At 37.9% G+C, this 144,179-nt stretch overlaps 2 protein-coding genes across 7 annotated transcripts; one reads left to right on the top strand and one right to left on the bottom strand.

Annotated features, from left to right (window-relative positions):
- Positions 1–37,611: 37,611 nt before the first annotated feature.
- Positions 37,612–121,753, bottom strand: CDH11 (cadherin 11). Of its 6 annotated transcripts, none has more exons than XM_064459611.1 (14): positions 121,584–121,753; positions 102,272–102,385; positions 80,388–80,518; positions 58,996–59,391; positions 57,433–57,727; positions 55,978–56,097; positions 55,330–55,497; positions 52,096–52,283; positions 50,300–50,553; positions 49,185–49,321; positions 48,859–48,980; positions 47,932–48,049; positions 41,552–41,806; positions 37,612–40,519 (listed from the first exon to the last, which is right to left on the bottom strand). In XM_064459611.1, exons 4-14 carry the CDS (start codon positions 59,221–59,223, stop codon positions 40,023–40,025), a joined length of 2,382 nt encoding a protein of 793 aa, XP_064315681.1. In that variant the 5' UTR covers positions 59,224–59,391; positions 80,388–80,518; positions 102,272–102,385; positions 121,584–121,753; the 3' UTR covers positions 37,612–40,022. The 6 variants fall into 6 exon arrangements, with proteins under 6 accessions (XP_064315681.1, XP_064315680.1, XP_064315679.1 ...); XM_064459610.1 differs by lacking the exon at positions 102,272–102,385 and adding an exon at positions 65,827–65,904; XM_064459609.1 differs by lacking the exon at positions 102,272–102,385.
- LOC135314858 (basic proline-rich protein-like) lies at positions 102,046–121,739 on the top strand. Its single transcript, XM_064459930.1, has 3 exons — positions 102,046–102,111; positions 116,984–118,291; positions 121,161–121,739. Exons 1-3 carry the CDS (start codon positions 102,046–102,048, stop codon positions 121,737–121,739), a joined length of 1,953 nt encoding a protein of 650 aa, XP_064316000.1.
- Positions 121,754–144,179: the final 22,426 nt, after the last annotated feature.

The raw sequence follows: 144,179 nt of genomic DNA, 5'->3' as shown, positions 1-144,179 counted from the left end.
CTGCCTGGTCACTCAAGTATTTTGTTTTGGTAGGAATTAAGTTGTTTGTGTGAGTGTTACAGAAAGCAGGGCAGCGCAAGGTACCTTGCATGTAGAGGGAAAGGGATACTGCTTATGAAAACCATTTTTCTTTTGCGGTAATTTCAGTAAGAGATACTTAAAACTTAGAAAGCAAAAGCTTCTGCAAACTCAGATCCTGTATATGTCATCTGCACCTCTTCTCTCTTAATGCACTGTTATTTTTTGTTTTCTGGATTTTGTGGTTATGTTCAATAAGAAATTTGTGAATGTAAAACTCTTGAATTTATCAGCAGGATGCATTAGAAGTATATAAAGTTTTGTGTTCCAGTTTCTACCAGAAACAAATGCTTTTTCTTAGCCATGCACTACTAGAAGAGAGCTACCCTACACCAGAAATATAGCTACGACAGAATCAGCATTCCTAAAAATAATAATTTGAATTATTTGCAAACAGATGGCTAGAAACACAAACACTTTATCTTACAATCATCACTTATCCCTTTGGCTGCCAATACTCCACTGCACATGTCTTTGTTGCTATATGCTAATAATATCAATTGAAAGGACTTGGAATGTCAGCCCCTACCTGCTGCACTCAGCAAGCGAAGTGCCAGCTGGGCTATCTGAGGGAAAAAGAATAGCTCTGCAGTTAAAGCATTTGGTTTGGGCCCTGGAGACTTGTGTTCGAACCATGGTTCTGCCATAGATTTCCTGTACGACCTTGAACAAATAACACTCTTGTAATCTCAGCTGCCCATCTGTTAACATAGGAATGATAATTATGATGGTAATGAATTTTGTTTTGTAACAGTTCTTAAGGTTGCAGACCCTTCATCAGGAGGTAGCTCAAACCGTGGCCCTGAAGGCAGATTCCACCTGAGATCTGGTAGTGGAGGACAAGGTGGTTTCCATAGTGTGATCCTCTCAGTTACCCTGATTGCTAAGTAGTGATGGGAATATAGTAACGTTAAGGCTGAGCTCATTTTTCAGAATTCCCACACTGGGCATCTCTGTTCTGTCTCTTGACATGGTCACTGTACTGCTGTTTCCCTCTAGAGGCCCTGTGTTACTTTGTCTTCAGTAAATTCATCCCAGCTCAGGCTTTGGGATTTCTCTTGCTATCTTCACTTGTTATCATCATTTTTATTTTTCACTTGCTATCTCGTTATCTTCACTTTTTCCTCCGTCCTTTCCTCATTTTTCCATGTGTTTGTGAGGTTAGGCTATTTCTATAGCTGCAGCTGTTTACATCACAGAATGAACTTTTTTTAGCTCTTTAATGCATCTGAGTACTTTTGGGTGATGTGCAGCCTTTGTTACAAGAGCTGCTGCTTCATGGGATCAGGAGGACGGTGGGGGACAGAGCAAAGGACACCAGGAATCATTGCTAATAAGTGAACATTCTACATAGATGCAGCTAAACAGCCTCTAAGTGGATAATCACATTGGTGATTCGCACACTCACCTGTTACTTTGCCTGAATTGAACAGTGACTGGCCAGATGTCCTCTTTGGTGTGAGATGCAGGCTCTTGACTGATGGTCCTCCCCCTCTTCTCACCAGGAGTACCACCTTGTATAGTTTTAGTATGATGCTGCTTATGTGTGAACTCTCGTTATCTTCTGCATGCATGTGGCTTAGTGGATCCTCAGCTTATCTGGTTAAGTATAACTGGCAAGACACAATGAAACCATCCTAGTTTCAAGCCATCTCTTTTTGGTTTCCTATGAAAGGCTTTCATTATAAACATTATTTTTGTTTTCTAAGGAGGGCTTTGGCAGTGTTACAGCGTTTTTGGCTGTGTATATCAACAGGAGGTATCACCATGGAAGTCACGGGTCTGGCAGCCAAGAGAAGGAGGAAGATGGTCATTATGTTCCTTACCAAATATTTCTATAAAACTGAGTCATCTTAGAGAAGTCCACTTAGAGAAGTGGACAGGGCAGTGATTCTGGGCATGTGCTGGTTTTCAGAGGCAGCCCACAAATGAAATCACAGCTTGTAGAGATGTTCAAGGAGATTATGCGGCACCCTCTATCAAAGTGTATTGTATGGAGCACAGAGATTTTCTCATTGCTCTCTAAATATACTTTTGTGTGGTTAGATGCTGTACTACCACTTTATCTTCCTTTTATGTATGTAAGTGAATAAAGAATGGTTCTGAGCTAAGTGTTTGCCTGCCGGATTTTAAATAGACGGGAGTTCAGTTGGGTTTTGGTTCACAAGTCAGTTAGCACTTCAGGGGGAAACTGTCTGCATATGTTTGCGTCTCCTGAGTTTTGCTTAGAGTTTCAGATTCAAACAAAATCAAAAGCTCAAAGGAGAACCCAGCTTGAACTGCCAGCATAGTCTGATTTGGGGTTGGAACTATGCAAAATCTCTATATTTAGTTTGGTTTCAAATAGCTACCATAAATCCTTAGGCTGATCCCAGCAGGTGTTTTAAAGTTCACTCAGTACTTACCCAAGTTCCCTTGAAATATTTGGTAACTTAGAAGTTTTCTATTCTGTCTGCCAAAATTTTGCATTTATAAAAACCCCTAATATCTCTTTCTCTCCACCCACCTCTCTCTCGCGCCACCCCCCCAAAATCATTCCACTCAAGCAATACACAAAGAGCTATGTGTGACTTTCTCTTAAAGACAGATGTAGAGTGAAACCCTGAGAGACTACTGCCCCAGTTCCTCCTCCCACGCCTATACCAGTTCTCATTGATTTCAACAATATTTTCTTAAGTAATAACTGGCTCTGACCTTGGCACGTAGTCCTTTGGAAGCTTTTGTCTGGATCTCTTTACAGAAAAATATCACAAAATAGACTGTGATGTGAATAACCATGGAATGTTTTTCTTGAGCTGGGCTTACCACATACAGAGTTATAGCAAGGCACATACATTACTAAAAATAATAGCCTAAAACTATTCCAGTGTCATTTGTTCATTATTAAGTCTATTACCTCTGAAATGAGGCTGCAGTACTCAGTCCTTTCTTGTTCTGTGCAGAGCAGTTTATTAATGGCCCCTTTGTTTAAGAGGGATGACACAGGGAGCTGAGCGGAAGACTTGAAGCTGCTCAGCAGCTATGAAGCAGCTACTAGGTACTGTTTAATATCTTAAATGACTCTGTGCCTGTAAATCAGCCAGCTGTAAATTATATTTAATGCTGAAAAATAACCACCAACCAAACAGATCTTTAACCTGTAAATGTTAATTCTGTTTGTTAATACTTAGCGGCTCCAGCACTTCTCTGAGGCTACACAAGTTATTAGTCATCTTGACTCCACTCCAGCCCTTTTCAGGAAAGCCACTGCAAGATCTTCCTAAAAATGGGAGTAGCCACAAGGCACCCACCATCGAGCAGAAGCACTGTGAGAATGGTACGGTCAAAAATTTAGTTCATACCCCCACTGCCCAAGACACTGTACCACAGAAGCCCTGGAAGGTGTGTGAACCGGGTAGTTCATATCCTAGTAGAAATATCAGGTGGAAGCTGAATTAGAGCTAACCCTGTGCTTGAGCTGCTCATTGTGGGATGACTGCAGATGTTGGGCCCCATGATACAGCAGCTACACTCCCAGAGCAATTCGAGCCAGCTCAGATGGCTCCCTGCTGCACCACCATGTGTGCTATCATCCTGCCTGCAGCACTGAGCACGGCCAGGGCTGAGCATCAGTGGAAAGGGATTGAGATGGCCACACTTACACTTGTGAGTGCCCTGAAGTGGAAAGTAGGATAGAATTTCAGGCTGAAAGGAGTTTTACTCCCCTCCTTTCCTGTTTCATTTAATCTCAGCTCTATGTCCCTTCCCCTCTACTATGCACTGTATCTAGCAACCTGTACAGCTACAAAACCCCAACATTTTCTTTATTTTTGGCTGGTGTGAAGTGGGTTATTTCCTTTATATCAGCAACATGATTCTACTCTCACCCCAACAGGATGACTCTAGATTGCAGGGTAGAGATGAGAGCAGGGAGGAGCAGAATATCGCTGCCAGGGAATCCTTTCTTAATGCCAGCTACACTTAATGTGTTACTGCATCCTGTTCTGCTCTGGTGATGCACAAATTGTTCTGTGAATCAAACCCTATACACCTGATGCTCATTTAAATGCTTCATTTTTATTTAAGCCAGTGAGAGTGGACAATTCAAAACCTTCAAGCACATATCAGTAGGTATCTATTTACCTTTAAAAGTCTACTGTTGAAATCCTTAATCTATATTGTCCAGAATACTTTCTGCTTCCTACTTTGTTGAAATCACTCTCTCCTTGAGTGAAACTAATTCTTACTATGAATCCTGGCCCATCTTTGTTCTTTCTAGGCAATATAAAAATCAGGGAGTTTATAATGTAAAATAATTTTGTACATCAGTAAACCAGCTGGACATCAAATCTAGTTTGCATTTGATTATATTTTATTATTTTGTCCCTTCATTTCACTTAGTATAAATGTTGGAAATTAAGTTAGTTAAAAGATGGTAAAAATCATAGGAACAGGTAATGAACATTGTGATTAAATATTTTATCCACATTTGAAAAAAATTTAAAACAGTAGCTAATTCTGCATATGTATGTGGGGTTGTGTGTGTGGGGTGTGTGTGTGATTGTGTGTTTGCGCATGTGCGTGCATGTGTGCACTTTAACCTTATGTTGGTCAAGTACTACTGCCCTGGAGAAACCGTCTTTTGCCTATTTCTTCACAGATGTTTAGTGACAGGTCCAAATTATGAAGCTGAGTTTTGTCCCTTGTTTAGCTGTAAACTATATTATCAATATACTCTCTTATTCAGTCTGATTTTAGTCATGACAAAATTTGACACTATATATGAAGTAGAGGAGCCATTTTAATTCTGAAAGTTAAAATATTTACATTAAGAAGAGATTTATCAGTACAGTTACATTTCATTACATAAGAGAAAATGATGTTGAAATAAATTTTGGCTTTCATCTATGCTGCTGTCCAGCAACAAGAAAAATGTATTCATATTTCTCTTTTCTAAAAATACAACTGTTGAAAAAATAACACGGCAGAATGAATAATACAGAAACTGGGCAGACAATAAAATGTAAGTGGGAAACAAATGTTAACATTCTACTTATCAAGCTCTTACAAGCTGAACAGAGCATGTAGAATGGTAATTAACACCCACTCATCACATTCTTCTAGAATTTAAAGAACAGGTCCTAGCCTCAGTACTTACCTTTGCAAATATAATCTCATCAATTAATCTAATTCAGAAGAGAATGAGGTTTTTATTTTAGCTCACTTAGCCAGTTTTTTTTCTCATTAGACTGTTTTTCTCATTTACCACACAAGAATCCATATCTCACATAGAGGTGAAAATTCCTTGACCTTTAAATGCACTCAGTTAAGTCTTTACAAAAATAGATGAGATATCACAGAGGTAGGAATTATGATAACAGGATTTATGATGTATGTTAAAACTGCATTTTAGCTCCTGCAGAAGTGTTGTTAGCTGCATACAAAAAAAAAAACCCACAAACAATAAAAACCCCATCACCTGACCATGGAAGTATAGCTTTTTGGCCCAGGGTGCCACATATATGCACTGCTAACAGTTCATAGCTCAATAGCTGGTTTCATTGAAGGACCACAACTTGATCTCCCCCTTCTTATGGAAATGTCATGCAAATTGTTTTTAATTCGAATCACTAAAAGTATGTATTTAGTTAGTTTTTCAAAATGCATAAGTTACCTAACAGCATAATTGCTTGGCTGCCTAGTTTATGAGAAGTTACTTGCACAATCAGCAGAGAAATATGGATAAAAATTTTTATAAATATATATGTAAAGGGAGGATGTATGTGTTTTAGACATTAAGAATATAAAAATTTATCCAGAAGAAGAGCTCTTGCTAGTTTTAAAATCTTTTTAATTTTTGTTTTCCAAGTATATTTCTTTAACAGACTTCGGGTTCAGTGATTTCTGCTATGCTCTGCGACTTTATAACATAACTGGTTTTATTAGCTGGGGAATCACATTCCTTTAATATACAGTTCATTTACATCTGGCAGCATCTATCCCTGCAAGCATTCTCTCAGTCATGAACCTTTTTCTTGGTATTATCATGTAAATATTTCCATGCACTATCTCGCTGAGACTTTAGCAGATGCAGATATTGTGGCTTCATTTTTGAATATTTTATAAATGGAGCTGAAATATACCTTCCATGTGAGTGTGATAGTGAAAACATCTCAGTAAATCTACTTTGAACGGGAATTGCTGGTTCTTGGCCAGGAGGTATATAGTTGAGCACTGGTAGAAGCAGATGTAACAAGGCAACGAAGGTGATCTTTAATGATATTATATACTTTTGCTGGAGCAAAAATGAAAATTTCAATTTCCACACCATTAGGAGCCTGAAGAAGTATAAAAGTGCATTTTGCAATCTTCACTCAGATAAATGATTGCTGCTCTCAAAGCCTTGAATACTTTTAACAAATGATTACTAGCTAGGTTCCACTTTTGGACCATAGCTTCTGAAAAACTGTACTATTTAAATACATAAACACAGATTGTTAATGAAACCATTCTCTATATCCCTTCCACAACTCCTGGTAGAAAACATTTTGTTGAATAGGACTGGAAAATTGAACTGATACCAAGGTTCTCTAATCTCTCTGTCCTGTTGATTTATTATTGAAATTTCTTTTCGTAAAAACAATGGTGTCATGGAGCTAGAATGACACATGAAATGTAGTCCGAGGTAAATTAAAGTACTTAAATGCAGTAGTTATCATCTGATTAGAACTAAGTACATTAGACAGCTCAGTATCCTTGCAAACACTTAATATATTAAGGTGATCAGTCATCAGCACAGTTCTTTTCGTCTTGCTGCTATTATGAATGACTTTTATAAGAAAATGAGCTCTTGGTTTCTATCTAGGTAGGGAGAGTTGGAAAAAAAAGAGGCAATTGTCAGTGCAGTTATACCAAGACACCTATTGCTCGATTCCCTCAGTGAATTGGTGATTACTGCAATAATGTGGAATAATGAGGCATTAACGTAACCTGTGTGAATTTGAGCGTGCAACATAGATGCTTGGAAAAAATAGTAAGGAAATATGGAACGTCCAGTTTGAAAATGACATAACCACCAGCTGCACACACAAAAATATTTTTCTGTACCTGCCAGGAATAATGAAAATCTTGTTCACAATCAAGCCATAAGACAGCACAATGTATCCTGTCTTAGAGTAAAATTGCCTGGTATGTTTCCATAGGCACTGTAACTCCATGCCACGTAAGCATCTGGTACCAAAAGACAGTAGAGAAACTTCCTAGAAACATACCGCTCCCCATGCCTTCCAGTACTGTCCATTGAACACTACTGCTGTTATTTGATTTCCAAATATACAAATCCCAGAAAACAGCAAAGAGAAAACAACAAAAATGTTATAATAATAACACATGTCTTCAGAAACTTCAGAAGCTGTAGTTTGAACTGATCTCATACCACTCAAATAGGTTTTATACTTACTAAATGTTTCAAAAGACAGAAGAGTAGACTGGGAACTTCTTTTTTACTGCTGAAATTTCAAGGTTCATACCGTTCGTTGCAATAAAACTGCATATGCTCTAGAATATATGAAAAGATGGAGTCATCAGGGTTACTTGCTTTTCTCCACAGCTTCGTTTTTAGCAGCTAAAGAACAGGCCTTCCTGGTCTACATTTAGCCAAGGAACAGCACAGCCATCATAAATGTTTAAAATAATGTTATAATGAATTGGAAAATTAAAAATGGGGGAGGAGAGATCTGAAGGGCATAAAATTGAGCTTGGAGTCTGAAAAGAATACTTAACATTAGGGATAGTATAGTATTGCAGATGGCTTGGAAGCAACAGAGAAATGAAGAAAATGACATTCAGCATGTACACAACCCATTCAGATTTAGATTCTGGAATGATGATTCTAAGACAGAAACAAGACTCCAATTCTCAGAAAATATAAATTAGAGGTGAAACAAGTATAGACAGCTGCCCACCAAGGTACTGTTTGTATCAAAATCTTGTTTGCACTGTCCAGTGCCGTATTGTCTGTCTGTATTACTTGCCTGAAAATTAGAGCGTATTGGACACCACTAACTGTGTAAACTGTGATGAGCTCTCTTGATGACTGGGCTGTATTCAGGGATGCTAAAGCAGCACAATTATCACTGCTTATACAGTGTGCCTGATATGCCTAATCAGCAAAACACTTGAATTTTTGTTTAACATTAGCCACACGAATAATACCATCCCTGCTCATAAAATAGATATCCATACCGAAGTAGAACCAAAAACTAAACTTTTGTCCACAAATGAACATTAAGCGTTAGTATTTGTTATTCCTTGTCAGAGATGTGACGTAATTACCTTGTGTTAGGAATTAAGGTGGTGTCCTGCCATAGCCTGTCAGGCAGGAAAAAAAGAGGTATCTTTCCCTCTCTCTCTCTCAATATGCTTGAATAATGTTTCTATTCTGGGATGGATATGTATGGTAGATGCCTTTCCAAAAAGTACAAGGTGACATATTTTTTAATTCATTATTTGCACTGTGGTTTACTTTTGATTAATTTAATACTTTAAGTTTGCTGTTGGTTTTGCTTTTTAAGATGAAATTCAATAGCAAGTGCATTTCTTTTATTGATTTAATTATTGGTTTAGAGTATGGACAGGAGTTGTTGGCTGTGAAGCAGAAAAGACTGTATACTGTGTGTCAGGAACAGAAGAATTTGAGTTTTATAAAACCTTTTCTTTCATTATTGAAAGTTCATCACAGATAAACCTAACTGACATTACACTTTGATATTGCAAAAATATACATAGCTTTCTTTCAACTTCTGAGAAGAAAAGACTCAATAACAGAGCCATCAGAAATCCTCAAAAAGTAAGTCGGGTTTGCAAGAGACAAGAGTATGTTTACAAGACTGTTATCAATAATTTAAATGTCACTTGTCAGAATAGAAGATGGATATATATGCTGTTGTGCATTTTCCTTATGTATTGCATTTGCTAATCCACCGCCAGTCTGCCAAACAGAATTAAAAGGTATTTCCATTTCTGAAGGAACATTGCTTCAAACTTTCAAGGTCCAAAGATTTTGTGAGTTCGTCAGTGTTAACTTATGCTGACTAGCACACTAATAGAGAGGCTAAAATGTTCATTGTTTTTCAACAGCTATAATAGATTCCATTGTTGTTTTCCTGCTGGCTTGGAAGCACCTGGCAACAGACAAAAGTGAATCTGTTGAGGCGAGTACTCTCCCTGTACTGTTTAATCTGTCTGACGTTGGAGAATGCTTCTAGAAAAGTTCTGTGCAGGCTGCCTTTGAGCTCTGCATCTTTTTTTGAGTGAATTCCAACGAAAGCACTTTGTTAAGGAAATTTCAAGGGTGATCTATTGCAGTTCTTCTGTACATAAAAATTGTCTTATGAGTCAAAGGCGATTGACACGTCTGTCAAATCCACAGGTAGAGCAGACACTACTGCAAAATCAGCAGTTCAGTCTAGATGGCTGTGAAAGGAATGAGGAGACAAATTTCAGAAGATGTGTTTTTAGGCATTATTTTCAAGGCATAAAGAGTACGTGAATGAAATTCCTGCTCCCAGCTATGTATTGATGTCTGAGCCAAAGGGACTGCACAGCTGGAAGATACTGCAACTCTATTCGCATTTCTGCAGTGCCCAGTACTATACCCAGCATACCTATTTCTGCTTTTAAGTCAATAAGAATTGATTTTAACTGTTATTTTCCCTTATAATTTTACAGGAGAGGGAAATCATTCTTATGACAATCTCAGTAGATGTTACCCTCCTCACTAGTGAAGAGTACAGGAAAACAGAGTGTCATGGGGACAGGGCACATTTCTGGTCTCTCTCCTCCTTACTCACACCTGACTAAGACAAAGTATTAGGCAAGGAAGGAAGAAGAAGAGGAATCAAAAGGTCATCCTCTGACTTATGCACTTGACCCAGTAATGGTTTAGCAGAAGGAGCTTAGAGTGACTACTGAGCATTCGCTGCATGAACAGCTACAAAGGTAGTCTCAGCTTCTTTCTGTCTCTCAGACTTCAGGTGTGCTCTGTGTATTTCCAAGCTATGGAAAGCATTCTGTTTTATCATCAAGCAGACAAACAACACATACTGCAAGGTGTCTCTCTTTTTATTTTCTTTTATTTTTTTTTCCCCAAAACTGAGTAGTTTGCTTTTACCTGACAAGGCTCACAGGCAGTCCATGACTTGGATGTGCAGTGGTTCCTCACAGAGAAGCAACCAACCTTTATTCCCCTGTCCCAGAGGCGTAAGAGACACAAGGTCTGAAAGAGGCAGCATCAGTCCATAGGTCACGGTGGTGAGTGGAGAGCAATATGCACACTCTTTCTGACAGCCACTCTTCTCCCAGGGAGCAGCTCTGTGTCCCGGTCAGGCAGATCTTGCCATTTACAGATCCCTCTGTCCTACATTTGACCCTTTCTTTGAATAGTTGCAAGATGAACATTAATTGCCCAAATGACTACAAGCTAAGAACATCAGATGAATTTAAGCAGTCAGCCATCCGACAAAGAGATTTTCATCAATATTCACAGTACTTAGAGTGCAACAGAGCAGATATGCAATGTGATACTGAACTTATTCTGGCAAAGCAAAGATGAGCACACATACTTTTAGAAGAGAGGACTTTTCACACCAGCTATGCTTTCTGTCTCAGGTTAAGGATGTACATGTTGATATACAGCCTAACCTTGGTAAGAGTGTAAACAGTTCTTGAATATCACTCTCCCTGGGAGGTTGAAAGACCATAATGCTCTTTGCTTACCTTTTTGAATGGTAAATTCAAAATAAAAATATTATTAAAAATAAAATTTCAAGATAAAGGATTTTGTAGGTTGGTCCAGGTTGGTGACTGTCATCTTGAAGGAACGTCTTTTGCATGTCTGAATTTTCTTAGTAAATTAAAAGGTAAAAGTGAAACAAAACTAAGACAAAAGCTTTACTATTGCATTATGTTATGTCTTTTTAACCCATAGGCTATAGGAGATGTCTTCTTTCAAGAAGATAATGGTTCAGAAGATGGTGTAAAAACATATCAAATAATGATTGGCTGAGCATTGAAAATCCAATGGCGCAAACAAAAAACTATGCATGGTCAGTTGCCTTATACCTGCCACAGATGAACACATCGCTTTAGAACTATTGCTTAGGAAGTCACCAGAAAAAGTAATCAGGAAAAGATAGTTGGCAGAAGATTTTTCTTTGTTTTGCCCCATATTTTTAAATATTTAAATTTCTTCTGCATTTGAATTGCTTTGCTTGGACCCTGCTGCAAAGTTGATGCCATTTCTATTAAGAAAGGGGAAGGTTTTCCAGATTGTTTGATGTTCCTTAGATGGATTTCTTCAAGATGTAGCATACTTATTGCTGTTCTCAAGTGAGCCTTCAGCAGATCTGAATCATTTAAAGGTTCACCCTCATCTAGTTAAAAATCAGTGTTTGAATATCTATCAGTATGCAAAACATTCATTTGCTACTAGAGTTAGAGCTCCTTATTATACCAGGAAGAATTTAAGTTTTAATTAGCATTTCCCCTGGTGTACTAAACCCACTGAGATTACTACACTTAGTAAAATTTAATTAACTTGACAAAAGATCCTAATTGTTTTCATGCCACTAGTCCCTAGTGGGACTAAAAATAATACCCTTCAAATTAAGTGTCTACAACCAACCTGTCCTATATACGTAAAATTGGTTGGCCTACATATAATTATAGTTGATCGAAAGTCTTGCCCAATATGGAATCAAGATTGTTTGCTCAAAGATGGAGATTTTTATGGCAATGCATGACAAATACTTATTCATCAAAAGACCTCAGCAAACATTAATTCTTCATACCATCTTATTAAGTTTTGCAAATGGGAGGTTTATTGATTTATCTAGGTGCACAGACTAATCAACAAGATATAGTATTAATTTAAATCAATATAGTAACATAATATTGGCAAGAGAGGAAAGATAAATGTATCAATAATGTAACTATTATAAACAATATGTATCTATATCAAATATAGCATGCTTAGGAGAAATTTGGAATTAAAATAAAAATACTTCCTCTTCAAGACTTCTCTTTACTTCTTTCTCAAAAAGAGCTGCTCACATAATTCCAAGGCTTTGTTCACTCTGGGACACTCATTTTAAAAGAAATGTGTGGAAGGTATTATTGTGTAGGCAGTCTTAAGTGTATTGGGCGCAGCTTTCAGCTCAAGTGATTTGTTAGAGAAGTTCATATGCAGAACACAAGTACTGGAGTCCAGCCAATCCTTTGGCTCTGGATGTCTAAAGAAGAGATTTTAAGGAGAGAGGACCAAGGAAAATTACCTAAACTTTTCTGCCAGGGTTGGGATTTCATCGCATGCACCCTCACATTACAGGGATCAGATATATGTGTCTAATTATTATCTCCAGAATTTAAGGAATGAATCAGATAACATCCTAGGTAATCAAATCAATCACTTGTTATTCCTGTACTGAGCTTTGTTGGGACTGAATAACCCTTATGTGCTTAGAAATTACTGCTAATACAGATATGGTTTGGCAAAATAATCCATTATCTGGATGCTTTTTATTGAAGAAACTGTGTCATTGGTAGGGCTTCAGCTCCACCCCCTCCTGAAATAACACAGTTCAGACAAAGGTTTTACTATGGAGAGTGCAAGAGAATATTAACTATATTCATTATTAAGTCCTTATAGTACTGGGAGGGGAAAAAAAGCAACAACCCAAACTGTAAATCTCTCCGCATCTAGAGTCTTCAACTTCTTTTTCTGCCCAAACATCTGGCTGCTTTATAACATTTGAATACTAAGAAGATTATGTTGGCTGATGATCCATCCAGATTGGCTGTTAAACACCTCTTTTCTGCTTTCCTTGCCAAGTTCCTCCTTTGTTTCCTTCCCCCTCAATTTAAACCACAAGGTGCTCTTACAGTCCTCAAGCTCCATCAAGATTTATTGAAGCGAGCTCAAGTTATCCATCTATTCTAGTTGAATTATTAGAATCTTCTGGATACACAAAACCAAAATATTTTTAATGAACAACTCTATAGAGTTCACATTGAAAAATTTTGCACTAATAAATAGAACCTTTATGATAAGCCTTTCACTAAAAACCACTGCATGTGTTTAATGTAGAGAAATATTTAAAATTACATTCCCATTAACTTTTCTCTGCATGTATAAAAGAGTGAATTCTGAAGAGTTGGCAAAGGTTTGTTTAGTATACAAAAATCAAAGAAAGCCAGGTATACCGTTGATAAAATGGAAACTACAGGAAAAGCACTCCACAAAAGATTTGCTACAGAAGACTATGCATTTGGAAAGAATTAAGTCCATGTTTCTAGGAAAACTGAAATACTGTTCATCTTTGTTCCTGTTGATAATATATTTAGAACATTAAAAATCTTAAGTAAACTGTTGTACCTCTTCCCATCTCTGCCTTTGATTTTCCTCTCTGTGTGGCTAATGAATCATTGGCAGCATTAGATAAAACATAGGAACTCTATCTCTCTGGTTTAACAAACTGTGAATAGCCGCGTGGAATACTCTCCCATTCTCATCTTCACTTATTAGAATGCAGTGACTTTTAAAAAGACGGTTTTCAGCAGTTTTTCATGACCTGACCTACTGTTCACCTCAAGAATTTAGATACTTAGTATCTATAATGAAAAAGAAGGTATTTTATAAAACAATTAATTATGATACAGTTTTCTGTTCCAGCATTTTCACACACCTTTGGAGTTTTACATAATACCATAACAATTTATGCATTTAGAAAATTGAAGCATAATTGAAAATTAGAACATATAAAAGCAGTTTTATTAACATAACATAGAGGCATGTAATAAGAATGTTACAGACTCAAGAAAGAAAATAAAGTATTTCAAGCCTCTGAACTTTTAAGTGTCTCTAACCACTGAGGTTTTGGTTTGGGTTGGATTTTATGGAGGTAGAGAGAAATATTGGTGGGATGAATTGCTGATATTTGTCCATCTAAAGACTTTGTATAAGATGTTTTTAACCATTTTAAAGTGTCTCTATCCAGAATATAACCCATCAATAACAGAGTGACTTGTGGGAATCCTGAGAACGTTTACAAAATCATCTTCTCATTGTCTTTCATAAGAACAACAATAATTTCACTTGGATCTAGTTTGCTCTATTCTAATAGTCTTTCTTTTATTATGTAGTCTTTTATTGGTTTTATTTTACTTTTATTGTACTCTACTATTACACAGTCTTTCTTCTATTACTTTTTAAAATAGTGTATTTTTAATATTACTTTAAAATTACTTGTGAATTTTAAAGGAATAATAGCTCCTCAAAGCAACTAGTAGCAGATTCAGAATGGTCCTTTTGAAAAAAATCCTTTGAAAAGAGAAGACATGCTCGATTTTAAATGAGTCTAGAGTGTTCTTAAGTACACTACTGTTTCTACTTTTCTATTGCAAATTTAAGGCTTGACTCTGTCTGGCTCAAGCAAAAGAATAATTTATCATGGAATACTTTATCTTTTTTTTTTTTTTTTTTTTTTTTGCTGTCAATAGCTGATGAATGATATGTCTAGTACAGTTCCCCTAAATAAATGGAGAACAGCATTAGTAAAAAACCTGAGGTTTGGTTTGGGGTTGGATTTTAGAGAGGTAGAGAGAAATATTTTTGGGATGAATCTCTGATATTTGTCCATAAAATGCTCTTAACCAATTTTAAGAGTCAGTATCATGAATACTCATCTCCTGCTGCTTCCAACAGAAGCACTTTCAAGAAGAACCTGAAGAATGTAAAACCATAGCAAGTGTTAATATATCTCTCTTGAAATCAGTCAAGCCAGGCTGATTTATATCTCTTCAGCTCTAAAACAGAAAAATCATATGTTTTTTGAAAGAAAACTAGCTTATACTTTCTTTAACTATGAAATTACTCTGGAATCCTACAGTGACAGACTTTTCTGGGAGTGAAACGTAGCATCAGGCTGGAAGAACATCGGTGCCATGAGGAAGGAATAGCTATTTCATGAAGTTTTACCAGCCATAAGCATTATATACAAGACTGAAAAGACAAGTTAATCCTTTGTTAGGAAAAATCCCAAAATGATGGAAAAACATCTGCTCCATTTTAAAACTAATGGAAAATATCAGTGCAATAAAAAGAAATAGTGCAATTAAAAGAAAGGGGAATGCTGACGGAATGTAATTTTTGGAAAATATTTATAAGCTTTGTACACCTATTGAGAATTACTTAGGCACTTCTCTCCAATCATCAGAGATCCAAATAATGTTACAGTATATGTAAACAAACTGTACGATTTTTAAAGCAGATCTACAAACTCAAAAAAGTTAGCATTAAGTCATAGCAAACATTACAGCCATAGCAATCCTGTACGTTCCCTCTTGGATTTTTCAGTGAGTAGAAGAGACAGACTATAGATAAAAAAGTATCCTCACGTTCTCTGAATCTAATAAAGAAATAATTTGGCTTTATACAATAGCAATAACTATGAAGCAATGATATTTTCTATGTTGGCCAAAACTGTAAGATTCTCTTCCAAACTTTGTAGAATTCAGTAAGTTTTGTGTGCATGCATGGTCTGGTTTTAGTTAAATGTGATACAGGATTGAAGAGAACTCATTCCACTCTTCATTGTATTACTCAATATATAACTAACTCTTTAGACTTCATGTAACAAGCGTTACAGAGCTGTAATATAAAAACGAACTGAGGAAAATCCATTTAGAAATAGATCTGATTGTTAATCCAAAGTTGTCTATAATTAGACTGGAAGTCAAAGCTGATAGCAGAGGATTAAGGCTGCATTTCATCTCCCTGTCTTCTTTCAGAGGTTGGAAGTCCTGAAGACTTTGACCATTCAGTGATCTAAGCCCAGCATTGCTCTGGATTCCATGATGGGACCCCACCACTTGCCTCTCTGGACTGAACCAGCCAGTTTCTGATTTACGATGCATAGCAAGGATCAAAACTCTCAGCCAGAAGCTTGAAATACAGCTTGATAGTTTTAGTAAACATGTGGGCCTAAATCCAGAACATCTTAATTCCCACTAGTTTAAATCTTGAGTCAAGTCACTACTCAGTGATGAGAGTCACCATTTCTGACTAAAATCCTGACAGTGACTGGTTCAAAGCAGGACTTGAAAATCAGCTGCAGAGGTTGTTGAAATACCCTTAATCTAATGTCTAATGAGGTTTTATAGGAAACCTTAAGCATGTAGAAAACCAGAATTTTCTAATAGACATAATTTGAGGTACCTATCTGAATTTATGAATACTGTTGTAAATATCTAAATATTTTAATAAGGGTAATGTTGTATGAGAATAAAGTATTTTATTTGCATATTTTAACCTGTGGGAAAGTTTTAGATGAGATTTTTTCTAAATTAATGTGACATCAGATGTCCTATTCAAACCTTTAATTGCACTAGATAAGCATATTAATAAACATTTCTTATTCAAGAAATTGCTTAGTTAGCAATGTATTGTTTTATTTGTAAGACCTAATTAGAATTTATTATTAACATCCAATCACCACAAATCAGAAAATCTCTGATTTGTGCTCATACATTTGTTTTGGTCTTCATTTTGCACAAACTCTTCTCCAGGGCAGGAGCGGGGGGGGGGGGCAGACTCATCCTGAGGTCACATATACGCTACAGAGGCTGTTTCTGTAATTGCCACTAGCGAATAAAGGCTTTCCATTATCTGTTGGTTTAAGGCAACACCTTCAAGGCACAAAGTGCCTTTACACCAACTTAAATGTAATTGGTGAGGAGAGAGGAAAAATCGGTTGTTTGTAGTAGGAAACAGCAGGCAGAGGAAATTTTAGCATTTTTTTCTCATTATTTTAATGTGTTTCTACAGTGTTTGCAGTGACAACAGAGAGATTTGTCAGTATTCTGGCTTCTTTCTATCAGTGCCTTGTGTCGGATGTTTCCTAGGGAATATCTTGGTCCATCATCATTCCACAAATGAAATTGTCAGAAATTCCTGATGAACAGACTAAACAACATTTTCCATACTATTTTCTTCCACCTTGCTTTTCTACCTCTTTGCAGTTGCATTAAAGTGCAACAATAAAACCTCTGAAAGCCCTATATGCATTAGATGGGCATATGCTGGCCATTTTGAAACATTGGTTCAAAAATGCTGAGGTCTATAGACCTCAACACAGGCACTAACATGACTCGATAGGCAGCAGCATTATAGATATATGCAACCTGAATTAATATTATAATAGAGCTGATGTGCAGAGTTAGAATAGTAGGATGTAAGAGCCCCGGTTTTTTGTCCTGTCCTTGTCACCTGATGATATGTGATCTTATGCACATCTCTCTGGACCACAGTATTCCTAAACCAGCCAAAGTCCTGCATTCCCTCTTGTCTCCATTTCACTCTGGTCTTACCAGCTCTGAAAATCAGTTCCTTTGTTGATCCGATTGGTCCCTCAAAGAGACACAAAAAGGGTTGTCCAGTTTCCGACATTCGGTTTCCAGGGGAATGGTGGCTCAGGGTTCCCTAGTCCCCCAAGACACAGGCCCATAAAACAGTTAGACGTGATGCTTACTCAGATTTGTCTTAAATGCTTTGCTGAAAGACTAAATAGGGAACCTATGTTCCCATGAAGATAAAACTGTGCCTGCTCTCCTTGTTACAACATCGTTAAGTTTATCATGCTGTCTGTCTGTCTATATTAAAAACAGACTCCCTGGCGGAATGTTGAAGTTAAAAAATGAGCTCATCAAAGTCAGGAAAAACACAGATAATGCTCTGCTTTACTTGTCACAATCTAAGCTGATCCTACCATTTGCCATTCCTTAAAAGATACGGATCTCACAACGAGCTGTTGTTGATGCCAGATGGGCAGATCCTTCTCTGTAGATAAGTGGGTGTGGGAAGCCTTCTGCCAAAATAATGTCTGGAATGCTGGAAAAGGATTGCTCCACATTGACTGGGAATGAGACTTACCAGGCTCTGCGGGGCCATTGGAGCTGGTGAACTCACTCAGAACTGTAAAAGTATTTCTTGGTTACACAGAAAGCCTGTTCAGATTTCTTTTATAAGAAGATCAACTGTTGTAGAGGGAAATGCAATTTGAACCAAAATAGAAGGGAGCGTGCTATGTTCGAAGCAATGACGCTCTCAGCTGAGGGTGCCTTAGTCTATAGCTTAGTTATACAACTCATTTTCAGAGAGCCCAGAAAGCCACAGGTTGTCATCAGACCACGGTTCAGACTCTGGTGTTTTGTTTCCTGGGTTCACTTTTTGAAGTTTAATGACAGATCGAGGAAGGGGTGTGCAAAAAAATTAATGGTACCTATGGAAGCAATTAATTCATACATTTGGTAGTTCATGTCTAAATTAATAATTCTAGGTTAAATCAGCCTTTCTGAACACAGAACATTTATATAGATTTTGTGTTTGCCTGAACAGAAGAAAATTCTTATATTTAATAGTGTTTCTTTGTTTGGTTTATATAGATCATGTAGCCAAATACTCTGTATTTTTAGCTGATATGAAAAGACTTTCTCAGTACAATGTGGTTTAGAAAAATCCGTTCAGTCAGGAAAAAAGGTTGTGATGACCCATTAAAGAAACATTCCTTAAAACCCAGCAGTTTAATTTAAAAATGTCTTGTTTCTTCAGTCTGTTAATCCTAAACAAGCCCTGGACATTTCTGAACTATGCAGCTAATCCTGAGAATGCTCACTCTGGCAAATTGTTGCTTAGAATGGGAATACAAGATTATGCTGTCAGGTTTCATATCAAGGATATGTAGAACTTCACATTTTAGATTATAGAAATGTCACTATTCTTCTGGGCTAATGAAACATATTTTAACCTTGCACAAATACTGCTTTACTATCATTAAGGTAAATAGAATTAATAATAATAGTAGTACTTGGCCTGTTTAGAATGGAAGGCAATCTCTGTACCAAAATGCAGTTCATAAAACTGAAATTGATCTACTTGGTTAAAAATCCTTCAAGTGTATTAGCATCCCAAATGCTATGGAGAGCTTATGGGACTTTTTAAAAGGTATGTTAAAGCTTCCTCCAGTATGTTCAACATTTGATGGAAGAGAGCAGGGTTGATTTGCTAATAGAAGTTTCTCTAGTTCTTCTGCCTCTGTATCTATGGGTCTTCCAGCCACAAGCTATCAGCCACGGTGGGTACTTACATTTCTTGTGGGAAGAGGAGGAGAGAGTGAGATCATAGCCCTAGATGATATGGTCCTAGTAAATTATTCATTATTGTAATGTATATATAGCGTCTGCTTTAAGTGGTACTTCAGCAACATAGAACATGACAGGTTTTCTTTATTTCTAATGGTTGAATAGACAAAAAGCCTGAGACAACTTCTTTCTTCTGTTTCACTTTTTGTGGTTTCTCTTTTCCTTTTTATTAACTTCAGGAATGTGTTCTTTATATAAAATAATATGACAAAAGAATGAAGACAGCATTTACAGCAGGACAGAACGCCTTTTCCAATGCAGTATGCAAAGCATCTTGCATGCATTGACATTACCTCTCTCATATAAATTTAAAATATGTATTTCAAAAATTTCCCATGCTTCTAAACCATAAATATTTAATTCTCAGTATTATCATCAATCAGGTTAGATGATCTATGAAATACATTGGTGGTAAAAGCTTCTTGCGTTGTTTGCTTTAGACCTCCAAAAGCATTCCAGGTTCACAGAGAGCTTCTAAGGAGCTGATGGCAGGGGTGGGGGGGTGGGGGGGCAACAGATTAATGGCTCCCAGGGACACTCTGACACTTCTGCCTGGATCAGAGAGATAAGAGACAGCTGGAGTCTGCCAGAGCACAGTGCTTTATACAAGCGAGGCAAAGGTTAGCAGCACGAAGGAATTCCTTCAAGAAACGTGAGATACGCAGCTTCCTCTGGGGCAGGATAATGGTCTACAGAGGGGAGTAATAGAGTGAAGGATCATTTTGTAGTATTCAGGCAAAACAAGAGACAAGACAGATGATGTTAAAGGGTTAGACTAAAAGCAAGAATAAGAATCCACAGAGAAATGAAGCTTGAAGTATATCAAGTTTTGGTTTGGTTTTTTTTTTTTAAAGTATAGTATAAACTATACTTTATCATCCACAGAAGAGGGCTTCTGTCATGAGAGTTTTGTTTATTCATTCTTTTATATCATAATTTGCCATGCTAAATAATGTGCAGTTCTCCACTGTGGAAGGAGTATCACCAGTACACCTAACAGTACAGTTCTAATTCAGTTAAAATAATGCTCACATTATAGTGGTACAAGGAAAATTCAGACAGATTGGTTAGAGTAGTTTGGTCTGCAAATGTGTTACTGGTGACAATTGGCACAAAACATCTATTGTACCAAGGCAGTTTCCAGAATGCAAGAACATTGCTAGTATTTCTTCGATGTAAAATAGAATAGAATGCAGGAATTTGCAATGCTCAGTCATCCATCTATCCCAGCACCATGCCTCTGGAAGTGTCCAGAATCACATGCTTCACAAGAAAATAGAAAAACTGTATTTAGGTTAACTTTGTCTTTTCCCCAGACTGTGCTTAGCATTCACGGTACAAAGCAAGCAGTCTTCTTGTAATCAGTTTCCACTTGAAGTCATTGGAATATTTTTCTTGACTAAAATGTCATCACACAGGTTGCATTTCTGACCAAGCAGAGAGCTTTGTTATTTACAGATCTAACTATTAGTAAATGCCGTGCATAAAAATAAAGGTGGCTTTAAACTTTGCAAATGTCGTTTGCAAGGAAAGGCACAAGACAGCCTTGGGAAAATTGTGTAAACAGGGTTTAATTCAGAGAACCTGGAAATCATTGGAGGGAAAAAATAATTTGGCTTTAATGAGCTTTGACTTAGTATTCAAAGTAGGAAATTTTGATGCATTTGGGAGTACTTTGCATTAGCACAAATAAGCCAGGAGCAGAAATCCTTGGAATGGGAATTATTTCAAAATTATTGTAGACTGACGTCACTGACTGGGTTTATCTGTGTCCTTTTCAGTGGAAGAGGTAAGGGGGGAAGTTCTATCAGGGCATGACACTATAAACTTGTTTTCAACATGGAGTCTGAAAAGGATAAATATCTACAGCATCTCCCGGCTGTGGGTGGGCAAAGCCTAGAAACAATTACTAGAACCTCCTAATCCCATGGGTGCTGTGTTTCACAGTAAACTGTATTAACTGGTTGCCCGGGAGAGAGAGCTGTAGGCGAAAAAGGTGAAATGTCGGGTAGATACTGCGTGGCATGGAGGTATGTACATAAATGAAAATTACCTACAGGAACTCAAGAAGAAGTGTTTCATTGGGCCAAGAAGGAGGATTTAGAAAGCTCCTCAAAGAGCTTTTATTGTAAGAGCCATTTGGAGAGCTATTTTGAGACTACAAGGATACATCTTCTGGTTACATCAAACGCATTACTCATAGGAGATCACACACAACCCACATGTGCAGCACTCATTTTCAAGATGCAATAGGAGAGCAACAAAACATAAACTTAGAAAACAACATAGTTTTGTACAGAGTTAGTCTTTTAACAATAGTTGAGAATTAGTAAATGCCATTTTACAGAGACAATCTTTGCTGCTTGAAGCAGCAAAATGAAAAATATTGCGTTCTTTCACGAAAACAAAATAAACTGTTTAACACTATTTTCATTATACTGTAACCAGACAGAATGGCCAGAGGATGCTGTATACAAAAGTGTTATTCACTACATGTTATAACTGGGCATTACTGTAAAAAGTGATAGTTTGTGCTAGGCTTACTTTCTTTGCTGCAATGGCTCTGAGAGGCATAATCCAAAAGCACAATATCTTAAAATATATATTTAAGACTTTGGGGTTTTTTTAGACAAATGGGCATCTAGTGCAATTTTGTAATCTATAACTTTTTAAAAAATCCCACTGGTTATCCTACACCAGTGAAATAGCTTAAGAAATAAAACTTAAAATTCCTTAAGTTTTGAAGGGCCGCTTCTATTTCCCCAGGTCTGTGAGATGTTGACCATGCCTTTCATATGGACTAAGGCCTTTAATATCAAGGTTGCTACAACTGAAAAGCAAATCTGTGAGGAGAGTTTTGTTAGATTAAAGATCTTAAAAGTACACTCTCACTAGGGAGAGAGGTTTGGAAATAAAGGGGTAAGCTAATTATCTATAATTAGGTCAGACTGGCTAGGCTGATTGCCATAATTAACATTGCCTAATGACCGTCCTCAGGGATTTTACTTGGATATACCAGGTGAAATCTGGTAAAAGTGGATATCTATTCTGCTCTTCTGGTGTGAGAGCATTTACAGCTCCCAACTAAAGCAGACGTGTGAGCGGGGACGTGCGTGGGAGGCTGGGAGGCCTACAGGCGCCGCGCACGGTGAGGGTTGGAGAGCATTGGGGAAATGTAGGTTAGTGTGCTGGAAGGCTGAGCAGACTGGGTTAACGCAAGTGCTCTCAGGAGGGAAGCATATGTGGGCTGGGGAAGCACTCCTGAGCTAGCAGTGAGGGAGGTGGGTGAAGCTTATAAGTAGAGATCTGTGCATCAAAGCAAGCAGCAGAATTTCTTAATTGAAACGGAATCTCTAGGAAATAAAGAAGGAGTATTCATGTGGCTCAGATAGCTAGGGGGACTTCCTACATACAGACTGAGATAACCAGAGGTACACAGACTGTGCATGTAAATATTTTACACACTAATAATGAGTCATGAAAATTTGCCTTCCTATAGCTTCTTGCAGGATAAGGTCAGACAAGATCCCGTGGGATCCTATATTGAGTCTCTGCTAGCAGTTGTGCCTGACTGCACGTCATTCTCCTCCAGCACAGTTTGCCTACCTGCCCTGGTTGCTTTAATCCTCTCTATGACACATAATATGAAGCTGAATAATAGCCAAGTGGATGCAAGAACTAATTAACGGCAAAGAGGATAGACAAGAACCAGAGACTGAGTTATTTCAAGGCAGCTTAGGAAGAGCACCATACATACCTTGAAAGATAGCATGAGCAAAACTCCTGACGTGGCCCCCGTGCAGCCTGGCACCTGGGTGTTCAGAATTTCAGGCTATATCCAAACCGTGATCTTCAAAAGCAGTATCATGCCAGTAGTCCTTGTTTGGACTACAGGGAAACACTGTGTCAAGTGCTTTGTTGGCCAAATGGCAGTTGCCTGACGAGGAGAGAGAAGATATAAATGTGACTGGTACAAATCATTTCGTATGTAATAGGAGACAAGAGGATTTCTGCATAAAGGGACTGGCCAGCAGGTAGTGGAGACTGGTTGGTGTTGTCTAGTTTTTAATATCTTGTGTAGCTCAGTAAGGAAAAAAAAAATACTTTCCCATCTCCACTGACCTCAGGCTCAAATGCTTTCAAGAAGGCCTCCAGGTCTTTCATAGGTATTCAGTGGTATGGTCAGGGCAAATAAATACACCCAACTGCACTTCTCTGATTTGAGCAAAATTGATGCCTCTCTACTGCCTGTTTGGAAATATGACTGGGTGGGGGGGTTTTCATTCAGGGTTAAAGTGGCTGTCTGAGGTAACAAAATGGTTAGAGGATCTACAAGACCCACAGCTATCAAGATGCACAACCAAAAGACAGTTTATTACTAGAATTGTGTGAAAAATGCAGACACACAACAATGATGTGCATCTTCAAATCACATATTGCTTTCATTGAAATATTCATGCCCCAAAAAGAACAAACACAAAAATTTACGAAAATCAAAACATTTAGTTTTGGCAGATTTTAAACACATCTCCTTGCTTCCATTTGCCTTAGTTTCACTTGGAAGCTTATTTCAATTTTATACAAACTTTCCCTCTGAACTATACAAAGGTGTTCTTAAAATAATGAAATCCAAAATGAAGTGTTCATTACAGATCAGAGTGAATGCTTTCATTCTCTAGTAAGTTTCTGATCCATTCCTGTCCCCCCAAACTTTAAAGACATTGTTCTGACAAATCTAACATTTTTTTCAATTTAAAAAAAAAGCCAACCACTTAAAGTGGAGGCTACATGGGCCGCGTCCTGATCAAACACAGCCAGACGCTCATGGCACCACACGTTTATATGGGCATTGAACAGAAGACTGACTGTTAAAATGACTTTCACATTGCAAATTTTGGTAATCAACAACTGCAGCTGGCACTCAGAGGGCCTTTTTATCTCTCGATTCTCTGATGGTTACTCTCCCCAGGTTACCGTCAGTGTCTCACCCACATATTTTTTGAAGACATTCAGAACCTGTTTCAGTTAGCCTCATTTTGCCTCCACCTGTGTTAAACATTCCTGTTCCTGATACCTTCTTGCAAGAGAGGACTATCAGGGTGCAGAGTTTTAATTACTGTGTTGGAAAGGGCATTACCTTGACCCAGTGAAAAACAATGCACCACTGTCTCACAATTATAGACGATTTTAAAGAGGACGATTGTAAGTCTGCAATTCACAGGTACGGCTGTCAGCCTGGAAATCCCACACTGACTCCAAGGGGTATGTAGCAGCCACTGGAGGAACTGTGAACTAAGTGAAACTGGTGCTGAAACTGTTTCAGTTTCCACTGAAACTGGTGCTAAAAGAAAAGGCTCGTGCACTCTTAACCAGCACAAGATTGTTCATTATAAAAAAATAGTACCGCCACATTTTAAACTAATGATGACTTTTAGGCATGGTGTAATTATAGCACCAGTGGGAACCCATATGTCACCGAACTTTCAAATGTAAAGGTTGTGCCTACAAAATGAAGCTATATATTCCCATTAATTGAAGCAGTTGATTTCCAGTTACACAATATTAGTTTTAATGGTGAGACTATTAGAAAGTCTATGAATTTCTTTTTTCTATTGATCTCTAGTGTTAAGGTGGCACACTTTAAACTGATCAAAGTTGGTAAGAGGGTGACATTCATGCCAGCAAAGTTATAAATATAAGTGACTCTTACAGTTGCCGCCTGTAAGTTACCATTAGAATAACCTTGGAGGAATGGTAGTTTTGTGCTGTCAGCACAGCCTGCACAGCTAGAGGATAAAGGATTAGCAAGAGAAATTTTGATGAGGGTATTTACTACTAATGACTGCCTTCAAAATTGCCTTTTATCTACAGCTTTTCAAAGCATTTTCCATTCATTAAGCCTTATAAAACGTTTGTGAAATTGGTAGAAGATATAGAAATGCAGATATCTTTGTGCCAAAACACACAGTAATACTTTGATAGAAAAGGGCAGCAGTACACACTAAACATTATTTAAAATAGGAATTGCACAGTTTTACAGTGATGCTATCACCCTGTTAATTAGAGTTTGACCAGACCAGGGGAACAGTCCTGCTCGTAAGAAAAATTGTGTGGAACAATCGGTAAATAGTGCTCAGGACTTCTGTTTGTGTTGTTGCAGTAAGACAGATGTATGATATGCAGTGATATAAAAAAAAAAAAAAGTTAAGGATATGAATGGCACCTGTTCTTTTATTGTAATGAAATCTGCTTCCCAAACTGCCAGCCCCAAGAGATCAAAAGCAGTGAGTCAGGCCTACTAAACTGCTGTGCCGAAACCCTGAGATTTAAAAAATAATAAAGGGATGGGGTGAGGTGTAGGTCTTTTGAGCCTTTAGTCAGATTTCAGTTCCTCTGCAGCCTCAAGGAATAGGAAGGGAGGGAGGGAGGGAGGAAGGGAAGAAGGGAGGAAGGGAAGAAGGGAGGAAGGGAGGGAGGGAAGAAGGAAGGAAAAGGAAGGAAAAGGAATCTAGCTGATGACATAGCCATAGAGATGTTCAGTCTAGTGGTGTACAAAATACGTCAGAGCCAGACATTATGTAGCTGGTTCAGCGTGCAAGAGCTGGAAAGAGCAGGCTTAGGGTGGTAGTGTAATTACTGGGTTGCAGTGGGTGAGGATATGCGCTCAGCCTGGGTGCATTAGCAGTACCTCAAGTGTGCAGACAACCCCCTTTTTTTTTGTAAAGACACACTAGTAAAGACCAATGCATGGCCCAGAAGTGAAGCCAGTAGCTACAGTGTGTTGCCCAATGACCCAGGAGCCAGCTCTGATTGCACCAGTACAAAAGCTTGTGTCTCTAACCCCTTACACTGCTTTTAACTTGGACAGCTCTAGTGTCATTAACACCTTCATTAATGATCTGGGTGATGGGACTAAGCGTACCCTCAACAAGTTTGCAGATGATCTAAAACTGGGAGGAGCAGCTGTTACACCAGGTAGCTGTGCTGCTCATCCAGGGAGCTGCACCAGGCTGAAGAAATTGGTATTTGAAGACCTTTATGGCAGAGTTGTGATAAGCAAAAGTTTACACGTGGCATCCTTCCTTCCTTCCTTCCTTCCTTCCTTCCTTCCTTCCTTCCTTCCTTCCTTCCTTCCTTCCTTCCTTCCTTCCTTCCTTCCTTCCTTCCTTCCTTCCTTCCTTCCATACTTCCATACTTCCATACTTCCATACTTCCTTCCATACTTCCTTCCATACTTCCATACTTCCTTCCATACTTCCATACTTCCTTCCATACTTCCTTCCTTCCATACTTCCTTCCATACTTCCTTCCTTCCTTCCATACTTCCTTCCATACTTACTTCCATACTTCCTTCCATACTTCCTTCCTTCCATACTTCCATACTTACTTCCTTCCATACTTCCAAACTTATTTCCTTCCATACTTCTTACCGATTTTTAAATAATGGGTTAAGGCTCAGAGTTGCTGTTTAAATTTCTGGTTACTTGAAGCGCCTCAAAATTCATCAGTTGCTATAGGAGCAATGTTTAAGGGCTATCAATACAATTAGTCAGACCTATAAAAACACAACTAATTTAATAGCATATAACTGAAGGCTGCCAAAATATGCAGTAATCTGAAATCTGAAGTTATATGCTCATGTGTCAGTGTGAGTCAATGAATGATATGTACATTAAAAAAAAGTAGAAACACATTTTTACTTGGAAATGACTTGTGGAACAAGCTTCACAGTTTCTCTGAATATTTTAAAAGGGAAAGATGTAAAAGATAATACACAGGATGACTTGCAGAACCAGCCATGCACTCTTCAAAGGGCTACAGGAATTTTTTGCGTCAGTAAGTGATAGCACCTCCCTGCAGTGATCAGAAGACTTGATAAGAATGAAGGGTCGTCATCACAGTGAGTAAAACATTGCATCCAATTTGGGTGGCTTCCAGGAAATTCTGTTATTTAGTTAGTTTTCTTATTGCTTTATCATTTCAGCTCATGAAACCAGCCATACTTTAACTCCATTTTTAAAAAAAATATTCTACCAGTAAAATAGTGCAGAAGGTTGGATGAGCACCAGAGATGGTGTGGGGGAGGCAGCAGGAGGGTAGAAGGCGGCTCTCTGCAGCTCCCCCCATAACTTCCCTAATGGTTTGTAGAGGGAACCTATGGAAATTTGCTCTTTAATTTTTGGTGGGTGTGAAAATTCCCTACTAATCTAGAGTAAAGGTGTAGCCATGTCAATAATGGTTATAATAAGGTTGTTATAAAAATTTAATGCAGTCTTTTCTAGGTAACTCAGCTTGTGAGTTCTTATGAAGTAGTCAGGTGTTTTTTGTTTCTTAGGGCTGTAAAGTTGTTGATTAAGGAATCAGTTGTTGGGTGAGAAGAAGCACTCTTGTTCCTGGGTGGAGTGCAGCAAGCTGGACTTCAGTTTGCAGTGGTCATGCTGGTTAAAATATTCCCATTCTGCAGTGTTAATCTATTCTTTAATAGCCTGGCTTTGGCCATTGAAATTCACTGTAGGATTGTTTTCCACCCAGTTTGATTCACAGTATTTTCAATTATTTAAACTGAAAAAAAACCCAAGCAAACAAAAAATTGCTTAGTTCAACAAGATGGAAACTTTCAAATAGGTTCATGGAACACAGATCCTTTTACAAGAAGGATCTCGGGAAATGCTTTGAAAAAAAGACACTTCAGATTTAGGGTTCTTTTGAAGCCCCCTCACGGCACCAACAGAGCTTTGATGTCTAATAAATGCTTCTTTTATATACAATTGGCACACAGCTCCGTTAAATCACTCAGCTGATTTTTAATCAGATATATGAAAAAGCATAGAAAAAGCGTGTGGATTTCTTCTATAAGGCTTCTTGGCTATTGGAGTACTGTTGAAAAAGGCAGCTACATTTCAATACTTAATGTGACTGTAATAACTGCATGGCCACAAACCATTAGGTTCTTCATTCAATAGGTGATTAATTTCCAAGGAACATATGTTAAGAGAATAACGTATTTCCCCAGACCTCCTCCCCAAAAAGTAAGTGTAAGAAAAGGATCTCACAAAGCAATGTCAATGCTAGTATTTACTGACAGAAAAATGAAAGATACTAATAATTAGAAGAATAAGGTTTAAAAAATTATTCCAGCAAAACTAGTTTTAGTGTTTTTGGTCACTAGAGAGAAAACAAATATTCTCAGACTTCTGGAAAGTTACGTAAAGTAATACAGTGGCCATGAGGAAAAAAATTATTACAACTAATTTAATTTACTGCAAGTGTGAAATGTATTGTCACTGTTCCCTGACTTCTGAAACTGAGTAATGCAGATTCATAAAATCACTAGAATTTCTTAAGCAAAGAAAACGTGTTTAATCGCCTTTAAAATAATCAGAAATACCGTTACGCTGACCCCGCCCACATCCTGTTTTAACCCTCCTTATAGGCAGCTCAATGCTCAAGGTCGTCTGCGGGGGCCAATGCTGAGCCTGGGGAGGACAAGGAGAGGATCAGAGACTTTGCTGCACAGACTCTTTAGAGAATTTAGCTGCCAAATACTAACACAGCTTCACTGAGCATCTGCACATGGAGAGGTTTTCTTCCCCCCCCCCCGAAGCTGACATGTTTTTCTACATTTGGATGGGTTTTCTTAGGGAGAGCTGAGTGTAAATCAGTGACGACATGGTTCTCCTTCTGCCAGTTTCCACACCCCTGCTCCAAATCTTAGCAACGCTGAAACACCATAACAAAAAAAGTTGTCAGGATTCTTTTAAACTTAGCTCTAAAATTTTCACCAAAACTTTTCACCTACACAGTTCCTCCAAAAACTTAACTTTTTTTTTTTTAAACTAATCCAGGAAAAAAATAAAGAGTTTAAATAGTTTATATTTGACAATTTACAAGAGTGCATGTGTGTAAGTGCGCATGTCCATCCAGGGTGGATCTCGTAATGTGAAGCTACAGTCCTGTCTGTGGTGTGATTGTGTAAGGACTTTTCAACAGCATTTTCAAGTGTGTCTCATGTGAATGCAAATGTTTGAAAAATAGTGAACAACTAAATCTGTCTTCAAACTCCCTATTTATTGTGTAAGCTTTCAACATATGGACTTAAATATCAGTATCGAAGCCGTCTATTTCACCTGTCTCATTACAGATCTATATGTAACAGCTATAGGAATATAAGGGTTATATAAAATTGTATCCACTATTTATGTATTATTGTATCCAACACATATGTCCTTTCCATATGGGATGTTCTCACTGTACAGAACATGGTCGGTTCCAAGTATAACTCAACAGAAGCATTCAACCTTTGATTTTAAAACTGTTATCATCTCCACTTCAACAACCCACGTTGAAAGGAAATTCCAGATTGTGGGGGGGAAATGGCTGCCAATCTGAATAAGGAGGAACATCGTCAGATGGCAGGGAAGTATTTGTACTAGTTGTATTAACAGAAGCAATGACCTTTACACACTCCAAAACAAGCCATATGGGCCTTGGATCACAGCAACCATTTGTCAAGCAAAACTCCTGAATCATTTCACGCAGTGTTCAAACACAGTTGTAAGAAGCCTGAACAAAAAACTGCGCTTGTAAAACGTACCTCTGAAAGAGGGGAGATGCACCAGATTTTGAGGTAACTGCTATTTAAACTTTCAAATCCTAGAGCAAATTTTTTTTTTTAATGCATAAATTTTGGCCTATCCATTGTTGGAGATGGAAAACAGATGGGCTGCAGTTTAGCATTGCAGCAAGAATCCAAATTCAATTCTCTGGCTTGTTCTTAGGAGAGTTAATGAAAGTTGAATAATATGCACTGGCAGCCCCTAAAACCCTCTGTGTTTTTCTTTCTCTTTTCTTTGGCAGGGTGAGACTGTTCTGCATTAAATTTGCATATGGCCACCTTTCTCCCTAGTATAATTCTAGTGATTCCTATTGCCTTATTTCTGATGAATACAGACCCTAAACTTTACAAACTTTGCCCTAATTCCTTAGACAATCTCTACACTCCTTATAGCTCCTACAAGTGAACCAGAAGGACCTATAGAAGTGAGCAATGATTTAGTATTTATCCTATTTATTCATTAAACTGCTGAGAGTGCTATTACGCTCTGCCATGATAACACTGATCTTTAACCGAAACAAATTAAACCTGTACTGTACATTTTCTTAACAGAGTAAGACACTGAGTTATATGGATGCTTGTGGCAAGCAGAACACATTTTAAATGTGATCTAAAAGAGATCAAGAAGACAATAGCATCTTTCAGGGAAAACAACAACAACAAAAGCAGAGACCAAATTAAACATGTGGCCTTTCCCGTGAGTAGCACAAATAGAGTTAAAAAAGCATGCTGAACTCTGCCAGGACAACCTCAAAGAGGTGAGGAGTTCATGTGTCAGAAATCAGGCCTAATAATGCAATACAACCAATTAAGTCTTCTGAGTTTAAATGGTGATGGGATTAAAAAATGACAGAAAATGGCTAATTCTGAACATTCTGAGAAAGAGAGAGTTGGAAACGCTTTGTTAGATAACTAACTCTTAATTTGGCCCATTGACTGCAACGGTCTTTTGCCTGCTGGACGTCCCACTTCCCTGCCATTCAGCTCTGAATGACGAAGCCTTCATGAGTGAAGCACTTAAAGGATATATCATGCTTTATAGCAGTGCTCTGACCTGACTCCCCCACTGCTATGACAGCAGAGATATACTAAACCAACAGGGGAGTCCTGGAGCATGACACGATTGGAAAGGAACCCAGAAGAGAATGGATGAAAGTTTTCTACGGGTGTGTCGCTATTCTTAAAGATCAATAGGGTTATGAGAGAAAGGGGTTTTAAGAGCTGCAAGGTTACATTTGAAGTCAGTGGTAGGCTAGATTCTTTAAAATGTCGCACCCTCACTGGATCCGCAGGGCCTCCTGAACAATTGTTCCCATCTGCCAGGCCTCAGAGCAGACCTCTTTCTTCTAGCATACAAGTAAGCCTTTTCCCCATATTGCTTTGTCCCCTGGCTGTGCTTTGGTGTTGGGTCTCCATCATGGCAATGCAACCAAAGAGGTGGCTGGAAAATGGGGGCCGAGATGAGCATTGAGAACCAAGTCCCTTGTACATCTTCATACATGCTCAGATCATCTTGCTTGTCTGCAGAATTCTATTTCTCTCCCTATATGACATTGTACCAATCATCAGCCACAAAACATTTTTCCTGAATCTTTTATTCTCCCACTCTTCCCTGAAACAGCTTTCAAGACAAAGCGTAACATAAGTGTAGGAAGACTAGGCTGGTTTAAGGTGAGCTCCTCCTGCTACCCCAGCTGCATTTGCTTCAGCACCACTTCTGTTGCCTGGCCTTTATATGCAGACAGCCTCCCTAGAAATGTTTCATCAGTCTCCTGACTCCCCAGACTGAAATGTTTTTTCTAGCCAGAGGGATGGTGGGTTTTTTTGGTGGTTTGGTCACAGCACATATTGTTCTCTTGGCAGCTGCAGCTCTGCAACTGGCACACCTGCACTGCTCCCAAGACAGCCTGGGTGGCCCCTGCACTTGGTGGGGATTCCTGAATCTCTTGTCCGTCAGTGACTATTCCAGGTTGTGACTCCTGGGAATATCTCATAAATTTTGCCCTTAGACTCTGCAGCCAACACACATTGGGAGCAAGGATGATAATGCCCGAGGCTTACGAGGGAAGTCACATAGTCCAGGCTCTCAGAGAGAGATTATTGCGGTAACGTCCATAGTGCCAAACAAACAGAACAGCTGACTGTTCTTGAAATTTGGCTCACCTCTTGTACATGTGATGGGAAGGAACCATTTCTGCAATGAATCCCTGGCATGCAGCTTTATGCACTGCACTGGAAAGGTTAGTTTAGGTTCTGAATTTTATAGGTGCAGTGGGAGGCTAATGCTCTTCTATTAGCACAACGCCATACTGCCCATCATGCTAAAAAAAGCAGGGTCTTTCATATTAGCTCATAATTCACCAAGGGCAAATAAACATTCAGAAAGTCTAGTCTTTCTTTTTTCCCAACACTCATTAAAACTGTGGTCTTTGTTACTATCATGTAGAGATTTTTCACTAGTTTTTATTACAGTCAAGTACAGATGCCCTTTTTATTTTGAAGCAGAGTTAATAGCAAAGGTTGTTTGCTAAAGCTTCTGATTATCCACTATGGCTGAGAGCAGTTTACCAGCAATGGTCTGCTTGGAATATTCAGGGTTATGCACAGCTTTTAATTCTTTAAAGAGTTTGGTGATAAATAGCTTGTTTATACTGTAATCTCACTTGAAAAGCAGCCAGCAGAATTCTGAATGTGTTTGTCCACTTCTTCAACCACTAAGCTGCTGGCCCAGCATCAGAAACGTGAAGCTGGAATGCAAAGGCCATGCCATGTAGTTACAGATCGCTCCAGTAAGTATTAGGTGGCTTTACAATGGACCATTGGGCACAACAAAAATATTGCTTACCTGTGTCCTAGGTATTTGTGTCTTCAGTAAGGTGGCTTCTGCCCTTGCGTCTCTGCACTTGGAGCAAGCTTAGTTTTACAAGTGTGATGAGAAAGGGGAGGAGGGGGCAGCAGGAAAGACTTCTGGTTTTATCTATGTGTTATAGTGGTTTGATAATAGGTGCTGACCTTGCTGGAGATTTACGGTATCACTCAATACAATTAATTCCTGCTGCTTTCCCCCTGGTTTTTCAAAATGTTTTAAAGCACGTCCTATTGCTGTATTTATTTTCCTCTTCTATTTCTTCCCCCTTACTACAGTTGCATATTGGTACTTACATGAATGAAACGTACAATCAGTTCGCTTTGGGCGGCCATGACAAAAAAAAAACCAACAAAAAAACCCCACAACATTTTAGCAGTTTAGTGAGACCCTTAGGTGTTATTGGAGGAATTTTTCTCCATGAAAGGAACTTTACATGACACTGGGCACTTCAGCATAGGCTGCAGTGCAGTGGCAGTACGTGTAGGCACATAAAGTGTTCATAGTCTTTCATTTAATGATGTTTCAACACAGTGCGACATATTAGCTTCCAGTAGTGTGGGAGCACTTAGATTACAGTAGTGTTATCTCATTATACTTACTATTATGAGTGCTACCATTTATTCACAGTAGTAAACATTGTGCTAAATAGTAAGTGTATACAGGATCTAGGCTTTAGAAAATAATACCACAATTATGAGCACTGAACAATCTTGAGCGATTGTGTTTAGTGAAAAGCATTTGCTAGAGCATTGTGTAAAGCCACAGAAACAGGCAGTGCTTGGTTGTCAGAAACCTTTCCCTTTGAATTTTTTTTCCTCAGATAAAATTCTAGAAGAAATTAAATGTCTGAGATTAAATATGATTCATTAGCGACCAAAACTGCAGAACCTAGGGCAGTCAGCCATTCTGTCTTTGACCTCTTCTGAGACTGTTAGCAAGGGTTATAGATAGTTGGATGATGGTTTCTGAAGTGTAGATTTCTGCTAAATCAATGGAAAAGATATGTCAAATTTCTAGTAATTTTCAAGAGCTTCTGCCAGCCCCCCACAAGTAGCTCCTCTTTTATTCACTATTGCACTATACTAGAGCGACATAAATTAACACAAGGGAAAATTATGTTGTGTGAATTTTTATGCTTTAATGCATCCGACTTTCCATTTTAGAAAGCAAAGAACATAAACAACAGTTTTGCTTATATGTCTGAGTAACATACAACAGATTCATAATCAATAATAGAAAATGTTACTGAAAGGCCCAATAGACCTCAAAGAGATAATGTGAATTGGCCATTAACAGTAAGTCATTATAGAACTTATTAAGTGAAGCCTTGGGGCTGTCATAGAGCCTAAAGGTTGACATAAATTTTTCATACACGTTGAACTTTGCTAAATGTGCTTGCGTTTGATTAATGATGACTTTCTTCAGTACGCTAATAAGAAGAAGGAAAATATGAGCTTGGGCTGCAGCAGGGAAAATAGTGTCCTGGAAGGAAAGCCATCTTTGGCAGCAGGGGAACAATGGGGATTTCTAAAGACACCCTGCCAAGTATGAGGGAGTTTATTTCTCCCTGAAACCTTACCACCCAGAGACAGGGCACGGAGCACAGCATGTGAACATGGAAAGCCAGTTTTGTTGTTGTGGAAGTGAAAGCATCATAGCTCCAAAACAACAACAAAAAAATCCACCTCCCCAGCCCCCTCAAGACCTCCATATAGCACAAAGAACAATACAGGAGCACCTCATATTTATAAAGCAGCTCTGTGAGAGGAGTGTTATGTCTGCAAGGCCTGCCGGTGATAGAGCTAGAGGAAATTTGCCATGACAGACACAGTAGTGAGTCATGGACTCATGGAATGAGTCCTTCATTTGCAGAAAGGCCTGGAGAACAGCATATGGATCTGGTCAATTAAAACAAACACGTTTTTTCACTTGTTTAAAAAAAAAAAAAAAAGAAAAGCAATCAGTAACCTCAGTCCAAAGCAGTCACGGAGTCTCTTTCATTACACATCAAAAATGATAGGCATGTCTTAAAATTTGGGAGATATCTTAAAAAAAACTACAAAGAAAGGGTTTTTTTTCTTCTCTTTCTGGTTTTTAAACATGCCAAAGGTCAAATTACTAAGCTTTTATTTTGATTTATTTTAAAAGAGCACCCCTGTAATCAAGCGTCTAACAAACAGCCCTAGCCAAGAGGACTCCAACCGAAAGTCTTCTCCTAGACTTAGATAGCTAAGTAGTTAGGTACTGGTCCTGACTTTACAAACATAAAAGGAAAAAGAAATGCAGAAAAATGAGACATTTGTCTATTTCTTCTCACCTCCTGCCATATGGAGTAGAAGATGATTTATTCCCCATCACTACCAGCTATGAATTTGCCACTCCCAACTTGCCAGTCCAAAGCAATTTCCCACCCTGCCATGGAGTACTTTGCCCACCAGCCTGGCTGGTGTTTTGGCTGTTGCTGTTCTTGATGCAGTTATAAGTTACTGCAATGGACTAAACAAGTACTAAAAAGAAAAGACAAATAAAGCAGATATTGTGTTTGGCAGTTAAAGAACTCAAAGGGACATTGATAATCTCAGGTTCAAGTCCCTGCTTCAGTAGATATTTAATTATTTGTAGAACACAAATTGGCTTAAATGGAAAGTCTGAAAGACTCTTGAAAAGGACATTTCTCTGACCTGGAAAGAGGTCTCAGAGTCACTCACGTTCCAAGCAAGTCTCCCCCTCTTTGGGCACCTGTGTTCTCCTTCTTTCTATGGAGAAACCTGCAACGCTCCATGTACTCTGCAGAAACCCCTACATGGGTAAGCACTTGTCTTGCATGGGTAAGTGCTTGCCACTGGCATGTACAACCCACCACCTCTGTCCAGGAGAGGACAGATGTCTTGGACGTTGGCAAAGTCCATTGTGCATATGCACGCATGAAGTTACTGTGTTGTACATGGCAAAGCTGCTGTTTGTGCGCGAGGTCATAGCTTCTGCACTTCCTCTGCTGTGAGAAAGTAGAAGACCTAATTTTGGAAGCAGGGTTTGCAGTTACTGAGGGAGGGAGTGACACATACAGAGCTACAAGAAGCATGTTTTTCAAATGACTATGAATCTACAAATCTGTGTTGGTTAAAATTGTTCTTCTTGTGACCTCAGTATTTGTAGCCAGCCCAGCTCAGTCCATCACAGATTTGAAACAGCCTGCTTTACCAAGTGCTGAGACTACTGATATTAAATAATGGAAGACTTGTTCACTAGCACACCTGGACATGGAACTGGGTCAAACTGGTTGATCCCCTGCCTCAGCCTAAATTAGGGAGAACAATAATAAAGCTTCAAAGACATGCATTTAATTCTGACAAGCTCGCTCATTCCCTTCCACAAGCCATTCCTTTTTCATCTGTCTCTTTTTTTTTTTTTTTAATACAGAATGTTATTCTGGTGCTGACTGTTCAGCTTTGATTACAGTAGCTTAGTATTTCGATCAGTCTACCTAGATTTTTGTTTACTGAGCCTTTCAATAAAAACATGTAACGCTGAGAATTCTGCTAGATGGGGAACTCATAAAAGAATTCCAGGTTTTTGGGTCTCAGAAAGCTAAAGTTGCCTCTTTGTGAGCCTGATTTAAATTCCCATTCTTCACTTTTTCTGTAAGCCTATCAGCAACAACATGGTAAAATTCAGCATTTTATTTTGTTAGACAGTCAACAATATGGAGCCAAGAAAACATGCACATTATTTGAAAGCTTTTCTCATCTGTGGTCATATCAGTTTCTGAGGCATGATCTTGCACAAGATCACGTAAACGTTGGCAGCAAGCATGCAAGCTTGTACCCCTTGACACAGTATCAAAAACTACTTGACATAATGGCAAGAACATGACAGAGACAATCTAAAAAATCCCAAACAAACCCTCCCCTTCCATATCAGTGTAAGTTTTAAGAGTTCCCTTAGCAACCAACACTGAACTTGCATACCTAATTGCTTCTTGCTGGTGAGGAGAGAAATTGTGTACAAGTGCACTGTGGATATATGTGAGATGGGGGCATTTCAACCTTGCTCAGATGCACGTTCTTCTGCTGATAAGCAGCTAGACAAGGAGCTGAGTGTTTCTGCCAGCAGGAGCACATACAGTCACAAAATAAACATCACCCCTGGCTAATGTCACACTGTTTGTTGCTGAGGATATCTGGAGGGTTTTTGTCCCCCCCCATTCCTGCCCAAATGATGTCTCAGGCAAGACTTATAAGAGGGGAAAAAAGAGGCCAAAATGCCTTCTGCTCTTGCTACTGCCCCTTACCTTACCTGGCTCCATCGTGGTGATCCTTCTTTTAATTAGGGTTTGTCTTCAAACCCACTGAAGTTGTAATTAATCTTTCAGTTGTGTTCCAGGGATGTGAGGTTCAGTCCTTCCCTGAGCTCAGTCAGGAAGTGAGAGAGGCTATGATAAAGTAACTCGTGTGAGTAAATCCCTTCCCAGGTTGCTCAGATCCTTGGGAGCACTGCAACAAACTACAGCCCCAGCCCGCAGACTTCTCCGATTTGTGTCAGGGACTAACCCAGTACTGCTGTGCTGGGCTGGTTTTTACACTCTCAGATTATAAACCTGAGACTCCAGCAACCACCGCTGTGAAGTTTAACACAAACAAATGTCCTGTCGTGCCAAAACACATTGTTCATTGGGGTGCTGCAGATGATACGTAATAATTCCCAGCATTTCAGAGGTAGTGTTGGCTGAGATTAGCAAGACTAACTTAATAAAGCACTATGATAATTGCATATTCACTGGGAAGGGGAAAAATAATCAAATGAAAAAGGACAAAACCAGCAGGGAAAGAAAATTTATTTCCAAGCATCTACGAGAGTGCTACAAACAATAGAGACTAAAACTCAAAACATTTAAAACTATTAAAAAATGTAGTTGACAATGTCCTTCTTAAAAATTAAACATAAAAATGTAGAAAATGCAGTTATTAATTCTAGAACTTGCTCAATAGTGAAATAAACCCAGATAGCATCAAAGAGGATGGAGTCCTACAAATGACGTTTTTTTAACTTTATTTCCATTTGTTAATTTGTAAATTGATACTCATTTCACTTTTTTAATGCTTATTTAAATTTATAATGGAGAAATGTGCAAATCTAGCAAAATATTCTTTGGATTATAAACAGAGAAAAATCAACAACCAAAGAAATTTGAACCAAGTTAATAATAAACTATAGAATTATATAGAATGCATACAGCTATAGTAAAGTGAAATATTACAATAAACATTGTCGAGCAAATCTGCTGATTTAGCAAACTCTGCCTTATAAAACATAGGGATATAATGGGACAAGTGAATATGTTATGAATATAGAGCTGAAAAATCATTCATAATTTTAACGAGTTAAATTTTAATCTAACTACATATATGGGGGTCTTCAGAAAAGCAATAATACACCAACAAATCAGATTTCCTCTCAGATCAAGCAGTTTGGTACCTGACTGCAAATGAAGGACAGGGTCTGTAAAATGAGCAGTAGAAAAATGTATATCATTTCTATTTATTGCCTCTTCCCATATTGCAGCTGCTGATCTCTGACCCTAAACAGCAAACTATATTAAATTTAGCAGAAGTACAGCTGTACACAGATGCGGAAAATGTTGATGCGCAGAACATATTCCAATCCCTTGCTCATTCCGAACTAATATAAAAAAAGTTATAGATCATTTTTCAATTAAAAACAGACATTACAAAGAACAACTCTGAAAGCACTCTGCATTTCTGTCATCACAAATTAAAATGCCTTCCTATCAGTAGACAATGCTATTCTACTGCAGTAAATGAAAAAAAATCAAAAGAAAAAAAAAAAGTAAGTGCCAGACTCTTAATTACTACTCAGGTAAGGTAATTGTCAGGTAGAACAGTCTTTAGGGAACTTATAGCTAAATTGGGTCAGATTTAAGTCTCTAGAACCTGCAGAAGCTTAGCACAGCTACGGAAATTCACAAGTCTGGAGTAAATTGTAAGTACAGAGTACTCCTGTCCACTTACAAAGCCATTTCTGAAACCTCTGGAATTTCTAAGATATAAGATAAATGCATATTACATGGGAAATACTGAAAAGTATTACACGTAATTTAATCCAGAAGACACAGTAGTATTATATGAAGATTATTACTGTGTTCCGGGAGCAGCCACAAGCTGTAGATAGAGAGGGTACAAAATGTTCACCAGACATTACATTTTTTTAATCTAAAAAACATTTGTAAAATGTACTTGATTTTTAAATAATCACTTAACAAGGCAACAAACCAACTACAAACACATAATAAATAAGGCTATTAAAAGGTCACAATTGTAGTAAATTAGTCGGAACTATAAATGGGACATTAGAAACACTATGTTTTTCCTTATATGCTTAATAACCAGAACAAGAATTAAAAAAGAATCAGTTTATTTCAAAGTCTGCTTCTTATATTGAAGCACATATTAAAGCAACAGTACAATGTTCATAAAATATAAGTGTGATGCTGTAACATTTCTTACATGTCAGAATACTGATATTTGTATGTATACTAAAATAAGAATTTTAAAATTGTACAAATAGATACATTAAAAATGACATAGAAATAGGGCGCCTCCCACTGCAACAAGACAGAGTTTTTATATCTGGCACGTATTAGTTCAAGATGAAAGTATAAGCAAAAAGATTTACAAGAATCAGCAGTAACAAGTTTGATGCTCAAGAGACATAATAATTGTACATTGTACTGTACATACATCATATGGGTTTAAGCTGGCTGAATATTATATATTTCAAGTGTAAAAATGCACTACCATATAGAGTGTCCGTAGTTTAAGGCGAAATTACAGCTCAGAACTGTTATCTTTTCTAATTTGTGGAAGCTTCTTTGACACAAAAGATTTAGATGTTCATAATACATAAAAGATTTCCCTTATTTGTAGGTTCGCTTTTAGCATTTTCCTTCATTTAAATATTTTGTATTTAAGTGGGTTTTTTCCTCTAGTGAAGTTGGCAGCCAACTTCTATATTTGCCTTTTGTAGGAAAAGGTACTTCACAGTATTTACCACTTTTATGTCCTTTTTTTATCAAAGGAATCCTCTCTGTCAAACTTAAATGTTTAAATGAGATTTTTCTTGATTTTTAAAAAAATACCTGCTTACATTTCTTCTGGATTCTTCAGAACATCGGACACAGTTCTTAAGGCCAAATCTTAAACTTTATTGTTAAGAATCGTCATCGAAAGTGTCTTTGGAGCCATACAAGTCTGCAAGTTTCTTAAATCGAGGTCCCCAATTTTGTAGATAGTCATAGTCCAAATCAGAATCTGTTGTCGCTGACTCTAATGAGCTAAGTGAACCAGCCACTGAGCCTCTGCCTTCATAGCCATAGATCTGAATGGAGTCATAGGGAGGAGCAGTTGGATCGTTATCAGCCTCTTGTATTCTTGTGTTGATGAAATCATCAACATCAACGCTATTAGGAGCCGGCCGAAGCCCTGGTCTTGGCATATACTGATACTCAGGTTTTATGTCTTTACGAGGAATAAATCCATTGATGCCATCGGGGTTCTGCAAAGTAGCTATGTCAAAAGCTTCAGTATCTTCCTCTCCTCCACCTTCATCATCATAAGTAATAATGTTCTCTCGGACATCTTCTTCTTCAAAAATAATCAGAGGTTCTTTTTTCTGTCTTTTCAGCGTTACAAACAACACTACAATGACTATAGGGAAAAAAAAAAAGAGGCAAGTTAGACCGCACACTCAAACAGTAGCTGCTTCATAAATAGATTATTGCATTCACTGAAACCTCAGCTTTTGTGCTGAAGTTCATGTGTATTTTTGCTACTGTGCATTTTTAGCATACCTAGCTAGGTAAATGCATTGATGTTTGTACACAGAATTGAACGTACTAACTTGAGGTTTTCTGTTTGGGCTGAATGCCATTGCTCTTACTAATTGCTCATTACTGCAAGACTAATTCAAGAAAAGCATTTGTGGGCTCCCAGTGCTGCATGAACGCTGTGGCACTGCCTTTGAGCAGCCCAATCGGATGTAAATCTGCAAAAAACAAAGATGAATCTTTACGTTCTCCTGTATGCCCAAAGCTGAGCTCTAATTCCATGTTTCATTTCCATAAAAATTGAATTTTTCTTTAGCAACACCTCAGAACATATGCCTTTGTTGTGTTCCTTCTCACTTCAAATTTCTATAAAATAACTTTAAAATACATAAGAAAAGAAAGACTATAAATTTGCATGAGCAAATTAAAACACTTTATATAAATATTTTCAAATAATCAGGAAATGCTTTACAGCACTTTCTCAAAAGCAGGTCTTCTGAGCCATTTATTTGTCTTCAGCACAAGAGGAGTTAGAAGGAAATAGCTGGCAGGAGCCATTAATCCTGGCTGACCTCAATAAGGAACCTGTCGACCAGGGAAGATCACAAAACTTAAAACCGTATGTCATGACCTCCTTTAACAGTGTCCCTGATTAACAGATATTAGGCCACAAAACTACATTCTCTGAGCACACATAGACAAATTCATTGGTGTCTGCTATTGCAGTTATCATATATTGCACTTCGGCCAGGCAGGTTAGTACCTTAAAAGTAGTAATTTCAGTACCTGAAAATTAGCTAGTAATTTCGGTTTCTGAAACTAAGATTCATTTATCCATCTTGGAGCTGAAGGCAAGGTTAATTTTTTTAACACAAACAAGTGTGGAGGAGTAATAAGTAACAAATTTTTTTACCTAATAGAATCACAATGCAAGCAAGAATGGCAATTAAAGCTCCAGTGCTTAATCCAGCATTGAGGATGTAGGCTTCAGCGTTACAGGAGAGCAAGGAGCCATTGCTGTCGCAGCCACAGACTCGAATGGTGAGGGTGTTGGTGCTGCTCATAGGGGGGAGTCCACCATCACTTATTACAATAGGAAGAAGGTATAAATCTTGCTTTTGGCGACTAAATCCTTCACGCCTAACAAGAACACTCGCTGTGTTATCTGCTTAAAAAAAAGAGATAGTCATTATTATTTTTTCCACAAAGTCATCTTCTTAGTAAATATTGAAAGAATATATCTTGCTACAACAGCTCTGAATTTTCAGGTGCTTTACAGTTATTTCTGCAATAAACCAGTACAATGTATCACCTTCCTAATGACCCAAGAGCAATTACAGTATTGTATTTCATTCATACAGTACCACACTCAATTTTAATTATTTTACGGTGATGAGAGTAACACAAGGAATAAAAAAAAATAAAAAAATCTGTTAATAACTCCTTTTAGCAACCCACTGACTTTCTGGGAAACTCACAATACTTCATCAGCTATAATGACTGGGCCTTGGCATTGCTGTTTGAGCTGGTTCTAGTCCCTTTCCAGAGTTAAAGTGTTCAGGGGAAGGGAAAAAACAATTTCCCCTGATTTATTGTTCTTCGTCTCAGACCTACAGAAATGGAAGGCAGAAATCTGTACCAAAACGGCCTGTGTTAATGAGACTCTCACCAAATGAAAAGCCAACGTTTATTGTGTATTAGCCGATTTGAGCCTCAGTTTCAGTAAGAAACACTAAAGTAAGCAGTATTTTATCAGAACCCGTTTGTCACCCAAACTCCCAAAGCCAGAATTCAGAAAGCCTGATCATACGTGCACAGTATGTCTGGGCACGTTTTGAATTTCACGGCTATGAGGAAGAGTTCAAAGTATTGCACCAACACTAGTTCCAGTTCTCAGTAAGCAGTCGCCTGCCATGGGCCTCCTAGTGCAGGAGGTGGAGACCAAGCTGCCATCTCAGCACAAAAGGCCATTTTGAACAGTCCTTGACACTTCCTAGGACAAAAGCATTTGAAAGGGAAGTGTGTGACATGAAATGTTGGGAGGAGATGGTCAGTGCTTCCTGCTCCCAGCCACGCCGGGTAAAGGTGAGGAAACATGAACAGCAATTTTTATTTTGGTCCTTGTTTCGCAGTTCTCAGGCGGAACCAAAGTTTATAAAATCGTAAACATCCTGAAGTAAATAAAATTAAACAATCATATCTGTGGTTTTCGGACCTTCAGAAACTAGTTTAGGATAAGGATTTACTTCACCCAGCCTTTTCTGTTTTGCCATGTTCTTTATTCTTCACTATATAACACAAAGGAAAAAAAGGAAAGAATGATTCTTTTATCTACTAAGGGAGGGCCATTCACCTCCAACAGTACCCATTTTACTATTGCCTTGGGGTACTGCAAAAGATTAATCATTTTCCTGTTGAAGAGTCAGCATAAATTCCAGAATTTAATAATGCAAATCATAAAACCTCTTTTAATGATCTAATCACTGCAATTTCCATGAAAGTTAGTGAATAAATTATATTAAAAGAGAACTATTCTTGCCTTATATTAGCGACCCTTGGACCCTTGTCCTACCCCTGGTGTAGGGCATGGTCTGAAACTGTCCCCAAGTGTGGTGGACACATGCCAATTTATGGGATGAGAAGGATGTTTGACTAGGGACCTGCTTATCTGACTCTCCCACTAGTAATTTCTGCAGATCACACCAGAAAGGATGAACTTTCTTTTAGGACCATCCTAGATAGGATCTGTTTCTGACACACCAAATTAATTCATGTCTCTGTATCTATACCTCTCCTGCCAGGTCCACCAACTAGTTACCCTCAGCATGACAGAACTGTAGTCTTTCTGATACTGAAATCTCAGGAAAATAACGTCTGGATAGAAAACAAACAGCTTGTTAACTTCTCCTTTAACTGACGGTCATGTGTGCTGAAGACAGAGAAGCTGATAACCATCTGATTATGTATTACTTGTGGTTTTTGGAGGTGCCCTTTGTCTCTTTTCAGTGTCTTTCTAACCCCCTAAATGATTACATACAACTAGCCCAGCTAGGCTTGTAGCACCATTTTTAAAAGGACCTTAGTGATATCAGTGTCAGTGTGATAGGGGTCCTATTTTAAGGCTTTAAATTAATGGGCTCGTAACAATGTAGTATAAATAGAAATGTGACATCTAATATCTATTAAGTATCAACTAATACTTGAGTTAATATATATTGATATAAAATAAAACTATTCCACAGGGTTCTCTAAAATGCATTTAATAATTAATTTCCTCAATATGAGAACAAAGATCTGCTCTATTAAATAGAAGATCACAACAGGACAGATTATACTTGTGGCAAAAAAATATGAACATTAATAGTGGGCTGAACTACAACTGCCTAGAGCTGCAAAGCCAATCTGGAAGGAAACACAGGCAATATTATACATTAGTATATGTAATCTGTTGGCTATGCATTTTTTATTATATTTCTCTTGATGCTTGGCAGCTTAAATAATATTCCTAACTAGAAATAAGAAAAGGATGGCAAAATATTCAGTTATTATATAGACTGGCCAATTCCACTGCAGCCAATTACAATACACAAAGGCTGAATTTGATCCAATGGTTGATTTATCTGGTTTAACTTGAAGTGATTTCTACTTCAATATGCTTTTTTAAAAAAGAAAAATCCAAGTAACAAGCCTGGCTGAAGTTTAAAAAGGACTACCACTTATCAACTCAAAATAGTAATTTTTTAAAAACTTTTTTTTCTGTTTATGTTCACTTCTCATATTTAGAAGAAACATAATATCCATAAAAGGAAAAACTTAGATAAAAGATAACGTCTAATCCTAGCTAATATTCTCATCCTTGCTTTTTCATTATTTTCAAGTCCCAGGAGTATAACTATAATCCAGGTATAATGGCATTTTTTAAGCCAAGAAACAGAAGTTAAATGTCAATACCAGCTTAAAACTATTACTTAACACATATGGGAGCCAGTTGACTGACAGTCTTAACGAACACAATGGGGGTTAACACAAGATAGAAGGAAGAAAATAGCCATCTCAACATCATCCAGAAAACACATGCTCTCATTTTTCCGGCTATTATTGTCTGGGATATCCAATATCCAAAAGTGTTGTAAATGAAGATTACTTATACTCCCCACAAAATCTCCACAATTAGAAACTCAGATTACATTATTTTATGGTGATCTTTATAGTGATTTTCCTGATGTTTGATTTTTATCTTTTTTCTCTGGTGATATTATTGATGGTTTTCCAATTTTTCCTCTACACACAGGCAAAGGTAGCTTAGCTTTTGGGGGCTTGTTATCATATATATTGTGTAAGAAGGCTTGTAGATTAAAGAAGCTGACTGCAGTGTGAACGTTATCACCTATATCAGAACATGAGTGTTGATTCAGCAAGAAACCTAAACAATTTCAGGGGCCCAACTGTCTAAAATCGTTACCAGGCAGCGGCAATTGCTGTGAATAATCCATGGCAAAATCCCATAACTGTATTTTTCATGTGTTTCAAAATGTCAATTAAAAGGTCTGAAACTGAGAGCCAGAGGGCATGTTTCTAGTAAAAAAAAGTGGATTTTAGCCACTGACTTTAGTGGCCTCGCAAACTTCACTTCAGTCGTTGTAAAGCACTACCCCGTGTATTTGAGAACATTACTACACCTCACTTTTGCCATTGTGGTGTAATTCGTCCTTGTGCAGCACGGTAAAGCAAGGTGGTTGCAAACCTTCCAGCAACGCTGGCTCTGTGCCAGTCCTCCACACAAGGTGAGTGAGCCCAAGTAAAGGGCATTTCAGTTTAGGACAGAGCAGTATTAAAAGAAGGAAATCTATTTGCTAAAAATCCATCTCTCTGCTGTGAAGTGTCACGAGCCTCTACTGCTCTTTTGAAGCTCTGACTTCAATGGGAATAAAATTGAACAGAGCCTGGGCAAACACGGTGCTGTTTATTTACGTGGTACAATGTAAGTAAACAGTGCAAAAGTAATTCAGTGTTTTATCACAGCATGTGATAAGCCATTATCTCACGTTTTCTATGGAAGATAGTCTCAGCTGAAAAACTTGGTAACACAGTAGGCTATTAATAGGATGTAGAATGTGATTACGTTTTTTGGATTACTGCAATATGTGATTACTTTTAGGAGTTGGTAGAAAGAAACTCTATTAAATGATAATTATAGGACTGTATTCACTTTAAAGTTCTGTAATAGACCCAAACATTGGAGCTTTCATTAACTGTTCTCCACAGTTAATAAAGCCATTTTTCTTTAAAACTAGCAATTCCCTCTGAAAGCAGTGGCACAGAATATAGACTACTCAGATTTACAACTGAAGAATGAAACTTTAAATGATCATGTAAATTATTTGACTTGCAAATGGTAGCACACTCTTTCTGAGAAGTTTTCTTATATGGAAGTGCATAGAATTTTTATTTTTATTTTGCTCTCTACCATAACTTATTAAAAAAAGAAACACAGAAACAGTTAAATTGACACCATCACTGCACTGAGGATTGTACAAAAAGGGGGGACAACAGGATGGAAATGGATGGATTTTGTTAAACTATTCGTTTCCTAAACACAATATTATACAGGAAGATTCAATCCTTAAATACCACCTTGTTGAAATAACCTTTTGCAGTATTGTCAGGTACAGTCACTACATTCAACCGACATAATTTCCATTACAAAATGTTTTTACCTGAGTTAACTTTGTCATTATAAAAAAAAGAATGAATTTGCCACATATGGAAATGAAGGATTAGTGGAATTGGCTGGAGTCAGGAACCGTAATACTGTTTGCCTGCAGCTGTATCAGTGTATCTCAGTTCTGACCTATGCTTCTCTGTTAGATTACAAAATCTAATCCATTTTCAGTTTGATATGGTGACCATAAAATATCTTTTAAAGACAAACCTGGCCACAGGGTCTCAAGAAAAAAATATGGTTTTATTTATTTCTCTCTAAAAATACATTCATCAATTTTTCAAAAATTGTGTTTTACTACTTTAAAGAGAATAAATATATCCTCCCTCCACTGGATCCTTTATTAATTGCTTGTGTACGTACAAGTGTCATGCACTAGGCAACAGCATTACTTTGATCCTTCAAGAATAACAGAAATTTTGTTTGGGGAATCTGATGGTAATTACCCTCACTTCAGATGTGATAGAGCTATAAAGTCTGCCACAACGTAACACCTGAGAGAAAGTTGCTGTTACTGAAGTCATGTATCTGGTTTTTGTTGCCTTTTGTACTTCTGGCAATCTAGAAGAAATCCTTTGGATTCATTATTTAAACCAGTTCAACAGAGTTCTACATTTCAGAAAACAGTCAAGTTTCCTTCAAATATTAAAGCTTGCTAGTTAAAACCAACTTCTTACAAGCTGAAGCAGTTTTTTTCCCTGTACAATACAATAAGAAATGAACATTGAATATCATATTGATTATCACTAAATTAAGAATAAATATCTATAATGGCCAACTCTGTCTTTTTTCTGTTTTCCCCGCTCTGGCTACCTCAAACTCTGCAAGTTAAGTTCACTGATGCTGTTATGGTAGATGATCAAATAAGTCTTGATGTTCACCTATGCCTGTTTGGATTTTGGGGTTTTTTTGCCCACAAATTTCTTACATTTTAACAACAATCTGAATGCAAGGCTATACTATATTTCATGAACAGAAAATTGGCAAAGGGTTCAGGACACCCATATCCTGAGATACATTCAATCTGGGTACGTTTCACAACAGAAATCCACATGTGTATTTCCTACAAAAGGTCAGCGTGGCAGTGATTTTATTCCTTTAGGAATCTAGTCCGTGTCTCTTGTGAACCATAATTTAAAAAAAAACAGCAAGCAGAGAAAGGTGAACAAATATAAGAAACTTAACATTTTTCCTGCTTCAGCTAATTTAAGCTGAGCAAGTAAGTTTTCTCTAAATCAAAGAGATCTGCCCAATACATTTAGTGAATGTTTTTGTCAATGTTTTTTACCCTCTTCCTGGGAGACAAAATGGTAGTGGATTTTTCATGTAGATTATTATTATGTAATTTAAAATATGTATTCAAGAAAATGAAAGTGAGTTAACCGACATTACATTATTCCAAGAACATCCCTGTATTTCAGCAATATTTTCCCTGCTTTCCTCCTCTAAATCTCTGGAAAACAATCATTTGTCAAAGTTAATGAAAATGCTGTTATGTGACGTTACGTTGGCCATTCGTTTTCCTTTGTCATTTCTTTGGACACTAGTATAGAGGGAATCTTCACACAAACCTCTGTTGTCTCTGAGTGTAAAATTTGGATTATGAATAATTTCAGGTGGTAAACTGAAGATAAATCTTGGTCCATTGGCTGAGTCATCCTTGTCATCAGCACTAATTGTCATAAATTGCTGTAAAAGAAAAGTAGTCTGTAAACAAACGTCTCCTTCTCTGGTTACATCATATATAGACAGCATTCTGAGAAATCCGTTGAATACAAAGAATATTGAAATAGCAGAAACCTGCCAAATACCTCAACAAATGTATGCAATTTTAAACACTGTAAAGACTCAATATTGGATAGGCAATCTTTATTTGCTATTACATTTAGCCAACACAGAATTATAGATGGAAAAGCGTACACCTATATATACTTTCTCATATACAAATATGTGTGAATTATAACTTAGTAGACTAAATCAAATTATGCAGAAAATTCAGCAGCCCAGAGGGAGTTTGCACAATGTCCTTTCCAAAATGCTACACTAACTCCAAAAGTGCAGATATTGTGTAGAGCAGTATCTCTATATGATACTAACCCCTCTTCCTCACTGATAGTTCAGGGATAAATCTTTAGGCTAAACCCTCCAAGCACTGTGCTGTAATTCTTCCTATAAGATGTCGAGTATTTCTTTAATATTCTTAATAGGCTCTCAACTGGGAAAGCTGCTCCCAAACAGCTTTGCTGCCCATGTGATGGTGCATACGCACAGTCAGCATCAATCATAGTCAATGCCCAAAGCACTGTATCTATAACTGTTGATAGCCATTCAAAATAAAAACACAGGAAAGTGCTTTTCTGCGTGCTTTAGGCATTTCAGCCAAAATTTCAAAATATACATTTGTTTACTACCACTCATTTGAGCTGCCAACACAAAACTGGGCTAACACGTTGAAGAAAGAAATTCATGCACTGGGAAGGTGGTGGGCACAGTCATACCTGGTTGCTGCGAGCATTCTCACAGACAAATGCTTCATAGGCTGCTGCAAATTTTGGAGCATTGTCATTGACATCAATGACCTTAATTGCAACTGGAACTTTGGCTTCCTGGTGTTGTTTGTCTATGGGAGTAAGCAAAGCCAAAATGAAACGGAGGCAGGAAAACCTCTCAAAACAAAGAAAAGAAAATCCCAGCTTTACCCAGGTAAAAAAGAAATAGGCTAAAGTATTTCTATTAGGATTTATTGCAGCTTATCAAACTGAGACAATTCAAAGACTACAGAATTTATACCATTGATTATAAAATATCTCAGTTAAATACTTACGAACTTCAACTGCAAAGACAGAGATATTATGCCAAGCAATTTCTTCCCTATCCAAAGCTTTCATTGTCTTGATATTGCCATCTTCTGCATTAATAAAAAAATATCTTTCAAGGTCAGTGTGACGATCAATTGAATATCTATAGAAGATTGAAAGTCAGTAATTAGGTAAAAGAAGGATTTAGTGGTTTCATGCATCCAAAATTGTTCTATATCGTTATAATTTTTAAATAACTGTAAGTAATACACTTATTGTTACCCTTAATATCATTGTCAAAAGGATGATATGAGGTTTGTTTAAAAGGAGATTCACCTGGTTGGTTTCTACATTTAGAAAAAATCAGAATGTTTGTAATAAGTGAAAATAATTGTCCTTTGAAGTGTCTATATTAAAGCCCCCAAATATTCTTATTTTCTTCTCTAATAAAACGTGATAAAAATATCTACTGAGGTATTTATGTTCTCTTCTGTTTCATATTAATCATGAAGATCTTTTAAGTCTTCTCATCTCTGGATTACTCAGATTGTTAATTGATCATACCAGATTACTAAATATTATCTATACATTTGTACAGCTTTATACAGCTCTGGGTTTAGTATCTTTACCTTTCAATTCTTTGAAATGTTAACTATACCTACAAAACAGGGCTTTATCATTTAATTTACACTAAGAACATGACAAAAATAAACAAGAACTACCCAACGTAACTGCAGAAAGTAGGTGTGTGTATGTGCTTGTCATCAGCAATTAACGCTTAACCATTACCCAACATAACCTCTAATCTACTGCATAGACTTCTATCTTTTGAGAAAAAACATGTTGTGATAACAACATAGATATTTTATAGAAAATATAATTTAGAATAGAGTCTAATACAGCTGTCCTTAAGTCTATTTTAGGTAGAGACACCCACATCATGCTTTCTTAGTGATACAGGCTTTGAGAAACTAGTAGCTTATGGAACAAGACATAAAATCAATGCTGTATGGTTAAAGTCATTAATATTCTGGGTGAATTTAGAACATTACTGTGCTAGATCTATCACACTATCTTAACTTGCATAATAACTTTAAAAGCTAATGCTTAGAAACAAATGGCCTGCTCTAATGAAGCATACCTTATAGCACTGTTTGCAGCGTCAGGGTCTTTGGCATGTACTTTTCCAACCACAGTGCCAGATGCTGCATTTTCTTGTACTTCAAAAATATAACTTGGTTTTAAAAATACAGGTGGCTCATCAGCATCCTCCACTGATATCTTCACTGTTACTGTGTCCTTGAATGGCCCATTGCTGATGAACTTAGGATCAATATGTACATTGGCTGCCTCTACCTTCAGACTGTATGACTTTTTGGTTTCAAAATCTAAAAGCTGCAAGAAACAAGACGACAATGCATTCCATAGTTTGGAAAACCAGAGTAAAAAGCAGTAATCAGTCCCCTAGTATTCAATGACATAAAACAAATGTGAGCATATGTCAACAAACTTGGACTGGAATTTGTGTATTTAAGAAAATAAAGACTCAAATGGAAGGAGCTACTTTCTATGTATGGAGCATCATAGGAAGGAACTCAAAACATCGCAACAGAGTCCTTGTGCTGCTCTTGCTTGCTGCCACGCTCAGGAAACCATCTTTACTGGGAAAAATAACCTTTTCTTCATGGAGCCTTCCAGACAGCACAAAAGAGCAATAGATAGGAAGGTAGTTCCCACAAAATGCCAGGCTTGATCTATCCCAAGTTGGCAGGCATTCATTTAGAGATATGGATATGGCTTGAATTGCTACTGGGTGCACCATGAGACAGGACAAAGAGAAGTTAAATTATTTACTAATAGGGGAAATATGAAGATGGTTTTCAGTGCTTTAATTTCTGTAGTTCTTTCCATCCATAGATCTCATAGCACTTTACAAATGGGAGGTGAAATAATGCCCCATGAGGTAAGTACTTTTGGAGACCCTGATCAAAGTCATACCATATCTGCATTGTCATCAACATGAAGTGGCTGCAGTGTTGCAGTATTGGTAGCCTCACAACGATCATGCCTCTAAATATCTGAGAAGCAGGTGCCAACCACAATTCACAAAGTATGCTGACACCATAGACTGAACAGTGTGACAGTTCACCCACATTTTAAAACTACACAAAAAATACACTCCCACCTCTAGAACAGATACAGTAATTGTAAAAGAGCGTGTTTTTGACCAGAGGAGACCTCTGGATCTCTTCTTGAGAGATAGCCTGTGCAGGGGCAGGGCTAACTTTGAAGTTAAGTTGCCCAGGCCTTCTCCTTTGAGTTTTGATTATTTCCGAGGGAGGAAAATAGCTATAAAGAAACTGAGGTCAAAATAATAATGCTTAAATAATGAGTAAGATTTATTATTTAAAATTTGTAATTTAAAATTCATTTAATAACACTTTTAAAGACCACACTGAAGGATTGCATATAAAATCACCTCAGTATTTTTGCTGCTTTTGGCATAGCTTGTGATTATTTTGCGGACAACTTTGTGTAACAATATTGTGGACAATACATGTCTGAAGAATTCAAACTATAGGGCTTGAGGCCATTCAGACCAAACATAAAGCGACAGTGAATGTCTGCTACTTATCAGCACTAGGCAAAAATTCACTAACAATGCTGATGTCACTGTATTTTACTGTGACTTTTTATTATGAATTCACTTAGTTTGTGCAGTTAATCCACTGTACAGTATTTATGTAACTCTTCTTGTTTATTTTCTTCCATTCCAATTCAGCTAATAGGGAAATGGAACATTAAGAGTTAATCACAGTTTTAGAAAAAAATTAAGTGCAATTGCATTTACTGATATTTTAGCTTAGATGGTAATCCATTATTATCAAATATTCTGTCAGCAACAAAAAATACTATGCATTAGTAAGCGTTACTCACTTTCTTAAGCTTTACAACACCTTCCTGCGTCTCATAATCAGTTGTAATTTCAAACATATCCATGCCATCTCCATCAATGATGCTGTAAGCTACTAAGCCATTTTCCCCAATGTCTGGATCTTTGGCCTTCACTCTTCCTACTTCCTCTCCTGGGACAGCTGCTTCTGACACTGACATCTGATATACACCTGGTGGAAGAAAAAAAAGGCATTTGCCTTAAGTATGCAGTCTGCTCTCCAGTTGTATATTTACTAATTTAACTCATAAGCTCCAAATAAACACAGTAATTTTTTACATTTTCAAATCCCCTGAAGGAGTGTTATGTTATAAAGAGCTCTGAGAAGCATGTCATCAGTGAAATCTTAAAACACGTTGCTAATCTGTATAAAACTACCTCCCCACTGATGTTTTACACATCATCTGTGTAGCGCTCTGTTCATGGCGGGATTAAAAAGGCAATCAATAATTCAGAATGCAGAAACTGTTGTGACATCAAGGTTATCATTCATATCAGAAATGCTATCACAAAAATGGAAGAAAAAAAATCTCTTTCATGTGACTCATGGTATGACCTCAACACTGTAGAGTCTAGAGTCGTTTCTACCCATTCATTCAGGAGTCACAAATTATATACAACAAATTGGATAAGACCTCTCTGTTGTGCTGGCTGAAGAATAAATCTGCTGCTTTCTATGTCTTTAATTTGGAGTGTGAACGTATAGAAGTAATGATAACTTAAATTCAGCACAACAGAGAACACATACCAATTTGCATGGGATTCCATACCAAACAAAAGATGGCTTTCCCTCATCAAACTCCATTAGGAAAACCAACCCAAAACCTCCCACAGATGTGTTGCCACACAGACTTTTCCTTGTGTATTCAGGAAACCAGAGGAAAGCAACACACTGTTCCTGGATAAATCTCCCTCCAACAGTTGTCCTTTAGGCAGCATTGATTCCAGGACCTTCCCAACCCACTCCAGAGTTCAGACAACATAACCTGATCCTAAATGTACAAATCAATGTCAGCATTTCCTGCCATTTCATCAGCATTGATAAATTGGAGGGGGAAAAAAGCATGAGAAAATAAAATTATCTATTTATCCCTCTCTCCATAATCGCTCTTTGTTGCTACACAAGCACCCTAAGAACATCAGGAGACTTACACCAGGCAGGGACTTGGCTCATTACCCATAAAAACAATTGACACATGTCACCAAAATAGGTCATCGACTCCAGTCACAAAGAACCCAAATTTTAAGCACATAACTCATTAAGGGTTTAAGAAATTAAGAAAAAGAAAAGGGAAATAATTAAAAAGTCAATCACTTGGATGTTTATGTAAACAGGTCAAATCCTGGTTTTGGGTTACAAAGCATTGAAAATTAAGGTTTTAAGTTAGGGGTGAATGATTAGGCAGAGTAACTGCTTTTTGGCACTTGTGATAATTTTAAGTATTTTCCCAAAACACTCAATGAAGTGGCATGGATTTGTAGGAAAAAAAAAAATTCCATCATTTGATGAAGTTACTCAACAAAATACCATGTATGGGGTCCCAGGTTATGATTTGGAGTGAAAAGGTATGTTTGTGACATATACAAAACCTGACATTATTATGATTTAATACTTTCCTATTAGAATGATAGAAAATGCTGACATAGATTTTTTACGTTTTGGGACTGGTTATGTGATTTAAGCCAAGATCCATTTATGAGGGTCCAGGAAGGTGCCACATTGGAAGAAGAGCTGTTAGCGACATGGTCATGTCTAGGACATATCAGTGTCATAATGGTTGCTCAGATGAGAAACAGAGTGGGCTGGGCTCGCACATACAATGTACTCCAACAACACCTCCCCCTTCCAAAAGAAAAAAAACAACCCAACCAAAGAAGAACCCCCCAAAAACCCCAAACCAAACAAAACCAGAAAAACCCACAAAGAAAACACCCATGCAGAGATGAGATGCCGAACAGATGTCTTAGTCCATTAATGTACTTCCACCCAACTGTGAAGACTGAATCTGTTAATGCCAGCCCTGATTAATTTTATATGTGAAAATAAATAATACAGGTATCAAAAAATCAACTTATTTGACCAACCATCAATTTGAAAATTGTACTAAATTTGGTTTGTGTTGCCATGTAAATATCAGTTTTGAGGAGTATCCAGTCTTAACTTTTAGCCTTATGGACATTCTCCATTCATTAGGAGTGTTTATAGAAGTAAAGAATGAAGCATCAACACTTAAAATGAAAGGTTAGGTGAAAGAAAAAATTATGCTCACTCACTTGAAGTCAAAGGCCTGAAAGAGCATAACCAGGAGCTGTTAATAGATTATGCAACACTTTCATCAAGGGCCAAGAGAAGCAAGAAACTTCAAGCCTGAGAAATACAGCTGTAAGACCATAAAGTACCTCTCCTTTCCTTTGCCCATCTTCATTAAAAAACAAAGTGGATTTGTGGATTGAAAATTACTATCATAACTATGCTTGCAAATAGCTATGAACTTGGAGTACTGAAAGGCATGACATGAGGCCACTTGAAGACTTCTTTCAAACACTGTAAATTTAACTGCAGAGCTTTTTGCTACGTACACACCATGTGACTGCTGCATACTGCAACTCTCCCAGTACAGAAGAATCCATTCTTACACAATACATGAGGGCATTTTTGTTTTAACCTCCTCCTATTTCCCCACAAAGATTTCTTTAAGTTCTTGTGGTCTGAGCAGAGCAGTAAACACAGATTGCTTTTCTAAAGTGTCTTTACATCCACACTATAATTATGAAAATGGGAAAGGAATTAAATAACTTATCCTAGCACAGCTGCAGGGCAGCTACATTTTCTAGTGTTTTTGACTGATTTGGTTTAACACACAAGAAAGCCTTCAAAAGATGAGGCTTCTTTCTCCATTAACAGAGAAGTCCAGACTATGTCTCCCTGATCATATCATAGGTATATTTCTAGTATAACATGACTAGTTTAAAAAAAAATGGGTTAGGAATCTTTGTAATCTAATCTCAACCTTAAAAAATGTCTCACTGCAACACAAAGCAAATAATCCAGATACTAAAGCTCTATATGTTACTAGCAAAAATGTCTAATCAATATTTATCTATTCATATGTGTGCTGTGATAATCCATCAGTTACTGCTTTTTGAAGTTTATGTCTTGCACTATACTAATATGGATTCTAGCAGTGAAAGTGAGTACGGATTTTGTTGTTACTTACTCTGTGGGAACTTTGGTGGGTTGTCATTGACATCTGTAAGTGTAATTGTCACTTTGGTTGTCCCTGAGAGGCCTCCCATGTGTCCTCCCATATCTTTTGCCTGTATTACAACGTGATACTCTTCCTTAGCTTCTCTGTCCATATTCGGAAGGGCAGTTCGGATAATTCCTATAAACACAATGGAAACATGACATGTACAAATTTCCACAGGTTCACATCATGAAAAACTGGATACTGCATTTTTAGTTGGCATCAAAATACAGCAAAATTTGCAGTGATGGTGCATATTCTGTTTTCCCTACACTGTGCATCATGCTACGCAAGGAAAGTAACCCAAATATTCAACATAGTTGAACACAGAACAACCCTGGAGAATTACAGTTCAGCACAGAAAATGCCACTTATATTATACCATATCATACCAGAAAAGAAATAGTATCATCTTTCTAATGTACCAAGAAGCTCTACCAAATGCCAGGGGACCAACCTGCAATAGAGCTTAGCGAGAATCAAGAGAGAATGAAGGAAGATTTTCTCAAATGCATCAGCAGGTATACCCAACTGAACTGCCTCAGTCAATATATTTAGTTCTTCATTTTAATGTATTCCAGTTATGAGGTCCTGCTCAAATAAACTGCTCAATAATACCTGTTTGAGCTTCCACCGAGAAGTATGGCTGACCTTCAAGAATACTGTAAACCAGTTTGGCACTGTTCCCATAGGTAGGATCATCAGCATCTGAAGCTGTTACCTGTATAACCGATGTACCTGAAAATGGAGAGCAAACACAGAAGGAATACAGTCAGAAGCAAACATGTCTGTAAGAACCATGCAGAGATTATTTCAATCATACGGTATAACTATTTCTTAACTTTTTTATTTCCATGTTTGGTAAATGAATAGATTTACAAAATAGACTCATACTATCCAATAAGATTTATCACTAGCTGTGATGTTGCTAATGTTCTAAACAGTGAAGATATAACAGTCAGCAGTCACACTGTACAATTGTGGGTTTTTCCCTTAGTAGTTTAAGCATTATCTTGCTTTCGTCATTAGACAGCCAAATAATAGAGATGTCTTTTTATGCTTTCCTCAGTAAGTTTCAGAGAAATCATTCCCGTAGAAATCTCTGAGACAGACACAAGCTCAAACAGGAGATGAAAATGGAACAGATATTGTAGCAGTTGTTGTGATTTAACCCCAGCAGGCAACTAAGTACCACCCAGTCACTCACTAACTCCCCACCAGTGGGATGGGGGAGAGAATCAGAAGAGTAAAAGTGAGAAAACTCATGGGTTGAGATAAAAACAGTTTAATAGGTAAAGCAGAAGCCGTGCATGCAAGAAAAGCAAGTCAAGGAATCCATTCCCTCCTTCCCACGGGCAGGCAGGTGCTCAGCCATCCCCAGGAAAGCAGGGCTCCATCACATGTAACAGTGACTTGGGAAGACAAACACCATCACTCCAAACATCCTTCCCTTCCTCCTTCCCCCAGCTTTATATACTGAGCATGATGTCATATGATATGGAATATCACTTTGGTCACTTGGGATCAGCTGTCCCAGCTATGCCCTCTCCCAACTCCTTGTGCACCCGCCCAGCTCTCTCGCTGGTGGGGTGGGGCGTGCGGCAGAAAAGGTCTTGGCTCTGTGTAAGCCCTGCTCAGCAGCAACTAAACTTTCCAGCACAAACCCGAAACACAGCCCCACACTAGCTGCTGTGAAGAAAATTAACTCAATCAGAACCAAAATCAGCAGACAGTAAACTCCTTAGCTTTATTACAGAGCTCTCCCAAATGAATGATCTTGATTTACCCCAGAGGATTCGTACTCTGTAAGTTCCAGGGGACCCTCATGTTCCTTCCTAGGAGGAAACAGTCCGGTTCTAGAAACCATCTAGAGACACTTCAACCATGACAGTAGCTGTGCAGGGTTTTGATTTGGTCAGCAAATTAGATAAATTGACTGAGTCACTGGCTGAGCATGAAGTAAATTTTACTTCACATAATTCCATATGATAAGAATTAAATAAAGCCAAGACGTACTGACAATGCAACATCTTCCATAAGGCCAGGAACTGAAGTGCATTTATGAGTACTTACCTACATTTGATCTCTCTGGCACATTAGCATGGTAGTTTTCATGAAGGAACTCAGGCGGGTTGTCATTTATATCTTGAACTTTAACAATGAATTCAGAAGGTGGTTCCAAAGGTCTGTTAGTGTTCCTGTCTACAGCTTGTGCCGTGAGAGTGTACTGAGCTCTCTCCTCTCGGTCCAGTGTCTTTGTTGCATGGATGTTCCCTGATTTGTCATCGATAACAAAAATTATTCCTGCTCCTTCACCTGAGAGAATGTATTTAATGTTTCCATCTCCAGAATCAATATCTGAATGAAGCTACAAAGTGAGAAACAGACATACCTTAACAAGACAGTATACATTTCATGTATGTGCTTATGAAATAGAAAAGTTTATCAAATTACTATTCAGTTAATAATTTTCAAAAAATCTTGTCTTCCAGCAGGCGATACTCCATACTCGGGCACACGCTGTGAGCACATCTGCCCTGCATTCAGAGAAGCTGCCTGCACAGACTTGCATGCTACAACACGTAGGGTGCTACAGAGACCCAGGCTTTAAGATTTAAGGAAGAGAAGAGAGTTATAACAGGTTCTTCAGTCAAATGAAGTTGGAAGGAAGAGTAATTTTCACAAAGATTTTGTACACTTTATACTAATCATATTCTACTAGGTTGCATGTAAAAAGCTGTAAGTGGCAGATGGGATGTAACAAATGAGCTAATCAGTGATTGTCAACTAGTTTTTTTAATTACAACCTCTTTAATATAAAAGAAGTAACAGTGCTTACTAAACGTTCATACTTCCACGACCAATGCACACTTCAGTTTGATGAACAAAGGAGTCATTGAGCCAAATTATAGATTTACTAATTTTATATTGAGATCTACAAATTGCACAATAAATGCACAAAAGATGCAAAACCAACTTTTAAGCCAGAATACCAAGGGTGGTATTTGCTGTCATTGATCCTGTTCTTCACTAGTTTGTGCTGGGCTTAAGAGTTCCACTGACCACTTACAAGCTGGCAAATATACTGGTTTATTTGTGTATTTATATTCTGTTAGCGTTAGACAGTAATGGAATAAAAAATTAGTCCAGGCTGTGTGTACATACACATGTGCACACAGATATATCTCTCCTTCTATAAATATCCCGCATATATTTAATTCTGCTGATAACTTCAAAATGAAAGGATGAAGAGAGACCTATTGAGCAGCACACTTTTACTGAGCTGCTGGGTTAGGCATGACATTTTTAATTACTATTTTTAAAGACCCAAGAATGATACCAGATATTCTTGAGATATGTCGTTGCTCGAGTGGTCGCTCTGGTTCTTTACTGTTGTGTTAGATAACAGCTTGTACACTTGCATTATAAGACTGCTGAGGTCAATGGAAAAGCTGGCATTCACTTAGGTAGTATTTTGCTTAGCACCTTAATTGAGCTACAATGAAACGATTTGGGGTGAATAAGTAGCTGCTGAAGCAGCAGCCAATACAGCAGAAAAGCAATGGCAAGAAAAAAAAAAGCAACTCACAAAATAATAATTATTAATCAATGAACGAAAAAGAAAGTCTTTCTTACCCTTCCTACTAGTACAGGATCTGGTCCCGTATACTCCTCTATAACAAAGAACTGATTCCACACCCAGCCTCTTTTTGAACGATGCAGAACTTGTCCTTCTTTTCCTTTTTCATGGTGACCATGAAGTGATGGCCTTGCGTGGTTCAGTTTTTCTGTAGTTATGGCATGGCTGTAATATAGCATGCCCAGGCAGATAAGAGCGGCATGTAAACAATTGTCCTCCTTCATTTTTGGTTATTTTGTAGGCACAGGAGTATCCAAGAATCTACCCCTTCCACCTTGGAAGTCAAAAAGTTTGGGGCTATTGAAAAGTTTCAGATAAAATGTTCTGCACATAGGATGCCACCACACATTAAACACATCACTTTAATGCTCTGCAGCTTCCCAACTTAATTCCTGAAAGAAAGTAAAATGGAGAAGATTGGCAGTTCTTTTATGTCTTTGAGGTGCAATAATTTTTTTTATTAAGCAAAATAAAACTAGGACTACCTTGGAAAATTTCAAGGTAATAAGAAGATTAAAATATATTAATAATTATGAAATACTGAATAATGAGCATATTTGATGTTTTGTTACATGTAACTGCCACCTGGTAAAATCTCCTGACTTGCTGGTTAGGGTATTCATTTGGAAGTTGAAAGATAAAGAATCATATCGTCTCATGATCCTTCCAGTTGGATCTAGTCCAAGATGAAAGGTAGCTGTAGAAATACCAAATTTATATCTTAGCCCTCTTTGGAGTTTAGATATAAGCCTTAAATATAAGCTGTTAAGCTATAGGTTTATGTATAAGAAAGATACCAAGATACTTACTTGCTTATCAAGAATGGAATATTTCTGCACAGGCCTTTTCATGACCAACAGATTTTTATGCTGAAAATGACTACCTATGTTTTTCTAGGCAGGAGCAGTGGCTGACAGAACTCCAAGGACCTACATTTTGGATTTAGACCCTTGAGGTAGCCCTTCTACCTCCCTGTGAGGATCAAGTTATCAAAAGGGAGAAGCAGCATTGATTGCCAATTCTGCTGCCTTTGTGCTGGTGATGATAAATGCCATAAAATAATAAAAATATATTCAGATACTTTTGATAATGTAACAATTGATTTGACTATTTATTCCCACTTTTTCTGTGATTTAAAGTACCAGAATTATATTGATTTCTTACTTTCTAATAATTCTTAAAACACTAGGTCAGAATTAATATTTGAAGCAGAAATTGCATAATATGGTGAAACCTCAACTAAGGTCTATACCTCCAGCAGCTAACAATCCATCATAAAGGCCACTTTGACTTATCCCTGGGTTTCCCATATATTCTCCTTCAATCCTTTCAGAACAACCAATTTTTACAAACTCCCTATGATATTTGTTTCAGCTTTCCATGTCATTCACTTTACTCTTCTGTGAAATGCTAAAACACTCAAAGTTATACTTATACAGGCATATGTATAAATATATGCTACCATCTTCTTTAAAACAGAATGATTTTTAAATGAGAAGTAAGGACATCTTACACATAGTATGTGGAGCAGAGAAAATGTGAATATATGGAAAAGCCTGAGCCTACATCACATTCTACAACTCCAGCAACAGATAAACACCTCAGTGGTACCAAACCCACTCATCTTGGGATGTCTTTCTAAACCATGAGCAGTCATGTCCTCCCGTCCATGTCCCTTCACAGTTACATAACAATACACACCCAGCATTGATAGACATGGGTTTATAAGTAATTCATAAATGAGGAATGAAATATTTGGTTTTATTTCCTCCAAAAAAAGCTAATTTTTTATTTTCTTGAAAACCATAATCACCTCAATTACAACATCACAATGGCTCCTGCGCAATGAATTAAATGACAGTCAGACATATAGATGCAAACACAATCTGGCTTTCCTAAGTGTATTTATTAAGTAGATTTGGTGTACCCACTTAATTTTTTACTATTGTTATATGATCATATTACAGATTACTCATACCGGCATGGAAGACATGGAAAAGAAAACAATCTCTATTATTTTGGGCAGAAAAATGCTTTTATTCTGACACGACAGGTACATGTGAAGCGTGGAGCATTAGGTCTATGGTTTTAGAGTTTACTGCTTATCTCCATTCTGTTGAGGGGTGAAAATAAGTTAGGACTTAAAGGACCTGAAAACTGAGATTTAACCTATTTTGGAAGTAGTTTAAATATGAAAAGCCTTTCACCATTAGTTATTATAGTGGCTTTCTATGATAATAGGTAATTCTAAAAGGAAATGACGCTTCCCCTTGCCCCACCCTTTTTGCATGGAAAATATAAAATTGAAGCCCCCAGTATGCAGTATTTAATTACCAAGCTTCCACACCACCTTTTAACTTTATTAAACCATAGTAAGTCTTTTCAAATAGAGGCCATAAAATTCTCTGTTCATCCCACAGATGTAAAATGAGTTATTCTGTCCTGTTTAGTAAACACCTCTGGAATTACATCCTTGTGGCAGGTATAAATTTAACCTCACAGCAAGCAGGGTCTGAAGTTATCTCTTTTGGCTGTTTTGTCTACAGAGATTTATTGATGTAACCAAACTCTATGTATTAAGGCCAGTTCAACCTGCTTCATAATTGCATTCAGTTAATCAATGATGCTGCTGTTTCAGATGTAGTTTGCTATGGAGCATCCTTTGAGCCAAACAGGCTTCAACACCATGCCTGGTTTAGCTAATTATGCTGGACAAGTACACGTGCTATAGGGATCTATAGCACGTTACTCGTATGCAGCAGTTAGAGGTGCTTGGGCTCTTGGACTGTTAAATGGGGCCTACATGCTCCAAATAGAAATGAAATAGGAAGGTATGCCTCGACAGCTGTGCATTTTAAAACGTACTGTGAAAAAAAATGTAAGCCAACTGCTTGCATTAGTAGATTTTGGATGCATTTGAAAATTAAACTCACTGATAATTATTCTTCATTAACAGCACATAATGATCTCAACAATAAAAATAAGTAAACAAATAGGACCATTATTCCCAAACTTCTCAATAGTGTTATGTAAATCAGTAAACACTTTATAAAGATGCTTAACAACAATGGAAGAGCCAAGCTGATACATATGCTGCTTATTATCAGCTATTCAAGTCTGAAGTACTGGAAACAAAATAATAATTACACATCCATGCTTAATTTACTAAGGATTTAAAGCAAAAATTGTTTGCTACCTTTTGTTTTGTGGTCTGCATGTACATGTAGAGAGAGGAAGCAATAAAGCTACATGTCTTCAAGATAAAGAAAACTATTCTCTCTCATCTGCTGCTTGGGCTAAAAAAAAAAAAATCACTAAGGCTGTTTATGGTAATTTCTTCTGGTTTGAGTTATAATGTGAAAGGACTCCATGCTAGTAATAGCAAGTTGGCTTTTTAGTAAGTGACCTATTGCTAGATAGGCTGCAATTAAAGCTAGAGCTGCGGGCAATAAGGTCTCCCTGGCCTCCTCATGCCCCTCTCGCCTTCTCCCTTCCTGAAGTTCACACTTTCTGTTCAGTTACATAGTGGCTGCCACAGCAATAAGCCCTCTCACTCCTATCAGCATAACAAAAGCTAATAAAATAAATCAACAGGGTTCCACTGAAGTCTATGAAATTACTTAAATTCAAAACAGCTATCGTTTGGCTTTTTATAAACTCCTTTCTTCCTAAAAGGCAAAGTGCACAAGGTACTCTTAAGTTAAAGCTAAAATAAACTTCATTAAAAAATGAAGCAGTATTATTAACAAGAAATAAGTCCCTTTTTTCTCTCTTTTTTTCAAAAGAACATAGTTAAAACCTTTCAAACATTTTAATGTTAGCTCAGCTGCTGTAAGCCTAGAGTTTCCTATTTCTTCAAACAGGAAATATGGAAAACCAGCTAAGCAATTTATAAAGTAATTCCTTTTCTATTGTGGAAAAATACCTCATAATCCTGTAAGCATGGAATACGGATCTGAGGATGGCGGTTGCCGCAGCTGACTGGACTGCTGCTCTGGTGGGTGTCTGCAAATTCTCTGCGTGCAGCATTTTTATTCAGACAATGCTACACAGCTAGTGAACTGTCAGAATAATTTGCTGTGATTGTTTCTAGTATTTAAAAAAATATAATCAATCTTAGAGATATCCCCAACGTTATTGTTATTTCTGCACATAGATTATTTTCCTTAACTGCAGCAAAGCAAATGTCAGCGGCAGTTGACCAAACTGCAGCATCCTGATTTTTTCCATCATTGCTTAGAATTGCGCAACATAAAATTTTGAAATCCTAAGTTTTACTAAGAAATCTGTAAAAAAATCTGCTTCCCATTTCCTTAAATGTAGCGGATGCCAGGTTGGAACGAAGATGTACTTTTTCTCAAAAGGGAGAATTCCATTAACATATTTTAACTGCATATAAAGAAATGTTGGCAGTTGTGGTACTGAATAATAGCTCTGTCAGGGATAAAGGAAAAACAAGAGTTAACCAGCCACCACACAAGGTCACATCACATCAGACAGGCACATGAACACAGTGAGACTCCCAAATGCTGCCCATGTAAGTTGATCAGTCAAGGTATGTAGAACCGAGAAATGTTAAAACAATATCAAGTCCACGCTCTGAAAGACAACACACATGGTGAGGTATACACACAAAATGTTTGCATGGAAATAACAGGTCTCCCTAAATAATTGTTAGACCATGCCTTCGAGGCACTTCCAGCTACACAGATAATATGTCTATGTTTTGTACTTGTAGTTGTTCTGGAAATGCAAAGCTAATAAATTTCAATTTTAACATAAGAAAAGTCTATTCTTCTACCATTAGGAAATAAAATCCATCAATATTCCTAACGGAAACATGCTATTCAACTAATAAAGCACACATCTATCTACCTGAAAAATGATATAACCATGCCCACAGACTATGGCGTGGAGTGGAGCCAGGGCCTTGACTGCTCCGCAAAGCATCAGCTGCGCTCTCCTTGTGCACCCTCGCACTGAGAGACCGCAAAGTGCAGAGACTGTCAACATACAGCGCAGCACAGTCGGGAGGTGGTGTTACGGGGTTATCCTTACTCTAACAAGCTGAGAGAAAAAGTCAGTCCGCTCTACAAAACTTCACGCACAGTTTTGAATGACTGCTTATAGATGACTGGTAGACAAAAATAAAGAGCCAGCAAAGATTATTTTAATGACAAGACCAGTCACGGAAGTGAAGTCTAGCCAATTTTAAATTTCTTTCATTATATTTATAGCAAAAATAATCCCAAACATTCATGCTGACTTCCTGTGTGCTATTAAATGACCACATGCCAAATTATACTAGACTGAACAATTTTTCTGATTTGTCTAGGCCATAACTTCTGGATGATACATTAAAATAGCAATTGTTCTGAGGAATACACTTGGCAGAAACCAGTCAAGAGCACAGTGCAGCAATATAATAATGGTTGATTATGTTCTGAAATGTTTTGCAAAAGTATCAAGTAAATATAGCAAATTCCCGGTCCAAATGCAATTTTAGCTGTAATTAGAATTAGCTGAAAAGACGAATGATTTATTTCGCAATAATTTTATCGTCCGACAAGGAAATGAATAGTTTTTTAACGACAGAATAAATATTGGATCATATTAGTTCTGGAGTTCAGAGTGCCTCAGTTTTGGGCATAAGGATGGAGAGGCCGGCGCAGCTGGCTGAGCCCTCTGCTGCCCGTGGAGGCAGGGAGGGACCTGTTGAGGCCAGGCAATGCACCCAGCTTTGCAGGGGCCTCTCCTCCATGTAATCAGGTCTACCAAAACTAACAAGAACCTGGGCATTTTTCTGCTTTTGGGATAGGGCTGTTCTAAGCAGCCTCAGGGCTCATACTCCATGGTTTAACCTAAATGGTTAGCTAAGAGACTTTCTTCCCTGAATACTGTAATCATGAAAATTGAGCAGTTCACATGCAAAGAAGGTAGGAAAAAGATTTCCAGATCAAATAATCAGTCAAGTCCTGCTAAGCTCATATTGGTTAATCTTTAGGGCATATCATGAATTTAACTGCTATAGGAGTTTTTTAAAAAATACATTAATTCAGGGATGTGGAATGCTTCTGTGCACAACTGTTTCATTACTCATGTGCATTGGTGAATGTATGCATAGCAGTGTGAATGCAGGAGTTCAGCCTGGCATGTATTTTTATCCTTTTGTACATTGCTGTATTCAAATACCTGATGCCTAAGTACTTTCAAAAAATGTATATGAATTAATATGAAAATATTTTTGAAGGAAACTAGTTCTTGCTGCAGAAAGCTATTCAGCCCTAACAAGTAAGTTTCACACATCCTGATAACCTAGCATTTGGTTTTAATTTAACTTTTCCTATTTAACAAAACTTTGTTCTCCTCCTTGACTCATTTCAAGAAAATGGTACGTAAAGGTAGAGGAATAGCCCGTTCCCCTTTGTTTATGAAACAAGATAAGATACTAAGAATCAGCACCTTCAACGTTTAACCGAATTCTCTCAATTATTTTTTGATTTTAAACTGTTCTGCATTATCAGACCAATCTCTGAATAGTTTTTAGCTTAGACTCACTGTACAATGTACTTGTGGAAAAGAAGGCATCTCATTTTATTCACATGAAATAATGTTACGCAACGTATCAAGATCTGCTATACAGCATATCTAGTTTGCATGACACATACAGCAAAGCCAGCTCTTAAAATAAATCATTTAGTCCTGAAAAATGCCAAATTTTCAGTAAGATTCTAGGTACCCTAAATTTGGACAAGACTAGAGTTAGGATTACTGCATTTTTCCACTGGAAAGAGTATGTCTGATTTTTCCTTGATAGAGCTACTTACGTGATATGCAGCATTGAGAAAGATGCAACACTGGTGTATCATCATTTGCAAATTCTACTTGAAATGGAGTGAGCTGAACTGGAAGACAAGACAATATCAGCTTTTTTAACTTTCAGCTGCACCCCAGCAGTTAAGGGTTTTATGCATATCTTTCCAACCAGGAAATCATCCCATTAGGAGATGGATTTTCGCTTTCTCAAAAGAACCCCTTCTCCCAGGGCAGCTTTGGGACATAGAGCTCTATTCATACACCAGCAGAGTTCCCTCTCTAAGTGCCAGGACCATGGCCCTTACTCATCACATACAAAATAGGAACATTAAAAACTGAAAGACTCCACACCCAGCAAATCGACTTCATGAATATGACTAACCCCATGAGACTAGCCATGTATATACGTATCTAATGGGAATCAAGCATTAAAGGCCAACATACAGTAGTCTAATGTAAAACATTTTGTTTAAATTATGAGCTCTGATCTCTGATATGGGAAAAGATGTTCATGTTGTATACGTAACTGCTAAATCCATTTTTCCCAATGTGTAATTCTAAAACAGACCACCAGCAACTAACTGCCTGTGACCTCTTCTGAAACACTGAATCTCTCTTCTTATTGAAGCACATTTCAGGTCTCACTGGAGCGAACAGCAAATAACCCTCATCTGAATGCAAATGGATATAAAGTGGTTTGTGTCATTCACAAAACATAATTAGTCTTATGAGACAAAAGTACTTAGGCCAGAAAAGGAAGTTTTTCATATTTAAAGATATTTGGGAAAAGAAGAATAATCATTATTCCACTGAATAATGAGAACCTCATACCCCCCAATTCACATTCTGTTGTTTTGCATGGGAGCACAATACAACTGTAAAGGATTTTAACCTGAGGTTGCGGTTCTGCAGAGCTAAGCATATACATAACTTTATATATGGTGTGCAAACAGACAAGATTCTAGGGGTATCCTACTACAGAGGGATTCTAGGTCATGGCAAGATTTGTATGTACTAAATACATAAATAAAATCTTTACAGAATGGGCAATTTTCATCTTCAGCAATAGAAATTGCCTTAAAAATGCTAAGTAAGTTTTGTAGAATCCTATTCTGGGTTCTGTTGAATCCTATGAAAGGAAATCTTAATCCTTTGCATTTTTAAATTATGTTTTATAACGCTGTATTGCATTACTGAGATGTTTAAAGCCAATAATCTCCAGCTGCTCCAAAGAATAGTTTTTGAAATGTAACCATATTTTCCTGTAGCAGCTTTGAGACTCAGTATTAGGAAACCATAGACAAAACCATAAAATGATGGCTCTTTGAAAACAGAAGTCATTTTGCAGGAAAGAGGAAGAAAAATAACCTCCTGACTAAGATGATGTGATATACCCCTCAATATCCACCTCTGAAATCATCATGGAAGGAAAGTATTTTCACCAGGCTTTGATTTAGTTTGTACTCATTCAAGAAGAGTGAAATTGCTATTTGGTGTACCTCATACAAAGCAGTAGAAAGTAGGAAGGCAACTTAGTACATTATGAAGTGAATGGCATAGAAATAAGCCTGAGAGAGTGATATTAAAAGGCTTGGGAAATGAAAAATGGCTGTAAACAGAGTTTTACATTTACTTGCTGCCCTGGGGAGATCCACTTAAGATAAATGTGACAGAGGCTGTCTGTTTTTAAGCATACACTCTACAGGGAAACAACTAGCATAAGAAAGGTAGTCTTATTAAAGAACATGGTGATGGATAGAGTCATTTGAAGTAATGACTAAGCTCTTGGTAGAGTTTATTTTAAATAGTAATTGTGTTTTTGTGCATCTCAAACAAACTGGAATTCTCATGATTTCCTGTATACTCAAAGGCCAATATAGCTGCAGCCTATGTCCATGCTCGTTTCAATATAGCTCGCTATTACTAAGCTGCTATAAATGACACCCAGAGGAGGAAATAAATGGCGACTAAAATCAACTTACTTCCAACTACTAATGCTGTACTTACATGCTAAGCCAACCCTGAACATTTTTTTCTCCAACGATTTATACATATGAATGGCTAAACAACACTTGTGCTGTGACTGATGGCCTTTTTGGTTCATGCCAAAAATGAGACAGAAAGTAAAGATTAAAGAGTGATAACTGAAAACCTATCAAAAGCTAATGACTATAGGCAGGCCTGTTCAGCTACCAAACCAAACCAGAAGGAATTCCAAAAAGCAATCCATTTTTGTTCTGATCTATAATCTCTTGCTGAAGGGCTGACAGCCTGCACGCAATCAGAAATCTAAACTGAATCTGTGGTATTGTACTTACAGCTTCATTTCTAGAGGCAGCTTCAGCAGTGCTGCTGAAACACCAAACTATTATAGCATCGTGTGTGCCTTTATATGACCAATGTGTTTCTCTGCAAAACATTTTTCCACTTTGAATATAATTCTACTGGACTACTTCCTCCCCTGGTCCCCTTCAGTTTGGTCTCTCTCAAGTAGGAAAGTTTCTGATAAAAGATGGCTTCTTTGGAAGCACATGCAAACCATCCTGAGAGCAGTTTGTTTAAGTCTAGCAACCATTGTGATTCTCATTTAGAGAGGTTCACGTAATTAGATTCTCTGTAACACTTATCTTTATTTATTATATTTATTATATTATATATAATATATATATTATTTATTTATTATAGTTAGTAAATTACTAAGAGCCTCTTTCCTTTTCAAATACTTTTGCTGAAGAAAGACAGAAAGGTGAGAGATTAATTTCTAATCAAAGAGCCTTCTCCTTTTCTCAGCTTTCTTGGAGCTGCAGAGGGAAAGGTACTTTCTGATGGTTTGCTTTACTGTTAGCAAACTAAAGATAGTTTGCTTAACTGTTCTAGTTTAGTGCAAATTTCTTCCATAAAGAGCATAAAAGCCACTTTGAGATTTTTTTAATGAACAATTGAATCAATGATTTTTTCATAGGCAGAGATTGTCTGTGAAGAGACCTATTTTTGCTCGATAGCATGAGAAAATAACATTAGAATATTCAAACACATTCCTAATACTGCATCAATAGCTTTTACAAAGGAGACCATCACTGTTTAAGCACCTAATGGGAGGCTATAGCTGAAAGGACCAAAATTGCAAATTTAAGTTATTATTATTTACAATGTATTCAATGACAAAATTATAATTAAAACATATTTGCATGAGTGTCTTCTGAGATGTCTCATGGTAAGTAGTCACCATAGAATATTTCCATTTAAACTAAAAAACAAACACACAAACACGAAGAAAACACTACCTTCATTAGTTACAACCTTCCCTTCAGCTTCCTGTGCAGCCAGACTTGCTCTGAGCACAAATCAGAGGAACTATCTGTATTTTCAGTGTTCCAGAGTTATAAGGAGTAAAAGTAATTCCCAATATTACGATACAAAACCAAAAATGGAACAAGAGGTGCTAGGGTGATGCAATCAGATGCTAAGCATATAAATAGCACAAAAAAAGACAGGCTTGTCAGCTTACAATTAAACTTTGTTTTTCATGCAAATGGTACATTTGCAAAAGCAGGGAAGTACTTTAGTATATTTTACATGAACATAATTAATTTTGAGTTAAACCTGTTTATTACATATTTCTAACTGATCATATGAAACACTAATACATCCCAGAGACTATGGATTGGCCTTATTTCCGACCTGTAATTGCAGATGATAGTGACAAAACATTTCTGTTCTGATAGAAACCATTATCAACAACAGTTTTAAGGCTGTGCCTTGCTAAGGTTGGAATGATGTTTGGCGCAATGATATAATGCAAAAGAGGCAAAATTTAAACAACTTGAACCTTTAGCTGTTCTTGCATAAAAGCCCTAGTTTCAGAAACTGATGTTCCACAGAAAGCTCACCCTGAGAAATTGGCAAAAATAGGCGTTTGTCTAATTAGATTAGTATTATTCATAGCTGAAGGTATGAATCAGGTATAATTAGGTATATTCTGGAAGTGCATTATATGTTTTGGAACTATACATACTCTACCTTTTGCCATCATTTCTCTGATGTCAAGGGCAAGTCTTGACCTTAAGAGTGCAATAGCAGAACTTGTGGCATATATTTGCATTTTAGATTGACAATGTCTTTTTTAACCAACGGGACAGTATAAAAGTACTTGAGTGTGAGTGAATGTGTGTCCACTCAGGTAAAGCTTTAGCTTCCAAATCAGTAACAGATAGTTTTCTCCCTAATGAAGACCAGTGAAGCATTACTTAAAAATGAACTTGTGAAAAAGAAAGACAACCTGACACATGGTAGAACTGCTGGATTAACAATAGTATAATATTTGGATAGAAGGACCTTAATAAAAGGCAAGGTCAGGGAAAAGAAATTATCCACAGAAGAAAAATAGATGCTAATAAAAATAATAAAAAGAATTAACACACGTGTATATTTATATACACACACACATATAAAAAAGACTCAATGCTTCAGTCAAAAGAATAGGATTAGGCATTTTTTTTTCACATTAAGCAATTTCCACATTACATTCAGCATATTTTCTACCAAAATGTTCTTTTCAAAAAGTTGCCAGGGTGATATCACTATTTCAATCCAGCCAATTTCCTTTGAAGTCTCTCATAATGGTAATTAAATAAATTGCTCTTGGAGTAATTATGTTTTTTCTGGAAAAGGAACTATTAGGGTAAAGAGAGATGAGAGAGTCTGTCACCAAACATAATCTTTCTAAATACATTGGTACTTGTTACATGTATTAGAAGAAGGATTCAACACTTAGAAACTTTGGGCTTTTTTACTTTTTGTAAAGAAAATGTTGACTTGATGGTTGAAAGAAGAAACAAACTAAAATGACTGCTGACAGTCCTGGGAGTGCACAGAGAAAGAAAATGGAAGTTGCATCGATAGAAAGCTTTTAAAGACCGTATGTGTTAAGCCCAAGAGAGCCAGTGTGAACTAGAAGCCCAAATTACCATGTTAGAAGCAAGAAGCAGGCAGACAAGATGAAGGTGACTGAAAGCCCAAGACTAATGAGCAAGTGCATTGTATAAAATGGCATTTGCCATGTGAGCACAAATATATCATGTTTGCAAGAGCATGTGGCTTTGGAGATGGGGTTACTATAGTTCTATTAAGAAGGTTCTGTGAATGGCAATTCATCAGATCAAATACCTCTCACTTCTGAATTTTATCATCTTTGATAGAGAGAAACGAGGCTTTCACAGTTCCAATTATTTCCAAATACATAACTTTATATTTCATCAGTACTTTTCTTCTTACTTACAAGTCAGGCTAAAATTGTTAGTTGCGGTGTGTTGAGTGTACCATGAGTTTTGTTCATGTTTTTTCACAGATTAAGGGTTTTTTTAACTTTGCTAAAGATTCCCCTATAATTTGTGGAAATTTGCTGTATACCTGCTAAGCAACCTGTAGCATCCACTGATTTAACCATCAGAACAGGCTGACATAACTCTCTACCTTGTTCTCTGGTCTAGTCTGGTATCTCAGACTTCACAGAATTTAAATGCAATACCGACGCTTGCTGGTTTTGTTCACATTACAAAAAAATCTGGAGTTTTTAATTTAAAATCCTATGCAAAACTTTGGTAGGTATGTTTTTCTTTGTGTATAATGCGGAACACTCCCATCTTCCTTCTTCCTTTAAATCTCTTTGGTAAATAATATAAGGTTGCATATGACTAACCCATATGGATTACCATTTTAAAACCTTATGGTGTCTTTACAGTATCACATCCAAGGATAGTGACGTAGTGCTCTTCTACAATGCTAACCCTATGTTTTCTTTCCACTTCAAGGACCAAAAGACAGTGTTTTCAACTCAAAAACTCACAAGAGTGAGCAAAAGAAAAAGGAATTATTTGGTACCATTTGTACTTCACCTACAGCCAAAAATAGGTTCCTGAAAATCCAGTGGTCAGAGAGAATAAAGCACCAGACAGGCACCAGCTGGAGAAACTGGATCTGGGGATTCATCCAAGAACTGGGAACATCCTTCTGAACAGACAGACATATTTCTTGTTCAAATGTAATGGCTGTCAGGGTAAACATTGCCTTAAAAAGCTTAATGTGATTTTAGAAAGAAACCAACTCTTTTTGCAAATTTTGTGGACCCCTTCTGGCTTAAGCTTCAGTAAGTGAGCTTAGAATCAGACCCAAAGAATGATAAATATATACTACAAGCAGGAAGAACTCATTATGAAGGTCATTCGCAGGCACTTATATTATGCTATGCTATTTGTAAACACAGCTATAATAAAACCAACTATAGTGCCTGACATGAATGATTATGTAAGAATAAGATTGCTAATATGAATGTTTACTAAATGCCTATTTAATAATGGGGTTTAATTAAATAGTGTAAAAAATATTTTTCCGTGTGTAATATGAACTTGTTAAAATTTCAGAGCTTGTAAGGCAGTAAAATGGTGTTACCATTCTTGCAACATGCCAAAGGCTGTGTGTAAAGCTGACAGCACAGGCCTTGGGTCCCATTAGGACTTGTTAGGCTTCATCGGGATTTGTTTTGGCCTGCCTGGGGCTTGATTTTGGTTAACATATTTGGCCGTGACAGATTATCTAAGGACCAGGTGACTATTGCCTAATTTGTTTCGGCTTTTTGCTTAGCTTTAGATGACTGTGTGTTCTAATACAGTTGGTTTATGTATATATTTGTAATGAATAAGTAGCGGTAACAATTAGTTATCCCATATAGAACTAACAACCTATGACTGCCAAATAAAATGCAGCATAGAGACAGGCATGTGATGATACGAGGAGATTTGGAAGTCCAGGTACAAGACAATAGTGGAGGCCCCAGGGCTGTAAAGTGCTCACCAGGTCAGTGCTCGCTGGCCATTGAATGAATGCAACCTTGGAAGCTGCAGAAAACCAGTTTTAGAGGGAACACAGAGGACAAAGGACAATATTAAGTATGCATAGAACACACTATAGCACTAACACACATAGTAAAACTGGATGTAATGTGGAACTACAGAGCAATGAAGAAAGTGCAAGGTGTGGAGATGTGGAGTGTGTTAGGAAACATAAAAATGACTCCAGGTGGATTCTAGAGTGAGGAAGAAGAAGGAAGCATCATTGTATTGCTCCAGGATGGAAGGACCCTCGACCCCCATCTCTGCCTGAAGACATCTGCTTGAGAGGCAGATGATGGTGAGTGTGACACCAGGGAAAGAGGAGATACTAGAAAGCTTGTGTGTATCACTTTTAACGGTACATAACTTGAAGAAGAGCTCAACACAGGCGAACTAATAAGTCTTTGGTTAGACTGTTAAGACTTAGGTTATCAGTACATTCTTGGCTCTACATATAAGTTTTGTTCCTTTGGCTAAATGAGCTTCACAAGCTGTAGCATAATAAACTGATGGAGACTTCAAGCAACCTAGTCTGAAACCTGGATGCAACACCCTGGTAACCGCTCACAGGCAAAGTAGTTCAGCTGAACAAAAGACAATGTTGTCAACCATGTGTGAGCTCATGTTAAAGGAAACTGAGTCTGTGCTGAAGGAGGTAACCGTATGTGTGGAGCAGAACTAACCTGGATAATGACTGGGCCAACAGGGCACCAACCTCTGCTTAGGAAAGTTGGTTTTGACAGTTATTAAAAAAGCCATTATCATTCTACTCTTTGCTGGGAAGTTTTCCCACTTAAACATTTAATTGATCTTTATATTTGTTAAATGAAAGCACTTTTTAAGCAAATCAAATCACTACAGATCTACACGGAGAATAAAGGTCACTCCATTTGATGTGAGGTTTCTTGAATACACAACTGTTGTATTATTCTGTTTATCCTGCAAGCAGCAAAGTAGCAGTAACCACTGGGTCACTAGCTTTACTGTGAAACAGCACAACACAGTCTTTGTTGAGCTTTCCTTGGAGTGAGTCATTGTGGATCACTGAAAGCCTGTTCCCTGTGATGGGGCTGTTCCCTCCTGTCTCGTGCAGGGCAGAGAGGGAGAGAAGACTGAAGCGGTACCTTTGGACATGTAAACAGAAGAGCATAGCAGTGAAGTTTGCAGTTAGTACCCAGGCTTGAAATGAACAGCTCATTAGTGAGTGCTAAACGTTTGTGCAAACACATTGCCTTTAAAAATTAAGAGAACTATTCCACTCTCCAACACGCTGCAACTCATACATGTTGCCCACAGGGAAAGTATGAAAACAACTCAAGGAGGTCAAGGGAAAGCCTTTTGGCTGGTTGGTTATTTTTGCCTCAGTGGAGCCTCCTTTCACAAAATACAGCTTAGAGCATGAAACTAAGCTAAGATAGCCAGGATGCCTCTCCAAGTGACCAGACTTTTGAGGTTACATAATCTGTTTTTCTGTTCTGGGGGGAGAGAAGGGAGAATGGGATGCCAAGTACCCAGGTTCTCTTGTAGAAATAGGTGTAAACCTGCAAAAGTACAAGGGGATCAGATCCCAGAACCATGACTTTTCAGTATTTTAGGCTGTTGTTTCTAAAAGAAGATCACGTTCATAAAAAGAACCAGAGAATACACTGGAGGATCAGTCCTGTATTTCATACCAAACATTACACTGGCTCAGACTTCCCCTTTTCTGGCCTCTCCTGTTATCCCGTTGAATTTGTTAAAAGGTTGTGGCTACTGGCCAAAAGAAATGGTTAATGCATCCCAGAGCCCATACTGTTTGAAATATCTTCTGAGACAGGAATTTACAGCATTGCTATAATAAAACTCAGATTTCAACATTAAAGCATAAGTCTGTGTACTTGCCACACATACCAGAATTATATAGAAAATCCAAACGGTGAAATGCTGAGGAAATTGGGAAAATATGCAGTAACATCTAGACAGAGGCCATTAGGGTTGGCTATACCTTTAAGAACAACCTTAAACAAGAGATAAATCACATATGATGTTACACAGGTAGCGGCAATGGACCTAAGAGAAATGCCATTGAATCACAAATCCTTTGGTTTTGCCACACTGAGTTACAGAGATTTTTAACTAGTCTAGAGCAGTTACTACCTTAGATCAGAAAAGATGGGACTGAGGCCTGATTTTGCCCTCACTTTGCCCCTCCATGCTTCTGCCCATGTCCAAGAAGGTTAGTTTTTTCTCTGATGTAGCTGTTTAGTGTGTTCTATTCTATTCTATTCTATTCTATTCTCATTTATATTATGTTTGCTATTATGTATTCAAAGTATAATGAAATATGTGCTTTCCATCCCAAAGAGGATGTATTAATCTTCTGCAGGAATTACAAAGTATTGCTTTTATAGACAAGAAACTGTATAGCTTTTTCCTGTAAAGGACTAGAAGTATAGACTTTGCCTAAAACCTTGGAACAAACCTTCATTTATGAGACAAGGGAATCATTTTTATTCTACTGCATGAATTCAGTGGGCTGCCACAGGCCAGTCATAATCTGTTATTGTTTCCCTACAACCTTGTACTATTAATTTTTCTTTTTAATGAACTGTCCAGTCTAGTTTAGCTATGGGAACTATGATGGAGCTGCAATATAAATGGTTTATGTCATGCCTTTGTCAAAAGGCTTTCCCCTACAGCACCAGAATGTAATTGAAAAGCCATTTTAAAATAAAGTAACTGAATGGTTGCAAATGCAGCTTGTCAGGAATAAACCATGAAAATCCTTTGCATTACATTAGATTTTACCAATCACAACTTGTGTGACTTTATTAGTGTTTATCCAGATTAGTAAAGCCACATAAATGGCATATGTTTGCATGGTTATATTAGCAAGTGTTCCTGAAAGAAACTGAAGCCATTTTTAAGAAGTTTTTCTTCGACTGTGACTAACAAGGCAGTAACTGGCTTGGTTAAATACCTCAAAAGAATCATATATACTACATTTTGTTTTATTTTATATCATACAGAATATGCCCATGTTTGAGAGAGCAAACTAGCTTTCGAGAGGAATTCAAGACAGCTTTTGTTGCATAGGAAACTTTGAATGGCTGAGTACGCAGTAATCTTTTTATATATAATATACATGTGCAAGACACATAATTTAGTTTTACATTTATTTTTTCTAGCCCTGGATGTGTGCGTTTGTTCTGGGAGGCACAATGGTGATATCCTAAAGAAAGTGGAATTTTTGGAATCTTCCACTAAGCCACAACAATGAACTACGTGAGCTTGGCAAAACAGAATTTGATGGCCAGAGACGGGAACCGAGAGATAGAGAAGCACTTGTTTTATGACTATATCCTTGAGGAGAGCTGAGACTGATCAAAGCAAACGTCCCGCCTCACAAGACGCTGAGAACAAGATGATAAAGTGTATAGTCAAGGAGAACAACTAATTGGGATGTGGGTAAGAACTAAAGCAAAGTGCCCATTAGGGGGCCTATCCTCATTATCGTACTAAAAATCAGGCCCATAGGCCAGGAAACGCCCCCCAATAACCTCCTCACTCTCTGAGCATGCATGGTAAATTAAAAGCGAGCTGTACCTTTACATCGAAGAGAGAAAGAAAATAACCAATTATTAGCTGAGGCGTGTGAATATTAGCTGTTACTGACACATTTAACTGTAGAAATGCCTTGGTGCGGGGTGCTAGCTTTGTGGGTTACCACCTAGCACCAATTTTTCTACAAAAATTAATTAAATAAAATACCTCCACTCTGTGTGTAGTTTGGCATTTTGCACACCAGGCAAATGAACCCGCTTTTTGGGTTAACAATGGTGTTTTAATAAATGCTATTGTTATTAAAACCCAAAGAAATCAACTATAGAGAACATCTATAGTTAAAGGCGACAACAGTTTTCTCAATAAATTCCCACCAAAATTATTCCTGAAAGAGTTTGATTTAGCTTTTGGTTCACATTTCTCACCTTTAAAATAACCATGGAACTTTTGTCAGAAATTAATTTTATCAGAGCACATATTTCACAACTAAACACAAAATATTTGAAGTTGTTTTGACTCACAAGTGATTGGATTTTTGGTGAGTTTTTTAGTGAATCTATCAGTCTTTTAATGCCCTTTTTCCTCTTATGGCCAGTTTCTGCAGTTTGTGCAGTGCAGTCCCTCCTTTGCTTTGGCCAATCTCATGCCTTGGGGGAACCTCAGGAGTTTCCTGTGGCTTAGCCCAGCCAGGCTGCTCCAGCCCACAGGGCACACTGCAGCCCGAATAGGGCTGGGATTTCCCAGCAGGCTGGGAAAATGCAGAAACGAGCCTTTGATTACTCTGTTGTTTCAGCTGAAACAAACCTTTTGCCACTGAGACCAGAATTTCAGTTCAGGTACAGGTTTGTTGAAATGTATAGTTTGTTGTTGGAAACAACTAAGTCAATAAATAGAAATAATTTTCTATTAAAAAGCTGACAGGAAAGTCTTAAATGTCTATATTATAAAGTACTGAGACTATAAAGATAGGGCAGCGTGAACATATTTCTCTACCTGATGTCTTTTAGAATTCTGTAATTTATAACAAAATAATCATTCTTCTTTGGTACCTGTTTGACCAGGATCTATGTTTTATAATTATTCTTACTATATTTCCAAAAATGTTTTAGCTCAAGCAACTCTTGAAGAGCACAAGGAAAGCAGAGGTAACAAATTCACACTCTATCTTGTTACACAGACTATGTGAAATGATACTGACACAAGCAAATTGCTACTTTTCATATTTCACTCTCAGGCCTTACTTTAAGAAGAACCTAAGGATCTGATGTACTTTGGAACATCATCCTGCTAAAATCAAAGCTTTTGCCCTCATATATGAGCCCATTTCATTTAGACTACTAATAACCATCAAAAAATATATGCAATAAGCTAACCCTGCAGATATACTAGGTGTTTCTTCTTGTGTTGTACTTCTGGGGGTTGAAGTTGAGAATTAAAAAATTCAGGTCTTAAAACCTATATAAATGGCTACTTGTACAGAAGTGAAGTGAGACACAATACAGGTTAAAGGAAGCAACTGGAGATGTAACACTTTCTGTTCAGACGTGTAGGCCTTATTAAATGTGCTAGCACTGGAATAAGACAGGGTGATTCTAAGTAACTGAAAATTAATCATCTTTCCACGTGGCATTTGTGCAGAAATAAAACTACACAGCAATTTCCTTCCAAGATCTATTTGGTATGTCAGGAATATCATGTTTTCCCCATTATAGTCTAGGCTCACTATGTGAGAATTAAAAACTAATAATGAAAAGGATGTTATATATGAAAGAGGCAAAGTATACATTATACAACACTGATCCAGTAAGTGTACCTAAGTTTCTCATCCCATATGACAGGGATTTTTAAATACTGCAATAGTCTTTTTTGGGGGTCCCATGGACACATAATTGATATATAATGCTTTTCAGAGTAATATAATTGAAAAGAAATTTATCTGTTGTGCCTGTTCTCACTCCCTCTAGAACTTCAGTACAGAAAATCCAAGCAGTATAGGAAGAAAATCTCTAGTCAGGATATTCCCACGTAACGAAGCTACTGGCCATCTTCTGGTGTGACTGAGTAGCCAAGCCTATGTTATAGTTCCAGATGAGCTCAGTAGTGCCTTTCTGTCTCCATGAATATTTACCTTCTCAACTGTTTGATTATCTAGATACTATAACAGGAAATTTGCATTCCTGAACAGGCACAGCTGGAAACAATTTAAGAAAGAAAGACCCTTCAAAAGAAGAGAAGAGAATATAAAAAGCATATGGATGCCCAGGTTTACATGATAATCAACAAAAGCAGTGCTTGTTCCTCCTCTTTTGAAGGGAAGCACTTCACACTCCAGCCAGAGGGAACATCGCACACTCACTCTGCAGGAAGCTTTCTTTCAGAAATTACTTGTTTGAAGTCTGAAATGTAAAAAAGTCTACGAAAATAGACACAACAGTTTCTCAGATAATAAATGAAAAAAAAAAAAAAAACTTGAGTAGAGACCCAGTTTGTTAAATTCACTTATCTCTCATACTGGTGAGAGTGATGGGCCTTCAAGTATTCCTTTCAGGTTATTCCTTACAGTTCTTTAATTTGTAAAAATTAAATCTGCTTGGAAGTGTAGCTCTGAAGTCCAGAAGAAGAGGAGTAGAAATAGCCATGAACTAAACCTTGAAGGGAGATACAAGAAAATGCCAGAAGAGGAGAACTGAAAAAGTGGTGAGAAAACTCACATAACTGTTAGTGGAGGGGAGACTCAGAAACTGAACGCAAAACTAAGTTAAGATATTTTAGTTATGTCTTCTTGATACCCATATATGAATTTGAAACCTACTCAGGAAGCCTTCAGTCAAACCAAACACTTTTAAACTTCATTCTACTGAAAACCTGTATCAGAACAAGAACTTAGCATTGTTTGCAAAATTTGGCCCTTACATTTAGCAAATGACAGGATAAGAACCTCGCATGCTGAGCTACAGCTCTTCCTAAGAAGCAAAGGAGCTTACACATTTCCCACCTAAGTTAGATTGAATGCTGTTGGTATCACTGTCAAATACGCTCTGTTTCAGCCTGATACTAATTGCTGTAGTCTACCTTAACAAGTCGGTGGATACCGTAAACACATATCCTATATACCTGCTCACAAGGATGTTTAAGTATATGGCCCATTTGGTTGCCAGAAATAAGATTATCATCATTCAAGGACATTTCCACAGAAATGAAGCATCTGTCAAGCAGGACTTGAGTGCACTGAATGTAAAAGCTGTGAATGAATCAGCTAGACAAAGAGCTTTAATATCCTGGCTTTGTACCCTTTATCCCAGACAATTCAGATGGGATCATGCCTTTAATTCTGTAAAAATGATAGTATTTACCTATTTATTATCTATTACATTTAATTTGTTTCTGTGATAATTTTAAAAAAGCATGGATACTCCTGTAAGTGGACAATTCTCACCTCTGTGGAATCACTGGCTGCAGTATAGCACAACTGAAAGTCACAGAGGATATGAAAAATGAAAGGCATCAGAGCAGCAGATATAGCTATTTTTAGGTCTAGAGTTTTCCATACTGCTCTACTTCCACGCTTTCCACAGTTGCCTTCTCTGAAGCCTAAGAGTCACCACTAAATTCTTTTTCTAACGCAAGTCTGAGTGGTTTTATTAAACTCTGTGGTATTGCAAAAAATACTGGAGAAGTAAACCAAATATGGAATCAACCACTCACGCAGGCCTAGAATAAGAAAAATTATGAATCTCTTTTACTGATAAAAATCAAGCTGGAAGCCTAAATATTAGAAAATTTCTTACATTTCTGTACTTCTGTGCTACATTGCTGTGAGTTCTCAAGAGGTTCTTGAATGTTTTAAAAAAGAAATTAAACAAGTGTGACCCAAAAAATGGACCTTATCAAACTGTGCTTTACAGACGTAGAAGGATGGCGAGTGTCCTACAGCATCAGCTCTCCTAAGTGACAATCAAGACCAACAGATAAACTCAGTGATGCATGAGAACAACTGGCTGACAGCACACATCAAGCAAAGGATTAGCCACTGCAGAATGTTCCCAATATTGTACAAATATTGTAGGCACTATAGAAACAAGAGCCTAGCTGTGCATATCTGACATCACTCAGAAGATCACACGTTTGGATATACTACTTACCTTCACCCACTGGAAACTTGTTGCCAATTTATGTAGCATATTCCACACATTTGAAATGCCACTCAGTGAGACTACGATGACAATGCAGATGTGAGTTTTCTGCTGCCACTTATCCAGTACTTCAGCTCTGGCTGCAAAGAATGAAAAAGTTCATTTGAAATCCAATGCAGTGTTGGTACCATAATAAAAGAAAACTGAAGTCTAGCCTATAAACTATCACAATGGCCTAAAGAGAGTTTAAAGACTAGCAGTTAAATAATATTTATAATTCCAAGGAGAAAATTATTAAATAGGTTTTACCTTAACAGACTTACTATTGCAAGAATGTTCCCATAACTAAAATGCTGGAGGCCATATCAAAATCCCTTCACATCTTTTTTGTTACCTCCTGAAAAAACAGAGTTCTATGGAAAAATCTGTTCTGGGAACATTATCCAATATAAGACACACTGTAGGGAAAAAAAGTAACAGCTGCAGATACCATTAGCCAACAAGATGTGCTTTGTACATTTCTAAGTGCTCTAAAGGCATATTAGAAAATTAGTATTTTTACCATTATGATGGAAAAGGGAGTAGAATATTTTAGTAAGTAGAACTACCATTATAGTAGGGAAAAGATATCTAGGATAAGACATTTGAAGGGAGAAAATGAGAGAGAGGTGCCTCTGCACCTCACAACAAAAAGTTGTTCTGATGGTTAAAATTCATTCATAAATGGGATAGTGAGTTGAGACAGTCTGAATAAAGGGTGCAGAAACAAAAAGAAGCCAGCTTTATACTTTCTTATGAGGTGAGGTGAGTATTTTCTTGAATTTAAATTAGTAAGTTAAGAATTCTCAGTTTCACAGAACAGTCCCTCATCATCCTGTGTGTTTTGGACATGTTCCCACACAAGTAAAAAAATATAGTTAATGTGATTGAACTCAAACGAAATACTCATTGTGTTCTATTGTTATGTACTGATGTAGACAATGGATGTCTGATGCTTATTTGATTCCTTGATAAACTCTTAAGTGGGTACTAAATCCTAGGACTTGGATTCATCTAGACAAGAAAATCAGGCTAGATTTCCAAGTACTTTCAAATTTATTAATTGAGAATTTCTAGGAGGAATTATTGCAAAATAACCTCTGCAACTTGGGTTGATAAATCCAAATCAGTAATTTTCTACAGCATTTAACTATCAAAGCTGCCTCATTTATATCAATCCTCCATTTTATACCCACTTTTCACCCCTGTTAAAACAATTGAGTTTTACTTGCAAAAAATCATAGAATCATAGAACAGTTTGGCTTGGAAGGGACCTTAAAGGTCATCCAGTTCCAACCCCCAGCCTTGGACAGGGACAACTTCCACTAGACCATGTTGCTCAAAGCCTCATCCAACCTGGACTTGAAGACTTCCAGGGATGGGGCACCCACGACTTCTCTGGGCAACCTGTTCCAATGCCTCACCACCCTCAGAGTCAGGAATTTCTTCCTCATATCTAAGCTAAATCTACCATTTTTTCATTTAAAGCCATTACTCCTTGTCCCATCACTACTTGCCCTTGTTAAAAGTCCCTCTCCAGCTTTCTTGCAGGCATTGTTCAGCAGCACAGGCCAACTTTCAAAGCAGGTAGTAAAAGCTTTGAGAAATTAATAGGCATTGACTAAATATTACATATTCAATAATGCAATATTACACAAACATATTTCACACTTACTCCATCAAAAGAAGAAATAAAATCATGTGGCTTCTATTGCCAGTTGTGACTGCAGATATGTCAACTCACTATTTTAAGATATTGTGATACACGTTCAATAAAAAACACATTTCTAGAAAGTGAATGTTGCTCAGGTGAGCTCTATGAAGTAACGTATGTCTTGTGTGATGACAAAGTCACTAAACTATAAAACACATGGTTTGTAAAAATACTCCACACATGCAACATATTTATGCAATTTTTAATGAACTACATATGTCATTTTAAAATATGCTCATTTTGCAAGCAAATAAACTTTTTTCATAGAGGACCCTTTTGAACTAATCCACAGTTCATATGAATGAATGAAAAGAAAGATGAACACTGAATAAACTTTCTCATTTTGATAATTTGTTCAATATCTTTACAGATGACTCTGCAGCTCAGGATTCCTTTTTGCCAAAGACATTCGAAGTTGCTTAGATAAGTATTTCTCAGAATATCCTCTTACATATCCCTATGGTCTAATTTTTTCAAGATCTGTTTTTGCTTTTAAAAGCAGCAAATAGTTGATAATAGATACTACTGGTCCTCAACCTGACCTGCTACACTATTAAGCTTTTTTCTGTACATACACCTGACCACCAGACAGTGAAGTGCTCATGTAAATAATAATTTAACTGTCAAGTAACGGCTCCATTTTCCAGTTACACTGCATTTAAACAGACATCAGAGGTTACAAATCAATACTTTTGGTAGCACTAATCATTATTTGAAGCAAATAAATCTTTGTATGAACATCAAGCAAGGGAACTCCTCCAGATACCAATTTTCATGACAAACGTAATTTAAGGTTGCTGAATTATTTCCATCATTATTATAGCACAAGAAATAGTTTAGCTGATTAATTGATACGTAGGTATCACATATTACTTTTACTGCACATTATGTTTCTATTTTCTTATTTTCTGCTGCAGTTGAATATGGCTTCAATAATAAGGTTCTACTAACTCTATAACCTTTACAAAAGGGAGAAAAGCCAAAAGAAAAAGAACTGCTGTATTTACAGAAGGCTATTTCAAAGTCCAATTATAATTACAAGAAAACTCAAAAAAATCCATTAAACAGTTCCAATGCTCCGAACAGATTTGACACAGTGGCACTTTAAATCAAATCTCCTAACAAGAATTTTTTTGTTGTTTTGGTTTGTTTTTTTTGTAAAGTAAGCGAGTGGCTTCAGAGTCGGTTTATACAAAGCAACAAACAATTTTGAAATGTTCCTAGTTAGAGGGGGGGAAAAAAACCAAACCCATTGTCACTATGGTAATTATTTCACAATGCCTGATGTTAAATGGGCAGTCCTGTGGCCCAAGAAGCAGCTGAATCCTGCATTGTCCTTGCATGATAAAAAGGTTTGAAAGTCTGAAAAGCAGAGGAACGGAATCTCACAGCTTCTTAGACTTCGCTCTGAAAGGGCCATTGTAACATCATCATAAATCCTGGGCTCCCCAGGCACTTGACAACTAAAGCAGTGGACAATAGAATTCTTGTGTTGAACAAAACACTCCTTGTCTGCCAAAGGGCTTATCTGCTTCATTTACAAATGTCTTTCATTGTACCAAAATAATTCCCTATTAGAAAAACTATTAGGAACCGAACTAAATAAATATTCACAGCTTTGTAGCCTGTTTGGCAAAATGAATAAACTAATACAATCAAGGAACATACAAAATATGAGATTTGGATCAAGGAAACACAAAACAACCCCAAACCTCTATTTATTTTTGTCTCTTCATTTTCCCTTTCCTGATTGCAGGGAATTACACTGAACACACATTTGTCTCTATAAAAAAGACCAAGGTACATTACACTCACTAAAAGAGATGGAAACTATTATAAATCTAGGAAGATTTCAGACTGAAGCAAAATTGTATCCAATGTGCTTTTAAAGTTAAATATTCCCAGAAGAGCAATTACAGAAATAAACAGAAAGAAACCTGAAATAGAGACAAAATACTTACAATCATAAAAGAATTTAAACTGTGGATTTATAACTACATAGGTTTAGGTCCTTGTTACTGAGATATACAAAGGCATTAGGGATCAGTTTCTGAAATCAAATGGTCATCAGATTATTGCAACATTTTTTCAAGCCCAAAGAAAATTCTGGCAGCTATCATGGAAATGATTGAGAGAGACTACAATATTCCAAATATGTATATATATCCAACTTCAAAAAGCATTTCTAACATAGTCAGAATTCCATTGCATCAGGTTTCCACATAAACAGTTATTTGATTACAACTTACTAAAAAAGCACTTATGGAAAGACGATTTACACCACACACCATTATTAAGGAAAAACCCTACCAATCTAAAGTATTGCTCACGCAAACAGTACTGACCATATTCAAAGTGCCAGAGTAATCTGCACGGCTGAATTAAAGCCTGAAGTTGAAACTTCTTGACTGAATTATTGATCACAAACTACTTTTTCAAATCCAACATGGAAACAATGCTTTTACACAGACCAGGCAAATGGGCTGAGTGGCTGAATAGCATTTTTCCCCCGTGTCTAATTATTACAAGCCTACAAAACATACAGGTATTTCTAACCCGCATATTAAACAGATGCTGCAGTGGGAAAATTAAATATTCAGAATGCATACAATAAACAATACTGTTAAAAATGCAAAAAAAAAAACAAAAGAGAATTTAACAACATTTGAAAATAAATAACAGTTTTAAGTTCACAATCACAAGATAAGATCCAAGACTTAGTGTTTCATGTCCATGTCAGCTTTTCATGTTTGTACCATGAATTTGCAGTCTGACCCTGCCACACACCACTTAACCTTAGAACCATTTCTAAAAGTGAACAAAGGCACACTTATAAAACATTTCACCTATGAAAAATGTACAAATCAGTATAAAAACCAGAGGAAAGAGATCTGAATTCAGACCTCCCACAGGCCAGCTAAGTACCTCTACTATTTGGGTGCAGAGCTTCACCATTTTTTCTCTCATCTTCTCTCCTCAGAGAATAATTAACTGTTCTAAAGATATAAGTTCTGATTTAAAGTTTAAACTTGACTTTTCATATGCCATTTTTTGATGTTTACTATTCTATGCTATGAATTGCCAAACTCCCCTCCCTCATGAAGCTGTATCCTCTATATAAATATAATTTGCATAAAGTTATTCTGATTATTTAAGCAGCTCGCCCTTCAGGAATATGTCTTCAACAATATCTGTTTCCTGTCAGCTCTCATAGTTTTATTCTAGCTCCTACTACAGGACACACAACCACACCATATTTTTATAAAGTCAGCAGTCTCTGTTTAGGTATAAAAAAAATGGATCTGCACTGAAGTTTAAGTCTCTTATTGCAAAACCAGCATTTAACCCTGCTACGGAATATTTATCTGGGTGCCTTGACTAGGAGGGCAGTGTCCTTGGCTATGTATAAATTGCTTCTGCAAGCTATTATCTTAGCATCTAAATAAGCTTATGCTCAGAATCACCTTCCAGGAGAATCTATCTTTTTCCACGTACTACAGGCAGCGAAATCAAGTAATGTGAATCCCCACACACAGCAACCAATATAACATGCGAGAATAATTTAGGTGGGAAAGGACCTCTGCATGTCATCTGGTCCAACTCCGCCACTGAAAGCAGCACCAATGTAAAAGTTTCTTTAGATTATTAAGGCTGTTAGTTCATCAATGTTAAGAGCTGAAATTAGCAGCATGACCAAGGGTTCTCTGTGTGGACATGAACTCTTTAAGGCCTTATCATCTTATGCTGATAGACAGTCACATGAAAAGTAACAGAACAAAACAAAGGGCAAGAGTTGCACTGGAAAGAATAAAAAGGCAATCTTGTATAATCCACCTGATAAACACCTATGTATGCAATTACAGGGTCCATTGTCAGGTCAGGGCCAATGAACTTGATGACTACCCACATTTCAGGGTCTGGGGGACATTTGCACCACTCTGTGTGTGCTCCTGAGGACCCAGAGCACCTGCAGCAGACCTAAGGTGTACCTGTGTTGAGCAGCAGAGATAGAGGAGCACACATTTCCTCTCTTATTGGCTTCCACCACCACAGTACTTGAACACTGTAGATTGGTTTTATTACCTCCTGGTTCTGAGGTAGGAGAGTATTAATATTGGTATTCTACAGCACAGAGTTCAGTCCTGGAGGAGCTAACTTTTCAACCCATTTTTGGCATAAGAAGCTTGTCATAAAATGAGGCTTGAAAACAGATATTGAACCAAACATTGTACCATCCTGTACCTTCCTCCAGAAGGAAAAAATGACCTTGCTACCCAGAGGGATGCCTCGTGGAAGGCAAGACACACGAGAAAGAGAGGACACACAAGAAAATGACAAAATCCAAGAGCTGCAGAGAAGGTTTCACACAAACAAGGTTCTGCTCAAAGCAGGTAAACTGCCTGTTTCTCTTTCTTATGAACTGTTCTGTTTCTGATCGAATATTATACTCTCTATCAAAATATTTTCCCTCGACGTTCCCATCCCTTCACCATGCTGTTGAGTGCTGACTAACATTCAGCAGGCTGCAATGCCACAAGCACGGAATCAGTGAGCCTGGCTGCTTCCAAAATCTGTCCACTGAAAAGTAGTCGACCATCCCGAATACTAAGCTGTTAGACATGAAGGCCTCAGACGATAGCGGAAATTAACGAAATGAAAAGCAGAATAGCTGTATGCTCTCAGAATAGACAAAAACACATATTAATATTTTTCAGAATATTAACAGACTGCAGACTAAAGCCCAAACCTCATCTGTCCAAGGCCAAATTAAATAGCAGCAAAGGGTTCATGTGGGCTCACAAAGAACAAATTAGCTCCCCTCAAAAAAGCTCTTTACAGATCACATGAGCACCCAGGCCCTGTACTTACCCAATACAATATGACTTTATCAGGTTTTTCTTGCTTTTGGGTCACAAGTGCCTGAAGGTAGATGATAGGCCCTTGAGGATAAAGTCTGTATTAATTAGCTTCATGCTGCTCCAGTTCCATCTCATCCAGGTACTAAGAATACAAGTGGATTGAGAAGCCTGAAGGCAGGTATGTTCTGTCATTTTAAATATCGTAAATCAAGCCCTCCATTTCAATGTTTCCAACTTCTCTAAGTTTCATCTAAAAACTAAATTTGGAAGAAGAGAAGCCACAGCAACTAGATATATACCTTTTATACATATGTGCCTATATAGATATATGCAGGTAAATAAATCTTATTAACAATATTTTATACAACTTTTTAATGCATAAACAAGTATTTCTGTGTACTGCACTGTATATAATTTGAATTCCCTGCGTTTAAAAAAGTCTTCATTTGTCCTCTAAAACCTTGACTTTTTATATTTGCTCTCTATCAGATTAACTTAAACGTATATTCTTTAACCACCACCAGTAAAATGCCATCTTAGAAAATTCCCTCTTGGATAAACATATTATACATACAAAGCATACAAAATCAGTTACTAACATTGCAAGAGGCATACAGCCTTCTAAGTCATGCTGGAACTCAGCTTCCACCAGCAGCAGATGTCAGCGACTACTAGAGCAGGATCCTGTCATCATTGAAATATTTTTATGGCAAATTTTCCCTGCAGATTTTTTGTTCTTGTTTGTTTCCTCCCCTTGCCATTTTCATATTCATATTCTTTGGTGCTTTTCTTCCACTAAACACAAATGGCTGGATCTTTTCTCCAAAGCAAAGCTATAACAAAGTCTGTCTCCACTAGCATTTGGTGCCCTATTTATCTTATCTTTCTCTGCTGCCGATTTCAGTAGGCTGTTCTCTATTTCTTTCCTCTGGCTTTCTTCTGCTCTCTTTTATCAATCTCTTCTAGTGACCTGAAAAGAAAACCTAAAAATTGAGAGCCACTGAAGTGTATGCTGAATGCCCCCATTAGTCAAACTGTAGGGGACACTCAGCACAGAAAAAAATAAATTCAACTAACCTTTCAAAAAATCTTTATATAAATGTTCTGCAAAATCATCCTGCTGGTTCCGGGTCCACTGGAGACACCCAAGAAAGAATAATTCTGGGACATCAGAGATACCATAAAGGAGAATAGCTCAGAATTCGTCCAAGAGACTCGAGAGAGACAGAGTTCTTTGGTCTTAGGGACATTTTTTCCTACCTTCTCCCTTTTATTAATAAATAAAGAAAAGAGTTGTTGTTCAAAGTCACCACAGAGATCTGACGTTTCCGAATTTCTGTGTGCCTCATTCCACTGTCTGAATATCTGTCATTCCAGAAAGATACATGATTCATTCTAGGAAGCCTATGCAAACCCAGCAATGACTCTTCAAACATTTGTAAAGCTTTTTCTAAAAGTTCAATTCAGTCTTATTTCTGGACAAAATACACCTCTTTCCCTACCCCCCCTTCCATCCCCCTCCCAAACTCCCACAGGTTATAGCTTGTCTAGATCTAGGGAGGGTGGAAGGAAGGGAAAATAGACAGTAAACTCATTTTAGGTCAACCGAAAGACATTCAGTGTCTGTCGTTCCTAGTCATCTCTCCCTCATTTCCTTTTGTATTTTCTCAAAGCATATAACACAGTTGGCTTCTCAATCAAGGACAAAGCAATGTCAAACAATTAATTTGACCATGAAACAATCTTTAAGTGTTGACAAAAGAAAGCTTAAAAAATGAAGGCAGACAAGCTAAACATTACCGATTCCCAAATCAAGCCTCTTTAGATGATACATTTCAGTTTTCAGGACTGAACAATACTGACTAACTGATGTTTTGATACTAACCCCAACAGTATACAATTTTTAAGAAATAGTAATCAAAGATACAGCAAAATATCAATGGGTAAGTACAGAACTTGGAAGATGTGCAAGCACTAAGAGCATTTCATGACGCCTGGTGTGCAGTTTCTACTCACAACTAAGACAGCTTTCCAGAATCTCAGGAATGTTCATAGTGAGGATGATTTGCTTTTCCGGCACCTATCATTTTGGGATATTCCACTCCAGAAATTACAATATACTTCTATTTTTTATGGAATTATTTTGTCTCTTGATAACATGCCTACCTATCTGTCCTTGAGAGTTGAAACACACACAGATCTCTATTTCAGTTCCATCGTGTAATGAAACGCTCGTAACACTGAAGTTCACAGCCAAAATTAACCAGAATATTCGACATTAATATTTAACATTTGCCTGCTATTCATTATGCCTCCCAAATACCACCGAGACTTTCATTTTCTGTGGTGTAATTATTATAAGCTATGAGCAAGTGCATTATGAGGTTTCTTCAAAACAATGATTGTGAAATAGAAATATGCATAACCAAATAATAACAGAGCAAGCACTGTGCATATTCAGGAGAAACTGCATAATTAGGAAAGAATTCCTACTGATATCGATGGGAGTTTTGCCTGATGGAGACAGTCTTAGGTGCTATAAAGGCATTTGCTTTAAATAACAATAAATGAGTTCCAGAGTACTATAGCATTAGCAGTCAGCTAGTAAACTCACATTCAGCAAGCCAAGATGATATATTTATGAAGCAGTAAGGATGATAAAAAAGTAAAAAAAAAAAAAAAAAACCCAAACAAAAGAAAAAAACCCCCTAGTTTGTTGAAAGCTGAGAACCTATCTCCACTCTCTTAAATGATGCCAGAAATGCAGTTACTCTCTAAGTTTCAGTTGCATTCTTTTGGGACTCAGCCAGGAGTGCCCAGTGTTAACTTATCTAGACAAAAAGGAAGACTGCGTATGGAAACAACCTAATAAAAAACAAAGTTAACTTTATAATAATGAAAGAAGCCACTTTGCCAACTGTGTAGAAATGCCACTCCCCAGCAAACGCATGGAAGGGTTTATTTGCCAAAAGCTTATCTAACAACCTATAAGTGGAATAATTTTCATTCAGCAGTAATTTTTGTTTCCCTGTCAGCTGAATTAGACAGGGATGGAAGAATATTCCAGGCCATAACTTAAGTCTCCTGGGTGGCCTTGGGCAGATTTGCTGGGACTATCTACACAGTGTATTGCTGGCAGATGTGAGCTTTTTCCACCCAAGCTCCAAGCTGAGTTGAAGCTGAATAAATGTGGTTAGCACAGCACACTGTGCCCAACCCACCAAGTCCTACTGCGAGCCGAGGCATATGAGCTTGTGATCAGACCTGCTAATTCAGATTTGGCACCATGATAAAACATGTTTGTGTAGCTCCGGTGGGCAGAGATTCCATCTGCCAACAATAGACTTTATCGACATGCCCTCTGCTCCTCAGCTCCATCACTAAACTGGAGATAATAATTAACACCTGTATCTGAAAATGATATTGTGAAGGTAAGTTAATTTACTCTCACAATGAATATCAAGATGCTGTAAAACTAGAATCATATAGCCGTGTAGTTATTACTTAAGGGAGTAAACCTTTTTCCATATGTATGCTATGGAACTGAGCCAAAATAAGGCTATATACATACTTAATGTTCAATTCGATGAGCTCTCCATTTGGATAATTTAAGTAGATACTCACGTCTTCGGTATTATCTTCAGGTTCACGAGACTTACGAATATTTGACAACCCAACATATCTAAACAAACCTGTTATTTTGTTTTCAGAAAGCATCAACCTAAGTGAGTTATATGGAAACAAGTCACCTAGTAAGTTTACCTAACAGTGTGGTCCAACTTTGCTTCAACACCTTGCTGATTCTCCAGGCAGTACTCACAGCAGTTGTAATTATAATGTAGTCCTTTTTAACAGACAGCATTCTGCATGCTAAATTATGGCTGAACACTTTAGGAAATTCATTTGAGAAGTTCCAAATGACAATAATAAGCTTCCCTACTCCCTTTATAAAAAGAAATCTAATTACTCGTTCTGTCAATCTCATGCAAGATGTTCATTGTTTTTACATTATTGTTTACTTATTACTGTAACTGTAGTGCACAGCAAAAGAGAAAGGATGAGGAATAAACCACAAAAACTCCACTAAATATTGGATTTTTCCTTTTATATTTTTGTATTTTATTCATGCGCTGGTTTTATGCTTTTATTTTTCAGGGCACAGGAACTTTCCCAACCACATTTGAGGAAAAAAACCTCAACAATCTCCCACATCAAGGCAGTATAATTTTTGTGAGTGGTTCCATAAATTATCTTCCAAAATACTTTTTGTGAAGAAATATCTTGTGGTATTGAGAAATACACAGTGCTCTAACTCAAAAGATCAAGATTTCATGGTATAAAACACTGCACATCCATGAATAGAGTGAAACAAAAATGACCAAAAGTTGCAAGTTTCAGAGCAAAATCCTGTGCTGCATCGAACAGGTAAGTTTAGATGACAGCAGGGAAGCCCACGCATCTGCACAGCATCAGGGCAAAACACCCTTTCAAAATGCACCATAAGGGTCCCTCACACATGCTCGCACTGGAGCACTGTGAAACTGAGTCATGTGCTGCTCTTCCCTGCTCTCGGCATACGACAATCCACACATTTACCCAAGCTTGCATGGTGCAGGCGTGGCCTTTACAGCCTCCAGAAACACATAAACCTGCAAAGCTGTACTTTATACTACACAGGAGTTAGTAAGTGCCTTAGGAAGAGGAAGTAGAATGGCATATTATCAGAAATACGAAACACAGAGAGCTAGAAGTGGAGTTGCTGAGCTGTAGTTCTTCTCCATAGATTTCTTTGTGCCCTGAGTTTCCAGTACTAAAGTTAGCTCATTCCAGGACAGAAATATTTCAATTTATTAAAAATAATCATTGCAGGAAAGGATACTTACAGGGAAGAAAAAAAAAATAATCCAAAGCATCAAAGAGATTTAGGAGCATAAATTCTATTGAAAGTCTTAAGTTCTTATACGATTAAATCACATTGCCTTCGAAAAAATTTGTGATCCTGTGCATTTGAAGATGTTCCCCCATAACAGCAAACTCAAACCTCATAGTTAAATGTAATAAATCCACATGTGCAAGGAAACTTAAGTGCAGCTGTTCGGTACCTTTCAGCAAACAATTTATTTGAATTTCCAAAATCAGAGCCAGCATTAAGTTTATGCTCTAAAGAGTATACTTTCCCAGAAACTGTCCAGATAGGGAGGAAATTGCTATCTGAGCCCTTATATATACAGGGCGAATGACTGCCTAAAGATACTGCAGGGATAAGCCACACTCAGGACCAGTCTAAAGGGACACACCACTTGCACTGTACCTGCGTTTACCAACCTGCAGCCTCTAGGAACAGACATGCCTGCTCTCCCACGGCAGGTTGGGGGCCGTACAGAACTGCGGGCTTGCTAAACTCAGCTCTGAGTAGAACAGAGCAACTTGTGAAACAGAAAGACAAGTTTAGCTGTCTTGAGAAAAAAAAAAAAAAAAGGAGCCTTAAGAATGAAGCCAGCAAGCTCTGAAGAGCCAGCAGGCTCCCATGTTAGCCATATGCCTTCATATGTCTGTTCTGTGGGAGTGTTACAGCTCCTGCTGTTCCATTCTTCACTTTTTAAAGAAAATGTTACAAGGCCACAAGGACTCACAAACATTTGTTGACATTTCTTCTGGGTCAGCCTTAGGAGGCCTGCAAGAATTTAAACATATGGCAGCATTTAGTTACATGAGGGAATGGGTTGTTTCAGAGAAAAGCTGTATTTAGTTGCACAACAGTTTAATCCACCATAAAGGTTTTAAATTTTTTTGGCCAAAATCCAAACTTTTCTCATTATATTTTTCACATTATATTTTTAAAGCAACAGCAGCTTATCAGTTGAGCTGGTATTATGAAATATTTCACAATATTTTCTACTGTCCTCCACACAAACAATATCTTGATCTGGGGTTCCAGATCAAATAGATTTGATATTTGGTTAGATTTGAAAAGGGGGAAAAAGGAAGGGACCAACTGGCTACTGAAATGAAGGTTATTTCCCAAACTTGTCAAATGACACAGAACTGTTGCCATTTTGAACTACAAGATTACTTGAATTGGGTTCTCAACATGTTCCAGTAGCAGCATGTACGCATTTGCAAAGCAGAAAAATGGGATTTCCAAGGCTTTATCTTCTTATTCAGATGACATTGTTCTAAGTCAGTTGCTAGTAAAAGCACAATAGCTCACTTGCTGGCATTCTTTATACCTTGCTGTTAAAAAAAAAAGCCCATATATTGCACACAGAGATCTGAGCAGAGGTTTGTCTCAAGGCATGAATAGAGGGCAGCACAATGTTAAACTTACTCAAAAAACACTGGGAACACACCTGATAGAGCAGCAGGTGGGGACCATAGCAACCTACCTACCTCATGAGTAAATGTAAAAGCCCTGGGCAGACCTTTTTGCTTCAAAGCTTATTTCTTTCAATATTATAGCACACTAACGAAGGAGGTCCTGATGCCCTTTTCACTTGCATGATATTAAATAGGCCACAATCTTGTCTACTGATTACATAGCACAGTATTTAAAATGAGTAATTTAAGCAGTTGAAATGGAAGGTCTTGCATGGAAAACAAGAATGCAAGAGCCATTCTCTGTTATAAAAATATTTTTATATTTTCCAAACTATACAGCAGCCCTGGTTTTTAAAAGGTAGACCTGATCCAACAATTATGCTTTCCTACTGTTAAGTAATATCTAATCTAACACATTAACTAATATGAACCAGACATTTTCAAACAAGCTAATAGCTTTTGCAAGCAGACACTGGCGTTAGAAGTACTTGTGTGTATCCTTGCACCCGTCCTTCCCTGCCTGGCCGAGGCAGAGCCGTGCCCTGCACCAGGCAGGGACAGGACAGCAGGGGAGGACTGGCTGGGGGACACCACAGCTGCCTCTGCCAGGGCAACGCATTTGCCCCAGCAAATACCTCATTAAAAGCTGACATAAAGATTGAGGACACCGTTGATTTTGGTAGGATTTCTGTGCAAGCAAGCATGCTGCAGAGTTTTGAGGCAACGCTCCTGTTCAGCAAACCCCTTTGGTTTTGAACAACATTTTGAAGCCTGAGAAGGAACTCGAGATTATTTTGGTGAAAATAATTGTAAGAAATTCATTTATGAATGACCAAGATGGATAAAGAAATTTTATAGACATTAGAAAGGAAAACCAAGGTTATCTAATTTTGACAAGTATATTGCACAAAGAAATAAAGCATCTGGATTAGGAAGTTTAAAAGATAAGTAGCATGCTTTTTCTGTGCACTTCCCTGGGAGTTTATTAGCTGGCAGCACGCAGGATTAGGTGCATTATCTGCGTTGTTAGCCAGAGGAATGAAAGTTGCTTACATGTGTAATTTTAACCCAATTATAGACTGGAAAAGCATCAAACATTCTGAAATATAAATGAGCCAGAGGACAAAATTTTGTCATTACAAATTGTGTGGACATATAAACGATGTGAAAAAAATTTCAGGGTCAAGTTACTTTTATCTAACTTTCATACTCTCAACAAAACTAACATCCAAATTCGGTTGGAGAGATAACTACCCAAAATATTGAGGACTTTGCTATCCTTAAGAAACAGAGCACGTTACATCCCATAAAGCTTTGCGAAAACAAGTTTTCATAATTTTGCTAAAATTCATTTGACATTTCCTGAAAGCTACCCGCCTACATTTAACCTTTATCCAAAACTACCTTTTATTCTAAACTGTTCAGTAATAAACTGCATGAGGCATTCTGATATTAAGGGAAAGTAAAAACTGAGTTTCAGAATCCAGTTATCAGCAACGATCACAATCAGGCAAACGAAGGTTACTATGAGTAAGAACGAGTAACTTCAGAGGAAACAGTAAATCAAACAAATACTGATTGTTAGTCACCACATAACAAAACCTGATGACTTTGGGATGGTAAGATTTGTGCTCAAAAGCTGAATTTGGCCATGATGGAAAGTCTTGACTGTACAGAAGACACATCGCATGGTATGAAGAAACGGCTGTCCTCGATGGAAGTCAGCTGCAAAGATTTTAGTCAAATGCACATTTGATGAAGTAAATAAAAATTAGTAGTTGAAAACAAATACTCTAACAAGAAGTGCCCAACCTTGCAGCTGAATTCAGAGCTTAAGAATATGTGAGCCAGACGGATCAAAAGATACATCACCAGCATGGGAAAAATAACAAAATAACGAATAAAAGGGACTGTATGACTCACTCAGATGTCAGTAAGAAAATGGCATCAGAGAGCTGAAGTCATCAGCTTGTAACAATAACTAAAAGGTTAAAAATAAGTTTTATGTATTCAAAGAGTGGGAAGAAGACTTACTGCAAACTTTTCATTGCCTTCAATGGCAAGGCTGTAAAGCAATTAAAGCTGGAACTGTAAAGAAATTTTTTTTTTTTTTATGAAGTTTTATGCAAGCATTTGGCATTAAATTCACATTCTATGATAGAAGGCAAGACACACAAGTTCATTTTTATCTTTAAGGCAAACAGTGGAAATATTTTAAGTACCCCAGTGTGAGAAAAAAAAGATGTTAGATTCCTGAGTCTACAAATCAATTACATTTTCAAGAAAAAAAAAAAAATCGATTCAGTTCTGGATCTGGACAGACTATAAACAAATGTAAAAATAGCAGTATGCAGTATGGAACAGCAAGACTGTATTGAGTGGGGGAATCCTACAGGAATGACAATTACTTGTAGGATGCCAGTGGTATGCTAAGGGTTTTCTCAAACATTTAGGTTCAGCGCAGTGGGCAGTGCAGTGGCCACGTGGGCAAGCCGCTGCGGGGAGCCAGGGAAACCATTCTGCACTGGCACACAGGTCTGTCACACACGGTACTCCAGAACCAGTGCTATTTATCACGGGCTCCTCTATTACAGGTCTTTGTCTTACAAAGATGAGCAGTTGTGCTTTGGACTCTTGGATACAACTTTAGCTATCAGTTGTATTGAGGAGAACCTAATTCCAATTATCTGAAAGCAGAGAAGAGTGTTTCTGTATTTAGCTACTTACCCCTGTCTAATTCATTCTTCTTTTACATGATAAGAAATCAAAGATACTCTGATACATCCATAAGCAATTATAAAAGCTATGTAAATATTGCCAGTGCATCTATAAACATTCATTTCATATTAAACCTTTTTTATCGGTTTCACATACTTTCAGATTCTATTTCTGCAAAAATTTCCCTGAATTCAGATTATCAAGCATGCTTGCTGAAACAGCATATTTTAAGTAATTCACAGCAGACTTTCAACTTGTGATTACTAATATGCATATCAGAAACCTAATTCAAAGAACTACACTTATCCATTTAGGAAACTGAAGGTTATCCTATCACTTGTACACCCCATCAACACAACTCAAAATGCATCAAACAGCTCTCAAAAATTACCAGAATAAAATATGATCATGCTAACAATGCATGTTAGTGACCTTGTGCAAGCAGTCTACTGAGGTGAGGAAAGCTGATGACATACACAAGTGTTTGCTGAATATTTTGCTGAAATTAACTAATTTTCAATTAATATATTAGTATGTAACTATTGTACAAACACACTGCAAGTGAAGAGCAGTCTGATGATTTTTTTTGTTACAAATTAACCACCTGCTTATAATAAAATACTTAGAAATTTCAACTATATATACACAAAAATGTTTCTATATACAGATTTGGTCAAGCTAATTTCCACTGATATGAAGCCTAATAAAATATACCCACTTAAGCAACTATTATTTTTATTATCTGACAATAGAAACAGCTTTGCTGCAGTGAAACAACAAACATGATGAGAGCTATTCAGGTGACATCTGATTTATACTCAAAATTTAGTCCCACAAAATTAGGAAAAAAGTAAATAAGCCTAGCACAAGTTCAACTCACTACTAGAGCTTTTAAGAGATCAAACCATCCTGATGTATTACGAGTAATACTCTGTAATCCTGGCAACATACTAGCAGAAGCTCAGTTTGATGCCTGTATTCTTACCAGGAGCATTTCTGCAGTATTGTGTGAGCACAAGCACTTCATCCTCCTTCATTACCATTTAGTACAATCCCAAATAAATTACATACAGTTCAAGAGTAAATTCTTCCTACTCCTGGGAAGAAAGAGCTCCAATTCAATAAGTTGATATTGACCTTTTTAATGTCTTGCATGTACTAGCATGTTTTCAGTAGCAGGTTCAGATTATTCACAGGTAGTTTTTTGCTGGAGATAAAACATCTTGTAACTGGTATCTGTTTAACAGGAGCTAAGGACTAACCAGCTTCAGCTGGAAGGAAGGCAAGGTGAAGTTGATTGTGTCTTTAAGAGCACAGCTTTTTCTGGATGGCCAAAATGCCATTGCTCAGATCGCTTCAGTACAGCTGTTGGGCCAATATGTCACCCTCTTACCTTCCCAAGCTGAGCTAGGTTTATGTGCTTTAAAATTTACATATTCTTTTGATTTGTCATTTTCACAACCTTAAGTATATTTCTAGCATTTGCACTGGTCATTCTTTTCCTGTTTTGGCCAAATTCATCTTCTTGTTCCTAAATCCCAAAAGCAAAGAACATATTTTATTTAATTCATGGGATTTTTGTATGTAGAAAATATATGTAACAAAAATAATAAAATTCAAAGCAGTCTATTAAATACAGAGCAGTAACAGAAATATGGAACATATAAAATTCAGTCAGAACTCTCTCTTACATATACACAAAGAAAAAACCAAATCTACACCACATTTTCATAAAATCTAAGTTTTGGAGAAAGAACAACAACAAAAAAGAAACAGGAATTCATGCTAAAGGACAATACTACCAAAAAGAATGTGTTTGTCAGGCACTATTTCCAACCTACTGGCAAAGAAAAGATCTAGTGCCAGCTGATTCTCACTCTCTGTATTTAATTCTTCATTTGTACTAAATCCCCATAGTACAAACTCACAGATGCATTGCATATAAACCAATAGTGGTGGGAGGGAAATAAACCCACAAAGGCTTACATAGAAAGGAATACTCCTAATATTTGTACCTCTCATCACTTGCACCTTTTCACTGCTTGAACATCTTCCTTAGTGTCTCATTTCTGCTTAGCAGCTCTAGCACATCTTAACCTAAGAGAACCATAACCCAGGACGCCTCTGACCTAAAGAAATACTAGCCAGCTGATTTTGAAAGAACAAGAACTTGGCATTGATAATTTCTCAGTTATCAGCGATAACAGCTTTTTGCACAGCAGAAAAATGCTAGAGAGCATGTGCGCTGCGGTAATATTAGCTTTCTTGGTGGGCAAGAAGCAAAAGAGCTGTACCGATTTAGCAGTTTTGTCCTCATGTAACTGTTATTGACATATCCAAAGACTGATCTGTAACAAAGGGGCCTGAGAGCTTTATCACTTATTTTTTTGTCCTACTTCTCCTTAAACAATCATGCCTTCAGACACAGAGAAAAACACCCCGGGTCGGGAGTAAATATGCTTTGTACTTAAAAGCTCTACACAGAAGAATGGAAAATGGTGCTTAACCATAACTACTAAGGATTGTACCGTACTGCGTATGAATGCCACATATGTTCCAGCAGCAATGTATTAGTGACATTTCCAAGCTAAGGAGTGCTTGATTTTGCTAATTTAATGTTGATGTGTATAGTTACATATAACTCCTCTGCAGGTTCTGAATTGAAGAGCAGTGTTGGCCATATTCACCTGTACTCAGGCTATGTTACATTTGCAGGTTTTTAGTCTTCTGTACAAGGCTTTCATGTAAGAAAACTCTTCAGACATTTTAGATTACTCAGGTTGGAAATTATTCTTATTTTGACAGTACGACCTATTTCCCTAAAGGCTTTTGATTTCTAAAACCATGTGCAAACATATTATAAGAGATGGGCACAGCCATCTGGGAAGGTGTAAAACAATGAATGAACTGGATAAAGGTCATAAAACAAGTTATTACAAGAATCACAATGGTAGGAGAAGAACCCACTTTTTTTACTAAGATCCCCCTAGATTACAAAATGTGACATTAACCCATATACTCTATCAATCTTTTTTGTCATTTTTACAGGACTTAAAATCCCTTTTCATTGATACCTTTTTCTGTTGATGATATCAATGTTTCATTAAAATTATATTTTATTTTTTTTTAAGTAGCAGAAACTTTAGAGACATCTAAATTAGCAATCTCACTTTCCCTGGCACCCTGAAAATATGGGTCCAGCCTACATGAGAGATGTATGATTTCAGCCCCTCCTCACTGACAACGCTGTAAGAGAAAAACCTGAGAATAGAAGTATTTCAGCCAGCAAAGACCAATAATTTCTGCTATATGAGTTTTATTAATGAACTGATAAAAGCATTCCTCTGCCAGCACATGCTGTGCTTAAATTAAGGATCATTATTGATATATATATCCTGGCATAACTATATTAGCAAATACTTTCTACTGCAGAACAAGACCAAAAACATATCTTCTTCACTAGAAATTTATGGGTTTTTTTTAAAATTTTGAACCACAAAAAACTTTAAACTTGGAGCAAAATGTTTAGAGAGAGTTAATTTCTTTGAAAGGTAACATCTTTTACTTTCGAAGCAAATTTTGTTTGCTGTTACTGTCTTGACCTAAAACTAATTACAAATACTAATATGGAGGAAGATGTTATTTCAGACATCTTACCCATACAGGCCGCCTCTATATTCAGTAGCTCCATGAGTCTAATCTAGTGGATTTTCTCTGTTCTCATCATGCTAAACAGAAACAGCTGCTACTGATGCTACATGAAACATAAGACTCTCCCACTAACTATACATACATTTCCATGTATCCATATGACTTCCAATAAATCCATATAGTCTGCCTTATACAAAAACAAGACGCAGACAAAGAAATACATTTGGAAACCAGTTTCAGTTGAGTCCAACTGACACGATGTGGGAGCTGGCAATTCCTCTTAAGTTCAATCTTCCATCTTATCAAAAGAAAGATTTGCTAATGACTTTGAAAACTCTTACATGAGTCATTTGCTAAGAATACTAAGGGATAGAATTAATTTTCGTGTGAATTAAAAATTCTAGATTTTTTTTTGTTCCAGGAAAGAAATATCTAAAATCACAGCAAGTCTGTTGCTTTATGATTTTTGCCTATTTTAGCATCTGAGAAACAATAACTTCAAGGTAGTAAATGCCCTCTCTTTTCTACATAAAGAATTGCATCTATTTGTTCTATGAGTGAAATAGTACTTGCTAACATTATGCTAAAAGCAGTTGGAGAAAATAACAGTTCAAGAATAAGGAAAGAATCTGTTGAAATTCTATAGAATTCTGGAGAAAACACTTCAAATAAATTATTAGCCTGTATTGATTTAATACTCTTTTTTCCAAAAACCTTAACAGTTCCTCAGGAGACTATTACAGCCAGATTTATGTGAATTTTGTCTCATTCTGTAGTACCCTCACCACCTCCTTGAAGAACAGTTTACTGCAGAAACAAATTTTTTTACATTTCCTCCATTTTAAATCTAAGGAAAAAAAGTAATCAGAACTGAATTAGTAGCGTTGAACTTCTTGAGAAAAAGAACGGGAAAAGATCAAATGAAATAAAGGAAATATCTTGTGAACAGATATACTGTAAGGAGTTTTCACAAAATTAATTTTTCAATGGTAAGGACAAGACTATAGATTTCAATAGGGATCAATTAATCAAAAATATGCCACTTGGTTTTCTCAGGCTCTGTGAGAATATAACAAATACATAATATCTAATTTGAAAGAGCACAAAAGTTATTTTATACAGAAAAACCACTAAAAATAGAGGTTGTCTTCTCTGAGCTGAAAGATGTAAAATAAATCTGAAAAGGATAATTGTAAAAAATAACTTAATTTTCACTCTTTTTCTTATTATTATCAGAATCTTTTAAGAAAAGTGTTGGTATTCCCTGGCTTAAAGATCCCTATCCCAATAGTGATTCTTCCAACTGACTTTAGAAGCAACAGCTCACACCAGGATATTACTGGGGGCAAGTTATTTAATGACTGCCATTCAGAAGAACTAGACTGATTTAGTAAGTCCGGTCCAGGTTTAGGTAATTAAAGCTTGTACAGATGAATGAGTTGGAAGGTCTGTAGCAGCTTTATCTTGATCATTCAATAGCAGAAACTCTTCTAACAACCATTTAGGCTCAGTGCCATGTAAATATTCTGGCATAAGTAATTCAATCCTCTTCACTCAGCTTCCTTGCAGCAATCTATGGCCTCTTCAAGAGACTTCTAATACTATTTGCTTCTGAGGATGATAAGATGCATATGAGCTACCTGTTTTAGTGTTTTGCAGATAATTTAGTACTCCCAAAATTTTGAAGTGCATAATTATGCTTGAAATAATTAGAATCACGGTTTAAAAAAAAAAGAACCCAAAAGGAAAAAAAAAATTGGGATCCCTGTAGTGAGCGTGCTAGGAAATTTGAACTTATTCCCAAACATATTGGGAATCCACTGTATGTGGCACTCTGAACACTTAGACCTGACCCATTAAAGTTGTGCAGTAAAAATCTCACCGAGTTCAAGAACGTGGAAAGGGAATCTGTGGTGTTAGTATACATAAAAATGGGCAATAGAGGCAAAGGTTAGAAGAAGGATCCAGGCACTGAAGAGATGAAAGACTACACAATATGGGGGTGAAAAGTCAAGAATAAGAATTCATTTTATCTCTGTCGTCTTTAATGCAAAAGGAATAAAAAGAAATTTTATTTGACAGAGTGCATATGGAGCAAAGATGATCCATGTTCTTCCTGGCTCTGGCACTGCTTACTCCACCTTTTATTTCAGCTCTCACGATGAAGCCCATAAACATAGCTTGCTGCAGAATAAAACTTAACATGCAACAGAAAGTTTAAGTACAATGCCTCCATAATCTTTCCCCTTGCCTATATTTATATTATATTAATCCATCCTCAAAAGTACTGACAACTTCTACATAAATACGTGCTAAGATTCTTTTGATATCCAAGGATATATAAAGTTGCCTATCATACCCTATCGCGATGCTATACCCTGCCCCAAATTCACTGATAGCACTGCAGGAAAGAGAAACCAAGAAACCAATGTCGGTAATACCGCTGCGTTTGTCATACTTGGAGTCAAGGGTCCCTTTCCCCACAAACACTTAGAAATCATAGTTTCACAGATAAATTCTTTGGAAATTTCTCAAAGGAGCACTGATGCATGTCCTGTATTCAGTGACATACAGCAAAGTTGAGAGATAATTACCCTGTGAGCATGGAGTCAGTGCAGTGTAAAAACGGTGCCAAAAATTCCACTGCTGTCATTAACTGCTGCCGGCTGCTTGTCATCTGAGAGTGGAGGACAGCCCATCAGCCTGTACTAGTAGATGGGGAGATGAGAACATACCTGTAAACCGTAGGATATTTATAAAATCTAATCATGCAGGAAAAAAAATACAGAAATTGCCTCACAAAGATTTGTAGCACTTATTTCAGTTACATGACATTTCATTTTTCGTCTAGAGCTGACAATGTCATATTGCTGATCTTTCCCTGATTTAAAACTAAGTTTCCAAAAACCTATTAAATACTGAGTTTTTGTATAGTCCCTGAACTGAGACAGGATCAAGGAGAGAAAGAATGACTAAATTAGTGGAATATTTTGTCTATTTGCAGCGGATCTATTTCCTTTGAAGGCTAACAACGTTAATATTTTTAACTTTTTTAATGCACCCTGTAAATATTAGTGCTTAAAATAAGAGGTTTCTGCTCTCACTTCTGTTATACAAATAAGCAAAAAAATTGCCTTTACGCATATGGTGGTGGACTACTAAATAAAAAAAATGACAAGAAGGACCAGACATTTTTAGTCTCTGACTCCAGCCACCTCAGGCACGCAAAGCAGAAGTAATTTAGAAGGGCGCATCCACTCAAAAGCACAATCATATATATGCAGCATATAGGTTTCAGTGCATGCTATAGTAAACTTAAGGCATGCAATACAAGACCAAAAACCTGTAAGTATAATGTGCCATAAGAAGAGGCCTTGAGAAAACAAAATGTTTTACCACTGGTGTAAGTCTTGAAAGAGGAACATGTTTATTATATAAAAGCCCCAGATGATACTGTTTGGTTTTTTAAAAAATCATATTTCATATTACAGAAGAAGAAAAGTATAAATTGAAAACAATCCCAAGTGAGTCCAACTGAGCCTGCCTAAATCCTGCAGAAACCTCAACATCTAAGAGAAAGGTGAACCATTCCCTCGTTCTCCTGCCTGGATGCCAAACTATCCCTCAGGAGGCTAGAAAGGAAGTGCTGCTGGTGCTGTTGGTCTTTTAATTACCATAATCTTAAGCATTTCTCTAACTGGATTAGCTATAGCCTTTTCAAACAAAGCTAAGTTATTGAACTTAGCTTTGTTTGAAAAGGCTATAGCACTATCAACTCAATAGTTGATAGTGAAACTGTATTTTGGTTTCCGGAAAAGAATGTTCCTGTTTATTTGTAGCATCACAGTATTTACAATAAATATCTTAATCTGCTATTTCGACTAATTAATATACATTTTGTTTAATTGGCTGGCTAAGTTCTGTAGCCTTTTCAAGACACAACTTGCTAAACTTCTAAAACATTTTAACTTTATCTGATTTCTCTTTCATCTCTCGTATTGAGTTGTAAAACACATTTTTCTTATTCATAAAGTGTGTCACAAACGCAGCTTTCAGATGAAGTCTGATCTACATGACAGCTGCTGAAGCCACGGACAAGAAAAGCTATGTATCAAATTGAATGAAGTGGTATATAAACAATAGCACCTTCAGCAGTAGGTGCACCGCTGAACATCACATCAGCAGAGCTGGTTAAGATATATTGCTTTGACTACTGTATTTTATTTTCATGGCAATAGTAGATTGAGTGTACTTCTGTTTAGACTTCAGCAGGTCTTATTCTCCTAGAAAGCTCACAGCAGCAGGACTAAGCCAACTCTGAGGCACTACTGCATAAAGTGAAATTTCCCAGGCTGAACCCAGTAGTTTAATTTATCAGTGTTAGATGTAAACATCGAGCTTCACTTGGTTCAATTAACCTCCAGGTGCAATTCCCCAGAGATGGCACGTGCTCACATGGTACAAACTGGCATTGCACCTAATTCTTCATATGTTTCCACCTTTCCCTTTTTCTTCTTGGGCTTTCAGGAACATCCATTCTCACCTACGCAGGCAGGCAGGCTCCCCCCAGATGGCCAGGAGGAGCTCAAACAAATAAGAGCTTTGGTGACATTTCCAACTGGCATTTTTTCAGCTGACGCTTAATCAACAGCAAGATGTGCTGATGCTTGGAAACATCAGAGTCCAAAACCAGGTGCAGTTCAAGCAAGATTTCAATTTCACAAGAATATTCTACAAAGCTCACAAAATCAGTTTGGAGTTCATACAGCTCTCACACGCTGCGTACAGGAAGGAAGTAATGTAAAAACTATAGCACATTCCCTTGCCCCCTACACTACAGCTCATACAATCAGAATGGGTCTGCTGTAAGAATATGAATACTGAACATATACATTGTTTCTCTAAGAATATGACTGGACAAACAGACAACCACTATTACATTACTTGCTCCTGCTACATGCCTCTACCCGTAAACCTTCCCCTCTTGATAGTTCCTTGCAGATTTTTAAACAATTTTCAATGGATGTGGAGAAATAGTAGGAAAATAGGTAAGGAAGAAAAAAGACGGAAGGCAGGCAAAAGATTCCATGTCAGAGGAGCTTGAGAGCAGACTGAGATGGCATTTTCAAAGACTGCAGCACACAGAATAGCTTCTGTGAAAAGCTGGGGGAAAAAAAAAAAAGTGGCCAGTGTTACAGCTTCATAATGGCTTTAATAGGCCCTTCCATTGGCAAGTTCAGTTGCAAAATTAGTCTCCCCTTTCCTTGGATTTTCTCTCTCTCTCAAAGCTTAACTGGCTTTACATTTGTCTTTTGCACCTCTCTAAACCTACTAAGCATTACCTGACTATGTATTAATCTTATAACTTTAGTAATATGAACTTAGTTTTAATGTTCACTCTAACTTTTATGTATGCAGTTCTTGCACCTACATTGACATAACACTGATTAGAAGCGTTTTGGCACACGTTGCTTGTTAACAGCTCTATATAAACCAAAGTTTCATTCCAATCTCATACAAAGATTGAAATATTCACAAATGTCAGATTTGTGCCTGCTCCTGTACTTATGTAACTTGAAAATACAAGTCATCATGCATGTAACACACCCACACACCCTTTTCTTAGCATGGACTAAAACACAATTCAAATACTATGATGGTTTGAAACTCTTAACATCAGATTAAGGATTTAATTATGTATTAATAAAATTATTTATATGAATGTTTCAGTAAAGGACTGAAACGCCTGTCCATATAATCATTTACTAAGAGCATGGCTGTCAACATCTAAACACATTCTGCATTTCTATTAAGGAGTTCTACAGGGATTTTCTGTGATCAAAGGTAGATAAATTTTGTACTACCTGAATTTCTGTACATGCTAGAACATAGAATATATTTGTTTATAATGTTGCATTATAAGGTAGTATGATATAATAAAAATAAATGTGTATTCCTACATTTTAGTTTGAATATCCTTACTTGGGCAGTAAAAGGGAGAGGGCAACTGTCTGATTCATGCCACATATAAAACTCAGAAATTCAAAGATCTAAATGAAAAATCTTATGCCATGGTAGCTCTGTCACACTCCATAGAGGACCTACGTATCTAAACCAATGGATTCATGACATTCCTCATTTAGATAAGATTTTTAGCTGCTACAGGTGTTATCAAAATCCTCTATTTACTAAAATATAATAAACTTCTATTAAAAATATCTGGTTAAGCACTTTTATTTTCATAAAGCAAACATTGGCCTTAGCAGGCAACAGTCAATGATTGAGGTTTCCATTTACAGCATCTTAATTTCTGAATTGCTTTTTAGTCCTTAACTTAGTTTTGAAAATTTTTAAAGAATAGACTCACTATATCGTAATTGCCACTAAACAAAAAAAAAGAAGGTACCTTTCCATTCAGTCTGTGAACATTTACCTTTGGTATACAGCAATAGCACAAACCAGAGTCTTTAATACCAGCTTTCGCCTGAAATCAGGAAACACAGTCCAGTTTTCAATGCTTTCCCTTAGCACTTCTCATTTTTTAGTATGACATTTTATCCACTTACTATAAATGTTCTGTGGAACTCAAAGGCTTCTGTAATTGAATTAACAGGTTTATAGAAAATAAGTTATAGGCAAAATCGCAAAGGTGGGGGTGGGGAAAGAAGGAATATTTCAGCAAGTTGCAACCTATTATGTAAATTTGTCACCACATGCCATACATAATGAATAAACCTTGTGCTCTTAACACTTTGATTATAGACTATACAGACAATGCAAATTAAAATTCCTGCTGCTCTATAAACGCAATGAGAGGAAATTATGTAAATTTTAACACATTAGATTGATTTGGTTGAAATGAAACCTGTTCCACTTGATGTTTTAGGGGAAGAGCCACAATTACAATGATTGAGAAAGTGCAGTGTTAATGAAGTGTGTTATTGCTAATCAATTCCTCCTCCTCTGGTAATGGCACAGGAATGTGCACCGTCACTACATCATTCACTGGCAAATGTAACCACTCACACCACCACATGGTCTATATGACAGAAATTAAGGCTTCCCTAAACTCATGTATATGGTCCTGCTTAACATCAGAGACTTTACAGTAAAACTATGATAGATATTGGGGAAGGGTACATGTTCTTATATGTGTATATATACACGCACACACAACACGCACTATACACATGCATGCGCACATAAAACATTTGGTAACACTGCCTCGCTGACTATAATACTGCTGTCTTGAATGCTACTGTAGATTTGGTGTGATACCAACCAAGTAACTTCACTTTGAGCGAAATAATTACCTTTGTTCTGGCTGATCTCTTGGAAAATATGGAATAAGATTATCACATGATGATAATTCAAACATGTTTAGTTAACTGAAATGAAAAGCAAGGTCTTTCAAGCTGAAAAAAAGTTTTCTGTCCAAATTGAAGAAAGTAAAAAATCGGACTCGGTGGTTTCAAAACCTTCACACACACAATGTATTATTCTTCCAGCAACAGAGTTACCTGGGAACTATGGTAGGAACTTGGACTGTCTTTACAACTGAGTATACTTGATTTCATTCTGCAACCTTCTTGTAAGGAACTGCACTGCACGTAGCTGATAGAGCTGTTTTACAGTTAGCCGATATGTGAAGTAGCCTATACCTTCTTTACACGAAGCAGAGGAGCATGTCTCCAAGCATCGTGTCACCATTTTAAACAAAATACTTTGTAGATCTCCTCACCAGCATGACAACGAATTTCAGAATACTGCATTGTTATATTGTCTTAATTATTTACTGTTATTTCAGATAAATAATTAGATTAGTTATCATAACTTTGCATTTAGCAGTCCTTTTGTTCTATACAAATTTCCATGGCATTTTTAAAGAAAAGTTTTCATTTGAAAAAGGATCTCCAGTATTAGAAATTTGTGGCACATCTTATTTCACAGGTAAATATAAGAAGGTGGGATGAGCCAATCTGTTTTATTTTCTTTCTCTTTGTATAACTTTAATATAATTCTCAGAAAAGTTTGTCACATGTAGTGACTGCATTTTTTCCCTGTTTCTACTGATTTGCCTTCTAATGATTTATTTCTGTTCCTGCTAAGATACAAGGAAGCATTCCACTCAGAGGCATCTCACTGGCTTCAACAGCAGTTTGACACACAGGTTTGTTGCAGGTCATGAAAATAACACATGAAAATCAGGACAGCATACGCAATGAGAGCGCTTTTATGAAGAAATGACATAGTGGATAAACACTACACACACACTAAGACTAGAACTTACCATAAGAAATTTCAGTATATTAAGTCTGGTCCATAAACATGGAAAAAAGAGGGGTCAGGCCCCAGCTGTGAAAGGAAACCTGGTGGACCAAAAGAAGAAAATGCAAAAAAAAAAAAAACAAAAACAAAAGGGGGGGGTGGGGTGGGGGGGTGGAGATACAAAAGGAATTAATCTTTCCTAGAAATAAAGTGACATTTAGTTCTGCAGGCTGAGAATCCATTCTTGAATCAGCATGCACATCTCTTCTATGTTTAGGGTTTTAAAAATGGCAACCAATTTTTGCTTCATTAATCCTGAAGTAATGTGACCACCATTGATGGTGAGAAGCATAAAGAGCACTTGGGACTGAGCACTGTTCCTTCAGACCATGAGCTTCTGTCACCACGCTAAACTTCTGACTTTTGGCTGGGGCTGCTGGAGGAATCAGCTATGAACTCTCTTCTCTGCATTAGGGTGCACAGTCTACATTACACTGTGCTAATTAGAATCTCAAAGCATGACGTGGTGGAAGAGCCACTTAGAGCTTGGCATACAGAGATTTGCAAAACAAAACATAAGAAACATGTAAGATTGAGAAACAGGAAAAATGACGTCAACTAGAGTGAACTCACAGGAGTTGGAGCTAAGCTTTTCAGTTTGCAAGATTTGGTACAGATGTGTAGTTATATAAAATAAACACAAAGAATCACAATGGTAAATATCTCACCCCACAGGAATCAGCTTAATTTCCAGCTCACAAAGATCCTAGAAAACTGAATCTCTCCACACTAGCTTTTGCTTGAATTCTTTGACTTCAGACTGCTTTGTTTATAGGAAAAAGCTCTCTTTGATGTTGGAATATTAGAAGGAGTGAAACAATAAATTTCCCATATTCTAATATCCAGACATCCTGAGTTTGTTCAAGTACCCCTTGGTTCATGAAGGCAAATAATTAAATTACCTGAGCTTTGATCAAGGAGTTGCTGCAGTCCCTTTTTGATGTAGAATGTGGCTGTTGGAAGCTTCAGAGAGATAACTAGCCCATATGCTTTTTAACCCTTTTGCCACTAGTAGCAGATTTTATGCAATGTTCTGGTATTTCACAGTGAGTACCACAATATCATGTGGGGATGCTGCTCCAATAGGAGTATAGTAGGTCCAATAGGATCCTTATACTACAGACTTGGTGGGACATTTACTGAAAGGCTGAAACTGCCCCTCCTAAATGAGCTGAATTTATTTTTCCATCAAGCTAACTTGCCTTAATATTATGCTTTGGTAGCTGCTCTTTAGATGGCATGTCACTGAGACACATAAAAATACTCCTGAGAAGCAGGGGGTTTTGCCTTTGCAATACAAGGGTTTTCATCATGTTCCATGCTTTCCAACTAGGTGGGCACACGCTCATCTAGTCAGGTGAAAGAATGCTCTTAAAAATAGGAAAAACAAATAGAGATATTTAAGCCTTCATTCTTCCCTCTCCTCAAAGGTAAGCATCTGGATGAAGTCATCTTGGCCATTAACAAGTCAAAGTCCTAGCCATGCTGCCTACAAAACAGAACAGAAACCAGAAGTCAATACAGATGCCGTTCTCTGAGCTGATTTGTAATTTTGAATATGATTACTGAAAGAATTCCTCTCCATAAATGAGGAATTACGCTCCTCTTCATTCATTCTAGGATTCTTTTAGGACATGAGTAGGTTACTAAAGGGGCATAATTAATGTATGGGGATCTCTTACTCAGTTCCTTATACAGCTTCAACAACATAGCCATATATATACCCCTCTAATTTTAGCAACAGTTCCATGGATTATGGAAATGACCTCATCAGATTACAGAGAAGTGGGAAAAACAGTTTTGCAACACGACTTTTTCTGGTATCATTCATGGTAGAAAGGCATCTGTCCTTCAAGGCACAGCTGTGGAAAGGATTCATGTCATTCAGACTGACATCTCAATTTATAAGGATACAGGCTTAAGAAAGCATAATAAATATGCCTGGCTTACTATAGATAACAGACAAATTATTTTGGGTCATGAGGATGTAGATAGAAATTAATGTCTTCACATTTAAAACACTTGATACGTTATTAAAAACTTGGTATGTTTCTAATTTGTTGGAAAATTAAACTTGGGGCCTTTTATAAAGTCCAAAGGGGAAATGCGCATAATCAATTGGTAAGAATAAGAAAGGAAGTTCAATTTTATATTTTTTCCATAAAGTCACAGAAGCTGCATATGTAACTAACATGTGAAACAGGAACCCATCATATCTGAGTGCCTCAAGATACTCCTTGTAACATTACTGAGAAGCATGAAAGGAGGAGCTGATGATCTCAAATTCAAGAAGCAATTAGTATTTGTTAAAGTAATAAACTGCCCAAGGCATTTATGGGTTAAACATAGTCTACTTTTAAGCACACGGAAACAGTTAAAACACAAGCTTTTCTACAATTTATTTTGAATTATTTCATTTCTAGTAAAAACTGATTTAATTTCCAGATGGGGTATATCTCTAGGCAAAAGCATTCTTCTCTCCTCCAGTAGGCAAAATGATTTAATACTAATGGAAAAGTCTTTTGCACACATTATTAATTTCATTTACATTACTTTCTTTCCTTAATGAAGTATCAATGAACTTCTGCAAATTTTTTGCAATAAATAAATAAAATTAAAAGTCTTATTCTTGGTAGCTCTCACATTATGTACAGCTTTCAAGAAATAACTTGCTTGTCGTTCATTTTTGAAGGGAAGTATCATAACAGCCAAGTTGTTCCACAGCCTGTATGTGGTGATAGTCAGAAACAGGCTTTAACTGCTACGAGAACAAAATACAGATTTGCACCCAGTTCATCAGTAACCTGATACATGTAGGCAATCTGGTTCAAGTCTGCTGCAGAGGACGAGCTACAGAATCTTGTGAAGGCAGTGCTTACAGCTAGCATGCTTTCTGACCCCTAGCTCAACATAAAAAAGAGCCAAGGTCATGACAACGAGCAACTGTCAAATCTTGGTAAGTATCAGAGCTGGCACTTTCTCTATAGACTTGATTGTTTCAGCCAAACTCATTTCTTGTTCAATTTGGTTGGATAATTAAACAAATATTAGTGCAATTTCTTACATATGCTGGTGTACTGATAGGATTCTTAATGCTAGCAGGACTGAAAACTGGCCTAGCCCTGAAATGCACACCTCCATGTAAACTCTGTTTAAAACCATGAGTTAAAGTAATTACCAAAACTACTTTAAATTTCCACATCAAGGACATTGTTTAATAATACCAATGCCAATTGAATAACCCATGGACCCCAATACAGTTTCTCTGGTTTATATCAGGTTGACCAGACAAAATTTTTACCATTGAAGTGAGAATGCCAGATAAGTAGTTTAAACTTGCCCGCTCATAGAAGTAATTAAAAAAAGTCTGCTAACAATGATAAAAAAATTCTAAGAATATAGTAAATAAGGTAGACATTTCCCTAGCCTTGAAAATGTACAAATACATACTGAAAGTCACAATAAGGTGGCATTCAATGTCAACTCAACGCCATTAAAAAAAATTAGACTTCTGTAATTTGACTTCTGATTTTCATCACATGCTTTGACTGCTCCTTTAAAAAACAGGCCAGCAGCCACTTACTAATTTGTGATGCTGCAGAGCCACAGTACGTCACTACAGCACGGAGCAAATCTTTGTGTTTCTTTTTTCAATGGAGTTCATTGTGTCTTAGTTACATATGACATCTGCATATCATACCTAAACGGTCTAGTGAGGCAGTAAGGCTGGTTTCCATTCCCTTTTTCATGAGACAGATTGAGTGTTTCTCAGATCATACCAATGTCACCTTATTTAAACATGGAGTTTCCTTTGTTATGAAGAAAATATATAGGAAGTCACTGAACATAATGAGAATCAGTTTTTATAATTTCTAACTGCTCCCAGTAGTTTTACACACACCTAGCCAAATACAAAGAAAGTAAGACATCCGCTTACGCATCCAAAAACCTCAGTAATGTGTGCAGACGGTAACTGGACATCACTAACTACAAAACTGTAGTGAGGGGTATGATTACACTGCAGCCTAGGAATGGGAAGCCCTTGTTTAATTCAGGTAGAAGTAATAGCTAAAGGAGAAGGGAAATGTTGGATTAGCCTGACAAAATAAATCAGAGAAGAATGTCTCCACATTTGAGGATAAGTGGCCATGGTTGAGTAGAGCAGAAATATGGAAACAAAAAGCAAGGCTGCAAGAGTCCACTATACCTGATAAAAAGGAAGTTATGGGAGGGCAGAGCAAAGTTTGCATTGAAAAGTGGGAAATTCTGAAGGTGAAAGGTTCACTGAATATTAGATTTTGTGCTGTAGAGGGGGAGCAGAAGTTAATAAACTGAGGCACAAGAAATATCATCTAAGCATAAGCAAGTTCAATGAACTCAAGACGATGATGCAAGAACCTGAGAAACCAGGAACTATGCCTAGGAGGCACAGGCTCAATCTCACCAAGGTCATATAGACAGTAACTTTAAATATTGTTCATGTTTTATTTTAACCCAAATCATGCAGATACCCCCAAATAGCTCTGAAGTCTCCAAATCAACTTTCTTTGTACAAATCAGTGGACTGTGAACTGCAGTATAGGATTGGGAATCATGGAGGAATGGATCGTCTTAAACTAGCTTTGCTACAAGGCTATAGCCAAAGACTGCACCCGGAAGACTATGTACTAGAGATCCCTAAGAGGATTGTTAAAATTCGTACTTGAAACACGACTACATATTCATAGTTTATGAACGCAAATTTTCTATATAAATATTGCAGATTTCACAGTTTTAAGGACAGAAAGAACTATAATGACCATCCTAAGTCTGACCTACAGTCACTTGTATTGCTACCTAATCGGCCCTTTTGTATGTAAATGCTAAATTATTTGTATGTAAATGCCAATGCCTGCTATGTTTTCTTCTTGCTTTAGAAAAAGAAATGTTATGTAAATTGCCACCGTGCTAAAAAGAATTGAAATGCATACCAATCAGGCATATTCTCTGAGCTATACTGGCTATAACCAGAGCGGTAACAAATAAAAAGGCAACAATCAGTGGTGGACGAAGATTCTATTTGAATCAGAGCCCCAGGTAAAATTATGTTTCAACTGCTTTACAAAATTTTGGAACATCTTATGTCTGGAGAAATTGGGTTTGAAACTGTGAATGAATGGTAACTTTCACTAATGTGAAACATTGAAGGTCTTCTCTAGAATTTCAATTGCAAGAAAAATACGGTGAAAGAGAATGGGAAGAAGTTACCTTTAAAAATATCTGTTCACTGCATGCATTGGGTAAATGTTTGCGTGATTCCTCAGTTACATCAGTTTGGTATCCTCTGTGGTTGAATAGTGCAGGTTACGCGCAATACGAAACTGGAGGTTTTGTCCAGGGCGCTGTACATATGGAATTAACCTGGCAGCATTCAACTGTTTTAATATTGGTCATTCCTCAGAAAAAGCTTACAACCCTTTCTGCTCTGACTAGAAAGTACCCTGCAATGAAGAAATGCACTAAAATCTTGTCTTGAATGGTGATCTAAAATGAACGGAGTGATACTTAGAAATATCTAACTACATCAATATGTAGTTAAGTCTGCTGAAAGGGAGGACTACCTGTGGGAAGCACCGCTCTGAAAAGGGCAAGATTTAATCCTAAAATTTTAAGTGTGTTTTCTAGTGCTAAGGAGACTAGGTTTTTATTTGGTAAACGTTATTCAAAATCCTGTATTCATATCAGGATTTCTTTCAGATAAAATTAAATTATTCTTTCAAAAAATTACATATAAACTTTTTGAACATCACTTCTCTCAATTTAAAGGTTGTAATTTTTTACCTGTTGCTTCAATTTTTAAGTGATTAAATTTATTAATTTAAATAAAGTGAAAAATCTAGTTTTTCCAGGAACACAAAATTTAATTTTAACTATATAAATGAAAATATACATAAATGTGCATAAATATGCATAAATGTGCATAAATGTACACAGAAGATCTGTTATACAACTAAATAATTCTGAAAAGGTCTGAGAATCCTTGGCTGGGGGCTGGTATAGTTACAGGTATTCTGCTCTGGTAATAAAAATACATTTATTTTTGGTTCAAATGCCAGACGACTTCGCACAAACTCTATTTCTTTTGTTTGCCTTACAATGTTTACATACAAGAAAAAATAAAATCAGTTGATAAAAAATGAAAGGAGTAACACCGTTATTCACTCAACAGCCAAGATCTTTGAGATAATTACTTTAAATCAAGAAGGGACAGACCATTTAAATTTATGACTTAATGCCGACACATGCATGTATTAATAAAACAGTTAGCATTAATAGAAATAGGGTTTAGTCTCCTGATTCAAATAGAGCTATCATTTCTGGTTTATACTGAACTAATGACTTATCCTTGGCAGAATGATATGTGTGCATGTATTTAACTATTTAACTTAACCACTGAGACCAATTAATATGTTTCTGAAGTTTTATTTTATTTAAAAATATATATCAGCAGCCTCACTGGGATAAAAATTATGTTGAACCAGAGTTTCTATGGCACCAGTTTAACCTTAAATGTAATACTTTCACATGGAATATCTGATGATCGCACTGTATAAAATGAGGATGACTGAAACACAGTGCAGAAGAAGTAGGTCTCCAATGGGATTGACATCAGGTTAAGGAATTTATTAGCTTACCAAGCTAGCACAGACTTTGTGTGATTAGGAGCTCACGTGAAAAGAAATGGTGGCTGCAAGAAGGTAAACTAAAAATTTAATCTCTATCCCACTTACTAGTGTGAGGATAGAAGCAAGGAACAAACCTGTGCACACCTATCTAAGCCAGGCTGTTTTCAAGCTATGGGGCAGTACTGATGCGTGCTCGTGGGGCAAGAAAACTTGCACTAGTTGCACCATACAAAGAAGAGGGAGCTAAACGCTTGGTGCTGTGAAGCTTGCAAATATGGAAATCCTGTGAATTGTGTTTTAAAGGGTTACTGAATATAATTCCTTCTGCTCATCGCTCCGGTCTTTGCCTATGGGGGCCTGTGTCTCCACAGCATCATTGGGAGTTCATTGGAAGAGTGTCAGACTGTACTGATACAATTAAATCAAAGCTTAAATGTAATTACTGTCTAGACAGGTACTTCCCACAGCTTATGTTCACATTTCAAAGTTCTCTTCAATTTTGTCTACTTTATAATACTTCCTGATCCACAATTGCATTTTATGTTAGTTTAGATGTAACGTGGCTACAGTATATCTGTTGGTGAACTATTAAAACATCATTATAATAATGAATTACATTTGGAAACCTTTTGCTGCGTTGTTCACCAACCACTGTGGAAAATCCTGGCTACTCTTTTACATTCAGTTACTTGGTCCTTTTCTTTTAATCTATTTACATTGATTACTACTACTCCAACTCTGCCATTGCATTACAGTTAAGAATTCTGATGAACTCTTGCTGATTCAGAAGGGAGAGGACTCTTACTCATTGCCAAACTTTGGAGAAAAAACACAAAACCCCCTTAGAATTTGCTTAAGACAGCACTTTAAAATTGAAGAGCTAGATTATGGCTCATGGAGCCAGCAGAGCTCAGTGGGACTGCGAGGCCTGAAAGCCACCACACCACCCAGGCAGTTATGGAAGAAGGCCTCATGCCTTTGTCAGGCAAAATTAACCATAATGTCACCTTCCCCAAGGGCACTGCTCAGCAGTGGGGCTGGCTGCTCCAGCTATTTTTCTCTGAATTCCTGCTGGCTTGCAAGGCACATGTCCCAGCACATGTAATATTATCTGGAGGCCCTTGAACAGGACTGGGAGCTCTAAGTTTTCCACCCACCTTGAGTAATCTAAGAGCTTAAGGGATGTTCCCTGTCTTGGAGCACAGAGGGTGGGCAGTTAACGGGTCTTGGACTGCTCGTTGCAACACAGTGCTCCTCAGCAAAGCGGTGTTCATTTTCCAGTGCAGTAGTTACTAACTCTGTCACCAAGAGTTGTTAATAAGATAATTTGTAATTAATGTCCTAAATCAGGTGATTGGCACAAAACTGGACAACTATTGTGGCATTGTGATGCCGATTTTTGGCATCAGACTTGTAGACAACAATTTCTATTGGACATGTTGGCTTGTCTGGCTGCGTATCTGCCCAAGTGGATATAATATTATAAAATTCTATACTCTTACTTACAGTATATATTTATTTCTTATACACAGGAATTTGATTGGTGTATGAATCAAACCAAAGATCTGTGCAGCCCAGCATCCTGCCTTTACCAACAACCAAAGTGGATGTCTAGCGAAGAACACCAGAACAGGGCAGGTAGAAATAAGACTCCTTCCAAGCCTGCAACCATTTAAAATCTATACTGTCACATATGCCCTTTTTAGTCAGCATTTGCAATGATGGGTTGTAACAATTTCTTTTACATTCCAAGGCACTACAGGAGATATGGAAACGATTTGGACCAACCTACTTTTCTCGGTTCTTCAGTTGTAAGCTCTACTGACCTAGATGTGTACGGGTAAAATCAGACCAGTTTGGCCTAATATGTCTTATTTTCTATCAAGGATGTCTTTATATGATCTCTCAAGCATGACGATATTTTTGAAAGAAATATTTTTTGTTTTGCCGTATCATTTTTTTGCTGTCTTTAAACTCTTTCTCTTCATAGCAGGAACTGACATTGCCTTTGAAAAAGGAGCAAAGAGATAGCAAAACCCTTAAAAACCACTGCCGCTGAGAGGACCGAGCTGTTTATTTTACACCTAGACCCCAGCTGTGGCACTCTTCAGACAATCTGAAGTTACACGAGTCCAAAACTTTGTAGTGAGCGCCAAGGAGGTAATACGACGCCGAAGGTAACGCGATCCACTGACTAGAAAGATGTTAATCCTGACAAACTGCCTGAGCATTAGCCCGAACCACAGCGAGATTGAATCCCGTCTCCCCAGAGAGGGCCGGCAATGCCGGTGGTAACAAAACGGCTTTTCATAGCGCCCTGAAAAGGAGCCGGGCCGGCGGCGGCGAGGCCGCGAAGAGCATCAGTGCCCTCTAGTGCCCGCCCGGCCCCGCCGCTTCCCCGCCGCCAGCCCCGGGCCGAGCCCCGCTGCGAGAGAGCCCCGGGCCGAGCCCCCCCCACTGCGAGAGAGCCCCGGGCCGAGCCCCCCCCCTGCGAGAGAGCCCCGGCCGAGCCCCCCCTGCGAGAGAGCCCCGGGCCGAGCCCCGCTGCGAGAGAGCCCCGGGCCGAGCCCCCCCCCCTGCGAGAGAGCCCCGGGCCGAGCCCCGCTGCGAGAGAGCCCCGGGCCGAGCCCCGCTGCGAGAGAGCCCCGGGCCGAGCCCCCCCTGCGAGAGAGCCCCGGGCCGAGCCCCCCCTGCGAGAGAGCCCCGGGCCGAGCCCCCCCCTGCGAGAGAGCCCCGGGCCGAGCCCCGCTGCGAGAGAGCCCCGGGCCGAGCCCCCCCCACTGCGAGAGAGCCCCGGGCCGAGCCCCCCCCTGCGAGAGAGCCCCGGGCCGAGCCCCCCCCTGCGAGAGAGCCCCGGGCCGAGCCCCCCCCCTGCGAGAGAGCCCCGGCCGAGCCCCCCCTGCGAGAGAGCCCCGGGCCGAGCCCCCCCCACTGCGAGAGAGCCCCGGGCCGAGCCCCCCCCCTGCGAGAGAGCCCCGGCCGAGCCCCCCCTGCGAGAGAGCCCCGGGCCGAGCCCCGCTGCGAGAGAGCCCCGGGCCGAGCCCCCCCCCCTGCGAGAGAGCCCCGGGCCGAGCCCCGCTGCGAGAGAGCCCCGGGCCGAGCCCCGCTGCGAGAGAGCCCCGGGCCGAGCCCCCCCTGCGAGAGAGCCCCGGGCCGAGCCCCCCCCCTGCGAGAGAGCCCCGGGCCGAGCCCCGCTGCGAGAGAGCCCCGGGCCGAGCCCCCCCCACTGCGAGAGAGCCCCGGGCCGAGCCCCCCCCTGCGAGAGAGCCCCGGGCCGAGCCCCCCCCTGCGAGAGAGCCCCGGGCCGAGCCCCCCCTGCGAGAGAGCCCCGGGCCGAGCCCCCCCTGCGAGAGAGCCCCGGGCCGAGCCCCCCCCTGCGAGAGAGCCCCGGGCCGAGCCCCCCCCTGCGAGAGAGCCCCGGGCCGAGCCCCCCCCCTGCGAGAGAGCCCCGGGCCGAGCCCCGCTGCTACGGCGGTGCCCCCACGGCCGCCTCCGGCGGACCTGTTGAGCAAGGCGGAGCGACTGCAAGGCTCAGCGCCGGCGGAATGGCTTCCGCAAATCCCGGCTCCTGGAGCAAAATCTCTCCTCTGGGAGCATCCTGTGCAAATTTGCTACCCTTCGGTAATATTTAAATGACTTTAAAGTCCTTACTTACACAGGAAAAGAAAATGAATGGGTTTAATAATTCGGCGTACGCAGGCTTGCGCTTAAATGAATCAATAACTTCGCAGCCTAAGAGTACCCTAGACTTCAGTATCAAAACTCAAACACAGGATTACATTTTTCTTCTAAAATACTATAAAAGAGTTTTAGAAGTACATGACTACAGTGTTCCTTAACTGTTAAGAGATAAAGCAAAATAGATATATATATGACATAAAATGACAATACTTAAGTGTAAAGTTTATCCTCGTAATTCATGCAGACAAAGTGCCTGATCCAAACTACATTTAAACCAATGGCAATCTTTCCATTTACTTCCCTAAGCTTTGGGTTGGCTCCAACAAAGGAACAATGAAAACTGAAGTGCCATTTAAAAAAAAAAAAAAAGGGGGGGGGGGGGTGTTATAGCATAGGAAATTATACACAGATTTTTAGCTTAAAATGGTAGTAGAAAAACCCAGACACAAAAGAAGTCCAGGAAGTATGTTGCTAAACTGTTTCAAATTAATTGATTCCAGATGAGACCTCTGTTTCTCACACACTGAAGGTATTTCGCTAAACATCCAGCTCACAAAATGGATTCAAAATTAGTTTAGGGGGTTCACCAAAAAGAGGAGACACTAGTTTTAAGTCTGAAATGACTTCAAATTCCTATGACTTCTGAGCTAAAAATAACTTCTAAGAATATTGTGGAAATCTCAGCAACAAAACATTTGTTTCTCAAGTTAGGCTTTGTTTAATTACAGCATTTGCAGAAAACAAGAATGTTAGTCTCAGAGATTTTTGCATATGTTTCTTACACTAAATTAAATTAAATATGTCAAATGCTGTCACAATAGCATATTAATTGAAGCTGAAATCATGTGATATATTTTAAAGCATTTTATCAGCTAAATCACAGAAATAATTCTAATCTTTGTAGTTTCCCCATATTTTTATGCAAAATAAAAAAAAAAAATAATTTAGTCGTCCTGTCTCTGAATCAACCATTTCCATGCATATTTCCTTCTGAAACTGCTGATGATAAATCAGAATGACTTATCTCATCTCTTGACGTACCCTATTGTAGCAGCATTTCTGGTAATGAAGTAATCTAGTACTTAGTGATTTTTTTGGACAGGCAACACTAAAATTTTAGCAAAGTTAAAGCTGATATAGAGAAGTCTATAAATAGCATTCTCTGTTCATGCTCATTCTCTGATGCCCTAGTGCAAGGCTGAGGTGAAGAAAAAAAAATCCTATGCCAGGGCCTAAGAACAAGAGTCTGCAAGAGAAAGATGTCTTTTAGGTAATTTTCCTAAATAATTTCCAGATCTTGTGTTGAAGATCTTGTTCTTAGTTCTGTAACTTTATTTTGTTGTTCTCCTGCAAGAGGAAGGAGAACTGCTTTAGAAGTACAGTAAAAAACTTCCGTTTTCTAGAGTGTAGTAGACTAAGAAATAGACTAGAAAAAGATTTTGTGTTAAGGTATGAAGCTCAAACCAGACCTGCTCTCGATCTCCCCACTGTTCTTACTGCCCATCTCCCCAGCAACATGAACCACACCGCTCTGCTATGAAAATGCTGTTCATAAGCAAACATCTGCAATTCCACTTCCATATACTCCTATATATCTCTCCATATAAAAACATCCAAAGGATTAAGTACAATCATCTATTTGTGTTCCAAATCTCAGTGGGCAGACCTGACACAGGCAGATGCCAGATTAATTATTGCAGAACTTCTACACTGAAAGCAATTTATTGATAAATGTTAGCCAGCGCAGAAAAAGAGAACGAAGTAGTCACCTGGAGAATCACACAGACTTTGGAAACATTGAAGCAAGCGTAAGAGCAAGGGAGGGGGAAGAGACAGACATTCAGTAATGTCTGAGTGCGTGCTTCCCGGCTCCTGAGTCTGTTAGTGCTTTTCTCATTCAACAATTTCATTATTAAATAATTTAAAATATTTAATTTCTTAATAGAGGGGTGCAGAGTCCGTGGAATTCTTCTTGTATCACCATCACAAATCAACAGGAAGAAAGTCTTTCCCAGGGAGTTACTAGTCGTTGGAATGTGAAAAAGAAATGAGCATTCTCCTTATAAAGGGCCAATTTCAGAATTAGTGACCTGATTTGCTAAAGAGGTTCCTTTGTCACAGATATCTTGGTAGGTAAATACTGTGTTACACAGCCACACTGTCCTTTATAGCAAGGGTACAAAGAAGATCTCCTAGCACATACTGGTTCTCTCCTCACCAAATGAATATTTAAAAGAGTAGACAATAAAGGGGGACTTCTATAGAAGGTAAAGGCATTTGTATCATGATGTCAGACTACTATATGTGCTCCCAAAGGACTGCATAGGAAGCACTTTTATTCTAAAAGTTAATGATGTTTATGGAGACCTGCAGCCTGATCTATTTTACCTTTCCTAGGAATGTGCTTACGCGTGTATCACCCAAGAGTCTAATGCTTTTTGGACTAGCCCATATTAAAGACAGATACCATTTTGGTACCTTGTGAATAGTAATGCATTTGAAAGCCAGCAAGAAAAATAAATAAATAAATAAAGATACAAATCAAAAGCTTTCCCTTTTTTTATTCTGGCTAGAGTATCCTTCATTTCACGCACTCAGAATTTCTGCATATCCATTTCATGCCTGGGAGCTACAGCGCAAGTAAAAGATTTTCAGTTCGGGTCTTTCAATATCTGTTTATCCAGAGGGAGATTTTAAAACGGACAAACGCTCGCCCTCCCCGCCCCCGCCCCCCCGAGCAAGAGCAGAAGGGGGGAAAAAAAAAAAACCCCACCGTTTGCCACAGTGTTTCCTTTCTCCCTTTGGAGAGACTGCCTGGCCCCTTCGGGGGGCCCGCCGGCCGCCTCCGCGCCGAGCTGCGGCAGAGCCGCGCACCGCGCCCGCCCCGCCGCTGCCCGCGCCCCGCTGCCCACCTGCCCGTCCCCGCCGCACGCCCCAGCCCCGCGGCTGCGGTCAAGTTTCTGGTGCACACGCACGCATCCTCCCGCTCGCTCCTCTCGCTCTGAGCTACGGGGGACCACCATTCCCCCAGCCAGCCCGCTCCTTCCCTTTCCCCCCGGCCAAGCCGCCTCCGCGCCCGGCGGCAGCGCGCCCTGCACCCCGCCGCCCTGCTCACCCAAGGCAACTCCGGCGCAGGCGTGCCCCGCTGCTCCCCGCGGCTGGCCGGGGGTCCCCGCGGCTGTCCGGGGGTCCCCGGGGATCCCCGGGGCAGGCGGCTGCGGCCGCCGCTTACCTGCGGGTCCAGCGGGGCTGGCTGCTTCCCTTGGCCACCTCCGGAGGAGGGCGAGGAGGCAAGTCCCATTCACAACTAGACACCGAGCAGACACGACAGCATCTTCAGCCTATTACACTCCACTGGCAGCGGCTGCTGAATGAGGCTCCGAGCTAGTGGCAGGAATTAGAAAAAGGGAGGGAGGGGAAAGGGGAGAGGAAAGGGGAGAGGGAGGGAGAGGGAGGGAGAGGAGCAAGGGGGAGTGAAGCAAGATTAGAGGAAGGGAAAAGCTGGAGGCTGTTGCTTCTTCTCCCTTCCTCCCACCCCAAGAGGAAAGCAGACCCCAGAGCCTGCCCTCCCGCAGGGCCCGTGTCCTGAGTGCCCTCCGATGCCTGCGGAGGAGAAGTTGGGATTGGAAGGGCAAAGTGAGGGGGTGAGGAGCCCAGGGCACCCTCTCCCTCTGCCCAGCCAGCCCCAGGGATGGGTAGGGTATGCCATTCCCACCCTACAGGTCGGCTCTGAGCCTCCTCAGCCACACAGGCACCCACATGCAAGTCTGCGAGGGGGACAGGGACACCCATCCCGTGGTGCTGGCAGGCTGCAGGGAGGGATGCCCCATCCCTTCCCTGTTGCCAGTCCTCTGCAGGAAGCCCAACACCACCCCACAGCGGTGTCCCCACAGGTGGGCTGAAACCACCCAGGGCCCAGGGTATGGCCAGCCATAGCCACTGCTACAGCGGGTCTCCTGCTTGGGGGCATACCCCCCTACCAGCACATGAATCATCTGAGCTGGTCAAACAGCAGGAGCATTTTATGGTGAATTCAGTCGTGTTTCCTGTCATGATCAGACATTTGCCCAGGACAAAACTTTAAAAGTTCCCCAAGCATTTCTGGATTTGGAAAATCTTGGTCTGTCGTAGCTTACAGCCAGAGCTGAGGCCAGGCCTCTCTGCCCAGGGAGGCTGCCTTCCTACTAGTGGTGGATGGTGAGACCCTTTCCTTCTCAAACACACTTGACCTACGCAGGGGACTCAGCGCTCTCTCTGTTTTCACCACTTAAAGTGAAAACCCCAGGCATGATTCCCAGGGGATGCTGCGCTCTACGAGCCCAGGGAGGAGTGCCCTGAGTCGATGTACCCATCCAACCCCAGAGACACAATGCAGTCCCCTCCTGGCATGCCCGCACAGGCACGTGTGACCTTGCAAGTCCCCTCTCACCCATCAGCTTTCCTCATAGTGGCCAAGACCTGTGTGCTCTGAGGTGGCTGTCAGCATAGTCGGTGCCGTCTGTGTAGCTGCGGAGCAGTGCAGAGCAGAGCAAGGAAGGATGCAATGCACAGCCCCTCAAGAATAAGGATTGCATTTGTTGTTGGAAGTAACTAGGTACCTCTTTGTGAAGATAATCTACCCATCCTCAGGCAACCCATCCAACAGTTCATCCCCTGTGCCTCAAGGCAGCACTCACGCTGCTCTGTGACCACACCACTCGGCCCAAAGAACAAGGCTTTTATATACTGTGGTTAATTAGCTCTGCCAATAACTCCAGGCAAAGAAAAAAAAAATTGGCACAAAAGCTGCCACTGTACAAACAAAGAATTTGGAAAGAGGAAAGCTGATAAACAATGCATCCGAAGGAGGCCTAGGGACATTGAACTTCGCACAGCGGAGTAGCAAGTCCTGCCAGATGTCAGCCCCAGGGAAAATGCAGGAGCCTCCTGGCTGCAAAGCTGCGGGCCTTGGGGAATTAAGGCTAAAATTTGCTTCACAGAGGTGTTGAGAGTTCACAGTTCAGCTCACAAACATACCAGGGAAAGGCCTGCATGGACCGTGAGGTGCAAGGTTGCAGGCAGGAGGGCTCTGAGGTGGACACAGGGCGAGGGGGCCTGGAGCACTGACACAGCACCCAGGACCACGCTCTGAGACCCAGCCAGCCGAGCACGGCGGAGCAGGTGAGTAACCAGGGAGCAGCCCTGGTGTGGAAAACTCAGAGCTTGGGACAGACGGGAAAACAGTGAACAAACCCAGAAACACCATGGGCTAGGCAGAAAGCATGAGGTAATGAGACCGCTAATTAATTGGTATTGAAGTACTAAGGGCTTTGATAGGAATAGGGCTGTGGTGCTAGGAAAACTAGTTTTAGGAATGGTTTTTGACAGAAAATTCAAGGAGTAATAAATTGCCATTGAGAAATAAAGCATGTAAAGGATCACTTGAGAATGTTTTTGGGGAGATGTAGCTGAGGAAGGAAGGGGATGCACATTCATTTGGAACAGTTTTGTCAGGAAATTGGTTTCGGACAGAATATATGAGAGGAAGGGAAATATGTCTCAAAATAGTTCTGTATAGTCCCAGTCCAAACCTATTGCCTTTAACGGACACCATCAGTCTTCTGTGATGATTGTATGAGAATTACCATTTGTTTTCTTTATGGATACACTGTAGTGAGTACTACTTAGTGCAGCTCTGCCAAAATTGCCACTAAGCTGAAGCCCAGAGCTGGGCAGTTGGCCGACTATTTTTTTCCTTTTTTGCCTTTTCTTGCTGGCTCTAGCAGCACAGCGGAGGGGATGACTTTTGTAAATCCCTTTTTTAAACTGCTGAGATCAGATTTTTTTGAATATAAAGGAAATGTGAAAGCAATTTCAATCTAATTAAGCATATACAATAGGTACCCATAATATTCTCTAGTCAAAGAGCATATTGATCTATAATGAAAGGTTTAATTAATTCCATTCAAGGAGGCATGTTAACAAATGAGGGTGGTAACATCTGATCTGGTGAGTTGCTTGTTTCCACCTTTCCTTCTGCATTGAAATCTTGGTGTAAATTAATCAGATTCTGCTGTTATTTTTCTCTCATTTGTTCATCTTCCTATAGGATCTATAGATAGACGGTTCTTATCTGCAAACAAAATTAAAGCAAAACTCCTGCTGAAATCTATATGTTTGCACCTCTGGATAAGTCCCAAGTCCGATTACATTATTAACCACTGTGGAATTAATTTCACCTACCTTAAGCCATTTAAAAATTGAGTATCTAACAAGTTATCTATAGTAAGAGTTCATTCAATGTCTGCAAAGTATGTCCCTCTAACTGGGACAGGCCGCTAGCTGGAGATACCTCTCTCTGCACCAAAGGGTTCTTAACAACTTGCTCAGACAAGAAACCTACCTACAACCAACTACAAGTCAGATGAGATGAGTCCTACTTTTTATGTTAGGTACAGAAAATTAGAAGTGGTCAAAACAAAATCAGTATGTGATGCTGATAAATGACAACATTTGGTATGTATTCCCTTTAGCCATTACAGTTTACATTCAGACAGTTCCAAACTACCCTGCCATTAAGTCAGGAGAACTATTGCACAGGATCCTTACACAAGAAATGACGGTGGGTCACCTAAAAGAGAAGCGTGAAGGGAAAAAGTATACCCCAGAACATCTGCAGAATTACTCCACTGAATTTCAGCCAGCACTCGTGTGCATTCACAGCACGTTAGATAGGAGATTTTCATAGGCTGCCCAAGTCAGACCTTGCCAATCCTACCATACACAAAGTAAAGGGAAAGAGGATACACTACTGCAAATTTCTGCCTTTGCAGACTATGTCTACTGGTCAGTGACTCTTCATCTATGAAGCCCTAGGCTAGATGGTAACTTTATGAATGGCACGTTGAAGCCAATGTAAATTCAATGGGGACTGTATCAGATTAACTAGAGGGAAATCTTTCTAATTACAGCTGCCACCGGTCTTCACAAAAAACTAGATGCAAACCAAAAAAGCAGGCCTTGGCTATCTTGCTGCCATAGAAGTCAGGCAGAGCAGCGGGGGAGTACAGTGAGGTCTGGAGATAGCATTTACAGCTGCTTGAAACTTGGTGTCAGAATGAAATCAGCATCAGACATAAATAAAGGAAGTTTATACATATTTTAAACAGTATTTGTTTTTGCCTATCCATATATTTGGGTTAAGAACATCTGTGATAACAAATCCGCGAAGCCAAAAAAAAAAAAAGGTTTCTTTATCTACTGTGGGCTTACAGTATCTGAAGTTTGTTAAAATTCTGCTCATTGCTTGGGAAGTTAACCCATTTATCATTTGAAAAGCTGATTTGTTTCTAAGCATTTGAAGGAGTGCATGCACTTCTGCTAATTGAATCGTTGTTCTAGGAAACATTGCAGCTGAGTTCTTGAAATAAGCATAAGCAGGTATATTGTAAGTTTAACCTGGACATTTGTATTAGGGTACATGAAAAGCTTGAACTGTGAACTTTGGAAACTGAACTCCAAAAAGCCTTTTGCAATTCAAAAAAATTTATCAATGTCCCATCTACTCAATAGCTTGGACACTTCTACGCAGTAAAAGTGAAAGAAGAAACTTCTTTCCACCTTTTGACCCTGTTTTCTCCAGGCCCTACAGGCCCTTTTTCCTACAAGGCTTCCAACAGACTCTCTTCCTTCTCAGCTACCTTTAACAGACCTGCAATTTCCTTCACTTTTCTTCTTACCTTGACAGTATTAGAGATTTAAAAGGCATATGAACAGCATATTGCTATCCGCAGGAGCTGGGAATTTAGGAAGAGCAAGAGAGACAGTGAAATAGAAAAGAAATTTATTAATAAAGGATATTCCACATAGCCTGAACAAAGTTTTTGTCCAAAACACCCTTCCATGTCGGTGTCACTTTTTTGCTAATGAAACAAAGCAAAATTTTATTCCTATGTGAAAAAGCAAAGGATGAGCAGGAGAGAAAAAAATTGTTCCTAATGAGTCCAAAAAAAAGGAAAACTAATCAAAGGTACAATACCAGCACAGTGAGGAGTGTGTAAGACAAGTATAACTTAAGAAAAGTGTGCATCTTGTGGCAAGCAAACAAGGCTTTCACACAATGAAGAGTGGACAGCTCAAAGCAGCTGGTATCTAAAGCCGTTTTTTCCAATAACAAATGTCTGCCTTGTAGAAATATAAGAAAATAACAACATAAATTCACTTCTGAAAGGGTAAAACAAAGGCAAAAACAGTGAGGTTAAAAAAATTCTACACAAAGCAACTGGTACAGAAACTATCTCCACAAAGTTAGCAATGCAAAACTCTTTCTTTGGCTATACCAGTGGGTAATACTTGAAGCACTGAAACCTGGAGGGAAAAGGAAAATTTGAAGTGGGAAGAAGGTTACAGTAAAAAACAAACTGATCTACAGAAATACTACAATCTTATAAACAGTGCTATGCAGGGTTGGGGGGATGTTTTTTGAACTTCAGATGTGCACATGGAGCTTCTTGTAAGTGCACTAGCTACAGTGAGAAATCATCAGCTCAAATCACCTATTCCAAATGGTTCCCAAGGAGGCACACTCAAATACAGGACCGATGTGCCTAGTACGTCAAGAAGGAACCCATATTTTGGGCTTGGTGATCTCCTTTCCCTGTTCACTACAAAAATAAGTCTCATTCCTGTACTAGAGTGAAGCAAAGCTCTTCTCGATAATCTGCCATTGGAGTCTGGCCTTGATAGCATTTCACATTGTAACTCATTTTCACCATGAAGATGAAAATCATCATCTTCAGTCAAACCCAAGTGGCCAGACTCAGGCCACAGAATAAGCACCTGCCTACCCATAAAAGACAACAGAATCAAGTCCAATTTCATTTAGGCTGCAGTAGAATAGAAGTCTATTTTTCTCCAGTTTTCAGAGACTTTTTAAAGCCAGGTCTGTTTTTATTAAGACTTTGATGAGGGGAGCTACCCTGTTTTATAAAATCCAAGGAAGTGGTTCGGCATTTACTAAGTATGGACAATTAGACATCTCTGTCACTGAGCTTTGAGACCATCTTACCCTGATACAGTCTTCAGAATCTTTTGGGACTATTCTATTTAGTTTTAAAAACTGTGGTGGTAAGTAGACATGCAGCAGCATTCTGGCCAACATCCCATTTCCTCAGCTCTACTGTGACATACTGAAGATCAGGCAGACTGGACTAGTCAGCTTTTTTGTTCTGAACGGTTCTCTCAAGCCTAGGAAATCTCCAGAGGCACTGAGACAGCCTTTTGGTTGTCTTGGGTTGTGGATTTGACCCAATCAAGGATCAAGGCCTGGCTGGGTGGTTTTTACAATACTGAAGTAGGTTATCACAGAATAGTATTCATAAGGACATTAACCGAAAAATGCTGTATGCAAAGGGTCTGCTGACCAATGTAGAGTCACAGCTATAGCCTCTATTTATAGTTCCAATTTAGTATCCAAAAATTACAGTGTAAAAGAATTTCGGGGTGGGGGAGGGAAATGGGGAGGGGAAAGGCCTAAATGGTGAGTCAGACAGGCCTCATAAACTTTTTAATGTATCAATGTCTTTTCCTAATGGATTTTTAGAAATACAGATCAGAAAATTAAATTTCTCATTTAGACAAGGTATTATTTAGTTAGGAACTTGAGACTCATTTATTTCTGACACTGCGCATTAAAAGAAAGAAATGAATTTTTATTTATATGTACATGCACGCTCGTCCGTGTGTATGGCACTGTCTGCATAGGCTGCCAAGCAGGATGAGGCCTCCAAATACACTCCTCTAATGTATTCAACTTATAGATCATATAATTTATTTTATTAGAAAATAAGTTTGAAAAAATCACTGCAACTTACTAGAGAGCGTGCACAGCTTGCACACGCATCATTTGATAGTAAGATACACAGCATGGCTAAATAACTGGTAATAATTATGTAATTTAATTCCATTTCTGAGTGTCAGTCACTTTGTGCAGGGTGTGCTGTGCAATTAATGGTTATGCTGCTTCCAAAGCCTAAGAAAAAAAATGTCTTCACAATTTTGCATTTTTTTCCATTTTTTTGTGTTTTGTTTAAAGAATACACATTTGATTTGTTAGAATGTACTTCTGCTCTGCTATGAATACTCTTTCCATGTACATTGGGTATATCTAACATCAGTTTGCAAACAGCCCAAACTGTGCCCAAGATCTAAAGGAGAATGATGTTCCTGTAATCTCAGCTGCTAACCCTTCTGTACTGATGAACACCAGGCAGTCATGCTTATCTAGCACAAAGATCTTTCTTCATTTAATGCCCACAGCTTGAGATAGTCAGTCTTGCCCAGCATGCACCTCAAGTATTTCAGATTGTTATGTGTGATTTTTGTGTATGTCCCCATGCTATTCCAGGTACTATGAGGCGGTAGCTAGTTATCTAGCCATACAAGGCCATAATCAAAGGTGGGTTTACATCAGTATATGAATAACCGTGTTGCACAGATCCAGGAGATCAATCACTATCACAATTGCAAGAGTTCGGTAAACAATTATATATCGAGCTGCTGTATATAGACTAGCATTACAAAATTTGAGCCATAAATTCTACTTTAAGCTGTACATAATACTGAACCAAGTGATATGCTATCTCTGCATTAACATCTATCTGCTACTGAAAAAAACACTAAGCGACCTTCCTCTAATGAGCTGGAGTAAAAAAGTTATAAAAAGAAATATGGGTTTGCCTGACTATTTGAAGTCCATAAGATTATAATTCTTTAATATTGCTTTTATCTGAAGATAAAAATATAACTAGACTTTAGAGTTTGTCAGATGAGTCATAACTAAAAACATTAGATGATTCACACTATAATCAATCACAAACACAAAAACAATCTCAGTTATTAAATTTGTTGAAAAATGAAATGGCGCTGCTTTACTATAAATCTGCTGTGTGGTTTAAACTGTCATTGATCACTAAGTAAAGTGGGTTTTTTTTAATCCAATGTGTAATAAGGTATCATCTTGTTTGAGTCCAAATAATTATTTAAAGAGTTTGGTGATATTTTTTCTATATTTCCCAATAACGTAAACCCAATATTGCATAGCATTTTTAGTTCCATGTACAAGTAGGCCAAGGGTTTTTAATCACACTCAGAGAGGTGATGAGAGGCATGCTTGAAAATTATAGGCTTTACTTCAAGAAGCTCAGATATATATTTATTTTTAAGTCGTGTCTACATAGATAATCTAGCAACCTTCTAAGAAAAAAAATGGTGTCATTTAGGCATCTATTAGAAATCAGTACAAAAATTAAGATTCTAGGTCTGAAGGAACATGAGATGGGAGATTTCAACAGAGCACGTCCAATGACTACAGCAGTTGGGGAAGGCTTTGCACTGAATTCTATGAGCTTTAGATCAAGCCCCGCAGCTCTGCAGCATCCACATGTGAGAAAGGGCTGAATGAGCTCCCTTTACCCTTTGAGCAACCAGTGACTGCTCATGAGAAGACATGTGTTGGCTGGTCACTCTTCAATTGCACAGCTCAACTCATAACACAGATCCGCTGTGTATCTGTACAGTCAAACAGCCACTACCATTGCTATAGGAATAATGTCACAGCAATGATCATGTAAACAATTCTTATGTGACTTACATTTGGATGCCAGTTTCGTTTTTGATGTTCCTGTATTTAAAAAGATAAGATTTATGTCCCCACTGTATTTTATGACACCAGTGAGAAATACAGCTTTTTATAATGCATTTCTGTTGCTTGGTCATTTGATATTTTTGGTTATTTGTTCTGTATATTTGGTGATGTTTTTCAGTTTTTGAGAAAAAAACAAACACCTTACAAATCTTCTGTTGATTCAATAGCTGAGATATGTTACCGTTTTCCTTCCATTTTTCAAAATCAGAAGGTAGATTAACACAGATGCTTAAAGCATCAAACAATGTCAGTTTTTTTCCAAGTGAAATATTGTGGGTGCTAACAAATTGTGGGAAACATGCTCAAACTAAGCTGCCACACTGTCAAATACAACTAGAAGAAAAAAACATATTCCATCTGAAAATCCAGTACTACACCATCCCCATAAATTTAATCAACAAAGGAAGAAAAGCTGCACATTTAAAAAAGAAACTAATGCTAATTTCCATATAGACTAGGCCTCTTCACCCCGTGTTCAGGTTGTACAACACAACGAAATGGTTCACATAAGCATTTCATGCAATTTAACACATCTGGATGGCACTTTCCTAGGTGTACTGGAGAAAACTACATATGTTCTGGATCTGCAGAGCCCTTAATCCATGGACAATGCCTTCATTTCCATAAGACCTACTCAGAGAAAGCCTCATCTTTCTCCATTTTCCAATGCTGCAGTCTAGGAATGTGCAAATAGCCCTCACTAAAGTGTTTAGCATCTAGATGAACTCATTTCCATGGAAAGCAGTACCTGCAATCCTCTCCCATGTAGTAACCTCTAAAAGGTTCTCTGTAGGGATATATTTATTAGTCTGGCTCTCCTTAGCTTTTCTAAGCATCTTCTTGGAAAGAAGTTCCTTTCTGTGGCATTTCAGAAAGAAGTGGATGTTCTCTTCCACTGCTGCCTACTCTGTATTCCACAACAGGCACTGAGACCTGTCCTGAATGGACCAAGATACAGGTCTAAAATTGCAACAGCATACCTACAAGATGGCGAAATAAACCAGTTAATAGATTCCTCAGATTTTAAAATTCAATTATGTCAATGAAGCCTCATCTAGCCTTCTGCAAATAAATTCATGGACTTGCCCCTTAGAACTTGATTTTTCTGGTGCCATACATAAAGTACATGGTACTACATTATGGGGCTAGGCGTTTTCTTTTTCAGTCTGATAATGCAGTTTAGCATTGTTTTGAAGTTTTAATTGGATTGCACTGCTTGTTGTAGATCATAATCTTTGAAAATTTTGATTCAAGAGTACTAGGAAGAGGAACTTTAAGAACAGTATTGATAAATAACACCCTTACGTCCCCAGGAGTTACACATGCTCACACATTTAAAAGAAAGACTGGATTCATGGACCTATTAGCCCCTTAACAGTAACACTAAAATTGCTAGTAGTGGTGGCTACAAGTGTCCAATAAAACCAGGATTAAAAGGTATGCTCAAAAGTTTGAAGTTCCTGATCATGCTGAGAAAAGGGAGATTTTTTTTCTTCCATTGCAGTGATTCAGGCAATTAAATTATCACTGTTCCTATACCATTTCAGTATCTGTTCTGTGGAAAAGATAACAGACAAAGACTGTATAGGAGGACTGCAACATAAAGAGGCAAACAGGTGAGGTAAAGAAGCTAAAGAATATAATTGATCAATTATTAACGAAATTAGTCTTCAGAACAAGCTCAAATAAATCAAACAAACCTCTTGGCTAGTAAAGATGAAGACGGAAGCGTACATGATTCAGAAACTTTTACACTTGCTGTTTCAATGAGCTAAAACATAAGGATGCTATGCCAGATTTAGTTCTCATGCCATAAATCCAAAATAACACCATTGGCTTACTTAGATTTTACATTGACTTCAGGAGAGTTACTCTGAATTTACATCACTGTAAGATCAGGATCAAACTGCTGAGAGGATATTAAAAGGAGATTAAACATGATCTTAAACAGTGATATCCCAGGAGATCGGAGGATTTTCAATTTGCAAGATTTTAAAACTGTCTGGGAGTTGGATAAATTTCAAATGCAGTTGCTCATAAGAGCATTTGCAGCTGCCAAAAGAACCTCTTTTAAGGACCTGGAGGTTGGCAGAGAAATTGAACACCATGGAAGAGTGTATCAGAACAAGCAAGGCTACAAGCAAGTAGAAGGGAACTCTGAGGGCATTTATGAGAGCATATGTATATTAATGGATTCATTTGACCTCAGTTATTGGATAGGTTTATGCTATTTTTCTAGCCACGCATTCAGTAAAACTTTGAACATAGGTTTAAAACACAGATATATGTATTTTCATATCAAGATCCACATTCAGCTACCTAATTCCTGTTCATGACAGACTCATACTGAAATCAACTCAGAAGACATTTCAATATCTTGTTCTGAGTTATTTTGCTTTTTCCTGGGCACAAGACTGATATTTAGCACTTCCATGTTTCAATATTGATTCCAGTGATGATGCTCATCTTCCTTTCCTTCATTCATTAAACAGTATTCCTATAGAACCTAATGGAAAAAATTATTTCTGTCTGGAGGCCTGTGCTCTTAGATCTCTGTAGCTGTTATTTGCAGGATTGTCTAAAAGCAACAGTGAGATAAGTGCAACAATCTAATCTGTAATTCTTGAGGCAGAGAGTGATTTTCATTTCATTCAAATTAATTTCTCATCTGGTATAGGAGGACACAATACCCATCTTATGATACTCTGAAAGTCATAGGCTCAGCTGACAAATTTTCCTGAATGAATGAGAATCCCAGAGAACTGATTAACAGTGAATTCTGTTCTGGTGCTGATCTATAGGTAAGAGATTTTGAGAAGAGATTAATGCTATATTTCCGTACCACGTGGGCAATTTTGAGTATTGTGTGTCCTTTTAATTTGCTTATGCACTCATGCACAAAATGACTAATCATGAAGTTGGGCAGATATACGTATGCTTTCTGAGTACAACTATAATGGTTCTATACACCAAAGTATTGAATAAAACCCACACAAAGTAGGCATACACTTTTTTTTGCACCTTTAACCCTGAAAATCAAGCACTGTAAATTGTCCTCTTCAGGAATGTGCTGCAGTGACAGAAGTATGCAGATTTTAAAGATACCAAGAGAATAATTTTAAATAATCTAAACTGCATATAGACATTATACATTAAACATAAAACATTATCTAATGTGCTAATTTGAAAAAGTCTCCAAATTCTACTGCCATTAAATTTAGCTGAAAAAAAACCTTAAAGAAATCATCTTCTCTAATTCAGAAGTGATTTTTTTTTGTTATGTCGATGATAGGATGCAACAACGCTCTAGTTCATATTTAATTCAATAATTTAGCAGTATTTTCTGACATAAAATGGAACTGAAATGCACATACAGAGTAAAATGGTTTATTTTTATTACCCCGAGCAATTATGGCCTGAATCAGACATAAAGGCTGCAGGGCCTGATATAAAAGACCAGAGAAAGTATTCAAATTTCAATATAACTTCATTCGCTGGAAATGAATTTGTTACTAGGAAACATAATACTGGTATTTTTATTCATTATAATAAAAAATATCCCAAAAATGTATACCATGTACTGAACCATGTCCTACATGACATTCCTGAGTAGTCCATGAAATAAAAATTATTTCTGCAGAACAGTATTCCTAGTCTGTACAGCTTGAAGTTATATCCATGGCCTCAGTGCATTTCACTTCTCTGTCCTAAAACAAATAGCCCTCGTGGCACTCAATCTCTCACCTTCCAAAGCATTTGGCACATCAACTTCCATAAATCTCCAATTAAAATCCCAATTAACGAAAATAATATCTCTTTTCAGCACAAAATATTCAGTGCCTTGTTTAATTTGGGCCCTAATTTGCATGCCTTTTTATCAGCTACAGTTTAGAATGTTCATAACAGATTTACCTGAAGTTTTATTTCTTATTAGCCAAAATACTAAATTGAAGTTTTAACAACAAACTATTGGTAAATTGACATTACAGCCAGTGTGCAGGTTTGACTGAGAGGAATAGGGAAAGGGAAACATTTTAGGAAAGTCAAAACATTGTTTTCACATATTTTAAACAAAATATGTGAAAACGTTATTTATAAATGTGAACCAAAATAAAATGTAGCTAAAATTAAGTTTTCAACTCTAAATGGTTAAAATCTAACTGCAGTGCCCTCTTTGAGCAGAATACAGCATTTAGTTGAATTATAAAAATACTTTAAGTTTCATTTCAATGAGAAAAACTAAATGTTTTAATTGTTTCATTCAGCTAATAAAATGGAAAAAATCGGTTCTCTACTCAGCTTAAATAAGTTTTATGAGAACACCTGTGAGTGTTTTTATCAATTAATACGATAATGATGTGCACAGAAATATTCTGCTGAACTTTCAAATTATGAAGTTCACTGGTTTAGTAATAAAGTACTTCTACGACTTTGTTCCCCAGGAGTTTGTGGATGGGTTCTCATGATAATGTACCCAGTATAAATATCTTTATAATTTACATATTCCCAGAAAAAAAAAGAACAGCCTATCTGTATCAGTCTTCATACATATTAGATATATAAAGGCAATGAACTGTGAAAAGGCCACAGTTAAAATGTATAAAACCAAATATTTATAATGATATAATCAAGTCTGAGCACAAAATCTGACTTATTCATGGTGCAGATTACATGACATGTGATGATTGATGAAGACTGTTAAGTGAAGTTTATTAAAAGCAGCGCAATGTTCAAGATAACGAGGTTATCATACCATTACGCATTTTCTGGATGGAATTGACAGGTAAGCCTCATTGGCCATCAAAATATTGTATTGCAATCAAAGTCCTTGAAAGCACATATTTGAAAACCTATCTAAAAGGCAAAGAGAGATTAGATAATCCATTGTTATAAACTGTTGTATAACTAGAAAATAATGGAAATGCGTAAAAATAATAGAAAAATGTGTGTATTAAATTTTGCTTATAATTACATAATATACTTTTTCCACAGAAAACAAAAGCATTGTATTGTTTTGTAATCTTTATAAGGCATACTCGGAAGGAGAAAAAAAAAAAAAATATTTGATCCATATGTCAAAAATAGATGCTTGCCCTGATTACAGAAATAGTTATGCAAAGCACAGGGAAGCCATTAAATACATTGGTGACTTGTGTTTTGTGCTACCAGCTCTAACGAGGGGAAAAATGGAAGAATTTCTAATAATGGCTAAGATCTGGGAAGAAACTTCATCTTAGTGCATAGAAGAGTTACACGTGGCTTCTTTCTAAAGATGAAGACCTTATGTTCAAAATAAAGTGTGTTTTCAATGCATTTTTTGGAAATATTTTGAAGTAGTAGTAGTGGCAAGTGGAAAGAAAACAAGAACAGAAAATCTAATCAGATTCCTAACCATACTAATGTACAGAAAGATGATCCGCCTCAAGAAAAGGGAAGAATAACTAAGTTAAAATGAAACGTTGCCTAAAGAATCTACAGACTTGCCAATATATTAAAAACTTATGTACTGCCTTCTCAGCAAACAAAATACCATAACTCCACTAAACATAAACGCTAAAAATCTGTCTCCATAAGAAAGCAATTATAATGAGACTTGTCATTCATCTTCTCTACAAGGGTGTTGTGAGGAATGATTCATTATGTTTGTAAAGCGCTTTGAAATCCTGAGATGAAAAATGCCGAAGAAATGCAAAGTATTATCATCATAATACAAAGTAGTGTTATCATTGTCATCAAACAAAGTGCCTTAGGAAAGGGCACTTTTACACATGAATTTGTGATTTTAACAGCTCAGTTATTCCAGCGTAAAGGTTCTGTTACTATTAGGTCCAAACCTGGATCCAGGCAGTGAAACTATCATGACAATATTCTTACACTCCCAGCCCCAAGATGTCATTGCTATACAGAGAATTGCATCTGAATTAAAGCTTAGCACAGTGCAGGCACATTTAGTCTATGTCTGTCAATTCAGCATCTACCTCAGCAGGCAGCAGCTGCAGCTCAGGAGCACCTCTCCTGGAGGTGTGCATATTAATTGTCTCTTTTCTATTCATGCAAGTGCTGTTCTAAAGGACGTTGCACAGAGAGAGCGCCAAAGTAAAAATATGTACAGATACATAAAATAAAAATGTGAAAATAACATTATTTTTAAATTACCCTTTTCCTCTGTGATTTAACATCCTCCCACGATTCTGCAAGTAGCTTAACTTCACAGATACAATGAATTCCTCCAAAATTTCTTTAGTATTATCTGAAAATTGAGAATTTTTGTGCTGTTCTACGCAGCAACACAGACCCACTTCGAGATCTATGTCAGTAAAATAATGGGGCTGTGCTACTTCTGTTAGAGGAGAGATTCTGGTTCCGTATATCAACACCAACTCATCCACTGTGATATGGCAGCAGAATTGCTACAGTCAGCATCTTCGTACACAGACAAATTTGTGGGAAGCATTGCAGATGCTCCCCACCAGCGACAGAGCTCTAACGAACTCCTTTGTCAGCCAGACTTGTGGCTGAGTTATGGCTTTTGCCACTGATATTTCCTACTGATTAAGTATTAATGATTCTTTACAAGGTTCAGTTATACCATGCTGGTAATCTGTCACTTTTACCCACTTATCTAAAAGTCAGAAAATGACATAAAAGTTTAAAAGGTTACACTTTTTTCATAGAATCATTAAGGTTGGAAAAGACCTCTGGGACCATCAAGTCCGACCATCAACCCAACACCACGTCTCCTAAACCATGCCCTGAAATGTTGCATCTACACGTTTTTAAATACCTCCAGAGATGCTGTCCTGGTTTCAGCTGGGATAAAGTTAAATTTCTTCGTAGCAGCTAGTATGGGGCTGTGTTTTGGATTTGTGCTGGAAACAGTGGTGATAATGTGGAGATGTTTTAGTTGTTGCTAAGTAGCACTTACAGTAGTCACGGACTTTTCCAGCTTCCCATACTCTGGCAGGGGCACAAGAAATTGGGAGGGGGCACAGCTGGGACAGCTGACCCCAGGGATGTCCCACACCATATGACACCATGGTCAGTGTAGAAAGCTGGGTAAGAAGAAGGAAGGGGGGGACGTTTGTAGTGATGGTGTTTGTCTTCCCGAGTAACTGTTACGCCTGATGGAACCCAGCTTTCCTGGAGATGGCTGAGCACCTGCCTGCCGGTGGGAAGGAGTGAATGGATTCCTTGTTTTGCTTTGCTTCCACATGCAGCTTTTGCTTTACGTGTTAAACTGTCTTTATCTCAACTGATGAGTTTCCTCACTTTTATTCCTCGTTCCTCTCCCCCGTCCCACCAGAGGGGAGTGAGCGAAAGGCTGCATGGTGCTTGGTTGCTGACTGGAGCTAAACCATGGCTCCACCACCTCTCTGGGCAGCCTGTTCCAATTATTGATCCTAATACCAAGCCATGGTCTGACAGGTATTACTTACTTTCCACAGGTGCTGGCTTTGGCAACATTCCTCAGCTGAATAGCATTGAAATTAAACATACCTGCTTTGGTTCATTAGACTATTCAGCAAGTTAATACATTTATAAATCATAAATAACTACCTCTTTCTGTTTTGTTTCTCTCCTGAATCATTTTGCATTTGTTTGTTACTGTTTTATGGCAAAGAGAAAGTATGTATGTTAAAGATTTTGGACCTCTCCCAAATAAAACTAACTTTTATTGACTGTAGCTGTAGTAGGTTGTTCCTGCTTGGGGAGGATCAAGCTCTCATTGTTCTTCTCCAGTTAAACCTAAAGCAGTCTACTCACTTCAACACTGCTGTCCAGTCTTCGCATATTGGGCCTGTTGCAACACCCAACGGCTGTTAAGGTCTGGTATTAAGTCACAAAACTGTTTGGAAATCAATGGCATTGTGCCAGTTTTCATGTACAGAATATTCTGTCCATTATTTCTGACATCATACAATTATAGAAGAGCTCTACTGGACTCCTTGTTTTTATGAGGAAACAGTTTATTTAAATCAAGTTTATTGTATTGTACAATACTTTAGAAAAGGCTTAAAAAGCCAAGGGAGTATAAAGAGTGGATTACTGTATGACTTACAATATGGGGGTGGAATAGCTTCATTTTTATGTAAATTCCTCTAAGGAATGATGGGTTCATTTTGCCTTGATAATGTTCAAGGTAACAGTAATTCTTTGTGGAAATATCATATCAGATATAAAGAAAAAGTTTCCATTATAGTACACTGGAAACTAACATGCTTGTTACTTTTAATAGAATAATAGATTAGTTTGGGACCAGTTTCTTTTGCTTTTTCTGATGGCTTGGAAAAATAATTATCAGCATTCTCAGCTCTTAGCAAAGAATGGTTTTGGGGTAATTAAAGGACACATATGCCATGTAAAAAGGGTGAAAAGCAGTTGACATTGCTATTCATTCTGACCCTGAACAGCCATCAGAGCAAATTGGACCTACATGCTCATCATTCAGAGGAACGATTATCATAGTGCTAATCCTGTCTGCTAAATGATGATCATAGTGTTAATCCACATAGCCTGAGGAAGTCTAGGATTTTGTTCCTGGGGTAGTTCAGTATCACATCTCCATGCCATAAACATGCATCTGTCTACCACAGTCTGGCCTAGACCTGTTTGCTTACTAAAGTTTCTTGTTACAGGACAGGATCTGACTAATGCTGTCTAAAACATTATTTCCAAAGACAATTCAAAAATTTTAAAACTCCTAAAATCAATCTACTCTCTTCCTCCCTTATACCAGGACAAATAAGGGAGCAGATAAATCTCCGTGCTTTGCAGCCATATAAACTCTATTCCCCATCTACAAGGCCAGTGCGGAACACATAGGACACATTTGATGGCTTAGAAGTCAGGGGAGACCAAACCACCAAAATCTCGGGAAGCTCTGACTGAGGTGCCAACCCCACAACTGCTTGTAGTTCGCATCTTAGCAGTATAAGACCCAGCAGTCCACTGGTTACAGACTACCAGGTCTTTACGGAAAGGCCACAGAGTACACAGGGAAGTTAATGTTGCTTAATGTACCATTTGCTCTCCACAACTACTCATTTGGATCATTCATCTGTTTCAGAATACAATTTCTCTTCTTACGCTGCTATTCGTCAAGTCACCACTAAACTCATTTGCATTTATGCCACTGGCAAAGAGAAGTGTTCGGTTTCTTTATTTGTATGTTGATCCTTGTCCCTCTCCAGTTCATACCATGATTATAAAAAAATAAAGCTTTGAACCTCCAATAAAACTTAGAGACATATGAAACACTGTCCAGGAAGCCCAATAAAACAATATAAAGTGAAGGGAAAAAGGTACAGAAGGAAACTATGTGTTGCTGCTTCTGTTCAAAGCACAGAGTGCCTGAAAGAAGCCAGTATGAATATAACATTGAAGTGACCTATAAAAATCATAAACACTTGATGTTTGATTCACAGATAGAAAAAGTCTAGGTAAGTCATCAAATGCAGTATAAAACAGTGAGGTTAATAGCTACAAGGCAAGGTACAAAGGTGAAATAAAAGAGATATTACAAAAATCCTAAAATAAAAAGGTGCTAATTGCCATTCATCTTGAAAGTATGCAATTTTCCAAAGCACCGTAGCTAGCCATACTCTTCCTGTTAGTATGGAGGAAGAATAACATTTCAGGTAGAACATTTCTACTACAAAGACAAAAAAAAAAACAAACCCCCAAAAAAGAGTCAAATAACAAAAAAAACCAACCCAGAATATTCTAAGTAAATTGTGCTAAAACTCATTGGATTTGTAAAAACAAAACATGAGAACACAGTACAGTGTCTTTAATTATTGTACCAATCTTTGTCAGTAATGTCTTAATGAGCAGGTTAACATGATTATTTGTATCATTTAGCACAACCGTCTGGAGATACATAAAATATTATTTTAGGAGTCTCTGGGCTTATTCCCTTATAATGTTTGTCATAGTTTTGCTTAAACTCTCACTTTAAAAAAGAAAATGTTTGCTTTTTAAATAACTCCTATATTTACTGTTAAAGTAAACACATCAGAATGCACTTTTTTCTTAATTTTTAGGTATCATGTTCACTTAGTCAACAGAAATTTGGAGGAAACCATACTCGCAGCTCTAGAGGTTCCAGTGAAGGGAATGTGGAGCATGTGGAAGCCTTGGAGCTCTTTCCATATACTTAGAGCCCTAACTGAGTGGCTGAAATCACTTCTTAGTCTCAGAAAACACTAGTTAGAATTCATTCTCAGTAGCTCCGTGGGGAACCTTTCAGGAACTAGTCAGACTCTGCACTGCAGTTCCGTCACTATGGAGTAGGAGTGCCTACACCCAACCACGCTTTTTCAAAGTGTTCCTACACTTCAGTGTCTTCTGACAGGAGAATTAGCTCTGTTTTCCTCCACCGATGCTTTGATTGTGGTAAGATGTCCATTAAGATAATGTTTGAAGTAAAACATTCCAAAAGATCAAGAACAGTAGAATTAATGATCTACGTTAGTAAATTCTAAATCATGTCTACGCTTTTTTCTCTAAGTAGATTAAAAGTAATATGGTATGTAATGCAGAAATAACCATGGTCACCTTCTGTTGTTTTTTTTTCCCCCTCTATCACAATTCCACAGGTTTTGGGATAGAAAGTTATTTTTCTCAATTCTTACACAGCCATTGCTCTTCTTGATTCTAACCTTTACTATGCTCTCCATTGCACAAAAGGTGGGGTATACCTGATTCTGGCTTGCCTGTCGTGACCTGATCTACATGAAATCTTCCTGTTTCAGGGATACTGAAGAAACTTGTCTTCACCCTGAAATGTCCATCCCATTTCAGCTGAAATATTTATTTCAGATTTAGCCACTTATCCAAGGTTATGAAATTTCACTTTTCCTCAATCCTTTTGGTACAGGCCATGCTAGGACCTGAGTTATACACAATCTGTGGAACTAGAAAAACTGCACCATGGCCAATTTCCTCCTCTGAATTTCCTTGTATAAAATGACTTACTTATTGGTATGAAAATAAACAGCACATACCCCACAAGTCATGACTGAAACCTTCTATGTCATCTTGCGAGTTTGTAGTCATAAAAGTCTTAGCATTTACAGATTCCTTAGAGGAAGCCAAAGAAATCCTCAAACTTTGACAGTGCTAAGGGATTTATATGGACTAAGATATCCACCAGAATGTGCTAAAACATCTGGGGAAGAAATGTTTGGTTTAGACATTCTTATTAAAATCTCCTGTTAGTCTAACTCCATCTGTGGCCTGTTGATATTGACTTGCTCACTACAATATAGCAGTATCAACTAATCCAATCCAAAACCATCTATATGTTACACGTCTTGGACTACTGCTATAGTGAGCAGTGTTTCCATCTGGGAAAATTCACTGGGGAAAACAGCAATGGAAATTTTATGAAAAAATGTAACGCTGCCTCTATTTGAAAAGCATTTTGTTATGCCTTGAATGGAGAATACAACATAAAAATAAATTGGATTCTACATTGTAGATGCAGAACTGTCTAGCTGCTAGAAGAGAGAGAAAGCTATTGCGGTAGCAGGAGATAATTATGGATGATGATAAGACATCTCATAAAGTCTCCTGGGGAAAAAAATAATTGATCCAGGCTATCGATAAGATAATTCCACTCTATCTTTCCGCATCTTCCTCTGCTTCTTTTTCTTGTTTCTTTCTACTTTACTACTACTCTTATTTAACCTTCAGCTAACCCTTTAAGTAACCATTAAACAGCATAATAGTTGTATTAAATCAATAGTGTGGTATATAATCTTCTTGCTTTTTGCATTAATGTCAGGAGGTTTCCTTCTTTTTAAAATAACTTTCTTGATGTTTCCAGTATAAGAAAATATTTTCTATTATTTGTAGTGCTTTCAATTGTTACTGCAACTGTGCTTATTGTTTTCCAAAATTTGAAAAGTGTTTCAGTGACAGGAACTAATATCCTTAGCTTAATTTCATTTTCCTGCCAAGGACTTATTTTGGATCCAGGCAGAACCCTAGACCTGGTTGTATGACAGCAACTGTTCAGTCCATTGTATCCTTCAACATTAAATGAGGATTACTTAAAAAGTCCTTGGAGTTCTCACTGATAAGGTGACAGGAAGGTACTAGAATAATGGTGCTGATGTAGCCCTGCCAGTAAAGGGAAGAATACAAGCTAATAGAGGGGAAAAAAAAACACCCAAACACCAAAAAAACCCCACCAAACCAAAAAAAATATGCACCATACCTACTTTTCAGTTTTGTTGTAATTCTGGATATCTTATTATATTACCTACTACCAGGGACTTTTATGATTTCAGTTCTGCAGAACACAAACTTCATCCTAACAATTAATATCTATAAGTATTATGGCTACTAAGAAAGTACTAGCAAAAATATTGCAAGGCATTAAAAATATTAACATGAACATTTATAACAAACATTGGATATAAATGAAACTGAAATTAAATATGAATCTTTCTGCTGGGTCTTCATTTTAAGGAAATACTTGAATTTCACCCACAGAAATGCTATTAGGAAATTCATTCAAGCTGATTATGCACGCTGAAAACAGTGTGGACTCCAGAAGACAAGATAGCACAAAGAAATTACTTGGGAAATGTTATTCTAACCAGACCCCCTTCACAAAGACACTGAGACACACAAGCAAGACTAGAATTTAACGGTTTGATTTGTAGCTAGAACTGCACCAACAAACTGTTACTTTGTCTCAGTAATGTCACAGTGATAACGGGAACTTTCAGTGACAAATGGCGGACATGCGAGACCAAACACTATTTTTTACAGAAGAAGAGTATTAAATTCTTTGATGAATACAGTGAACGTAACAGACAGCTGGGGAAATCCTAAACATACCTGCCATAAAACATACTGAAACCAGACAAATCCAAACTGGGCATATATTTGTAATGGATAATTCAACACAGCAATAATTAAGGAAGGATGATGCCTTCATCTTTTCTCATCTAGAGGCTTTTCTTGTTAAAATGCTATTCCTCATTCGCATCATGGGCCCCAATACAGTAAAGTAAAAGGGCAAGATTTATTGCACATAAAAGGTCAAACCAGACAATCTAATGGTTCTATCCAATCCTGAAATTAAAACCACTTTTTGATTACTTGCTCTCTAAGCTCCATACATATGCACATCTTCATAAATGCCTGTACTACAGAAGGAATTTCCTTCATAGTGCTCCTTTACTTGCAGTTTTTATTGTTCTCCACATTGATGATTCTTTTTTTTTTTTAAATAGAGAAGAAAAAGAACAGCAAAACCGGTTTATTATCTTTTGTTTTATTTTGTTTTAAACACAGGTTACAGAACTAGTCCTCTTATGGCTTTATAGCTGATATTGTCAACATTAATATTGCTCACCAACAAAGAGCGTGAAAGTTCTACTGTAGGCACCAGGCAGTCAAAGGCTATTCACACTGAAAAAATGAACATTGCTCAAATGTAAAGTTTAGATTACAATTTTTTATGTTTATGAAAAATAACCCATTTTGACTTTTTAATGTTAAAATTTTTTCTGAACAAAGGATGTAGCAGGATGCATTCAAGATATGTCCTTAGAATGAATAAAACTAGGCTTTAAGTGCCATCTGCAGAAACATCTAAGATGTGACTTGCCAAGATTACGTGGCATAAATATAAATGGAAGACACAAATTATATAATTTTGAAAACAAAACGAACCCAAAACAACCAACAAGCCACGACCAAACAAAAAAATCTAATTTTGAAATATCTAGTGAGTATTTTTGCATAGCAGATGAATACATCAAACGATTTATGGGTCCCTTCCATCTCAATTTTTATGACTGGAAACTGACAGAAAGGAGTATGAAAAGGACAATATTCCCTGCATAAGTATATGGAATAGATATTCACCGATACTATTTTTATGTTAAAAAAAAAAAAATTGTGCTTTCACAATGTACTTCAGTCTTTTTGTAGATCTCTATCCAAGCACATGCTGAAAGAATGTCAATTTGAGGGAAATAAAAATGTGTTCTGGATTAGAATTGCACATAATGAAGAAAGAATTCCAGTCAAAACAAAGCAAATCTCACATTACTTTCCTGGGTTGAAGAATCAGAATCATTGTTTCCCCCCCTTTTTTTTTTAATTTATGAATTTGAAAAATGT

The sequence above is a fragment of the Phalacrocorax carbo genome, chromosome 8 (assembly GCF_963921805.1).
Source record: "Phalacrocorax carbo chromosome 8, bPhaCar2.1, whole genome shotgun sequence".
Classification (NCBI taxonomy): Eukaryota; Metazoa; Chordata; class Aves; order Suliformes; family Phalacrocoracidae; genus Phalacrocorax; species Phalacrocorax carbo.
The sequence above is the reverse complement of the archived record's forward strand: the minus strand, read 5'-3'. Positions and strand labels throughout refer to the sequence as shown.

Bases quoted from the DNA above. Each gene is read 5' to 3' on its own strand.
- LOC135314858 (XM_064459930.1), top strand. From the start codon at position 102,046: ATGCTATACCCTGCCCCAAATTCACTGATAGCACTGCAGGAAAGAGAA. The intron at 102,112-116,983 runs GTAATACCGCTG...GGCTTTTCATAG, and splicing joins AAACCAAGAAACCAATGTCG to CGCCCTGAAAAGGAGCCGGG. The intron at 118,292-121,160 runs GTAATATTTAAA...CCCTTTGGAGAG, and splicing joins TGCAAATTTGCTACCCTTCG to ACTGCCTGGCCCCTTCGGGG.
- CDH11 (XM_064459611.1), bottom strand. From the start codon at position 59,223: ATGAAGGAGGACAATTGTTTACATGCCGCTCTTATCTGCCTGGGCATG. The intron at 56,098-57,432 runs GTAAGTACTCAT...CTCCATTTTCAG, and splicing joins GCCAGAGAGATCAAATGTAG to GTACATCGGTTATACAGGTA. The intron at 48,050-48,858 runs GTATGACTGTGC...TTTCTTTTACAG, and splicing joins AGAATGCTCGCAGCAACCAG to CAATTTATGACAATTAGTGC.